Source organism: Balaenoptera ricei, chromosome 12, assembly GCF_028023285.1.
Source record: "Balaenoptera ricei isolate mBalRic1 chromosome 12, mBalRic1.hap2, whole genome shotgun sequence".
NCBI classification, from domain to species: Eukaryota; Metazoa; Chordata; class Mammalia; order Artiodactyla; family Balaenopteridae; genus Balaenoptera; species Balaenoptera ricei.
This window is the reverse complement of record NC_082650.1, coordinates 79,940,474-80,084,652: the sequence shown is the minus strand read 5'-3', so window position 1 is coordinate 80,084,652 and position 144,179 is coordinate 79,940,474. Positions and strand designations below refer to the sequence as shown.

Genomic DNA, 144,179 nt, shown 5'->3' with positions numbered 1-144,179 from the left:
GTATCCTTTCAAATAAGAGTTTTCTCTGGATACATGCCCAGGAGTGACAATATACACTTTAAATTTACACAATGTTGTATGTCAATTATATCTCAATAAGCTGGGGACAAAAGAATATGAAGGATTTGGGGCTTAATTTTTAAGTATTCCAATCTTGGAGGCTGATTGTAAAGCCTGGCATCCTGTACCTATGGTGAGTCTACAGGTGGATTGGGTCATTAAGAATCGCCCCTCCTGTAATATGCTACTACTTTATGTAAAGAATGACCCCAAGCATAGATTCTTATAGGTATTTAGAAGAGAATTTCAAACTAAAAAGAAAACATAGTAATTTTGTCCCACCACAAACCAGCCCATCTGTGATTTGTGTATCGAGACTTCCCCAGAGAGATTTAGGCAATTAAGAATTGCAAGCCCTTAATTAGGATGAAAGAGTCAGAGATGGTAGATGAAGATGCTGATGAGTTCCAGAAGGGCTCTGTGCGTTGGAAGAGTTGGGTAGTCAATGCAATATTACGTGTAAAGCAGAGTGGAACATTTCATTAGCAAACAATGTAATGATGCCCAGAGATTCCCCAGAAGGGCTCCTCGTGTGTCCTGATCTTGGGGGCCTGTTTCTTCTGGTGTGCTTTTGGGACCATTCAGTGGGTGGACAGCCCTGCTTTCCCCCAGTGGAACTAAAGAGGGCGTGTTGAATCCAACACCTTCCAGAGCTTGCACTGGGCTTTGTCAGCCGTATGCTTTTTATAATCATCCGTCATAAGCAAAGAAGAATTGTTTCTACCCCTCTCTCTGCCAGGCCTGCCTCTAGTACCCAAGTTTCCCCTCTGCCACTGGGTGGTTTACATATCATTCTTTCTGTTTGGAACAACCTTCTCTGTTTTCCACACCTGAGTCCCTCCTGTTCTTTAATAGACAGCTTGAACTTCACCTCTTCCAGCAAGTATCTGTGGGTTAACCTCACATTCTTAAAAAATTCTATTGTGAATTCCTTGATTATATGGTGGCGTAACTGCCTGGGTTCTGAAAACAGTACTAACCAGGGGCCTTTAATTAAAATGCAGTAATGGTGAGGCACAAGTGAGATGCCTGCTGTTCTGGAATTTAGGAGAACAAATGTCTGAAGGAAAAAGGAAAGTAGGATTCAAGTAGACTTTCTAACGATAAAGACTCCAAAGAAAGGACTGCATTTAGGAAACTTAAAATACTGTTAATCATAAATAGAAATCTAAAAATAAGTTTGGACAGGTATATGCGGGAGAGAGTGTAAAAGAATAACAATTAAGAATTCTGCAAAGTGACACAGGAAATGGAAATAATAATCTGAATATTTTAGGCCAACACCAACAAAACACCTAATAATTCTTTTTGATGTACTGGAAAAATAAACAGATTTCATCTTTTAGTTCCTGGGCAATATTAAAAAAATTTTATTCTACCATTAGATATTCCCTCTGCCAACTTCCTAAAATGATTCTAGAAGTATTACTGACTTTTCTAACTTTATTTCCCCTGCTACTCTTATTTTATATGTTATTCTGTAAGCATCTTGCTTATTTTCTTGCCTATAGGGAATAATTTTACCTAAATATTCACATTAGTCATTTGAGCATAGTATTTCACAAACAGTTTTACCCCTCTGCTTTTTTAAGACCATCCATTACTTTTATTCTGTTTCCTGCGTCGACATTTTTCATGCTGTTTGCAATGATTTTCAGTAGGAGAAGAAAGCTTAAATGCATACAGTGATGCTTCCGTGAAATGGAATTTTCAAACATATTTGTTGCTTGGATCTGTTGCTCCAGTTTTAAAAATAGAAATGTTATCCCCAGGAAAATAAGGGCGTATTTTGCCACTGCAGGTAGGTTCAAATTTCCCCAAATATTTTTACTGTTTTCTTTCCTTTTTTTTTTAGTTTGACAAGAAACCATTTGTGCATTCAGAATTTCTTTCTCTTTATTGAGATCGTTTTTACTCATTGTTCCTTGATGTCAGCTCACCTGAATATCTGATTTCAGGATGTTTTCTGGTTGGATTCCTGAGAGCTGGCAACATCAAACAGGTTTATTTAGCCGTGTGATGCACGGAGCTGCAGAAAGCAAGCAAAGGCTGTTAGCAGGAGCCAGGAGGAAATCTTTAAAAGTCTGATGAGCCATGTCACACACACTAAGGACACAAAGAAATTGCATTTTGCACCCTCCGTAGAGATATTGATGGTAAGTAACAGAATGTTGGGAGCCAGAGTGCTTACGGAGGATCAATGCAGCCTCGGCTGCAGGTGAGAGGGAGCTGAGGATGCCAGAGTCGCCGGACACCAGGGTAGGACTGCTGGTCCTGCAGCCTGGAAAGTCTGTGAAGCTAGCCTTGGGTGAGAGCATTTTTTTTTTTTTTTTAAGCTGGAGCGAGACAGCTCCTTGAGTACGATGGTATTCTGGTCATCAGATCCAAATACGAGCTCAGCAGCTCTTTAAAAAAAAAAAAAAAAAAAAAACATAACAGATAGCTGCAGGACCAGTCCTTCCCCCTGATGGCTGTACACATTGATTTGCTTTGCAAATTGATTGCTTTTGGCATTTGCAACCCTCCTGCACAACAGGGGGGGAGAAATCCAGGGACTGGGCCAAATTCACGATGATGAATGTGTATGAAGACACACGTGTCATCACATAGCTTGCTCTGGATAACAGCACTTAAGAGTAATAACAGCTGGATTCAAGTTTTTTAAATGAAGGCCATATTATTATTGGGGGGCATTGGATCGATGGGAGTCAGAGGGAGATAAAAAATTATTTGACATGAATGGGTTGTACCTTGGGATAGTGGCCACCAGGCGGACATGACACACTGCTCTGGGTCTTTGTGGGATGACTTTTCTCACCAGGACTTGGGTGTTATGCCTTAGTTTGCAACGAGGGCACAGAAGGAGCACAGAACCTCTTCTGTATTTATTGTGGGGGTTTTGTAAAGTATATTGTCCAATAAATCTCACGCTGCCTTCTTTTCTTTTTTAATTTATTTATTTATGGCTGTGTTGGGTCTTCGTTTCTGTGTGAGGGCTTTCTCTAGTTGTGGCGAGCGGGGGCCACTCTTCATCGCGGTGCGCGGGCCTCTCACCATCGCGGCCTCTCCTGTTGCGGAGCACAGGCTCCAGACGCGCAGGCTCAGTAGTTGTGGCTCACGGGCCTAGTTGCTCCGCGGCATGTGGGATCCTCCCAGACCAGGGCTCGAACCCGTGTCCCCTGCATTGGCAGGCAGACTCTCAACCACTGCGCCAACCAGGGAAGCCCTCACGCTGCCTTCTTCACGAAGATATCCAAGAGAAATTCCTCACAGACCTTAGAGACAGGAAAAGCTATGTTCTCCAGAGGAATGGTGCTGTTTCCCCTTTATGGGCACTGACTCTGGTGACTGCCAGGGTTTTCCTCCTGCTTTGACCCCTAGGGTTAGGATCGGACGTTCCATATACCTTGTTCAATACTTTTATTCCTGACTTCATTTTGCTATCTTAACCTCATTTTCCTTTTAGTTTCATCTCTCTTTCTCATAGGCATTTTTGCAATATAGCAGAGTATAAATGAACAGTAAATACAGGTTCTATTTTTAAGTGATAAATTGTCATTTAAAACTTTGCCCAAGTGACATTGTAATCATGAAGGAAATATCCTTAATTTTTAAGAGTTGCACGCTAAAGTATACATGGGAGTAAAATGATATGGGGCTGTGATTTGCTTTAAAATACTTCAACAACAGTAAAAGGAGTAGATAAAGCAAGGATGGAAAATTTTTTTGAAGTGTTGAATCTAAGTAGTTTCTTTACTGTTCCCTCAATTTCTGTGTATGTTTAAAATTTTTAATTAGAAAATGTTTTCCATTTGGATCAAGTTTCTGACATAGTGGGAGGCCAGGCTCTTTGTGAACTTGACAGTTACGTTTCCATGAGGAAACCCTTTGTTTATTAGTTGTTCATATAGTCTTCTGAACTTGGTTTAGTTGTTGGTCTGGTTGTTGTTTGGTTTGGTTTGGGTTTCCTCTCTCTGCCTACTCAGTTGATGCTCCAAGTCAAAATCCAAGACAGAATGAAGGCAGCAGATCCGAAATCCAAGACTACTTAAGTTGTGCTAAACTGAACATAGAAACCCTCCCATGTGCTTAGAAACACACTCTGCTTTCCTCCTTGATTGCCCAAATATGTCCTTCTGAGCTGCCATTTTTCCTCTCCACCCAATCCAGATCCAGATCTAGGAATTTAAATCTAAAGAAGCAGGTAGTGCTGATTCATGACAAAAGTGCTGCACTAACTTGCAAAGTTGAAAGCACATAACATACCTTGTGCTCTTCCTGTGTCATGCATGTTATTGAATTTGGTTACTTTCTCTGTCTCTGTGTGTTTCCACTCCTGTATAAGAGTGAAGATTTGAGATAAAGACTGGAATTTAAATGAGTATTAGGAAGGAATGCATCTTGGTTTAAATATGAGTCTGAAAAAAATCTGTCATGGGCACTCAGCTAGCTGCTTACTTAGGGAAATGGTCATCTTAAGAGAAATTTATCATATGACTTCATTGTAGTCACCCCTCCGTACCCATGGGTTCTGCATTGCAGATTCAACCAACTGACCAAGGATCAAAAATATTTGGGGAAAAAAATTCCAAAAGTTCCAACAGGCAAAACTGGAATTTGCCGTGTACAGGAAACAATTTACATAGATTTACATTGTATTAGGTATTATAAGTAATCTATAGATTATTTAAAGTATACTGAAGGATGTATATAGGTTCTGTGCAAACACTACGCCGTTTTATATAAGGGACTTGACCGTCAGTGGATTTTGGTATCCGCAAGGGTCCTGGAACCAATCCCTCCTCTATACCAAGGGATGACTGTATTGCCTGGGAACTGATGAAAACAGAGAAGGAGTAAAATAACCTCTGCTTTCTCTCCATCTTGTGATGGTAAAATGGTTGAATAAATGCACTTTGCTTATGGCCTTGAAAAGCACAGGGGACTTCATCTTTCCAAGTGCTTTCATGCAACGCCCAAGGCTTATTCTTGGCATTTCATGCATAACTGGTCCTAATGTTTTATTTTCTTAACACCTGCTGGATCAACAAGAACCCGCAGGATCATTTCTGCAAATTGTCTGAAAGAATTCTGACTATGAACCATGATCACAGTACAACCCCTTAGGCCACTAAAAGTAAAATGTCCTATCATCTTCAGCATCATCCACAAAATTTTACTTTCTTTTTTGCACAGTCTTCATTCCGGATGTACTTTTTAAGGAGCCTGATAGAGCTATTCTTATTATGATTTACAGTGGTAGTATTTCACCTAAAAACCGGTGCTATGCACACGATTAGTTAATAAACTTTGGGGAAATATTTGGTTGAACCATAGAAATTGACATTTTTACACTTCAAAATGAATGAATCTTGAAAATTTGACATGGCTCAACTTAACAGTGATCTCTCTTTCACACAAATTATTCTGTTTGTTACTTTACTTTTCAGGACTTTCTTAGGTCAACCCCTTGCCTTTTCTATCAGTCATAGCCTGATAGGCACATGTCGATTTCCTGGGTGTCATCAGTATTCTTGAGCCGTGAGGCCAGAGCTTTAGGGGCCAAGAAATGCGCTTTGTCACCTGCCATGTGGGAGGCAAGGACTGGAGTTCCCTCCAGTTGTCAGTGGGTTCTGCAATGTCCATGTGCCCTAACTTTATTCCCTCTCTTTGTGTTTGAGGAAGATCTAACAGCCGCATAGAATGCTAAGGCTCTTAATCCTTAAGGAGATTACCTACCTCAAATTTTAAATTCCTGTCATCATAGGACATGTTTCTCAAACTGGTATAAATTGTATGTGTCATGCAAAACCAGAAGACACTTGGAAATTGTAGTCCGTCCTACCCAGTGATGAATGACTTAAATCGCCGGTTTTCTTTGTATTGAAAGAAATATAAATATATTATGAAATAAAATACAAAAGTCATGTGAACTTTTAAGACTAAATATGACACTTGTTAGACATGTTTTGCTTTTAGATCTATTGCCACTCCCAGAACCATGGGATGGGAGTTCACTGTCCTCGGCCAGTAGAGGGACTTTAGTGGAAGATTTGAGACCCTGAGTTTAGGAAATGCTTAGATTTGACAGCAAAGCCCACGCAACACCCTGAGAGCTACACTGTAAAATTAGCATAGACTATTGGTCTATAATCATTTGTGGAATGAGTGGGGGTATATATGATGATTATCATGATAAAAAAGCCAGTATTTATTGAGTTCTTACAATGGGCCAAAGTATGGGTGCACCAGTATCCCAGAGGCTGGCAAACTATGTCCTGAAAGCCAAATTCAGCCCACTGCCTGTTGTTATAAATAAAGTTTTATTGGAACACAGTCACACCAAATCATGTACCTGTTGTCTCTGGCTGCATTCACTCTTCAACAGCATATTTGATTTGTTGCAACAGAGACTGTATGTCCTGCGAAACCTAACCTGTTTATCATCTGGCTCTTCATAGAAAAAGTTTGCCAACACCTGTATTCATGCATTTACTCCTCAAAGCAAGCTTCTGAAGGACATTCTATTATTGACTTCATTTTCCTGATGAGAAAACTAAGGCATGAGAGGTTATATAACTTACCCAAGGTCATAGAACAGGTAAGCGGCAGGACACGGTTTGGAATCCATCAGTCTGGTTCCGAAACCCATATGTCTTAACTCATTATTAGAGATCCTTCTATATAAGAAGAAACATCTTCAAGGTCATCTTAAAAAAACAGACCTTAAGTTGATAGCTCCCTAGTAGGTGATGCTGATATATGTATCTATAACTAAAAAAGAAGGTGCCAAGTCAGAAGATGATCAGCAAGAAGCCTAGCACACAGCAACAGTGGTGCCTGAGAAGGTCACAGTTCATCCATGTGATGCCCATTCCCCTTGTGCCTGTGGGCAGACCAGAGGGTCTGAGACACCTGAACAAAGCCCCGTGGAAACCACGGCTCCAGCCAAAATCACTCTTCCTGAACTTGGCTCATAAATCCCAGTTCCACGCTTGTACGTTCCCCATGTTGTTCTTTTCTACTTTAATGCCCTCCCAATGCCCACAGTGAAAGAGGTGGGGAGTTCAGACATTACGTGAGACAACGTTGATAATGGTGGGGAATGTCAGGTTTACGCTGTGGTGGTCATGGCAGTTGCGTTCTTTTAACTTAATGTTATTAATCTTTCCAGGGGACAGAGGTTAGGACGACTTCATAAAATTCTTAAGATCCTGCAGTGTGCATGTGACTACATCATAAATAGAACAAATGATCTCGTAGTCAGGCTTCTATTAATTGGGATTGCTCTGTTCATTGGTATTCCTGTGCTTATAGAGTGATGAGCTCAGGAATGGTTGAGGGTGCTTCTTCATTCAAAACCTGCATTCATCATAGTTTCAATATTAAAGGTATTTGACTCTGCCTGATTCTGTTTAAAATGTACAATACATATGGTGTACTATTTTCTTTTTAACTGGAAACAGGTTACTTAAAAATCATTGGCAGTTTTCTCTAATGATGAAAATGGCAGCTTACCTTTGGAGCTGGCTTCCTTTGTGGTGGTGGTGGGGGGGGTGCGGGGAAATTCCCAAATAGTCCCTTGTGTGATATAAATCTAAAGGAAATAGCCACCCAGGTGTTGAGGGAGGAGATAGCCAGGTGTTTGTGGGGTTGAGCCCCAGGCTCTGGCTCTGTAGGTAGATGGGGTCTCATAGCCTGTCAGCGTTCAACTGGTTCCTCCGCTTTCAGGGTCAGAGTTGTCAAAGTGGCCTGATGGGACTCAAAAGCCCCAGTGGAGGCCAGATGGCCAGGAGAGGTCATTAAGTCCTGAGGTACAGTTTGCCATAATCCGGGAGAGTTTGCACTGGTGACCCTGTTTCAAGGCCAGGGCTTTAATCAGCTGAGCGAAACACTAACTCTGAACTCAGTGCATAGCCTATACTAGAACCTCTTTGGACCAGTAACCCAGTACTGTGTGTGCATCCTGCGTAGAAATGGCTGAGGGTGTGATTCAGCAGAGCTGATTCATAAAGTCCTTCAAGTCCAGGCCATATCTGTTGCGGGACACGCATGGCTGAGTCTATGGCGGAAGATGCATCCCTCCCTGCTCCCCAAGGAGCTCTGCGCAGAACAGGGGCAGTGAGAGTGCAAACAGTGGGCTGCCCTGTCCCCCCGACTTCCTACCAGGGAGTGAAGGGGTGGGGGATGTCCAGAGTTGGGGTGTCCTCTTATAGACGGACAAGGGTCTTAACTTCTGACTTGGAGTAATGAGAAGATCCACTCACTATTATTCTCTAAATGATGTTATTTTCTCACCTCACTGTACTATGAATACTTCCATGTGCATGAATTTATTGGGCCCATTGAGGACTCTTCATGAATGGAAATCTCTGCTGCTCCCTTTCTTCCAAAGAAAGAATGGATAATCTGCTCTTTGAAAATGTTTGAGTCATGAGTCTACAGTCATTTGGAGGAACTTTAAAATATAAAATTTATATTAAATAGCGTATGAGGATCATCATTCTTTTCCACTGATACGGGGTGTAAGGATGTTTGGTAGACACAGGGATCTTACTGAAATAGTAAAGAGAAATCTTAAGCAGATAAAACTCTTCATGTATAAGCAGGAACAATCTACAATATTTGCCCCTTCCACAATAAATTATATATGTAAAATCTATGTTTAGTTGAGTGCCAAGCAGTGTCATCTGATATTTTACTGATCATCTGATATTTCATCAGAATGAATATGTAGCTACAACTTCAGCTGGGTAGTTCTATTAACACTCTTTGGTCCTCTTCAAGGATTGCCACCTAAGGCTATCATTTAGATAATAATGGCCCCTCTTCTTCAGGTCCAAAAAGAAATTTTTTTCAGTGCTAGCTATTTCTCTAGGAGTTAAGAAATATGTTTACCTTATAGTAACAATACACAGTCAGGATTCTCTCCCCCTGCCTTTTCCCCTTACTTGCATAAATCTTTATAAAAGGACACCTTACTTAGAAAAAAACAGAGATTCCATAACTGTCACTGGGCAGTTGGAAAAAATTTCCAGTGCTTCGGAGCAGCATTCTTGTACAGAGAGGCCCTACCTTATTATTATTATTTTTTAACATCTTTATTGGAGTATAATTGCTTTGGCCCTACGTTATTGATCCCTGCATGTCCTGGGGACCTGGCACATAGAAGGTCCTCACGTCTGATAAACTGCCCCTTTTTGATTTTTTTAAATTGAAGTATAGTTAATTTACAATGTTGTGTTAATTTTGGGTGGCCAGCAAAGTGATTCAGTTATACATACATATATATCTATTTTTTTTCAGATTCTTTTTCTTATAGGTTGTTACAAAATATTGAGTATAGTTCCCTGTGTTATACAGTAGGTCCTTGTTGGTTATCTATTTTATATACAGTAGGGTGTATATGTCAGTCCCAAACTCCTAATTTATCCCTCCCCTGCTTTCCCCTTTGGTAATCATAAGTTTGTTTTCAATGTCTGTGGGTATATTTCTGTTTTGTATATAACGTCATTTGTATCATTTTTAAAAGATTCCACATATAAACAATATCATATGATATTTGTCTTTCTCTGGCTTACTCCACTTAGTATGATAATCTCTAGATCCATCCATGTTGCTGCAAGTGGCATTATTTCATTCTTTTCTGTAGCTGAGTAATATTCCATTGTATATATGTACCACATCTTCATTATCCATTCCTCTGTCAATGGACATTTAGGTTGCTTCTGTGTCCTGGCTATTGTGAATAGTGCTGCAATAAACATTAGGGTGCATGTATACTTTCGAATTATGGTTTTCTTCAGATATATGCCCAGGAGTGGGATTGCAGGATCATATGGTAGCTCTATTTTTAGTTTTTTAAGGGACCTCCATACTGTTCTCCATAGTAGCTGCACCAATTTACATTCCCACCAACAGTGTAGGAGGGTTCCCTTTTCTCCACATCCTCTCCAGCATTGATTATTTGTAGACTTTTTGATGATGGCCATTCTGACCGGCGTGAGGTGATACCTCATTGTAAACTGCCCCATTCTGAACATGATCATAGCTGGATAGATTTTGTGTTAGAACTCATTCAGGTGCAAGTGACAGAAAAATCCAACTCATACTGCCTTAAGCGAAGAATGAATTTTTGGTTCATGTAATTAAAATACCCCAAACCAGGTCTTTCGCCCGCTACCCCTCCCCTGCCCCCTCCCCATCTCCCTCTGCCATATCTCAGCTCAGCTTTCCTTTTGGATGTTATCACCATGTAGTAATTCCAGCAGTTCCTGGTAAAGATAATTTTTTTCTTTTCCCAGCTGTTCTGTAAAAGTCCCCAGATTTATTTCATTGGACCAATTTGGAGCGTGTGCCTTTCCTGAACCAAGCACAGTGGCTGAAGAATTTGAATCTCTTATCGGCCAACCTAGATCATAGGCCCAGCCCTGGAGCTATTACTCTCACTTGGATAAGATTGGAAAAGTTGTGGTTCTTCCCCCCAGTATGGGTTATTTTACTAGAAAAACATAAATGGATACCAGGCAAACAAAAACAACTGATTCCAGGTTGGGTTTTGTTTTTTTTCCTTTACAACAGGTAAATATGTCTATGTCTTTCCCAAGTTAAGTAATGGTTGTAATCATTCCTCCATTTCCACAAGAAGGAAACTGTTCACACAAAGACTATAGAGAAAAGGGAAACACGAAAGAGGTTAGAGCTGTAGCGAGGCTGACTTCATGTGCATATGCAGCTCTCCTCTTAAAATTGCAAAGCCCTTAAACATTCAAGGCTTTGATATTTTGGCTCATATTATACATTTCAACACCTTACTGTTTGTGTTTGATGTCTGGGTTAGTAATATTAATGCAAAAAGAACCATCTGGGAAAACATTTTTTTTCCTTTCTCACGTGGCTTCTTTATGGATAAGCAAAATGTTAATTATTTAAGCAAAAATGTTTTTAAAATAGAGCCGCAATGTTGTTTTGAATAAGGAGTTTTATCACTATACTATCCACTTCTAGTTACAGAAAAACAGAAGCAGATTGCTTTGTACTCATGAGGAAAATGTGGAGATCATTGCTAGAAATGCATTGTAGAATTTGCCCCAAATATTAATCTGTAAATACCATTCTTTGTAATTAAGCTCTGTTACAGCATAAGAAAAAAACTCAGTAAACCCTCTTAAGTGATATCTCATAAGATTATAAAATTTCTGAAACCATTTTTGGATTAAGAAAGCCACAGACACACAATATTCACAGGGAAAAGAGGATTTTTAAAATAAAATTCTTGAAACTAACAGATTGGCATCATTAAATCAGGTGAGTTCTGGTAATTACTGAGAAATAAGACACCTGGATTCAATAAATATGGAAGCATTTAAGCATGTAGGAAAGCACAGAGAGACGGAGTAAAATGTGTAAATTTGAATTCTTATCCTATTGAAAGTCACAGCAATAAGAATCACGTGAAATACTCTTGGCTTCCTGGGCAGAAATGAGCACATCAACACTTCAGGCTATGGCAATACGTATTAATGCATTACAGATAAACCAATTAAAGGGCTTGATTACCGAATGTAAGACAATGAAAAGCAGTGCTTTTCATATAAACGTATGTGGATATTAGCGTACATGACACTGGCCCTAAAAGCCCTAAGGATCCAGATCCTCACCCTTTATACAAATTCTGTCCTAAACCCATCTGCCTACGGACACCCATCTCCTCCTCCGCCACTATCCTCTTTCTCCCACTTCATCAAAGAAGAACAAACCTCTTGTCTTCTTTTTTCTTGAATCTAACCATACTGCATTCTCCCAGGGTAGAAAAACCTCTCATCCAACCAAGGGGATGACTTAACATATAAAATATAACAGGGACTTCCCTGGTGGTGCAGTGGATAAGACTCCGCGCTCCCAATGCAAGGGGCGGTACAACCAAATAAATAAATAAATGTTTTTTAAAAGTAGGAAGCTTGTTTATAGAAAAAAGAAATTAATAAAAAAAACAGATAAAATATTGCCACAGGGAAAAAAAATCATCATCAGTAATAAATGAGGGTCTCGATGCCTTATTTCATGCAGGTGACAAATTTATGAAATGATTTTTTTCATCAAAGGTTTTTATCTATTTATCACAGAATTAGAATATTTAACTGTGAAAAACATGCTGGGAATTTACAGTCAGCTAAGAAGTGTGTTCTGTCTGCATTTTTACAATTCTCCACAGCGAGAATGAGCTTTGGTGATTCATGTTATTAACCTGTGTCTTGGGCTGTGTCTCAGTTGCATATATTGCATGATTTCAAGGAAGGATAAAAATGCCCATGTTTACTTGCATCAAATTTCTTAAGATTATAATATAATGGAAACCTTTGTGTTTTTTTTTTAATATAGGCACAAATCTCCTCCTGTCACTCATCACTCATTCCATTTATTTGTGTACTTAACATTGCTGTGCTGTAGATAATGCACTTAACAGCAATCATTTTATTCACTTTTTGTAAACTCTACAATTACTAGGGACTAAATACCTTCTCTTTGCTGTTAATTCCCAGAAGAGTTAACTGCACTCTTTAAAGTAAAACATCTATTTAGGTATGGATGTGTGACAAAATATTCTCAAAATGCAATCTAGTATGTAATACCCTGAACTTTAGAAAATCATCTTTATTTAATAAGGATTAGTTCCTTCCACTTAGATGTTGCTATTTTAATACTGTCAAGTGTGTAATCATAAACTTAATAATTTTCATCCAGGAAATGAAATTCCTAAGCAGTCCATATGTAATAATTCTCAACTGTCTGTCTTTAAAGCCATCTGTCATGCCTTTGTAAGGTCCTTCAAGTCAACCTAGAATATTGAAATTGGCATAAAATAGGTCTTTGTTCATGAGCGACAGAAAAATTCTTAAAGTCTCCAGTTTCATGAGGTTGTTTTTACCAGGTTTGGTCCAAACCCAGCTCCACAAACAAGATGCCTCTAAAGAGAGTATAACAGGTGTAACTAACCATCAATTGGTTAAGTCTTGATATAGCATGAAGGTACATTTACCAAAAACTGAGAAACTGAAAGGCTTTTAGTTTGTCTGGCAAAATACTGGATGATGTCTTGGATATTTTAATATTTTGTACCCCAATATTATTACCAGTAGTTGAATGAAACTCACCTGGAATGGGTTTGGTAGGCCTCCACTTTGTACTTCCAACTTCTGACAGGCGTGTGCAAGGAAGAGAGCTCTCACTTTAGATCTGAAACGTGGGTTAGATCTGAAAGACAGTCCATTCTCTCTTTTACTGACCCTCTTCAGACTGACATAACTAACACTCATCACCCATCAAAGACAGCATGCAGAGCTTTCCTGATAAAACAAACATGGTATCTTAGTCTGCTTGGGCTGCCATAACAAAATACCATAGACTGGGTGGCTTAAACAACAGAAATTTATGTCTTGCCGTACTGAAGGCTGGGACGTCCAAGATCAAGGTGCTGGCTGATTTGCTTCCTGGTGAGAGCTCTCTTCCAGGATTGCAGATGGCCACCTCCTCACTCCATCCTCACATGGCCTTTCTTCTGTGCTCATGTGGTGTCTCTTCTTATAAGGACACTAATGCTGTTGCATAAAGGCCCACCCATATGACCTCATTTAACCTTAATTACTTCCTTAGAGGCCCCATCTCCAAATACAGTCACACAGGGGGGTTAGGGCTTCAACATATGAATTTGGGGGGGATGCAAATATTCAGTCCGTAACACATGGGAAATGATAATTAAGTGCATGCCAAATAAATGCAAAAAATAGACACTGAGCAGTCCTGCATAACAAACCACTCCAATACTTATTGACTTAAAATAACTGTTTAGTACTCACAATTATGTTGTTCAAGAATTCAAATAGTACTCAGAAGGGAAAGTTTATTTCTGCAGTTTGTGGTGTTGGTTGGAGAATCCCTGATAGCCTTCCTCACGTGTTTGGTTTCTTAGCTATTGCCTGAAATGGCTGGGGGTTGGCTGGGCCTCTCTCTCTTTCTCTCTCTCTCTCTCTCTCTCACTTCCCCCCAACCCTCCCTCCTTCCTAATAGGCTTTTCTACTCCAGAACCTCTTTTTTTCCACATGCGTCTCTTTACAAGGATTCTTTAGATGTCCTCTGATTTCCCCCATGATTGAAAACAGAAGCTATACAACTTCTGAAGTCCTGGGCTCAGAAATCCCAAACTATCATTTCTGCTGCATTCAGTTTGTCAAAATGAATCACAAGTCCAGTGCAGATCCAAGATACGGGGAGATAGACCTACTTTCTTGGTCAGAGAAGTGGCACAGGCATACAGGGATGAGATTAATTGTTATTGGCTCTAGTTGCAGACAAATCTACCACAGTGTGCCCTCAGGCCACAAAAGTTTACATCACTTCCACATGTAAACCATAATCAACTCCTCCAAAGACTCCCAAAGTCTCATCCAATTTGACATCAGGTTCTATGCCCAGAATTTCTTGATCTGTGTTGATATATATTTTTATTTATTATTCTTTAGAAAAATTTACTTTTTGAAAATGGTTTTTGAATTGAATGATTTTATAGATCAACAAATATAAGAAAAATAATTTTTCATTTCATAAGTGAATTTTTCTAAAAACTGCAAATGTCCCAGTATAGATTTTTAATGTCATAGTCACCATTCCGCAGTTGTCTAGTACACTGCTTTCTGCAGTGATAGAGATGTTTTGTAGCTGCACTGTCCAATGCTGTAGCAATTAGCCACATTCGAATATTGAGCACTTGAAATATGGTTTATGTGACAGAGGAATTAAATTTTAAATTGTATTTAATTGAATTAAGCCAAATGTAACTAGTGGCTACTATACTGGATGGTTCAGGTCTAACAAGTCCTTTTGCTAGTTAAGTGGTATATAATTCTTTTCTTTCAACAGACTTAAAGAAGAACATAATTGTGTTGTCCAGTGATAGACTGAATGAGTCATGACAACCACCCATGGTCACATGGCAAGAAAAGTATGGCATATGCACATTAGAATAATTCCAGGAAGATTCAATACATGGACTATTGATAAATGTAAGCAAGATGTAGGGAAACTCCCAAAATAGTGCAATACCCTAGGGATAGTAACAGGGAAGTTGTTACCATCTTTGGGCCAGAAGGGGTAGGAGGAAGGAGAGTTGACCAGAACCCAGAAGGAAAAAGGCAATGTAGAGAGGGTCACCTAGAAAGGAGAGAGACCTTTGCAGGGAAGGAGCTAGGAGAACAAATAGCCGTCTCTTCTCTTCCTATCATCTCCTGCCAAAAGATCTTCATTGGCCAAATCCGACTGGAAGCAAGAAGGAAAGAAAGTACATTGGTGTAGTCTGTACAGGTCAGCCTCCGGACAGAAAGTGGGGTTGAAGAGGATGACGTAGATGTAGAAGGATAAGTAGAAGGTGTCCAGTACATAAAAACATTAAAATAATTTTGTATTATAAATTACTGTGTGTTTTTGGCATCCAACTCAGATGGAATTCAAGGAATTGAGTGACATTGCTATAATTAGACTCTTTCCATTTCATTTACTTATTTATGTAAATAAGATTTTCTCAATCTGAACTCTGTATCATTTGAGGAATAAGTGATTCATCCAAAGGTATACAAACTGAGTGGAAGGGAAAGCCCCATTCATCTCACATTTTAGAAAAATATAATTAGAGTTGGCAAATGTTTTGTGTATTTAGATACTTAAATCAATGATGAGTTTTATTTTCATAATTATTAGCTTCAGGTGAGTGAGACTTTTCAAAGGAGGTGAATGGAAGCATCAGCAGTCCATGATGAGAGGCAGCCAATGGGGGCTCAGACTCTGGGCTGGGTGGCCTCGGTTCTAATGTGCCACCACTTGTTTGCTATGGAGCTTTAGGCAAGTTCATTAACTTCTGTACCTCAGCTTCCTAACCATAAAATGGTGATGATACTAGTACTCACCTCATAGGGTTATTGTGAGGAATAAATGACCTGATGAACATAAAGAGCTTTAGACAGTACTGCATAAATATGTGTTGTATCAGTCAGCCTTTGCCACAATAACACTGAGTAACAAAAAAACCATAAAATTTCAATGGCATAAAACAATAAGCATTCATTTCTCACTCTGCACCTGTGGATTGCTTAGAGTTGCCTCAGGCTTCAGGTTGAGCCCAGGTCTGCTCCAAGAGTCTCTCATCCTCCTTGGACCAACAGCTAAACAAAGCATTTTCTTCTCATGGCAAAAAGCAGGAACATGAGGAGATCTTAATCTCCTTCTCTGAAGTAAAGGAGTAAAGAACTTTTCTGAAGTAACTTTTTGCTTAAGTTTTTAATTTTCTTCTGTTGCATATGTCTTTCTGAAATCTTTTATTTTTATTGGAATCTCAATAGAGAATACATTATTAACTGAAAAAAATTCTTTGATTTTGAACCAAATTCATGCTTCATTCAAAAGACCAGTATATTCCATTCTTTGCAAGAGTCTGCGTCTTGTCTGCAGCAAACAAATGACATGAATCCTGGACAACATAAAGGAAAATGGAGAGAGATCATTTTCCTTGGATTCTAAATTCGTTTTGAAAATAATTTTTTCTCTCCTTCTTTTGATAAACCTGTCTGTGGACTATCTGAGCAATTTCATAGCATCTACTGAAGATAAATAATTTGGTAAACACATCACATGTGCTAGCTAAGAGATTAATCTTGCCCCTGAGCAGATGATGTAGGATTCCAGGGAAAATTATGGATCTGTCCCTTGTTTGGCCTGCATGTTTTATTATCAGGAGCCAACGAAGTTTTAATTTCACCTTCTTCTGTTTTCTGGTGAGTAAACAACAATTGTAAACAGTGCTGCAGTGAACACTGGGGAGCATGTATCCTTTCGAACCATGGTTTTCTCCAGATATATGCCCAGGAGTGGGATTGCAGGATCATATGATAGCTTTGTTTTTAGTTTTTTAAAGAACCTCCATACTGTTTTCCATAGTGGCTGTACCAATTTACATTCATACCAACAGTGTAGGAGGGTTCCATTTTCTCCACACCCTCTCCAGCATTTATTGTGTGTAGACTTCTTTGATGATGGCCATTCTGACTGCTGTGAGGTGATTGATATCTCATTGTAGTTTTGATTTGCATTTCTCTAATAATTACTGATGTTGAGGATCTTTTCATGTTCCTCTTGGCCATCTGTATGTCTTCTTTGAAGAAGTATCTATTTAGGTCTTCTGCTCATTTATTTTTTTTAACATCTTTATTGGAGTATAATTGCTTTACAGTGTTGTGTTAGTTTCTGCTGTATAACAAAGTGAATCAGCTATACATATACACATATCCCCATATCCCCTGCCTCTTGCATCTCCTTCCCATCCTCCTTATCCCACACCTCTAGGTGGTCGCAAAGCACCGATCTGATCTCCCTGCACTATGCAGCTGCTTCCCACTAGCTATCTATTTTACATTTGGTAATGTATATGTGTCAATGCTACTCTCTCACTTCGTCCCACTTTACCCTTCCCCCTCCCCATGTCCTCAAGTCTATTCTCTACGTCTGTGTCTTTATTACTATCCTGCCCTTAGGTTCATCAGAACCTTTTTTTTTTTTTTTTAGATTCCATATATATGTGTTAGCATATGGTATTTGTTTTATTCTTTCTGACTTACTTCACTCTATATGACAGACTCTAAGTCCATCCACCTCACTACAAATAACTCAATTGCGTTTCTTTTTATGGCTGAGTAATATTCCATTGTATATATGTGCCACATCTTCTTTATCCATTCATCTGTCGATGGATGCTTAGGTTGCTTCCATGTCCTGGCTATTGTAAATAGTGCTGCAGTGAACATTATGGTACATGACTCTTTTTGAATTATGGTTTTCTCAGGGTATATGACCAGTAGTGGGATTGCTGGGTCCTATGGTAGTTTATTTTTAGTTTTTAAGGAACCTCCATACTGTTCTCCATAGTGGCTGTATCAATTTACATTCCAACCAACAGTGCAAGAGTGTTCCCTTTTCTCCACACCCTCTCCAGCATTTACTGTTTGTAGATTTTTTGATGATGGCCATTCTGACCAGTGTGAGATGATACCTCATTGTAGTTTTGATTTGCATTTCTCTAATGATTAGTGATGTTGAGCATCCTTTCATGTGTTTGTTGGCAATCTGTATATCTTCTTTGGAGAAAAGTCTATTTAGGTCTCCTGCCCATTTTTGGATTGGGTTGTTTGTTTTTTTTGATATTGAGCTGCATGAGCTGCTTGTATATTTTGTAGATTAATCCTTTGTCAGTTGCTTCGTTTGCAAATATTTTCTCCCATTCTGAGGTTTATCTTTTCGTCTTTTTTACGGTGTCCTTTGCTGTGCAAAAACTTTTAAGTTTCATTAGGTCCCATTTGTTTTTTTTTTGTTTGTTTTTATTTCCATTTCTCTAGGAGGTGGGTCAAAAAGGATCTCGCTGTGATTTATGTCATAGAGTGTTCTGCCTATGTTTTCCTCTAAGAGTTTTATAGTGTCTGGGCTTACATTTAGGTATTTAATCCATTTTGAGTTTATTTTTGTGTATGGTGTTAGGGAGTGTTCTAATTTCATTCTTTTACATGGAGCTGTCCAGTTTTTCCCAGCACCACTTATTGTGGAAGCTGTCTTTTCTCCATTGTATTCTCTTGCCTCCTTTATCAAAGATAAGCTGACCATATGTGCGTGGGTTTATCTCTGGGCTTTCTATCCTGTTCCATTGATCTATATTTCTGTTTTTGTGCCAGTACCGTATTGTCTTGATTACTGTAGCTTTGTAGTATAGTCTGAAGTCAGGGAACCTGATTCCTCCTGCTCCTTTTTTCTTTCTCAAGCTTACTTTGGCTATTCGGGGTTTTTGTGTTTCCATACAAATAGTGAAGTTTTTTGTTCTAGTTCTGAGAAAAATGCCATTGGTAGTTTGATAGGGATTGCACTGAATCTATAGATTACCTTGGGTAGTATAGTTATTTTCACAATGTTGATTCTTCCAATCCAAGAACATGCTATGTCTCTCCATCTGTTTGTATCATCTTTAATTTCTTTCATCAGTGTCTTATAGTTTTCTGCATACAGGTCTTTTGTCTCCTTATGTAGGTTTATTCCTAGGTACTTTATTCTTTTTGTTGCAGTGGTAAATGGGAGTGTTTCCTTAATTTCTCTTTCAGATTTTTCATCATTAGTGTATCGGAATGCAAGAGATTTCTGTGCATCAGTGTTGTATCCTGCTACTCTACCACATTCATTGATTACCTCTAGTAGTTTTCTGGTAGCATCCTTAGGAGTCTCTATGTATAGTATCATGTCATTTGCAAACAGTGGAAATTTTACTTCTTCTTTTATGATTTGAACTCCTTTTATTTCTTTTTCTTCTCTGATTGCTGTGGCTAAAATTTCCAAAACTATGTTGAATAACAGTGGTGAGAATGGGCAACTTTGTCTTGTTCCTGATTTAGAGGAAGTGGTTTCAGTTTTTCACCATTGACAATGATGTTGGCTGTGGATTTGTCATATATGGCCTTTATTATGTTGAGGTAGGTTCCCTCTATGCCTACTTCCTGGAGAGTTTTTAATCATAAATGGGTGTTGAATTTTGTCAAAAGCTTTTCCTGCATCTATTGAGATTATCATATGGTTTTTAATCCTTCAGTTTGTTAATATGGTGAATCACGTTGATTGATTTGCATATATTGAAGAATCCTTGCATTCCTGGGATAAACCCCACTTGATCATGGTGTATGATCCTTTTAATGTACTGTTGCATTCTGTTTGCTAGTATTTTGTTGAGGATTTTTGCATCTATGTTCATCAGAGATATTGGTCTGCAGTTTTCTTTTCTTGTGACATGTTTGTCTGGTTTTGGTATCAGGATGATGGTGGCTTTTAAAATGCGTTTGGGAGTGTTCCTCCCTCTGCCATATTTTGGAAGAGTTTGAGAAGGACAAGTTTTAGCTCTTCTCTGAATGTTTGATAGAATTCACCTGTGAAGCCGTCTGGTCCTGGGCTTTTGTTTGTTGGAAGATTTTTAATCACAGTTTCAATTTCAGTGCTTGTGATTGATCAGTTTATATTTTTACTTCTTCCTGGTTCAGTCTCAGAAGGTAGTGTTTTTCTAAGAATTAGTCCATTTCTTCCAGGTTGTCCATTTTATTGGCATATAGTTGCTTGTAGTAATCTCTCATGATCCTTTGTACTTCTGCAGTGTCAGTTGTTACTTCTCCTTTTTCATTTCTAATTCTGTTGATTTGAGTCTTCTCCCTTTTTTCCTTGATGAGTCTGGCTAATGGTTTATCAGTTTTGTTTATCTTCTCAAAGAACCAGCTTTTAGTTTTATTGATCTTTGCTATCATTTCCTTCATTTCTTTTTCATTTATTTCTGCTCTGATCTTTATGATTTCTTTCCTTCTGCTAACCTTGGGGTTTTTTTGTTCTTCTTTCTCTAATTGCTTTAGGTGTAAGGTTAGGTTGTTTATTTGAGGTTTTTCTTGCTTCTTAAGGTAAGATTTTATTGCTATAAACTTCCCTCTGAGAACTGCTTTTGCTGCATCCCATAGGTTTTGGGCCGTCATGTTTTCATTGTCATTTGTTTCTAGGTATTTTTCGATTTCCCCTTTGATTTCTTCAGTGATCTCTTGGTTATTTGGTAGTGTATTGTTTAACCTCCATATGTTTGTATTTTTTACAGTTTTCTTCTTGTAATTGATATCTAGTCTCATAGCTTTGTGGTCAGAAACGATACTTGATACAATTTGAATTTTCTTAAATTTACCAAGGCTTGATTTGTGACCCAAGATATGGTCTATCCTGGAGAATGTTCCATGAGCTCTTGAGAAGAAAGTGTATTCTGTTGTTTTTGTATGGAATAGCCTATAAATATCAATTAAGTCCATCTTGTTTAATGTGTCATTTAAAGCTTGTGTTTCCTTATTTATTTTCATTTTGGATGATCTGTCTGTTGCTGAAAGTGGGGTGTTAAAGTCCCCTACTATGATTGTGTTACTGTCAATTTCCCCTTTTATGGCTGTTAGCTTTTGCCTTATGTATTGATGTGCTCCTATGTTGGGTGCATAAATATTTACAATTGTTATATCTTCTTCTTAGACTGATCCCTTGATCATCATGTAGTGCTCTGCTTTGTGTCTTGTAATAGTCTTTATTTTAAAGTCTATTTTGTCTGATATGAGAATTGCTACTCCAGCTTTCTTTTGATTTCCTTTTTCATGGAATATCTTTCTCCATCCCCTCACTTTCAGTCTGTATGTGTCCCTAGGTCTGAAGTGGGTCTCTTGTAGACAGCATATATATGGGTCTTGTTTTTGTATTATTCAGCCAGTCTATGTCTTTTGGTTGGAGCATTTAATCCATTTACACTTAAGGTAATTATCGATATGTATGTTCCTATGACCATTTTCTTAATTGTTTCGGGTTTGTTTTTGTAGTCTTTTCCGTCTCTTGTGTTTCCTGCCTAGAGAAGTTCCCTTAGCATTTGTTGTAGAGCTGGTTTGGTGGTGCTGAATTCTCTTAACTTTTGCTTCTCTGTAAAGTTTTTAATTTCTCCATTGAATCTGAATGAGATCCTTGCTGGGTAGAGTAATCTTGGTTGTAGGTTTTTCCCTTCATCACTTTAAGTATGTCCTGCCACTCCCTTCTGGCTTGAAGAGTTTCTGCTGAAATGTCAGCTGTTAACCTTATGGGGATTCCCTTTTATGTTATTTGTTGCTTTTCCCTTGCTACTTTTAATATTTTTTCTTTGCATTTTTTTTAAACATCTTTATTGAAGTATAATTGCTTTACAATGGTGTGTTAGTTTCTGCTTTATAACAAAGTGAATCAGCTATACATATACATATGTTCCCATATCTCTTCCCTCTTGCATCTCCCTCCCTCCCACCCTCCCCATCCCACCCTTCTAGGTGGTCACAAAGCACCGAGCTGATCTCCCTGTGCTATGCGGCTGCTTCCCACTAGCTATCTATTTTACATTTGGTAGTGTATATATGTCCATGACACTCTCTCACCCTGTCACATCTCACCCCTCCCCCTCCCCATATCCTCAAGTCCATTCTCTAGTAGGTCTGTGTCTTTATTCCCGTCTTGCCACTAGGTTCTTCATGGCCTTTTTTTTTTCCCTTAGATTCCATATATATGTGTTAGCATACGGTATTTGTTTTTCTCTTTCTGACTTACTTCACTCTGTATGACAGACTCTAACTACATCCACCTCATTACAAATACCTCCATTTCATTTCTTTTTATGGCTGAGTAATATTCCATTGTGTATATGTGCCACATCTTCTTTATCCATTCATCCGATGATGGACACTTAGGTTGCTTCCATGTCCTGGCTATTGTAAATAGAGCTGCAATGAACATTTTGGTACACGACTCTTTTTGAACTATGGTTTTCTCAGGGTATATGCCCAGTAGTGGGATTGCTGGGTCGTATGGTAGTTCTATTTGTAGTTTTTTAAGGAACCTCCATACTGTTCTCCATGGTGGCTGTATCAATTTACATTCCCACCAACAGTGCAAGAGTGTTCCCTTTCCTCCACACCCTCTCCAGCATTTATTGTTTCTAGATTAATATGTTTCTGGGCGTGTTTCTCTTTGGGTTTATCCTGTATGGTACTCTCTGTGCTTCCTGGACTTGATTGACTATTTCCTTTCCTATGTTAGGGAAGTTTTCGACTATAATCTCTTCAAATATTTTCTCAGACCCTTTCTTTTTCTCTTCTTCTTCTGGGACCATTCTAATTTGAATGTTGGTGCATTTAATGTTGTACCAGAGGTCTCTGAGACTGTCCTGAATTCTTTTTTCTTTATTCTGCTCCCTGGCAGTTATTTCCACTATTTTATCTTCCAGCTCACTTATCCGTTCTTCTGCCTCAGTTATTCTGTTATTGATTCCTTCGAGAGTATTTTTAATTTCAGTAATCGTGTTGTTCATCACTGTTTGTTTGCTCTGTAGTTCTTCTAGATCCTTGTTAAATGTTTCTTGTATTTTCTCCATTCTGTTTCCGAGATTTGGGGTCATCTTTACTATCAGTACTCTGAATTCTTTTTCAGGTAGACTGCCTATTTCCTCTTCATTTATTTGCTCTTGTTGGTTTTTACCTTGCTCCTTCATCTGTAACATATTTTTTTGTCGTTTCATTTTTTTTTTTTGATGTGTGGTGCTATATTCCTGTCTCACTGGTTGTTTGGCCTGAGACATCCAGTACTGGAGTTTGCAGGCAGTTGGATAGAGCTGGGTCTAGGTGCTGAAATGAAGACCTCCGGGAGGCCTCACTCCAATTGATATTCCCTGGGGTCTGAGGTTCTCTGTTAGTCCAGCAGTTTGGACTTGGAGCTCCCACCACAGGAGCTTGGCCTGACCTCCGGCCTGGGAACCAAGATCCTGCAAGCTTTGTGGCGTGGTAAAAAAAAAAAAAAAAAAAAAAAAAAAAGGAAGTAAGAAAGAAAAAAAGGAGCAGTACAATATCAAAGAATAAAAAACAAAATAGAATTAGAAAGATAAAAATTATATTAGGAAAAATAAAACTATAATTGAAACAACTGCAACAAGGTAAAATAAAACCACAACATAAAAAAGGAAAAAAAAAAAGAAAAGGGGGGGTACAAGCCAAAAAAGGAGAGAACAATAACAAAGTATAAAGAATAAAATAAAATTAGAAAAATAAAAGATGTGTTAGAAAAAATAAAAATATAAAAGAATCATCAACAGTGAATCAACAAGGTAAAACAGAACCCCAATCTAAAAGTGGAGAAAAGAAAAAAAAAAAAGCCTTGGCTATGGGGATGGAGTTTAGGTGGGGGTGGAACTTAGGCAGGGGCAGAGTTTAGGTTGGGGCGGGACCTAGGTGGGTGGGTGGGTGATGTTTGAGCATGGGGTTGGGCGTTGGTGGGGTGACGTTCAAGCATGGGGCAGGGCCTCTGCTTAGGACCTGCGTGGAAGGGGAGAGGCAACATGTCGAAAGGAGGGCCTCTGGAGAGTGGAGTTCAGGAGTTTGGAAGTAAGGCCCTGAGTGAGGGTGTGTGGGTGGGGTTTAGGCCCAGCTCATTGGAGGGGGTCTCTGAGTGTAGAGGTGGGGCCCTGGCTGGGGATGTAGGGGCGGGGCTTGGGTTCTGTGCCACAGGAGGGAGGCTTGGAGGGCAGAGGATTAGGCCTGGGAGCCCAACAGGCCCCCCAGCGCCTAAGTGGACAGGGAAAGCACTGGCCACATTCCCTTCCATTCCTCTGTGCCTCTCCCCCACAATCTCCCCCACGGTCTCCCCCGTCACTGCTGGACCCCTAACCATGGGTGGGTCCCACTGGGTGTAGGAACTCCTCCCCTCCCCCAGCCACCCCTCAGGGGTGCCAGTCCTGTCCCACCTCCACTTCTCCTCCCCCTTCACTCCCCCCCACACCCCACGTCCTACCCGTTTGCTGGGGGTTCCTCCCATCCCCTTAGTTGTCCGTGGTCCCCCTCCGGGGCCTGGTAGGTGGTTGTGAGGAGACACGAAATTCTGCATCCTCCTAGTACACCATATTGACTCCGCCCCTCTAGGTCTTCTGCTCAATTTTTGATTGGGTTGTTTGTTTTTTTTATATGAGCTGCATGAGCTGTTTGTAAATTTTGGAGATTAATCCCTTGTTCGCATTGTTTGCAAATATTTTCTTCCATTCTGTGGGTTGTCTTTTTGTTTCATTTAAGGTTTCCTTTGCTGTGCAAAAGCTTTTGAGCTTAATTAGGTCCCATTTGTTTATTTTTGTTTTTTTCTAGGAGACGGATTGAAAGCAATATTATGCGATTTATGTTGAAGAGTGTTCTGCCTATATTTTCCTCTAAGAGTTTTATAGTATCTGGTCTTACATTTAGGTCTTTAATCCATTTTGAGTTTATTTTTTTGTATGGTATTAGAGAATGTTCTAATTTCATTCTTTTACATGTAGCTGTCCAATTTTCCCAGCCCTATTTATTGAAGAGACTGTCTTTTCTCCATTGTATATTCTTGCCTCCTTTGTCATAGATTAATTGACTGTAGATGCATGGGTTTACATCTGGGCTTTCTATCCTTTTCCATTTATCTGTATTTCTGTTTTTGTGTCAGTACCATAATGTTCTGATTACTGTAGCTTTGTAATATAGTCCGAAGTCAGTTAGGCTGATTCCTCCAGCTCCGTTTTTCTTTCTCACAATCATTTTTGCTATTCAGTGTCTTTTGTGTCTCCATACAAATTTTAAAATTTTTTGTTCTAGTTCTGTGAAAAATGTCATTGGTAATTTGAATCTGTAGCCTGCCTTGGGTAGTATAGTCATTTTGACAATATTGATTCTTCCAGTCTGAGGACATCGTATATCTTTCCATTTGTTTGTTTTGTCTTCTATTTCTTTCATAAGCATCTTATAGTTTTTCAGAGTACAGGTTTTTTGCCTCCTTAGGTAGGTTTATACCTAGGTATTTTATTCTTTTTAGTGTGATGGTAAATGGGATCATTTTTTTAATTTCTCCTTCTGATCTTTCATTGTCAGTGTACAGAAATGAAAGGGATTTCTGTGTATTAATTTTGTTTCCTGCAACTTTACCAAATTCATTAATGAGCTCTAGTACTTTTCTGGTCTCTTGTGATTTGATGACTAACTTTACTGTTGTGTTTGGATTCCTTATTCTTGAGTGTGTGTGTATCTATTGTAGATTTTAGGTTTGCAGTTACCATGAGGTTTTGATATAGTAGTCTATATATAAACAAGATTGTTTTAAGTTGCTGGTCTTTTAATTTCAAATGCATTTCCAATATCCTGCATTTGTACTCTCCTCTTCTCATGATTGCTGGTTTTGATATCATATTTTTGTGCATGATTTTCTACCTTTACTGTATGTTTCCCTTTACTGGTGAACTTTTCCATTCATAATTTTCTTGTTTCTAGTTGTGGCCTTTCTTTGCCGCCTAGAGAAGTTCCATTAGCATTTGTTGCAAAGCTGGTCTGGTGGTGCTGAATTCTCATAGTTTTTGCTTGTCTTCTCCTTCTCCTTCTTCTTCCAGATACTACCTCTTGCAAATGCTTTTATTGAAGGAATTCTTGCCAGGAGGCTCAGTGTGAACAGTAGGTTAAACACAGAGCTACTTTGGTAGAGGTGAAGCAGAGATCCCCGCTTACCCTTCCCCCTTCCCACACCCGAGGGATTCTGCACAGACCAGCTTTCAAGGGCCGTGTGGGCAGTGTGTGTGTGTGGGCCTGCGGGCCTGTCTAGAGGTGGGTTGGAGAGGAAAGAGATTCTATTGTTCATAAAAATGTAACATGCTCAACCATACCCACCCCCCTTTTTTTCTTTTCTAAATTACTTGCTTTTGTAATCTGGGCTCCCTAGAACTTGGATTGACTTGTAACTGAGCAAATACTTGTTTAGTTCTTGCTGAACTGCTATCATGATTTGAGGCTTTAGAGAAATATATGAAGCAGTCCTGCCCCCAGAAAGTATATAATCTGATTGGGAAGCCAAGACGGTCACCGTCCTGAGAGTGGTTCCAAATTTACAGGTTTTCATTTCTGATCTCTTGCCTGAATTTTAGCTCTAATACTTTACCTGTCTGTCTGCCTCCTGGACAGTCTCTGCTTGGCTGTCCCACTCTCACCCGAACTCAAAATTTCTAAACCTGGAGCTATGCTCTTTCTCAGAAAACCCAGAAAGTTCACAACACCAACATCAGAGTTGTCTGCTAAAAGAACAAAAGCACTGAGGAGCATCAGGAGGCAGCAGGGAACATCAAAGTGACAAAAGCAACACAGATAATTGGGGAGGGTTACCATTAAATATGTGAAGCCCATCATGCATGACAGGGAAGAGGTGTGTCCTGCAGGGAATGTATACCAACATCATCTCGACTAGACTCAGATGTCTTGTAAGACTCTCTCTATATTAATGTGATGGTAGTATTAAAAAACAGGAGTTTTATGTATAAATGACCTTTAATTGCTTGTCAACAACTACCACCACCGTTCAGCCAAAGAAATTGAAATCTGTTCCAAAAATGGAGGGAAGATCTGGCCCTGACGGATTTTCTCAAAGATGGTACTATGTACACAGAACCATATTTACTATAATTTCTGGGTGATGACTGGGATTTTCAAGGGTAATATTGACCTCGTCTGCTTACTTTATTTTTTTAAATTTTTATTGGAGTATAGTTGATTTACAATGTTGTGTTAGTTTCAGGTGTACAGCAAAGTGAATCAGTTATACATATGCATACATCCACTCTTCTTTAGATTATTTTCTGTATAAGCCATTACAGAGTATTGAGTAGAGTTCCCTGTGCTATACAGTAGGTCCTTATTAGTTATCTATTTCATATATAGTATCGTCTGCTTACTTTAAAATGAAAATCCTCCGTGAATTGTAACTTCATTGTATTTGATTTTGCTATAGAGGACAAACCGAGGCTGCAGGTAGCAGACCACTGCTCGGTGTAAGGGAGAACTCCTAACAAGACAGCTGCCCAAAGGCACACTGGGTGGCTGTGAGAGCAGTGTGCTTTCCTCCCAACTCAGACACAGGCCAGGATGAATTCCTGCATTTGGAGGGAGGCTGAATTGAAAAGCCTCCCAAGTTCCTTACAACTAAACATTTTATGAGTGTATGAATATGAGTTCCCTTGGAGGTCAGAGAGGTGAGAAACTAAAATTAGAAGGCGTTTTCGCAGAGGGGCCTTCCTGATGGAGGAGGTTCTTGGGGCTTGCTTTGAAGGACTGCAAGGCAGGGAAAAGCGTTATTCTGGGGGTCAGAGGTGTGGAAGAGGCTAGGCAGGGGTAGGGGAATGAAGAGGGCAGCTGATGCTGGTGGAAGAAGAAAGAAATATGCTAGAAAGAGCCCCCTTGAGAGAGAGGACGAGTTGAACTGTGTTTGAGGCAGTGGTGAGCTTAGCAAAAACCTGACAGCTGTTCATACATTATCTGAGAAACCTGACAGTTGCCTAAGGACACGTGAAGTTTGGAGCAGCTCTGAAATGAAAAGAGGTGGGAAAACTGTACGCTGTGTTAAAGGTTCCTCCGTAGAGCTGAAGAACTGGGGTTTTCCTAAACACAAGGGCAGGGTTACCCATCAGAACTCCCAGTAGGTCCAAGGCCAAGTAACTTGCTCTTTTTAGGTGTGTCACCCCTCTGTCTATATTGAGATGAAAGGGCAGCAAGGAAAATCTGTGAACATCCCACTAAAGTCAGGACATGATATTTTAAGAACTTTATTTCCCCACAGAGGTGAAAAGGATTTTTTAAGAATATGATAAAGATGCTTTGTTCTTGAACAAACAAGTACAGAAATGGTACAAGATCATTTATTACATAACTGAAAGCAGTCCTGACATGGAATTGTTTCAAAAGGACCTTTGAATGATTATCCATTCAGTAACTCTACTCTTGTATTTATAATGTAAATCATACAGTAAAACCATTATTGGATAGTTTGCAGTAGTGTGCAGCTTTGAGCCAGGGTGTATCCTCTGGACTATAAATGACCAATCTCTGTTGTCACCCCATCCCACCTGAGCCCCTAGAGATACGGCTGTGCATGTTATGTAGGTGATCAAAGAAATATCATGATGGTCTTGTCAGAAACTCAAAAGCTGTGATGGTTCTAAGTAGTTTGTATGTCTCTATGTTTTGGTGTTATTGGGTTACAACTGTGTAATTCTGTATTTTTATTTTATTCCTTTTATCTGTACAAAGAAAAGAAAGGAATACATTCAGAAAATTGGGAGTGACACAAATAATGTTTCAATCAAATCCACAAAGAGACCTCAAATCTAGAAATATCATTAACCTGGAGAAGGTGAAGTCCCAAACGTTCTACTACGACCATCCGGTTTGTCCAGGTGTGAGGAAAACACTGGTGTGAGCACAGAAGACTAATCACAACACTCATCATTGGGATAATGAGGATCCTTGGTAGAATAAAATATCAGCAAATTATGCTCTCTCTGAGAAATAGACATGAGACTTTTGTAGCTTGGATTCTGGCAATACCCAGTGTTGTTTATATTCTATTACCTTCTGCTATAGAATATTATCTCTCCTTGGATCCTACCAGTTTATGATTAACCTTGATTTCCAATGAGTTTTCCAAGACATTGTAGTTTTTCCTCCTCTCTTTTTAAATGTTCATACAAGTAGGATTTGGATGAGATGAGGGGAAAGGGCCACTCAGGGCAAGGGAAGCAGCCTGAGTAAAGACAGTATATTCAGGTAGGAGGGAAACCAGAGAGGGAGCTGACAGGCTGGGACAGATGACTCCTCCTGGAGGGGGAATAGTTGAAGGTTAAGGAGAAATATTTTGGTGGGCGATCTTATATAGCAATGGACATGCTGGGTTATAGAGCAGTGAGGTGGGGGGCCAAAGAGGGGATGTGGCGGAGGAGAATATGACAACTCATAGGTGCGTCATGATGAGGAACAACGGGGGCAACTGGGTGTCTGCTGAGTGCAGAGCTAGGGAACAGTCCACAAGACCACCCTCATTGCAGACAGCGACTTCAAGTTTGGGGGGCCCCAAGACCAACTTCAGTTTCAATATTTTGCTAGCAAGACTCACAAGACTTACTGAAAGTTGTTATACATTTTAAACCATGGTTACGACGCATTACAGTAAAACAGTACAGATGAAAGTGAGCCAAGGGAAGAGATGCATGGGGAAGAGTCCAGGAGAGTTCTAAACTCAAGAACTTGCAACTGGAGTGTGGAAAGCGTTAACATTTCCAGGAACAACGTGAGACAATGAGCACAAAGTATTGCCAACCAGCAAAGCTCACCTAAGCCTTGGTGTCCAGAGTTTTGATGGGAGCTCAGTTACACAGACCTGAATGGCCACCCACATTGCTGACCTCAGTCTCCAGCCCCTCTAGAGGTCTAGCTGGTGCCACGTGACCCAAAGCCTCCACCCTTAATCACATTGTTGGAGTACTGGTGTGGCCCATGGCCCTCAGACACTCTGATCAGACATGACATTCCAAGGGTTCAGAGGTCACCTCCCAGGGACCAAGGGGAAAAGCCAGACCTCCCTTTCGGGTGTGGTTAATTCTTTACTGCACACTGAGGTAACACACTTTTGCTCCTTTTTTCTTCTCCCTCACATTTCTGTCCCTTCCTTCTTCCTTTCCCTAAATCTTTTTTTTTTTCCTGAGATATACATTTTAAAGTAATAACTAGAATTATGACTTATAACATTATACCAGAACATATAAGATTTTTAGAAATTTCATGTAATGTCTGAAACATTTATATTAACATATTTCCATACAAATAACCCTCCCTAAATCTTTTAACGTTCAAAACAATCAGTGTCCCGAACGACGTCTTCTCAGCTGCTGTCAAGTCAGGCTACAGTCATAGTGCCTGGGCTGCAGGAAATGAGAGCAGAGTCAGTGGCGTGTCTTCATCCTCAGCTTGACAGACTCCACGGAGGGCACTGGGCAGATCTCGTGGTGCCAGGTCCCTGGAGAATGTTATCTGAAAGGATGACTTCTACTAACTTGGGAAATTACAACAAATAGAAATTACCTCCGAGGCCAAGGACTAAAAGTCTGATTTCCATGGTAACATAGAGATCACCCCTCTCTGCTAGGGATGGAGAATATATGGCCCCAGAAGACTTATTCTGGGGCCATATATTCTCAAACAATGAGATTTCTTTAAAAAAAAATAATTACCCCAAAGAAAGTGACTATGTGATCCAGATCAGGCTGCCTCAAAGCCTTAGGACAGTTCCCTTTAGAGCTCTCCCAGGTGGCTTTTTGTTTTACTTACGATTTCTTTCTTGGTCAACTTGTTTCCTTCATTGAATGCTTAGCCCAGAGAAAGCCTTCTCAGATAATGGGGAGCTTTTTCTTCCTGGAGATGTTGCCATCTTGAATCATAGCTCATCTTCAGGCTTGCTTAATCATCTGTTGAGATTTCTATGAGGGTTGCCTGCCTTAAACATTTTTTAAAAATTATTTGGAAAAAGCAGGTTTGTCTCAGCTTTGGGCTTAGGGCTGCATTATAAGTGCTAAAGGGCTTTATTTGCAAATAAAATGTTTTCCACAAGCACTTGTCTAACCAAATCACAGAGCACAAAAATAAGAGGACTTGAATCGACAAAAACGATCATTATTTGCCAAGGGAAGCTCTTTCAAATGTGCTCATACCTACCCACATCTGCTTTTTGATCTTGGGGCCAAAAACCCTCTTGATTTAAGTGTTTTGCTTAGGGTGCACTTATCTCAGAATTGTGATATGAAATAAATAGGGAAAGTAAAAAGCATTATTTTAAAATAATGCAATTTGTATCTAATGCGGTCATGTGTGGTACTCTAACTTATTATGTGGAACTGTAATTTGAAATACTTCATATCCTATATTTTAAAACTAACCTAGGGTTTTCTCCGACATTTTCAAAAGTCACTATTATATTTTCATATTGTCATTAACATTGATTATGCTACCATTCTAGTGTTCTGCTTTATATATCTTAATTAAATGTTTTATATTGTGTACTTGAACCCTGAGGCAATTTTAACATGAAGGGGACAATTTTGTAAATGGAAAAAAATAAAACCTTACAACATGATTGGTGTGTTCCCTGCTGCACAGAACATTTAAGAGCCAGAATTCCTGCCTTAAAATGTTTCCAGGCTAAGTAAAATTATAAGGAAAATTAGATGCTTTCAAAATGTCAAGAGTTAGCTCTTTTATTTGGTTTGATTTTTGGTTTGTTTGATATAGTCATGAAACATTTTCTCCTTAAAGATGAGTCCCTTTTTGCTGAAGAGAAGGTAGTGTAAAGATTTATTACATGATTATTTGTAATCATTTAAAAATTGGATACAGTGTAAGTGTCCCAAAATAGGGGGCTGGTTGCATGGTTAGGTAACATCCACACCATGTAATAACACATGTTTACTATATGTTAAGAGAGAAAATCAGATCATAATCAGTATACACAGAAGAGTCCTCATTTTATTAAGAAGAAATATGTAGAATATGAATAAATAATATGTGTAAATATGCATGGAAAACCCTGAAAGTCTATTTACACCAGGTTAGTAGTGGTCTCTCTGCATGAACTTGACATGATTTGAAAGATCATAAATCCCTAAATCTTAGACTTGGAGATCATTTAATTCAGTTACTCATTAATTCACCAGATAACTCATTCCATTTACAGACTGATCCAAATATTCGGGAGTTCTCTCTTAAATGGAATTCCTACCTGCCTCCCTGTAGGTTCCACTAGCTGGTGCCCTCTCTGCCCTCGGGAGACGTGTGGGATAAATCCAATTCCTTCTACATCACTGCTCTTCAGCTATTGAAAGACTACTCCTCCTTCTTCCTAAATCTTCTTTTCTTCAGTGTAACATCCCTAATTTATTCAATCATTCTTTGTGATTTCCCGACTCCTGATGGCCCTGATTCATTTTTCTGGAGGTCATGGAATTTTGGCATCCCTCTTAAGATGGGTCATCCAGAACAGACCCCCATGTTCAAGTGCGCTCAAGCCAGCCCAAATCCAGTGGACCTTGTTTGCTCCTTTGATCTCTAACCAGTAAAGGCCACGGTTTGTATCAACTTGAAGTCAACGAAAACTTTTCCAGAGATTTTCTATATGAGCGACTGTTAAGGGCCATCTTCCCCAATTTGAATTCATTCTATTAATTCTTTGACTCCAAAGCAGGATCTATATACAACTATAACAAGCTGCAATTCAGCTTCCAGCCTTTCTATTATTAATCCTTACTAAGCCATATCTTATTTGTTTTATTCTATATCCAAGTCTATCAAACTCATTTCAAATCTTGATTCTGTCCAGCAATGTGGTACCTGTTTTTCAGTTTTTTGTACTTCCTATATTGATAAGTAAACCATCTCTATCTTTAGTCATCTCTGAAAATCATTTTTAAGGGCAAAGACCAGAAGTCTCTGAAATCCCAAATCTGCTTTTCACACAGGACTTGATGGTACAGTATTTCATTGGACGTCCCCCTCTATTCACGTCCTACAACTCTGGGGTGAGCCAGCAAGCACCCCCGACGAGATGGCATAGGCGGCAGCTGGGGAGGAACGCAGCCCTGAATTTCCTACCACCGGGCACAGTAAAAACGTCTGGTGCTTTCCCCACCACCAGGCACAGGAAAAAGAATATGAAAGCAAAAAGTGGAGACAAAACTAAAGAGAGGGTATTTTCCCGAAAGAAAGGAAACGTAGTAAAAGAACAGAGTCCCTGGTATCAATCAGCGCCTCCATGCCACTGACAAGCTAAGACCCTATAAACAGAGTAACGGGTTGGACCCCTGCCTAGTTTCCCCCGTAAATGCCACCCATGTCTGGCCCATTTATTTGAAATGTGGTCTCCAGAAAAATCTTGGATGGGGGAACCAAGTTCCTGGGAGAATTAGTCAACTGTGAGTTTCACAGACTTCTGTCTTTACCCTGATTCTGCAGCGTCCCCATGGAGCTCTGGTTCCACAAGTCCAAAGTGAGGGAGTTGAATGTGACCTGGTGACATTCACGTCTTCTCCGTTCAATACTTTTGATATGAAGATAAGTTTGATGCACGGTCAAGGGGCAATTTCCAGTTTTTCCTCATTATGCTGTTCAAGGTTATCTTTGGAACACAGATTTGATATTTCCAGAGCTTCTCTCTTTTTTAAAAAAATATTATTTTATTGAAGTAGAGTTGATTTACAATGTTGTGTTAATTTCTGCTGTACAGCAAAGTGATTCATTTATACACACATATCCAGAGCCTCTCTCTTGCTCAGCGGTTCTTTCACGTATCTCAAATAGGCTCCCTGCTTTTTCCACGCCCCTCAGGCACCACTTTCCACCCCTGCATGCTCCCTCTTTCCTGAGAAAATCGCAGAGGTCTAGCCTGATGGCTAAGGGCAGCTGTCGCAGCCTCTCAGGCCTGGACCTCTCAGGCCTGGACTGCACGCCCCTCAGCTGTGAATTCTGCTCCTTTCTGCCGAGGGACCCAGCCCACCACTGAATTTCTTACAGCCTCAGTTTACTTATATAAAATGGAGATGATAATTCTCCCAGGACCATGGTGAGGCTATGTCAAAGAAAGAGTGTAAACTGTTAAATATATTGTCTGGCACATAGAAAACACACACATAGATGTTAGCAAAAAAAAACAAAAAAAACTTCACATTTCTCTGCATCTTCACCCTATCTGGTCTGAGAGCAAGTAGGACACATATTCTTTTTCTGAGGTTATCACAGTTCCATTTGTATTGGTTACTGGCTTAAAACAATAAAGAGGAATTACAGGTTTATGTAAGTGGAGGTCCAGAGAGAGGACAGAATACTGACAGCAACTTCAGGTTAAGGTGAGGGCCCCTCGGGGTGATGAGATGGCTGCAGAAGTTCCAGCACCTCATCATTTTTCATATTCAGCAGAGAAAGGGAGTTGCTTCCAGAACTTCACTCAGAAGAGCAAAGCAGATTCTTTTTCAGAAGTCTAAAGAAAACTCCTCTCATATCTCAGTGGTCTAAATGAGATGAAATGCCTTCCCTAAATCAGTCGGGTGATAAGTTCATGCTATTTTAGGCTTGAACCCCCTACTCTATTTCTAGAAGCAGGGTGGAGTCAAATTTCCCCATTGCATATAGGGTTTGGGGTACCCAGGCAGCATTGTCCAATTATACAGTTTCAGGAGGCCTGATCCCTGTGGATTTCTCTTCTTGAACTGTGTTCTATGCTATCCACATAAAATGCAATGGGAATAGTGCTCTGTGGAGTTACTCAGCTGGAAGCATTGGACTTGGAAAGAGGTACAGTAAGTCCCCTACATACAAACCTTCAAATTGTGAACTTCCAAAGATGTGAACATGCATTCGCATGTCCAATCATGTAAGTTAGTTCACATGTCTGGTGTATATTGTCATGTGCGTGCATCCTCTACAAGTGGTTATGCTTTTGTATCGATCTGCAAGAGGATGACTTCATTGAACTCCTTGCTGTGCAACACGAGGAGCTTACTAATGAAGACCTGATGGAATTGGAGGCACAGAGAAAGGACGAAAAGAGACAAGATGAAGAAGAAGTAACTGAAGAACTGAAGAGATTCACGATGCAGGAAATGGCAAAGAGATTTTCTGTATTTGAGGAGGCACTGTTAGTTTTTGAGGCACAGGACCCGAACGTAGAACGGTACATGAAGAATGCAGCAGCCATTCAGAATGCAGTCCAGTGCTACCGTGTCATCTGTGAAGAGGAAAAAATGAGCTACTACCCGGACATCCCTGGATCATTTTTTCAAGAGAGTAGATAGAATTGAATCCAGCAAGGAACCAGAACCTGTGCCATCAACGTCAGGCGTGAGTGAAATTGCAGCCTGCCCTCCGTCTCCTATTGCTGATGATACTTCAGCTCTACCATCTCCCACCTCCTCTCCCTCCTCCAGTCAGTAACTCTTCTTGCCTGTTCACTCGATGCCAGCCCCTGTATGCCAGCTGTTGTACTGTACTACTGTACTTTTCAAGGTACTGTACCGTAAGATTAAAAATGTTTATTTTTGTGTCTGTTTTTTATGTATTATTTGTGTGAAAAGTATTACACACCTATTACAGTACAGTACTGTATAGTCGATTGTGTTAGTTGGGTACCTAGGCTAACTTTGTTGGACTTAAGAATAAATTGGACTTACAAACGCACTCTTGGAATGGAACTCGTTCGTATGTAGGGGACTTCCTGTACTTGAAGTTCAAGGAAGTTACCGCAGAGGTACTAGATATTGGATAGCTCATCACAAAGGTCACTCCACCATGTGCCTTTGAGTCCATCTCTTCCTCCTTTTCCTACGGAACGTTCCCCTGTTAATTTATCCTTTTTCTTGAATTGGCATCAGCTCCCTTTTTATTGGGTCACTCGCTTATGCTGATTCTTCTTCATCCAAAACCAAACAAAAATTAAAATTAAATTAAGTTAAAATTAAAAAATCAAAGCTTCCCCAAACCTGCTACTCCACCAAGCTACCTTAGCTTTCCTATCACAGTTGCTGAAAGCACGGTCTGTATTCATTGCCCCGGGTCAATAATCTTGCTTCTGCCTCAACCTCTCCGCTGAATCTGCTCTCTCAGAATCATTTCTCTGTAAACTAATCCAAACGTCAGGCCAGTTCCAACTTCTCTGATCACCACATCCTCCTCCTTGAAACTCTCTCCTCCTTTCTATCCATTTCTTTGATCAATATTTATTGTTCACCTGCCACGTGCCAGACACTGGGGTAGATGCTGAGAATGCAAACATTAAAAGAATCCGGTCCTTGTCCTCAAAGAGGCTATAAAGGCAGTGGAAGGACAGCCAATGAGACAACAGGTGAGAGCCAGAGTGGAGGAAACATCTAAATCTACCAGGAATAGGAGAAGCTTCTAAAAAGGCAATTCTTGGACTGTTTTTAAAAAGCTAGGGGTCTGTTGATTGGAAAATGTCAAAGGCACAGGGAGAAACATGGTGCAGTCAGGAAACTACAGGTGGCTTGGTATGGTGTGGAGGATGGCAGAGACTGTGGGGCGGGAGGGAGATAAAGTTTGTTCAGGAAGGTAGAAGCCAGGTCAGTCAAGGGTTTGGACAATGTGACATAGATCGTGGGCAGCTGCTGAAGAATTCTGAGCCATTTAATGGCATGATCCAATTCATATTTTACAAAGATCATTCCAGTGAAGGACAAAATAGGCAGGCCCAGAAGCTGGAGGACCAGTAAGGAGGATGCTAAAGAATTTGGATAAAGATGATGTTTCTGAACTACAACTATGGTGGGGGGTGTTAAGGAGGTAGAACAAATTCAAAAGATATTGAGGAAATAAAAATATACAGCATAGAGTATGGGCTAGGAAGGTAGGACCAGTAAAAAATGGTGAAACCAAGTGGGAAGAGAAATTCAATAATGTCAAATATAGTAGAGAGGTTAGTCAAGAAAAGAACATAGAATATTCTTGGTTTCCTCATTACTTCTGTGACCAGTTCTCACTCGTGCTTGGGTTCTTAGCCCTGCCCCCGAGCAGGGGTGCTTCCCAGTGAAAAAGCCGGAGCAGATCTCCTGCATTCTTCCCTTCACAACACCATCTAATCTTATGGCTTCGACAATCACATCTATGTCCTCAGCTCCAGTTCTACTCATCTGAGTCCGAATTGTTTCTCAAATTCCAATGTCAGTTTTCAGTGCTTCCTCAGTGTCTTTTGCTTGGATGTCCATCTCTGCATTCTTACTGAACTGAAATCATCGCCTTTTCTCCAAACATATTCCTTCTCCCCTGTTTCTTAATCTGTTAATGCTGCTGCTCTCCTTTTAGCTAGACAATTTATTGTCACCTTTGCATCCTTATTAGTTCATTCATTCACTCATCAAATATTATTGAGCGCCTACGATATCTCTTGAACTCTTCTAAGTGCTGTAGATATAGTGATGACCTAAACAAAGGTCCTGCCCATATAGAGATTCATTCTAGTAAGGGAATACATATCGTATTAGATAAGTGCAAGAGGGTAAGAGTGACAGAGTGCTTGCTTGCAACATTCAATAAGTTGGTAAGACCTTTCACTTTAATGTCTTTTGCATTTATCCTCATCCTCTGTTCCAACAGTGGACGAAAGTTCTGCCTTCAGCATCCCTCAGACAAATGGTAATAGTGTCTCAGTTTAATCCAATTCATTTGAAACAATATGTAGTGAGCCCTTACTACATGCTGGACACTTGGCTTGTTACAGATCCTGAAATGAACTCTAAAAAATTTGCAATTTAGAAAAAGTGATGAAATGACCACCTAAACCACTTAAATACAAAAAATTGATAAAATTCCACATGGAAATTCTACCTAACTAGCCAGGGAAATTCACAGGATGGGTAGATCACTTTTGAAGGGGGCTCAGTTGAATTAGGGGTATTCAAAATGCCACTCAAAGGATGGATTGGACTTTTATTGGGTCTGGGGTGGCAGTTGGGGAGGAAAATGCATTCCAAGGGGAAGACACTGGATGAGTAAAGGAAGGAATATGGGAAGGCATGAGTGTCCAGGTGATAGTGGGTAGTGCCATTTTCTGGGAGCTTCGGTTACTGTTAGAGGAAGCTGAGGCTAGGAAAACAGACTAGGACCATCCTGTAAAGAAGCATAAAGGCTGGTCTGATGAATTTATATTTAAATTATGAAAATCCATCGTTTTTTCTCTTATTTTTATTAGGTACATGACCTTTTCATTTGTTAATTTGTTTATTTATAGAACACTTGTGGAATTACTACCCACTACTGCCCCAGAATATTGGTAATTTAGTAAAAAATTGCTATACAAGACCCATGTGTTGAAACAGTATCTTATGATATGAAAGTTAAATGAACTCTGGTAGACGGTGGTATGAATGTGTTTGTATCTGAAAAATTATGTTTCTGAGCTTTGAAATATTTTGGGTTTCCCATTATTTTGAAATTAGATAAAGACTAATTTGGAAGCTAACAGTGAGCTAGCTTCCAAACTTCTATTTTTGCTAACTTCGTAGAATGAAGAAAAAGAAAATTTCTCTCCTGTGGGCTTTATCAAAATTCTATGAATTGGCAAAGGCTATGAAACATGAGAAATTTGAAGAACAAATCTGAGTAGAATATCTCCAGACTTTAATAAATGTCTGAATGAAAATACCATAAATATGGTTTCTTCCAAAAATATGTTAATAATTATCCATTTCTAGAATGAGACATTAGTTTCTAAAGAGGTGCTAATTTGTCTTTCTAAATAAAAGATTGAATTGTTTTAAGTTTTGCATCACCTTATAAAAGGAAATTCCCATTTGGAGGATTTTCAAAAACAAATAAACCAGTTGAAGTTTCCAAATATAGAACTATATGTGTTATATTGATGACATCTAACAACCAGCTTTCTGCTTTAGCTTCTGAATTATTCTGTACATGGACAATCTCTTGAAAGTATATATTTGGTAATGAGTATCATACTAATATTCTCCTATGTGAGTAGATTTGAAACCCAATATGATTTCAAAATTGGCCAACTTTACCAAGGAAACATGAAGGTTTCCATGGTTCCAGAGAATCAATAGTGCCCTCTAAAGGAAATCCATGTGAGGTACGTCCCATATCCAGGTTTAATTCAGCAGTTAATCTGCCAAAATGTTACTCAATTGTAAATCCAAAAATGGATTCAAAATTATAAAAAGAATGCAGGCCAGCCCTCATCATAAGTACCCTAGGTAGCTGCCCACCCCACTTCGGGGCTGTTGGAACAGAAAGACCATCCTTCAGCCCTAGTTGCTTCTTCGTGCTGAGAACTGTTGTCACCACCCTTGGTGGAAAGTTCCTGGAAAGGGAAAAGGTGATGGTTTCTAAAGGGAATCCAGGTACGTGTCTTGGGAAAGTGTGTCACGTGTAAGGAAAAATGTGTAGGATAGAGTTTCAAGGAAGCCTTGTCAGCTTTTTGCCCTGGGCCTACTCAGAAAACCCAAATTTTGGGAAGACAGCCAAATCAGCTGAATTCCAAGAGGACAGACAGTGTGGTCTGGCTGAAACACATGGAAATTAAAAGAAGTGATATGAAACGTTTATGGATATGTATCTGTCCATCTAATTTTGTGGTTTAATCTTACATTTTTTCTTCTATCCATCTTGCATGATACACAGAGAAATAGTCACAAATGACTGGATAATGTTACAAGAAGTATTGGGCAAAATTTTATATTGTTACTGTTGATTAGGAGCGGGAGAAGCCTTGGAGATTAATATCTGCCTTAGAGGCATAAAAAGTCAATAAGTACAGAAGATGTTAATCCCAAATATAAATTGCTGAAGCAGGTTATTGTCATAATGAGATGGCTGAGAATGAAGTTTAAAATATTTCCTTTCTTCTGTTGCCAAAACTACACGTACAGAGAATTGTTTATATTTTTAAAATTTTCCTTCAGCATTCAGGTCCAGTTTTGTCAGACAATAAATATCATGGTAAGGTTGGCACTCGGCACATACACCTGTAACAGGTGAGACAGCTTACCTGGCACCTCCAAGTATAAGACTTCACCTGAGCCTCACATTGACCTTGTAAGGTCGGCAGGTCAACTATTTATTTTTAATTAGTTAATTATTTATTTTTGGCTGTATTGTGTCTTCATTGCTGCACGCGGGCTTTCTCTAGTTGAGGCGAGCGGGGGCTACTCTTCGTTGCGGTGCGTGGGCTTCTCATTGCGGTGGCTTCTCTTGTTGCGGAGCACGGGCTCTAGGCACACGGGCTTCAGTAGTTGTGGCACACGGGCTTAGTTGCTCCGTGGCATGTGGGATCTTCCCGGACCAGGGCTCAAACCTGTGTCCCCTGCATTGGCAGGCGGATTCTTAACCACTGTGCCATCAGGGAAGTCCCAGGTCAACTATTATAATAGCAGAGATGGAAAGAAATCTCATGAGCATTTAATTTCCCAAGATCCTTTTTTCTACTTATTGATTAGAATATTACAACACCTGAAGATAGATTAGGTTAAAGATGAAGGGAAGTTAAAAATCTGCTAAGATGATCCATCAGCCACAGCAAAGCTTTCCGCCACCTTTTGGGACAGTCCAGGTGAAGGGACACATTTCCACAGAGATGGCTGTGGTTAGTAGAGTGAGTACCATCTTAATGAGACGTGACCCCTTCGTCTAAAGGAATCTGAGAATTATGGCAATTAGAGTCATTCTTAGCAGGTTCCTCAAACTACGAGCCAAGCTAAAAGGTGCATCGTCAGAGCAGCAGGTGTGCGAGAGCTGACAGGACATGCTGGCTCACTTATAGCACTACATTTACTCACAAGCCTCCTAGGATGCATTTGAACTTCACAGGCTAGAAGTTAAAAGGGGCTTTAAGTGTTCATTTAGGTTTCCCTTCCAAATGGCTCTTGGAAAAGACAAATCTTGGAAACTATAGATTTCTTTAAATCTCCAGGGCAGGAGGTTACACAAAATCCCTCCTCCTATGACTTATCCTATGACTTTTTAGCTAAGAGGCTATTTTAAAGTAGGTGCCAAAGATGTACTTCTAAGGGTTTATCACCACCACAGCCCGGCACAGTGGCCGGTGGGGCCAGGATCACAGAGCTCCCTGGGTCTGACTGCCCGTCTCAGTGTGGAGTGGGAAGTGGGCAGCCTTCTCCCAGCATGTTTGGAATTCTTTTCTGGAACCAAGGCCCCACTTTGGGAAAAATGGCTCTTGATGGAGTTTCTGCTCACGGGGGTCTCTGGCGATGTGAGCGAGAAAGCTTCTAGCCTGGGAAACACAGAAACAGCCTAGGTACAACCGAGGGTCAGAAGCTGTCTGCCTTCAGTGCCTTGGCCACGGAACAGAAACACTACTTTCTATTTTATGCACTAAACTCTGTATGAGGTCAGAGCCCATGGCTCTGAGACGGGTGCTGTTAAGTTCGTACTGACTCCGTAACTACTGGGTCTTCTCACTGTCACAGACCAGTTCCTCCTTGTCCTGTGAATTATTATTATCATGCTGCTCTGTGTGGCTGTCATACTTGGACATGGCATGGATAGCAAGTCCAGAAGTTAGGAGGGCAAGGATTATTATCCCCACCTCGCTGCTAGGAAACCAAGGGTGAAATGAAATGATTGGGCCTGAGGACACGCTGCTGGCTGAGGACACCTGGCCCCACCCTGTAAGCAGTGCTCTTTGCTTTGTATCATTTACCCACCCTCCTTCCCTCCTGTGCCTCGTGTCCGTGAGGCAATGTGATAAAAGAACTAACACCGATAGGATGAGATCAAAAGTGAGTCCCCCTTGGTCTCTCTTCTGTAAGATCTTTCTGGAGACGGTATCTTTAAGTGTTCACTGTCTTGGTAAGCATTTGAGGCTGGAAAGGACAGCATTTTCTTGTGGCTTTTAGGGATGATGGAAAACAGTGAGTAAAGGTGCACCTTTAATTTTCTTGTATAGTATGTTCAGGAACACACCACAGGTCTTTCGGCTGTTCAAGAAAACTGGCTCAGATACTAGGATTCTGCCCTGTGTTGGGCCAGGGGGACTAGGTGACAGGGCATGGGCGCTACATCGGTTAGACAGAGGATTGTGACCTGTATGTATGGAAACCTTCTGCCGGAACACTGTAGTTGTACAATCATAGAGTCATTCAGGATGTTTCTTGTGGATAATGGGGCGATTATCGCACATTTTATTTCTATTTTACTGGATTCGAGCATTGCTTTGGCGACTGGAAGAGCAGGAATAGTTTGGGGGACGGTTGTGAAGTGCAGTGAGATGGGGCGAGGTAAGAAGAGCAGGCAGGAGTCAATGGGCCCTTTACCTAAATGAGCCGTGGTTCAGAATACGCATGGCCAACAGAATTGCTTTCTGAGTCTGCTGATAAAGAGAAAGGAAATAAATCCTGAGGACTATTTCTGAAGGCTTACCCACAACAGGGTCAATCCCTGGAGGCACTGGCCTCCATTAGACTGGCTCATCCCAGGAGTCTAAGATTCTACCAATCAGGAAACCATCATTTTCCTGACCTCCAAAAACTGGAAAGCAAAAAATCACATTCGCCAGACTTGTACGTACCTAGGGTTCTGGATGCAATGAGGTGAAGGCTATCTTCTTTCAGTTTGGGGCACTTGTTTTTCTGCTGGCAGCCAAGACTGTGGAGACCCTTAAATACACCCTCTAGATGCTGTAGGGCCAGCAGGAACTAGACTCCAGGCTCCAGTGTCCAGCAATTGTGGTGATGTTGCTTTCCAATAACGGCATTAATTCCCTGAATTGCAGCAGGGATAACGCGTTCTTGAAGTCGGGGGGCCCTGCCTGTGGCGAGGAAGGGGTGCCCTGGGGGATGAGTCAGGCAGGGTTCTGGAAGTCAGTTGTAGGAGCCCAGTCTAGAGCCCAATCCTCCAGTTCTTCTGTTTTCATAAGCACTTCATTCCCAGTGTTAAATCCTTTCTGTTCAAGATCTCTCGAGTGGTTTCTGTCTTATGCTAAACTTGTTCTGATACACAGAGTACCAGGAAAAATAGGAGAGGCCTTCAGTAAACATGGCCCGTTGACATTTTTATTTCAGTAATAAGGAAGGAAAATCTAGGCAAACAAAGAAGTTACTAAGGGGAGGAGATTTGAATTAGAGTAATACTTCTCTATAATACTAAATAGCAAGAGAATTGGAGTGGTATCAAATTTAGGAAATGATGCACGCTCCACTTAAAGATTCATAATATGTAATTGCCTGGTACAGACTCGGAGAAGCTTGCAATAAAGAAGCATGCTTAATTTTGTTTACCCTTGTATTTCCCAAAGTCATTCAGAATGACAGTCATTATTTGGGAAATGCTAGTTTACTTCAATTTGAGGTAAAAAACATAGTCTTAATAACTATTCTTAAAGTAGCTTAGTACTTTGTAGTAACTTACTAAGGAAATACTTGAGATACACACACACACAAAATCATGATTTAAAAAGCAAAGACAGGATATAGAAGAAAAGTCAGCAAGCAGTAAAACCAATAAAATAGTGAATGTTGAACTAATTGTTAATGTGGTTACTAAACTTAAAATGCATATTAAGCAAAAGTCTTGAAAGGAAAGATAAAGTAAAATGCTAATAATAACTATAAATTTAAAATCCTCTAATATTTGAACAAAAAACTAAGAAGTAGGAAAGGAGGAATGAAGAAAGTATGTTAATTTTTATATTCTACACTGAGATTTGGTCAACAGATTTGGATTTGTTCTTGATGCTGATAGGAAAATTTAGGAAATACGTACATACATACATATTTAATGCTTAAGTAACAGAAAAGTATTTGGATTAATAGCTTTTAAATAAAGAGAGAGAAAGAAAGAAAACCTAATAGAGAAAAAATATCAAGAAATTCTAGCATTAGATGACAAACATAAAATAAAACCCAGTAGTGACACCTGTAAGTGTAAAAAGCAAAAACACTTACATTGGCTTTTAAAGAAATCCAACTATATGTTCTTTATAAGCAATCTATCAAAACCAAAATCATATAGAAAGCATAAAATAAATCAAGGGATAGACAAAGATATCACGAGAAACGCAAACCAAAAAGAAGTACGGGGTCTTGGTATCAACACCCAAATAAAACTCAAGGCAAAAAAAATTAACTGGAGAAAAGAAGGAGATTTTAATGTTGCTAAAAGTTACACAGTGATGACAAAGGGGAAAGATGCCATTGTCTCCCTCTCTGAAATAGGAGCTCCCCACCTCTCAGAAGTGTTAAGGCCCAAGCCTTCAGAAGTGCTTTCCCCTTTGCTCTCTTATGTCCCTTCCAAGGGATGGCTTATTTGATCAATGAAATCAGAAAAGGATCATGTGTACTCATGGACTCCACTCTTGGCACACTTTCTTAGAGCCACCTACCTAAAAGCACAATGAGTTCCACATGGAAATCTCCCTGGAACATAGAATGAGTCCATTGGCGAGTGGCCTTGGAGAAATCCAGCCCCTCCTCACCGAAGCCACTAGAATGAAGAGTGAAACAGTGTGCTTGCTCTGCAGACACGGCTTCAGGATCTGCTCCCTGCCATGCTCTGCCAACCTCACTATATAGAACCACCCCAACTACATAGAAATTCTGGGGCTACTGCCTTTTCTGTCCTGGCTACTCCGTTAATGACTAAATGAATTCAGTGAGTAGAGGAAGGTCTATTTTGGCTAGAAATCCAAGCTAAATCCTCCAATTCAGTTTAGTATGCAATGAAGCTAATATTTTATCCCAATCTGATTTCTGAGTATCTTTACCAATTAGTTTATAAACTAGAAAGGAGAGAGCTGTGGGTAATTACACCCTCCAAACCTCCAAAATGGGGGCCATTAACTTTAATGAAAACATATTAAAGCAATATATAAGAAGAAATTGACAAAACCACATTCTAGAAGGGATACTTAAAACACTCTGTTTCAATCCTTAACTGAACAAAAGGACAAAGACTACGACAGGAGATAGAGAATTTGAACAAATAATAAGAATATGAATACATCAAAATTTGTGCTCTACGAACAGAGAGGATATGCATTCTTCTCATATATTTATGGAAAAATTTACAAAATTTGATCATATACTAGCCCCAGATAGAAACTCAATAAAATTCAAAAAGTGACAGTTCTTCCTGCTATATTCTCTGACTGTAAAAATAAAACTGAAGGCTAACAATACAAGCAACAGTAAAATAAAATTTTAAATTAATTAAAAATATTGAGTAGTCCTAACTGTCTGGTCAAAGAGACAATTCAAATCACAGTTTCAGAAAGTTGAAATAAATTACATCAGATGCCGCCTGTGTACCTTACATCCTTCTTGGTTTCACCTCTGATTCCATCTGTATCTGAGACAAATATTTCCACACAGGTTTCAGCCTGTTTTGTGCGGATAACCGTGCCCCTCAAGGGTGGGTCATACTCAGTACTCATGGATTTTCAACCAGGACGTGTGGGGAAGTTAAGGCCTCAACCAATGGGCATGGGAGTCAGTGGAGAAATAGTTCGTCCTTTTGTCCTTTGGGGAGACAATTCTACGACACTTTGAGTACAGTCCTCAGAATGTCCCTATGGGATCGAGGACCACTTTCACGTAATGATCATCAACTCAAATAACACATACACACATTAAACGTCCCTCTTTTCCCTGTTTCACTCTCCCTGGTCTCTCACTTCTGCTCCTGGTATCACTTCCCAAATAAGCTACTTGTACACAAGCTCTTGTCTCAGGCTTGCTTTTCCCTTTCCCAAGAACACAAGGTAGGTCAAGCATGGTCCTAGAAAGCTCATCCTTGGGATGGTATCTGGAACCCAATTCACCAGGCAGATGGCAATAAGAACCCCACTGTGGTGAAATGAACTTCAGGTAACTGCAAGAGGACTGAGAATATCACCACGAAAGGATTGCTGCCTATGAGCACTGAGTATATTTATCTATAGAATTAAGACTAAAGCAAATGCGGAATAGGGTATCAGAACAGAGAGTAAATGTTTTATGTCCTGATAGTACGGAAATTATTAAACTTGGGAAAGGAAAGGAGAAAGAAATAGGAGCTATTGTAAGAACACTAATTTCTTCATCTGTAGTAGTTTAGAGTTAAACGATATCATTTAAAGCTGATGACCCAAGAATCAGAAATATAATAATATTTAACAATACAAAAAGAAGATATTATCAGCTAAAATTTGTTGTTAGAGAAAAGGGGACACTGCAGGGTAGGAAATTAATAGATATTGTCCAAAGTAGTAGAAGACTAAGTAAGGGTATTAGGTAGTAGGGAAAAAAACTCACAAACCTTTCTTAATATCAGAAAAAGAAAACACATACACACAGAGGCATATGCATGTACAAAGAAAACAAGCCACATAATGAAAGACATTTTAAAAACTGCTAAAATAGAGTACATAAAATAATACAGTGGAACAAAGATCATCTGAATATCAATAAATGTAAATTTAATTTATATATTGAAAGAAAGATTTTCAGATTAGATCACAAAATAATCCCCAACTCTATGCTTTATATAAGAGGCATATCTAAAACAAAACAATCTAGAAAGGTTCAAAATAAATACTAAGCAAACACTTCCCAAAATAAAAATAGGGTCAGGATCTTAATATCAAAAAAGGTGGAATTCATACCAAAAAGCAGTAAACAATACATACAAAAAAGGACTTTTTTAAACCTAATGGGCACAATCCACAGTGAGTGTATACTTAAGAATCTTTCATGAACCAAATAATGCTGCTGCAAATTTTATAAAGCAAAAATTGCAGAACCTACAAGGAGATTTAGAAACACAGTCTACTAATATCGTTCACCACATTATTAGACCAATCATAGAATCCTATCTATTGTTACCAAAAAAGCATTTGGAAAACAACTGAACAATCATTCTTGATTACAAATACTCAAGTAAAATGGGAAAATGTGATTATTTGCTTAACATGATAAATCTATTTCAGCCCAAAAGTCAGCATCATGCTTAAAGGGAAAACAATAGAAGCATTCCTACCAAAAATTATGTGCAAAACGAGTATGACCACTGTCCTATTATATAAAACTGTGCTCGAGGAAGGAGGCAATGCAATCAACCAAGGAAAAGAAATTAGACACATGTGGAATAAAAACAGATAAAACTACTGTTATCAAAATGATCACAAACCTGGAAAACTCAAAGAGTAGCTTTGACATATACAAATAGTAATCAGATAAAATATATGATATGAAAGTAAAGTTGCTATTTACAATAGCAGCGAAAAGATTAAAAACCTAGGAATGAACTTAACAAGAAATGTGTGAGACATTTACAAAAACAATAACAACAAAACTTTAAAACATACTGAAAGATACAAAAAAATTGAACAAATGGAAACACATACTATATTCTTAGATAAGTCAGCCAACTATTAAAAGCATCAAATTAACACAGTTTTAATAAAAATACCAAAAAGTTAAAAACAACTAGACAAAAATGATTCTAAAGTTTTTAAGGCAAAAAGCAATATATATCAAGCAAAACTCTGAAAAACATGAGGTGAGTAATGGGGTGGAGGGTCTAGTACCACTAGATATTAAAATACATTTTATAGTTTCAAAAGTTAAAACAATGTAATATTGGCAAATGAATAGACAGACAACCAAAGGAACAGAATAGAAATACCAGAAATACATTCAAATACATAAAATAATTTAGTATATGATAAAGGTAGAATTTCAAATCAAAGTTCAAAGAGGAACTTTTAACAAATAGTGTCAAAACAATTGGATAGCCATTTTGAAAAAAAATTACGTTGAAACCCTGTCTCACAGTATATACAAGTATTGATATAAATTCTATCGAAAATGAGACTAAAAAATTGTTAGTTGAAAATAGAGGATTCTGTTATAACTCCGTGATTCAAAACAAATGACTGATAAATTTTACATAAAAATGAATCATGCATGGTGAAAAGAAAAAAACACATAAGCAAATCAAAAGACAAGGGATAACTTGGGGGGAAAAGTTTCCAAGTCATATCACGGGTAAAGAGCTAATCTCCCTAATACGTAAATAAATCCTAGAAATAAAGAGTAATAACCTAATAGAAAAATGGAAAGATTATGAACAGTCAGTTCAGAAATGTAAATGGCTCTTAAACACAATCCCACACTTACTAAGGGAAATGCAAATGAAAACCATATTGAGAGATCTTCAGAAAGGCAAAACAGGCACTTACATTGCTGAGTGTGTAAATTGGTTAAAACCATGGAGGGTAATACTGTAGTATCTGTCAAAATAACAAATTATGTATCTTCTGGCCCATCAATTCCACTTCTGGGACTTTGTCCAAATGAAGATATACTTAGATATACATAAAACTGATGTACAAAGTCATTCAATGAAGCAATGTTTGTAATAGCAAAGAGTGGAACAATACAAATGCCCATCAATAGAGGACCAGTAAATTAACTCTGGTTATTCATCTCAATGGAGTACCGTGAAGCTATTTTTTAAAAGTAAGGATGCTTTCTATGTAATAATGTAAAAAGATCATTGTATCAGTTTCTCAGGGTTGCTGTAACAAATCACCACAAACCAGGTCGTTTTAAAACAACAGAAATTTATCCTCTTACTGTTCTGGACATAAGAAGTCTGAAATCAAGGTATTGGCAGGGCCACATTCCCTCTGAAGACCCTAGGAAGGATCTGCTCCATGTCTTTCTCCTAGCTTCTACTGGTTGCAGGCAATCCTTGGTGTTCCTTGACTTGTAGCCATCACTTTAGTATCTGCCTCCATCCTCTTGTGGTGTTGTCCTCTAGATTAGTGTTTGATTGAACAACTGGGGAACTACAGCTAGCCAAGTTGACACATAAAATTAAACATCACAATCACCAAGAAATATATTAAGCGAAAAATAATGCAAGATACACGGTAGTATGTAAAATATGCTACGTTTTATTTACAAAAGGGTAAGAATAAGAATTCATATTGCTTGTATTTGCATAAGTTCTGGAAGGATTCTCGTGGTTATCTGTGTGCATGTGTAACTGGTTAGATTAGGGACAAGGAAAGGAACAAGAATTTACTATAAACCTTTTCATGTGATTTTAATTTTTGAACCATGGAATGCATTACCTAGGCAAAATGTTTAACTTAAAAAAAGAAGATGCAACAGTGAGATCTGTGGTGCTGATGTAAGAAAAGGCAGATCATTAGAACAAGATACAAAGTCCAAAAATAGACACACACACACACCCCGTTTAAGTTTTTTTCCTATCCGTATTTTTCATTTCCTCAGTGAACCTGTTTCTTCTATGGTGCTAGAAAAACAATTAAATGTCCTTAATCCCTCTCGGAAAGTTTAGCAGAGACAAAGGATGATGGATCAAAGCCTTTTGAAAATCAGAGAATTCATCTTCACAGAAATGTTTAAAAACTGATAGCCTCTCCTATTTTTTTTTAAAAGATACATTTCTTACCTTGAAGGATTTGAAGGGCGAAAGAAAGGAGAAAGGTCCAGCAACTTCATTATCTGTACAGTTCATGTATTTATGAAACTCAGAATTAAAAGTGAGAACTGATCTTTAGGGAAACTGACACGATCATCTCTGCTATTACCGACGTTTGCATTTGCATCTTTTACATATTTCGTAACCTGGTGCAGACCCATGGCTACAAATTCCAGACGTGTGTGATTGAGTCCCAGATCAGTATTTCTGGTGTGGCTCTTCCTTCAGTTTGCCGGACATTGTCCTTATGGACAACAAACTCAACATACTTACAGTGCAGTCACCCACCCCACCGCCTACCTCACACACCTGGTCTTTTCAGCCCCCATTTCAGTCTGTGTCACTCTCACCTCCTCAGTGACTTGGGGCCTCTTCTCTCTCCCCCCCTCCTGTATCTAATGGATTACCAAGCGCTGTCAATTCTCTCTTAAAAATAACTCTACAATTCATCCATAGTGTAGTCCTATTGACTCTGTCTCTTGTTATTTCTATTTTTCCAGTTTTATTGAGATATATATAATTGATATACAACACTGTATAAGTTTAAGGTGTACAGCATGATGGATTGACTTACATGCATTGTGACACGATGACCACAATAGGTTTCATTACCATCCATCATCTGATTTAGTTCAATAAGAAGAAAAAACAAAAAAAGGAAATTTTTTTTTCCTTGTGATGAGAACGGTTAGGATTTAATCTTCTAAGAACTGTCGTATATAACGTACAGCAGTGATAGCTGCAGTCATCACGTTGTACGTTATATCCCTCCTACTTAACGTTTCTTATAACTGGAAGTTTGTGTTTTTGACCACCTTCCTCCAATCCCCCCCGCTTCACCCTGCCTTCTTCGGTAACCGCATACATCATCTTTTTCTATGAGTTTGTTTGTTCGTTATTAGATTCTATATATAAATGAGATCATATAGTATTTGTCTTTCACTGACTTATTTCATTTAATTTCACCTAGCACAATGCCCTTGAGGTCCATCCATGTTGTTGCAAATGGCAGGATTTCCTTGTTTTTTTATGACTGTTTTATTATATCTGTATAGCTACAGATACAGCTATAGATATATCTATATAAATATAGATATATCTATAGTTATATCTCACAACTTCTTTATCCATTCATCCATCAATGGACACTTAGGTTGTTTCCATGTCTTGGCTATTGTAAATAATGCTGCTATTACATGGGGGTACAGATATCTTTTTGAGTCTGTTCTCATTTCCTTGGGATCTAGTCCCAGAAGTGGAATTACCAGGTCATATGGTAGTTCTATTTTCAATTTTTTGAGGACCTTCCATACTGTTTTCTATAGTGGCTGTACCAGTTTGCAATCCCACCAGCAGTTCACAAGGGTTCCCTTTTCTCCACACCTTCGCCAGCATTTGTCGTCTCTTGTCTTTTTGATGGTGGCCATTCTAACAGGTGTGAGGTGATCTCTTACTGAAGTACTGTTGATTTGTATTTCCCTAATGACTAATGATGTTGAGCATCTTCATGTACCTGTTGGCCTTACGTATATCTTCTCTGGAAAAATGTCTATTCAAGTCTTTTGCCTATTTTTAAATTGCTTTATTTGAATTTTGCTATTGAGTTGTATGAGTTCTTTATATATTTTAGATATTAACCTCTTATCAGATATATGGTTTGCAAATATTTTTTCCCTTTCCATAGATTGTCTTTTCACTCTGTTGATCTGTTAAGAAATCTGCTCATTGTCTTACGGGGTTTCCCTTGTATGTAACTTCTCACTTCTGCTGCTTTTAAAATTCTTTGTCTTTGACTTTTGACAATTTAGCCATAATGTGTCTCGGTATAGCCTATTAGGGTTCAACCTATTTGGATCCTTTGGGGCTCTTGGATGCAGAGGTCTATTTCTCACCACAAGCTTGGGAAGTTTTCAGCCATTATTGCTTTAGATATACTTTCTATCCCTTTCTCATTCTCTTCTCCTGCTGGAATTAGCTTCCCTACCCAGGTTCATCAGCTAAGTATCTCTAAGGCCCCTAATGCTCTTTGTGGTCTTCACTCAAGTCAGCCTGCACCCCAGTTTCACTGGCTGAACAGGTGCTACTGACTTTGCTCTGGGGGCCACCGGTTCTGCCCACTCACCTGCCTGTCAGCTCAATAGTTGCTGGGCTGTGCAGCTTCCGGATGTTCTTGTCAGCCCTTCCGGTAAGATAGGAGTAGGTAAAGACCACACTCTCTGGTGGGCGGGGCTGTGACCCAGACTTCTGCCTGGGTGGGACTGGGAGAGCCCACTTCAGGCAACTCCCCAATTCTTCTGAACAGGCTTTCTGGTAGGGAGGCTGGGGGAGGAGCTAAGACTCAGCTCTTCTGCTGGGCATGGGCAGACCAGGCTCCAGGGCTGGCAGATCTCCTCATTGGAGGAGACCCAAATTGGGCAGACTTGCGCCCCACCAAGTTCCCTCGTCAGACTGTGCCACCAAATTGGGCTGCAGAAGAGCAAAGCTTCTGGTTGGGTTTACTCTTTGGGCTCTGCAGGCAGGAACTCAGTCCACCAAGATCCGAGCGCTGCTTGTTGGAAGCCCCGCCTCCCTTTCTCCATCACAATCAGATTCCCAGTGGTTGAGCCCACAGATGCTCCTGTGATCCCCCTGGGGTGAAACCAGAGTAGGGGTTCCCATGAAGTGAACCCCAGTGCCGGCGGTGCTGGGTGTCACCGCTGTGTTCTCTTTTGCCACTGGAGGCGCTGTAGGCACGGGGCTGTGCTGGCCCGGGGAAAGGGCCATGCGGTCAGCGTGTAGCTGTTCCTCTCCCCCTTGCATTCAGTCTGTCTTGGTCTGTGTGATGCAGGAGGTGCTTCAACCTCACTCCCGTGTTCTGAGATTCTCTGAGTGATGTCTTATTCTTGCATAGTTGTTAGTTGTTCTTCTTGTGAAAGGGAGTCAAATCAGGAATGACCTATGTCACCATCTTGGTGATGTCATTCTCTCATTATTTCTGATCTGCAATTCCTAAACAGTTTAATCCATTTTCCACATTAGTATAGAAGTTATTGCTCCACAACGAAATTCTTATGTCATCAAAAATCCTCTTTTGACTTCTATTAAGTTCCATTTTGTATAATAGAATCTCCATAAACTCTTGTTAAATGAACGAAAAAGTGGACAACCGGATGATAGGCAGTGAGTAGATTTAGGCACAGTTATTTTCAGACTTACTAGCCATAAAACAGTTGTTAGAAGAAATGCCAGCCAGTTAAACCCATTTGCTAGAACTTAACCTCTGAAACAACTGTCCATATCACATCAAACTATTACAGATGAAATTATTTTTCTTTGTAGGTTTCTTGATTTTATTTCATTAAATCAACCAGAGACAATGATGGCAACTTTATGAAATTTTGGAATTGAAAAGACCAGTAACTAATAATCATAATAATCACAATAGGATTTCTGCACTACTATAGACACAATGGAGATGTATTTCCTAGTGGTGATTTAAAATTCAGAATTCTTTCAGCTCCAAATCCATATATGTTGTGCAGCACAAAGGAACACTCTCCCTCAAAAAAAGTGACTAATTCTCATCCACTAAATTGTTTAAAAACACATTCTTTATAAGTGTACCTGCACACATTTCTGTAAAGCTAAAAGCGTCCAGAGATATATAGCACTCATCTTGCTATAAATTTAAATGTAATCCTGACCTGTATTTTTATGAATTAATAAAAATTTTACTTGGGCAATCTGGGTTTTGCAGTTAATCAAGAGAATTGTACCTTTAAGAGAGTATCCTAGCAACCTCTCAGCAGCTAAGGAAAGACCCAGCTGACAATATACACAGATTTAATTACTCTGCTGGTCTCCATCAAACTTCGCAGTTAATCAAAAAGATACTTAAAAACAGAAAGAGAAATTAAGCCACAGCTGAAAATGAGAACTATTGGTAAAAGGGCATAAGGGAAGAATTTTCTTGATTATAAAGAGAACTTTTTACTCTGGAACATGTTTATCAAGAAGCAGAGTAGCAATGAAATTGGTAAAGTTATGATTGCAGTAGGGGTGTCAGAACCAATATATTATTACTCTAAGAGATTGCTAGTTCCAGGGTCAAAATTACATTGGAATAATCATAGCTTTATAGATATTCTCAAACTTGAAACCCCACTACATTTCAAGGCACTCTCTAAATGTACACTTTCTAGTGGTGATGCATTTTAAGGGAACTAAGCCCTGGAGAAACATGTTTCTCTTGAGCACACATTTGGAAACAGAGCTAATTTCATCACCGCTATGTCCCTTCAACCACAAGTCCAAACTCCCCATAATCACCACCGTTATTTTACATGGCCTGATATCCGGCCCCATCTTTATCTCTTTATATCTATATATGTTTATAACAGATTACACAGAAACAGGTCTGTCTGAGATGAGGTAGGGTTTTTTTTGGGTAATAGATGCATAAATCAAGGAAGCCAGAGAAAGACAGATGGAGACTTTGTACAGCAAACAAAATCCAAACTTGTGAAAACATGGCCTACTTTGTCTAGAAATAAAAACTTCCCCTGGATGTATATAGGCATTCTTGTTTATATACATGTCTTCAGCAGTGCTAAGGAGTGGACATGAGAAATCTGAATACTTAGTTCAAATTTTTCTTTTATTTAACATATTCCCTGTATATAGGCTAATTTCTTTTAGATAATTTTAATATTTCTTAAACCTCAGGCACAGAAAGCTACTTGCCTGGATCATTAAGTACACACACACATACAAACATACACACACACACACACACACACACACACACACACACACACCTCAAACTTTGAGAAAGCTGAACTTTTAGATGTAATGTCAAATTTAAACCACATTGATTAGTTTTCCTTCAGGGAGTGCTGGAGGATGTTTGGAAAGCTTTTCTGGAAGCTTGGAGGTGATAGGCTGTGATGGAGGAATGACATATGAACTACCCAATCTTTTTGGTGCTGGTTGTTACAAAGGCGTTTCTCTTTCCTGACTAGTTCAGATCTTCTGATATGTTAGCCACAGAGAGCTAACAGTTAGACCATACCTGGTTATAGCCGTAAAGAAGTGGCTTATTTCTAGTCTAGGTGGCACGCAGTGTGAGGGGCAAAGGTGAGTCCAGATGCAGCACCTGCACACTGGAACCCCAAGCCCTCAGTGCTGAGATTCGAATTTGCAAAAAAAGTTGCAGGCAGCCACTTCTGTCTGTGTAGGAGCGTTTCCCCTCACCACCACCTCCTATGGTTAGCTTAGAGCAGTAGTTCTCAAACTTCAGCTGCAGTGCGATCCCCTGGAGGGCCTCTTCAAATACAGGCTGACCCACCCCTGGACTTTCTAATTCCAGAGGTCTGGAGTGGAGCCTGAGAACTAGCATTTCTAACAAGTTCCTCAGGGGACACCGCTGCAGCTCTGGGTGGGTGTGGGGACACACTTTGAGAACTACTGCCTCAAGTGTAAAGCAAATGTGTCTATTTAAATGATGCTATATCTGTTCTTCAAGAGAAAAACTGTGGTTATTGTTCAGAGAAATGCCATTATTTCCTGCTTGGAACCAAGGAGTGCGCATTTATGATAAAGCTCGACTTCGGAGTGATGCGTGCCATTGATTCTGGACCCCGGTGATAATGTTTGAGGTGATAACATGACAGATTTTCCTGGCCTCTGTTCTTTGGTTCTACTGATTCTAGTTTTTACTGAAAATATTTTAAGTAAAGAACAGATACGTGCTGATTAAGTCAAGGAGCTCCTCTGTAAGTGCTTAGGAGAGTAAATAGTTACAGATATCATTGAAATTAGAAGCCAATATTGAAGCGAAATTTAAGATTTGGGGGGAAGTTCTTATAGGAGAACAAAAGGACTTCAATAAACCTTTGTTCCCAGGTGTACCCAGAAATTTTCAGTATCCACGATTGCCTAGGTAGGGTAACTCTTGGGTTCTTTTTATCAGGATTAAAAAAAAAAAAGATCTGAAATCTATGATGTCCTGTTATATATATAGATTGTATGAAAAGTATGCCTAGCCAGGATCAATATCCACTGGGACAGGAATTCTGAAATTTGATATTTAGGTCAGTTACAGAGAGAGAGGCAAGGCAGCTGCTTTCGGCCATGCTATTCAGGGCGATTCTCGCTCTATGGCAGGGAGGTTTCACCCTGAATTTCAATGCCCTGTCTTCAGAACACAGTGTGGGCTCCGGATTTCCATCTATTCCTCCTCCATGGAAACGGCTAGTGAAGCAAAACTATGTGTGTAAAACTGCTTCTCCCACAGGCTGCTTGTTCCCAGAAGCAGCAAAGTGCCTTCTGTGGAAGACCGTAACCTCCGCATGGCTCTGTAAAGACAAGAGCCACTTCCAAGATGGCAGATTACAGGGTAAAATAGCACGTTTAGTTTTTTCAATTCCATATTAACAAGCATCTGTTGTTCAACAAAAGTTTGGGGCGGTTGATACGGAAGTAAAACACTCACGAGGTGATGCTCTCCCTCTGCTGACGTGCCACACTGTTTTACTTATTCTCTTCTCTCAAGAATACATCCTTTTATTAACCCTCACGATAACCCCTGTAAGATATGATCTGCCCTACTCCCCATCCGAGGAACCTGAAATTATTTGACCAAGGTTGTAATTAGCAAGTGACAAACTCCCAACCCCAAAGCCTGTGTTCTTTCTACCTTACCCTGGCTACCTATTTCTAATTTTTGTTTTGTGCTGGATTGAGACAGAATGTCTTCATTTATATACAGATATAGATTTCACAAGTGTAGCATTTACTATGGGAAAATACGTATCTGGATCTCTAAGCCTTTTCTGTGAACTCTAAAGCGTAGTTTAAATGTCTTGCAGACTCACCTACCGCTGAAATTGCTCACCTTTAACAACAAAATGAACTTTGTAACACAAGCCCATGGTGAAATCCTATCTTATCACAGACATGGCCTGTTCCTAGGAATAAGGCGTATGGAGTAAATAGCTAATGCTTATTCCATTAAGAGCCTTGCAATGTTTTTTTCCGTAAGAGCCATTACTTTTTTAAATTAATTGGGAAATACAGTAAATATGATTTTCTTTTTTATGCCCAAAGTGTCTTCATCAGGGAAAAATGCCTCCCCCATTCCAGAGAAATACCAATCATTCCATGAAGAGGGCTAAGAGGAGGGAGTCCACGCCTCCCACACACATGCCACCAGCCCTACAGGCGAGCACGCAACGTAAACTAGCCAAGCGGACCTTTGCCAGAACTACAGGAAAGATTTTCTCTTTTCGAGGTGGGTGCCAGCTGAAGGGATGCTAGGGCTTGGGGCTGCCCATTGCAATACTGTCAGCCAATGTAGAAGTTATCTGGAAATGATACGCAGCAAATGATACGGTAAGAGGTGGACAGAGTAGTAAGTACTACTGTTTTAACCTCCAGAGCAAACCACATTTTCTTGAGCTTTCCAGATTCAAGCCGAGATTAATTTCCTTGTACTGCGTAAGCTAGTCTCATTTGGGTTTATGTCACTTACCACTTAAAGAGTACTGCTGCAAAACTCTTCCTAAAATATTTCTTTGGACTTCTTGAGACTGTTGAATGCAGCCTGTTACCTGTGTAATCTATCATATATTACAACCCGTTAGTCTCAACTGTAAAATGGGAGCAATAGTAAGCGCCTTCTTTAGAAGAAGCTTTGTGAGGATTAAGTGAAAAAAAGCACATACATAAAAACACCAACCGCCACGTATAGAATTCAACAATACCACCTCATTCCCCCTTTTCTCCATTACTTTTCCAAAACATCAACAATTTGAGCATCAAATGGTTCTAAGTTTTTTCATGTATGAACTCATTTACTGTATGCAACTACCACGAGGTAGGTACTATCATTAGCCCCACCTCCTAGAGGGGACGGGCGGTACAGAGAGGCTTTGAACACATCCGAGGACACACACAGACATGGAGGGGGAGCTGGGCTACGGATTGTCACATGATGCAATCAAAGTCCGGTGTTTTCTGGATTTCATTGTCTTTTTGCTATGAGGCTCTCTACCTCTCCTTATGTCACTAAAACTGTCTTCAGAAAAGCTTTCCAAGAGTTTGCTGTTCTACTTACTCTTCTGTAGATTAGGAAACCAGCTCATGAATCATACAGTTAGTGCCGAATAAAGGGACGTTCTAAGTGCAGACCTAAGAGGCACAATATATTGAGGAGTACAGTATTTTATGTTAACTTGGAGGTTTAGAAGCTCTTTTTGCTTGTATCTTACTCAAAGTATTATGTCAATGTATTTTGTATACATACCTATGCTCTATTTTTTCCAAGTAGTCCCTAAAGGAGACTCATAACAACTGTGATAACAACAGGTGATGTTTACTGAGTGCTTATAATGTATCGCACTCTGCCAAACATTAACCTAAAAGCATTTAATTTACTCCTCATAGCCACCCTAGGAAGCATTATAGAAGACCAGTAATTGCTAAGTAGCCCAAGGACACCCAGGGAGTGGATGGAAGGGCAGGGACGCAGCCGAGCTTGCTGTGCTCTGGGTCCACACTGAGGGACAGGCAGGGTCTTACTCTCCTGGCACCTCACACCGTGCCACGCGCCCCCCCCCCAGGGAGCACTCAACAAACAGTCAGTGAATGAATGCATGACATGCTCTTCTTTGCTCCAAAAACAAAACAAAAAAACACTTCCAAGCGATACGAAAGGGGACTTTAATGTGAAAAGGGCATTTATTGTGTAGAGAGGAAAAAGCTTTAAAAGCGGATCCTTTCTTGACAATTTATGGTAACTTCTTTAATCCTAAAAAATCCACACTGTCACTGTAATACCAATTTCCCATCCCCTTTTCACCAGGCCGACTTGCAGGCTCTACCCAAGTTAACACCCAGCCAGGGACAGCAGAAGTTTAGTATGTCTGAAAGTGAGGTGGGGATGAGGGTCAGAAAACCAGTGAGTCAGCCCTCAAGTGTTTATTTTATGATTCAACCGAGTCTTCCTTACCCCCACCTTTTAATATTATAAGCAATATATGCCCTTATGACAGCTATTAAGGGTGAAAGAATTCATTAAGACTATAATTATCTGATAAGACTAAGCATACTGTCTAAGCCGACTTAGGGCAGATTCATCTACTTCAACTAAAAATACTGAATAGGAAAATAAAAAAGGTGAATAATGAAATAAAAACCCTGCAGGTCCTATTTCCACTATATATTTCCCAAGTGACCTAAGGAAGGTATCATTCAAACAAAGAGTCATAGTGTGTTTTAAATTTTTATTAATTAGAGTTCTGAGTGCAAATAAATTTAACTTGACATTTAGAAAAAAAAGTTATTCACTAAGGTTTGTTCATAAAGAAAAACTTGTTCTCTACAATCTCCCATTTTAATGCTTAACACCATAATGCTTCTAAGTCTATAACTTAATTTTAGGTTTAATTTAATAATTCTGCTTTATTGCATCTGGTTAAAAAGACTAGAAAACATCAGGTAGAAAAAAGCAAGAGACTAATTAAAATGACCTGAATATAAAACTTTACTAAAGGACTTTTTACAAAAGCCTTTAGAACAAAATAAAAAACCCTAAAAATTAGAATACTTTTGGCTGAAAAATTAGCAGCTATGAACAAAATTAACATTACATAATATTTTATCAAGAACTGCATTACAATAATATTGTGGTTTACATATATTAGAATGATTTACAATATACTAAATGCTTATTTATATCAGTCATAGAAAACTCTTTATTAAAAAATTTTTAATATAGTTTAGCACTTTTGAGAGATTCAGTTCCCAGTAAATAACAGGAACACAATTTAGAAGATGCTAGGTGGTAACATCTTTTAATTAGAGACCTAACCAGGTCAGTCTTGTCAAATAATTATGAAATTATATTCAATAATAAGCATTTATAAGAACTCAAGATAAAACAGTAGCTCTAGTCCCCTCATCAGTATGTATGCTTGGCATGAGAAATCATACTATGAGCAAATATGTAGTAAATGCTTGAAAACAACAGTTCACTTTAGAAAAAGTGCCAATCAACATTTATTTATTCTTCCCCTGATGCACTATTTCCACCACTCTTCATCTGAACTGTGTTTTCTCCTTGGTTGGTGGTGTATTACTGCTGCTTAAAGACCGATCATGCCTAGCATAATCCAAGGTCATCAACTCCTTTGCAGCTGAAGTGAGCTACAAACAGCAAAAGACCAAACACTTTTCAACAGAAAATCAACCACCCTACTCAGCAAGGCAGGGGCCCCATCTCTAAAGCAATTTTAACCACGGTTGCTTTAAAATTAGCCCTGTAAGTCCAATAGTATCACACTATCGTTGTCTCTTTGGTTTGACAGTAAGTTCAAATCTTAAAAGTACCTATTAAAATTTCCTAGTTACGTTACTCTGGAAACATAATTGAGTTGAAAATCTTGCTATTTTGGGATGAAATTTCTTCTATTCCGTGTATTTGGTATGAACTCTCACATCTAGTCACTGAGATATAAAAAGCGTAGGAGATCGAGAAAATGAATTCCTGATTACACTGCACCCAAGCCTCTGGGAGCCATGAGAGGGAACTGTCCACGCAAACAGACAAACCATCTTCTCAAGTCAACCTAATGTCTTAGCACAGTCGTAGGGAAGTGATTTAACGAGACTCTGTAATTAGGAAATGAGTAGCATTTAACTGTGGTTACGTCCAGAGGAATGGCAAGTCCCCATATTGTCACGGTTCCACTTAAGAGAGTACCTCAGCCTTGCCACACTTCCCAACAGAGCCCCTCACTCTTCATTTCCATTCGACAATCAGCGGGAAGACTGTACTTAGCTCAGAGAGGAGAGGGCCAAAAATAAATAAATAAATAAATAGGGATAAAAGAGAAAATGCATATGGTACACCAATGGAGTAAAACTCCCCACTGAGCTGATTCAGAGGTAAAACCTATTTGTAAAAAGAAAGTAAGAAAGATGCATCTCTATTTTTGGTTTCAGTCAAAAGAGCATGCTTCATTCTTGGCAAACTAGCTATGCGGTGTGATATGATCTACTTTTTATTTCCGCTGTATTTATACTTTAAAAACTACTGCTTAATAAGGACTTCTTAATATTTATTAAAAAGTCTATGTTTATAATAAATACTGTATTAAAACATTTTAATATTTACAATTGGAAAACATATATACTCTAGTCAGTCATCTCAGTGCTACTTCTTCAATTTCATCTTCTACAGAATCAACTGCTTTTACTGCCGGTTTATTGTTTGCATGTTTTAATTGGTGTCTATTTGGATTAAAACTTCTTCCTTCGCTGAAGAAAAAGTCGTCATCGTCATCGTATTCCCTACCCCTGCTGCTTTTATCCCCAGGGAGAAAATCTAGAGGGTCAAAGTCTCCATTGGTGGCAGCCAGAGAATTTGGGTCACTGCTTTTAGAGGAAACGCTGCTGCCGCCACTGGCACCAAATAGCTGCTCCATCAGATTAGCTTTTTTCTCTTTTCTTGTAACTAAATCTACACTGTCTTTACTAAATTTCTCTATATTGTTTCTTTGGAAATCCAAAAGGCTACTTTTTTGGCTAACTGGATTTGACTTCCCTAATGTTTTCGCAAATGAAGGCACATAGCTACCAAATGCCAGCTCATCTGGAGAGGCTGGTTTTCTAATATTGCCCGGATTCTGACCATCTCCTTTTGTATTGAAAAGACTGATGTCTTGCAAATGATGCCCATTAAATAATCTCTCTGAGGATTCAAAGAATGTGTGTGTTTTGGGGTTTCTCTCTGGGGAGCGCAGTTTTGATTCCAAATCAGGAAGCAATGGCAGAGAAGGATATTTTGGATTCCGAGAACCTTGGAGTTCTCTGCTGATTTCATTCAGTTTAGCAAGTAGCATTTCTCTCTTTAGCCTTTCTTCTTCCTCGTCTTCCAATTTATCAGTATTTTGAATTTGGTACGTTTCCATCTGGTATCTTCCAGTTTCCAACACTGGCTTTTCTTCTCTCTCCAACAAAGATGTCTTTTCCTTTTGCTTTTGAGCAAGTTCTTCTCTTTCCCACTCTGTAGAAAATCAAATTTTAAAAATGGGATTTTATAGTAGTATTTTCAAATAAGAAAACTCAACTCTCATTTTTTACAAAACAATAATAGCTTTATCTAATTTCTGTATGATCAGTACAGTGAGGGTGGACACCATAAATTTCATTTTTATAACTTGATATTTAGGGTTTCAAAAAATAATATATACTTAATATATATTTAAGATTCACAATTATAGAAAAAATTTTGTTCTTCAAGTTAGGGGTGAGAAAGAAGGTTCTCTGCCTATTTTTTATACCTAATAGTGTGCTGTACACTGAATGGAGGATGGTGGGATGGGTGGAGCAAAGAATTTTATTTTAAATTTAAAAATAAATTGAACCTTTGGATGTCATACCCTGAGAAGGACACAACATCACTTATGTAGTGTTCTGACAGAAGATGCAATAACCTGAATTTAATTAACAGAAAACTTCAGATAAACCCCAAACAAGAAACATTTTACTAAAAAAATGGGTCGGTGTTCATGAAAAATGTTAATCTCACAAAATATTTTTAAAAGGCTGAGAAGCTGTTTTAGATGAAAGGAGACTGAAGAGATATGAGAACTAAGTGCAATTCATGATCACATCCTAAAGGGAAGAAAATGCTATAAAGGACAATACTGTGTCAACTGATAAAACTGTACTGTGGACGGCAGATTGGAGAAATGTGTTGTATCAAAGTTAGATTTCCTTAAGTTAAACTATACTGGAATGATAAAAGAGAATGTCCTCATTTTGGAGAAATACATATGAAAGTATTTTAGGATATGGGATATGGGCATGAAGTATACAACTTACTCTTAAGTGGTTCTCTGGCTATTATTGCCACTTTGCTATAATTTTGAAAGGATTTCTAAATGAAAAAACTAAAAATATTAAAACATGTAAGAACACTACGCATTTGGTAACCTTAGTAAATGGCACATATTCTCACTGATAATCAGATAATTCCACACAGACTCCAGGAAAAAAAAAAATCAGTCAAAAATGACAAAGAGAAGTGATAGTCTTCTGTTACTTTATTCCTTTTCCTGGTTCCTAGACAGAACTGACCATAATACCTATTTTCTACTCTATAGTTTAACACGTGCAAGCGTCTTCCTTTGTGGTTTAGCCAACAGTGATATAAATGTGGCTTCTATTTCAACTGTTAGATTGTTTTAAATACACACAAAAAAATATACATACTCTAAGCAACAATTAGGTCATGATTTTTTGTTAACTTTAAGGGAAAAACAGTATTTCTCTGTAAGCAACTAATACATAATTAATAAAATACATGCAAAGGATTAGAGTCTGGGATCCTTCTCGCTTATACCTTTAAGACATTTTATCCAAATGGAAATGAATTTATTCCTGAACTTCATTTCCAGTATCTGAAACTATGTGAATTGGTTCACTAAACTTCCACATTAATGGTTGAGTATGTTAAAAGATTTATTTTATATTTTAAAACCAAAGAAAAATTATAGGAATATATTCAAGGCCTCACAATTCATTGATTTTAATGTTTGGGCTGGTCTACAGACTAGATAGTCTCAAGGTCAAGCCAATGAACAGGGTTGTCTTTCAGTTATCTCTTCATCAAGCTTTAGTTAATACACAAAGAATCTTTTTCCCCTTTCAACTGAATTCTACTTCATCTGAATTTTCTGAAGGTAACTTGTTTCTATCCCCTAATCCCAAATAGCAACTGACTTAGTCTTCATTCTTTTTCTTTCCTTAGTAACTTCATTCAAATGTTTGTGACACTTGATAGACTCCCCCCACCACTGTATCAACCTTTTCTTGTTCTGTATAACCAATTCACTGTTCAGCTGGAAGATATTAGGGGATATTAACCCTTTCTTTTCCAAGGGATGCTGACTTATCACTTGCTTAAACTCTTTCTTACCATCCTCCAGCTTCTCAGCCTCCTGTTTCACAGCATGGAGTCCTTGATCTTTAACAAATTTGTCTTCTCTTTCCACAATCGGGTTTAGAATCCCTGCTTCTTCATGATCATCTCTCTCTTGAGATTCCAGATCCTATTATACATGTTTTTTAAAATGCAAGTTCACATGCAGGAAAAGGGGGGAAAAGCAATTTAAATATCATAGATTTATCTCCCATTAAGCACAATCCCAACTGTTAGAAATTAAAGCAAATTTTCCATTTCTAAAGCAGCAAGGTACAAGTTACCACCTTTGAAAGATTTTCAAAAGCACACAAGATTATTTCTTACTTTAGTTAAAAGTTTTAAAGAGGCATTTGGAAAACATATCAGAACCAATATAATGGAAGCAAAGCCACTACCCTACATAAAATTCTGAAGAGACAAGTATCAGAAGTATCCTTACTGGGCTTCCTTGGTGGCACAGTGGTTAAGAATCCACCTGCCAATGCAGGGGACACGGGTTCGAGATCTGGTCTGGGAGGATCTCACATGCCGCGGAGCAACTAGGCCCGTGTGACACAACTACTGAGCCTGTGCTCTAGAGCCCAGGAGCCACAACTACTGAAGCCCACGCACCTAGAGCCCGTGCTCCGCAACAAAAGACACCGCAATGAGAAGCCTGCGACCGCAACAAAGAGTAGCCCCCGCTAGCCACAACTAGAGAAAGCCCGCACGCAGCAACGAAGACCCAACACAGCCAAAAATAAATAAAATAAATGTTTATTAAAAAAAAAAAAAAAGAGGTATCCTTACTTTGCACATTTCACAACAAAATCTGATGAATTCAGTTAACCAATAAAGGCTATTCATCAACTATTAAAGGCCAAGTGATATGGTGTTGAGCTGTAACACCGGCAGTGACAATGGCATAGAATCTTTCAAGTTTATACTATGCCCAAGGTCCCCAATTAATAAATCTTATAATATTTAAATCAAATAAAAATGTAAACTCCAAATTTATTGTTTCTTATGGTCCCTTTCACGCGTGTGTGTAATTTTTCTTAATAAAAGTAAAATTTATTACTAGTGGATCTGTGGAGAATTGTCCCCTAGTATCCATTTTCCCCTTCTTCCTTTTTGTTATAGAATCCCTTAAGTTTCAGCAGAGCACAGGGCTGCCTGACTGGAGACCACATTTGCTAGCCTCCCCTGCAGCCAGACAGGACCAGTGGCATGTGAGTGGAAGTAGGTACCCAACTTCTGATCACATTTATAAAAACAAAAGCTGCTTGCCCTCCACTTCCTCATTCCTCCTTCTCCCAGGTATGATAAGACAATTGTAACCACACAGATGCGGTTACACGCTTTATGACGGAAAAACAATATGACAGACAATGGCTACCATGGAACAAACGTGTCTACCTATCCCGGACTACCCACTGACCTTCAGTTTATTACAAGAGAAAGAATCTTATCTCTTGCTTGAGCCACTGTATTCTGGGTCTCTTTCCAATAGCAACAGCCTGTACTTTTACTAACAGAGCTCCCATTTGCTGGGACCCCTTAAAGTGACAGGATTAGTCTTAAGAGCTTTAGAAGCTTCGTGATTAGTTATTACCACAACCCTGAAGGGTAACCCACCCTTGTTTTATAGATTAGGAAACTGAGGCTCCAACAAGTCACACAAGTCACTAAAATGTTAGAACTGTCATTTAATTAAAACGCAGTGCTAACTCCAGGGCTATATCCTCTTTCACTATATCAGGTTGCTGCTGCTGCTTCTGCTGAATCTTATAAAGGGCAAATTTTTTTACCCTTCTAAAATTAAGAATTACTTTGCTATTCCACACTTTACCTTTTCAAAAAGAAAAAAAAAATTAACATGATCTAGTCTCAAGGATTTGTAAATATAGGAGGAAACACACTTAGCAGATACAGCTAACTTATCTAAATTGTAAAACAAAAACAAAATAAAGGAAAAAAAACAAAACAAAACTAGAGTACACACAGGAATCAATTCAGTCCACACACAGGAAGAGATCTCAGGATCCCTGGGATACTTACAAGTAGTATCAAAAATATAGCATTATATGAAATATGCAGGATCCCTCGTATATTGTTTTCCTTAGACTTTCAACTGTAAACACTAAAGATAAAACCCTATTAGAGAAAAGGACCTTCCAATACTCAACATAAGTCCTTTTAAATGAAGATGCAACACAGACCTCCTGAATTCCACTCTAATTTGAATGATATAAAGTCAGATTCCACTGCAATTACTTTGCTCGACATTCAGCTAACCTATAAAATTCTCTTACACAGGAGGCCCCAAAAATTAAATGTGGTCAAATTCTAACAAATCATTTGAAAGCTACTATAACTTGCTATTAAACATAAACGCCAGAAGGATTTTTAGAGACTATTTGGTAAGAGACGTAAAAGGTAAGAAACTTAGAAAATTTTCTTTTCTTCTTCCTCCAACCTAGAAAGTACAATTGACATTTCTGAAGCATCTGAAAGATGCAGTGTTAACTAAGAGTCAATCCAAAGGAGTTTAGTAAAATGCACATATGTTATCTCTTTCCCTGTAAAAGGCTAGTTGCGTATTTATACAGCTATGGCACTAGCTTCATTGCTGAAATTTTTAAATGTTTGATATTGTGCATTTAGGAATAACTTCAAACCTAGAATTTAGTACCTAATCATATTGCTAAACTCACCAAAGAAAGACGTTCAGGTTCTTTCCATTTGTTTTCATAACACATAACTGTTTGTGGTGTTATAGGATATTCCTCCAGCTCGAAGTCTTCACTGGTTTGTACTTCTTTTGTACACTGGTTTGTAAAATCACTCTGGCATGCAGCTACCATGAAAATTATAAAAGAATTTCTCTAATTGTATTGAACAGTGCTAAGATATATGGAATTCAACTGGTATATGTTCACCCTCTAAATGAGAAAATGCATGTTTCTCAGCTCCATGACTACTCACTATTACTGTTTTTATTTCTAGGATTTACTGGCAATTTTGTCATTTGAGGACAACTCTGAGGGATGAATCTATTAAACTTTTACAAAGTTTATGTTTTCAACTTTTTGCAAACCAGAGAAGAAGGAAATTACACTTTTGTTTTTTAAAAAAGTAAGAATATGCATAAAAATACCAAAGTATTTATGAGTGAAATGAAATGACAGTTGGGATTTGCTTTAAAATACTCTAGAAAAAAAGTAGAAAAAATAGGTGAAATAAAATTAATAAAATGTATAACTGTTAAAGGTGGTGATACATGAATAAAGGTTTATCATACTATAATCTCCTTTGTAGAGTATGCTTATGAATTTTCATAAAAGTTTAGAAAAATAAGTTACCATAAGAAAAAAAAAATTAATTATGTAAAACATAACTGTAATGACCTCAAGGGAAAAAACTGAGAAAGTGAAAGGATTTCTGAAAAGTACCTATAAGGAAATTTATTTCAATAAAGTTCTTTCCCCTCATCTTCCTTCTACTTCAAAATTAATTTATTTTATTATTAATAACTACAATGGTTTTCAACAATAATAACTACTATACCATTTTTTCTTGATGTAATTTCTTTTTCTTTCTTTGGAGAAGACTTTGGCAGACGATTAGAATATATGTTTTTTATGTCCAGTTCTCTCTCCTTTTCCTGAAAACAAACCCAACACAATTAAGAATGTAGAGTCTCAGTTTAAAATAAAACAAAAATCCTCATCTTTTCAACTGGTATTTTCCTCACCAAATTGGAATATACCTAAGTTCAGCTTCCCTTTGTAACTACCAACTACAGAGAGGAATGTCTTTAGGACATTTAGGTTACGGTAGAGCAATGATTCTCCATTAAAGGTCCAATATGCACTAGCAGCCACGAAAATCAGAATAAGGCAAAATTCATTTTCTACCCACTCCTACATGATACAGTAATGTCTTCAACTGACTTCCAGGCTTAGCCACACAAAGAATTTAATTAGCATCTCTCAAATGTGGATTCCAAATTAATGTCAAGTTAAAAATTAGACCATTTTTTAAAACACAAGTGTTCTTCACCATTTTGCGGCTATGGCTTTCTCTGAGAATTTGATTAACAAAATGAAAATTCTATGCAAGATAATGCATAAACACTACATGTTGCACAAAATTTCAACCCATCAATGACCTCTGGATAGAATTAAGAACACCTACTTTAACAGAATTAATTAATTCTAATGCTTCCTCTAAACACTGTGAAAAGGAAGGGCATTATATGGAACAACTTTAAAAATAATCAATCATCGGGTTATCTGAGGAAGAACACTGAATTATTCAACCATGCAACACAGAAAAACTAGTTCCCATAACTTTCTTGCAGGATTTTATAACTTTTCAGTTATATCATTCCTATTAGTGTTTCTAATGTCTCATTTTTGGTTATAGAGATTATATTAACAAATATTTTCTTTGTAAGTGCCAAAGAAAATATTAGAATTTTGTAAATGATATTGTACCAAAGTTCCGAATATAAATGATAACAGTGTTTTAAAATAGAGTTTTCATCTAATATATAACATAGGGAGAAATGATGCCATTTAAAATCAAATGCTTACCTTTAATTTGTGATATAGTTGCTGTAGCTCCTTTTGAAGAACCTTATTTTCATCATGAGTCTCATATGCCCTTTTCCTTTCAGCAAGCAACTGTCGCTGGAAACTGTTAGTACTTAGCTCAAGGTTTCTTGATAGTTCCTATGATATGTGTATAAATACATTAAAAAATAGTACTTAAAAAATAATTCAACAGTAAAATACTGCACTTAGTGTCAAAATGACATTTTTAGTGGTACTAAACAAGACATACAAATCAGGTTGGGCTTAGTGTTCATAAACATACAATAACACGGAACATAGATGTACCAACAATTTAGTAAGATACTTAGCCTATTATTCCTCTCTTTGTTTTCCACAACGATTTGCAGATAAATTCTTAGGCAGTTGCATCAAGAGTACATGGATAGTCATTTAAGTTGGGAGCAAAAGACAGCCAAAGGATGTGATGAGAAGCACCGGCCTTTGGGAATCATTGTCTGGGCAAATAGAAACTGAGGCAGCTGTGTAAAATTACACAGCACTATTCAAGGTGCAGAGATCATCATCCCAGTTTTTACTTATTTCAGCTCTAAAGACACATAGGATCAAAGTGAAAGGATGGAAGATGTTATTTTAAGCAAACAGAAACCAAAAGAAGGTGGGCATAGTCATACTTAGATAAAATAGACTTCAAGGCAAAAAGGGTAACAAAAGACAAAGAAGGTCATTATCTAATGATAAAGTGGTCAACACATAAAGAAGACAACAATCATAACACATACACTCCTGGGACTTCCCTGGTGGTCCAGTGGGTAAGACTCTGCGCTCCCAATGCAGGGGGCCCTGGTTCGATCCCTGGTCAGGGAACTAGATCCCACATGCATGCCACAGCTAAGAGTCTGCATGCCGCAACTAAGAAGTCCACATGTCACAACCAAGAGTCTGCATGCCACAACTAAGAAGTCCTTATGCCACAAGTAAAAGATTGCACATGCTGCAACTAAGACCCAGCACAGAAAAAATAATAAATAAATATTAAAAAAAAAAACACATACACTCCCAACACCCAAGCACCAAAACATATTAAACAAATACTGATAGATCTTAAGGGAGAAACTGACAATACAATAATAGTAGGGGACTTCAATACCACACTATCAGCAATGGAAAGACTGTCCAGATAGAAAATCAGCAAGGAAATGTTGGAAGCACACTTTAAAACAAATGGACTAACAGACATATATAGAACACTACATCCAACAGCAGCAGAATACACATTCTTCTCAAGTGCACATGGAACAGTCCCCAAGATTGATCATACTGACCACAAAACAAATCTTAGCAAATTTAAGAAGAATAAAATCATACCAACTATCTTTTCTGACCACAATGGTATGAAAATAGAAATAAACAACCAGAGGAAAGTGAAAAGATTTATAAATATGTGGAAATTAAACAACACACTTCTAAACAACCATTAGGTCAAAACAGAAATCAAAAGGGAAATTTAAGAATTATCTCAAAACAAATAAAAATGGAAATACAACATACCACATCTTGTGGGATGCAGTAAAAGCTGAAAGTTTAGAGCCTTAATGCATATATTAAGAAATTAGAAAGATCTCAAATAAACAACCTAACTTTACACTTCAAGAACTCGAACAAGTTAAGCCCAAAGTTAGCAGAAGGAAGGAAATAATAAAGATCAGAATGGAAATAAATGAAGTAGAGACCAGAAAAACAATAGAAAGGATCAATGAAACTAAGAGCTGGTTCTTTGAAAAGATAAACAAAATTGACAAACCTTTACTTGCACTAAGGAAAAAAGAGAGAATTAGAAGTGAAAGAGGAGACATTACAGCTGAACTACAGAAATGCACTGAATCATAAGCAACTAGTATGAAAGATTATATGCCAAAAAGCTACATAACCTAGAAGAAATGGATACATTTTTAGAAACATACAACCTACCAAGACTGAATCAGGAAGAAACAGAAAATCTGAACAGACTAATGAGTAATGAGATTGAATCACTAACCAAAAAACTCCCAACATGGAGGAGAAAAGATCAAGATGGTGGAGTACGGGGATGTGGAGCTCACCTCCCCCCATGAACACATCAAAAATACACCTACAGGTGGAACAATTCTCACTGAAAACTAACTGGAAACTGGAAAAAGGACTGTACAACCAAGGCTGTAAGGAAGATACACAGGTAATCACACAGGAATGGAAGAAAAGCGATTGGGTAGGGACCTGTGCTCCTGGGAGGGAACTCAGAGGAAATAAGAAATTGCAAAAGTGGATACCCACCCTGGGGAGTGAGTGGGTCAAGCCACAGACTGGGTGTCCCAGTCCTGGGGTCCGATGTGGAGGAGACAAGCCTCCTGGACTGCTTGGACAGACAGAAAGGCTGGAGAAGCCTGGACTCTACTCATGAGGCGTGAGCACTGGCCTGCCTCTGACGCAGGGTGAAGAGAGGTCTGCTCTAGCAGCTGCCGGATTTCCCACAACCGTGCCACTCTGGGCCCCACTGTACCACACCTCAACACCTCCCTACCCCATAAACACAGAGAAACCATTCAGGCTCCCCTCCCCTGTGGAGCACAGTGGAGGCTGGGAACAGCAATCAGCTGTGAGGGGAAAAGGGGTCTTGCCTCTGAGGAGAGGTCTGGGTGGTTGCTGGGTTTCCCACAACCACCTCACCATGCACCCCAGCCAAAGCCAAGTGAATGCTCTGGCTCTACTCAGTCTGTGCCACAGTGTGGCACTGGATGTGGGACAGCCATGACCAGGGAAAAGACTCTACCATGGGTTGCACCTGAAGGAGCCACAGACACCTACACAAGCAGTGCGTTGAACCTCTGTATGTGAAAGGCCCCACTTGCTTCAGCACTCCCTACTCCGGGGCAAAAGTCTTGGTGCTGGGAGAGAGAAAAACACACTTAAAGGGAACAGAGGCAGCTTGAGCCTGACACAAAGGGCTTCTGCTTCAGCAACTTGGGATCAGACCCCGCCCCTGACAGAGAGGTGACAGCCAATGAACAGAGAGAAAGTCCCATCTCACACCAGGAGCCAACTCTAGCCCCTCCATCCCCAGTCACACCCCACTACCAAGGTAAGAGCTGCCAGCACAACATCAGGAAAGATGTGACTGGCATCCACATCAAATCCAGCCCTCCCATCAAAGGCACTGGGCATGTGCAGTCTGCATAGGGACACTCCCAAATAAGAACACCCCTTCAAGACCACAAAAGATCACTGCTTCACCTTAGCTCATAGAAGCAGAGAAAAGCAAAATTAAAAGGCAGAGGAACTATTCTCAATTCAAAGAACAAGATAAAAACCCTGAACAAATAATGAAATGGAAATAAACAACTTAACAGATAAGTAATTCAAAACATTGGTAATAAAAAGCTTAACTGAATTAGGTAAAAGAATTGATCTAAACACTGAACATTTTAACAAGGAATTAGAAACAAAAAATTAAAAAACACCCAATCAGAAATGAAGAATTCAACAGCTGAAATAAAAAACACACTAAAAGGAATGAATAGCAGGTTAAGTAATATGGAAAAATGCATAACTGACCTGGAAGATATAATCATGGAAATCACCAAATCAGAACAGCAGAGAGAAAAACACGTTTTATAAAGTGAAAGCAATCTAAGAGATCTCTCCAATAACATTAAGTGTTCCAACATTTGCTTTATAGGGGTTCCAGAAGGAGAGAGAGAGAGAAGGGGATCAAAAATAGATTTGAAGAAGTTATGGTTGAAAACTTCCCAAATCTGAAGGAGGAAACAGATATCCAGATACAGGAAGCAGAGAGGGTTCCAAACAAGATGAACCCAAACAGACCCACACCAAGACATACAATTAAAATGGCAAAAGTTAAAGAGAATTCTAAAGGCAGCAAGAGAAAAACAAAGTGTCATATATAAAGGAATCCCCATAAGGCTATCAGCTGATTTCTCTGCAGAAACTTTGCAGGCCAAAAGGGAGAGGCATGATATATTCAAAATCCTGAAAAGGAAAAACCTGCAACCTATGATACTCTACCCAGCAAGATTATCATTTAGAATAGGAGAGATAAAGAACTTCTCAGACAAGGAAAAACTAAAAGAATTCAGCATACTAAACCTACCCTAAAAGAAATGTTGAAGGGTCTTCTCTAAATTGAAAAGAGGTAAGAATCTGTAGGAAAGGGAAAATCCCAGTAGGAAAGTCAAATACACACTAAGGATTGAAGATCACTTAAATAAGCCAGTATGTAGATTAAAAGACAAAAAAAGTATAAAAGCAACTATAACTAAAATAAACAGTTAAGGAACAAGCAGGAAGATGTAGAATATGATATCAAATACACAAAATGTGGGTTACGGAGGTAAAAAATGTAGATCTTTTAGAATGTGTTTGAATTTAAATGACTACCAGTTTAAAACAAGTAGATATAATTATGAGTCAACATATATGAACCCCATGGTAACCACAACTGGAAAACAAGTAATAAAATGGCAATAAGTATGTACCTATTAATAATTACTTTAAATGTCAATGGACTAAATGCTCAGATCAAAAGACATAAGGTGGCTGACTGGATTTAAAAAAAAAAAAAACAAGACCCTTGAATATGCTGCCTACAAGAGACTCACTTCAGGGGTAAAGACACACACAGTGTGAGCGGATGGAAAAAGATGTTTCATGCAAACAAAAATGACAAAGTGTGGGTAGCAATACTTAGACAAAATCATATCAGACTTTAAAATAAAGACTACAATGAAAAACAAAGAAGGTCTTATACAGTGATAAAGGGATCAATACAAGAGGGTATTACACTTGTTAACACAAACACACCCAATACAAGAGCACCTAAACATATAATGCAAATACAGACATAAAGGGAGAAACTGACAACAATACAACAATAGTATGAGATGTTAACACTCCACTGACATCAATGGACAGATCATCAAGACAGAAAATCAATAAGGCACAGAGGCCTTAAATGACACAACAGACCAGTTAGACTTAATTGATATCTACATGAGACTACATGCAAAAAAAGCAGATTACACATTCATATCAAGCACACATGGAACGTTCTCCAGTACAGATCACATACAAAGTCACAAAACAGCCTCAACAAATTTAAGAGGACAGAAATAATTTCAAGCATCTTTTCCAACCACAGCAATATAAAACTAGAAAATCAACTATAGAAAGAAAAGTGGATAAAGAACAAACGTGGAGATTAAACAACATATTACTAAAAAAACTATGGTCACTGATGAAATCAAGGAGGAAATAAGAAAATACCTCAAGACAAATGAAAATGAAAACACAACTTTCCAAAATCTATGAGATGCAGCAAAAGCAATTCTAAGAGGGAAGTTCATAGCGATACAGGACTTCCTCAAGAGCAAGAAAAGTCTCAAACAACCTAACCTACCACCTTAAAGAATTAGAAAAAGAGCAAAGCCCAAAGTCAGGAGGAAGGAAATAATAAAAATCAGAGGAAATAAAGATTTTTAAAAAGTAGAAAAAGATCAATGAAACCAAGAGCTGCTTTTTTTTAAAGATAAACAAAATTGATAAATGTTTAGCCAGGCTCACCAAGAGGAAAAGGGAGAGGACCCAAATGAACAAAATAAGAAATGAAAGATGATAAATAACAACCAATACCACAGAGATACAAAAAATCGTAAGAGAACACTATGAACAGTTATATGCCAACAAACTGGACAATCTAGAGGAAATGGACAAACTTCTAGAAACATACAGCCTGCCAAGACTGAGTCAAGCAGTTTTTTTGTAATAAAAAAAAAACCCCAGCAAACAAAAGTCCAGGACCAGATGGCTTTACGGGGAAATTCTACCAAGCATTTAAAGAACTTATATCTATCCTTCTCAAACCATTCCAAAAAACTGAAGAGGAGATAACACTGCCATATTTATTCTACAAGGCCACCATTATCCTGATGCCAAAACCAAAACAAGACACTACAATAAAAGAAAGTTACAGACCAATATCTTTGATGAATATAGATGCAAAAATCCTCAGGCAAAGTACTCGCAAACTGAATCCAGCAATATGTAAAAAGGATTATACACCATGATCAAGTTGGATCTATTCCAGGGTCACAAGGATGGTTCAATATTCGAAATCAATCAATGTGAACACCACATTAACAAAAGGAGAGATAAAAATCATATAATCATCTCAAAAGACACACTCGTAAAGCATTAGATAAAATTCTACATGCATTCATGATAATAACTCTCAACATAATAATGGCCATTTATGACAAACCCAGAGCCAGCATACTCAATAGTGTAAAGCTGAAAGCCTTTCCACTAAATTCAGGAAGAAGACAAGGATGCCCACTCACACCACTTCTATTTAACATAGTACTAGAAGTTCTAGCCACAGCAATCAGACAAGAGAAAGAAATAAAAGGCATCCAAATTGGAAAAGAAGAAGTAAAACTGCCACTATTTGCAGATGACATGATACATTACATAGAAAACCCTGAAGTCTCCACCCCAGAACTATTAGAATAAATGAATTCAACAAAGTTGTAGGATACAATATCCGTATACAAAAATATGTTGCGTTTCTATACACTAATAATAAACTATCAAAAAGAGAAAGTAAAAAAAAAAAATCCTGCTTAAAATTGCATCAAAAATAATAAAATACCTAATAATGAACTTAACCAAAAAGGTGAAAGACCTACACTCTGAAAACTAGAAAACACGAATTGAAGATAAAAGAAGAAATGGAAAGGTATCCCATACTCTTGGATTGGAATAATTAATATTGTTAAAATGGCCATACTACCCAAAGCAATCTACAGATTTAATGCAATCCATGACATTTTTCACAGAAGTAGAACAAGTAATCCTAAAATTCATATGGAACCACGAAAGACCCCAAATTGCCAAAGTAATCTTGAGAAAAAAGAACAAAGCTGGAGGTACTACCCTACGAGATTTCAGATTATATTACAAAGCTACAGTAATCAAAACAGCATGGTACTGGCACAGAAACAGACACATAAATCAATGGAACAGAATAGAGAGCCCAAAACTAAACCCATACACCTATGGTCAATTAATCTATGACAAAGGAGGCAAGAATATAAGGAGAAAAGACGGTCTCTTCAATAAGTTGTGCTGGGAAAACTGGAAAGCTACATGTAAAATAATGAGATTAAAACATTTCCTTACAACATATACAAAAATAAACTCAAATGGATTAAAGATCTAAATGTAAGACCTGAAACCACAAAACTCCTAGAAGAGAACATAGGTGGAAGCCTCTTTTACATAAATCCTAGCAATATTTTTTTGGATCTGTCTCCTACGGTAAAAGAAATAAAAGCAAGAGTAAACAAATGAGACGTAATTAAACTTAAAAGTTTCAAACTTAAATCCCATTCTATAGGTTGTCTTTTCATTTCAACAGAAATGAAACAACCAAAACCAAACAAACAATCCGATCAAAAAATGGGAAGAATACCTGAACAGACATTTTCCTAAAAAAGACATACAGATGGCCAACAGGCACAGGAAGATGCTCAACATCATTAATTACTGGAGAAATGCAAATCAAAACCAAAATAAGATATTGCCTCACACTTCTCAGAATAGCTATCATCAAAAAGAATACAAATAATAAATGTTGGCAAGGATGTGGAGAAAAGAGAACCCTTGGTGGGAATGTAACTTGGTGCAGCCACTATGGAAACCAGTATGGAGTTTCCTCAAAAAACTAAAAACAGAACTACCACATGATCCAGCAATTCCACTCCTGGGTATATGTCCATAAACAAAACTAAAACACTAATTTAAAAAGATACATGCACCCAATGTTCATAGCAACACTTTTTACAATAGTCAAGACATGGAAACAACCCAAGTGCCCATCAACAGATGAATGGATAAAGAAGAAGTGGTATGTATGTATGTATGTATGTGTGTGTGTGTGTGTATACATGCACACACATAATGGAATATTCCTGTCATAAAAAAGAATGAAATTCTTCCAACTGCAGCCACGTGAATGGACCCAGAGGATATTATGCTCAGTGAAAGAAGTCAGACAAAGAAAGACAAATACTGTATGATACCACTTATATGTGGAATCTAAAAAACAACACAAATGAATGTATATGCAAAACAGAAACAAACTCACAGATCTAGAAAGCAAATTAGTGGTTACCAAAGGGGAAATGGAAGGGGAGAGGGGCAAATTAGGGGTACAGGATTAAGAGATATAACCTACCATGTGTAAAATAGACAACCAACAAGGACATATTCTATAGCATAGAAAATTATAGCCATTATCTTGTAACAACTTTTAATGGAATGTAAACTGTAAAAATACTAAATTACTATCCTGTACACCTGAAACTAATATAATATTGTAAATCAACCATATTTCAATTTTAAAAATTTAAATTAAAAAAAAACAAACCAAAAAACCTCCCAACATGGAAAACTCCATGACTACACAGTTTCATTGGAGAATTCTACCAAACATTTAAAGAATTAACACCAATCCTCCTCAAACTGTTCCAAAATATCGAGGAGAACAGAACACTTCTGAACTCGGAAATTCTAAGAAGCCAACATTACCTTGATACCAAAATCAGGTAAGGATACTACACAAAAAAAGAGAAAACTATAGACCAATATCCCTCATGAATATAGATGCAAAAATTCTCAACGAAATATTAGCAAACTGAATTCAAGAACACATTAAAAGGATTACACACCATGGCTTAGTGAGATTTATCCCTGGGATGCAAAGATGCAAATACAAAGATGCAAATATATCACATCAATAAAATGAAAACTAAAATTCATGTGATCATCTCAAAAGATGCAGATAAAGTATTTGACAAAATACAATATCCTTTTATGATTAAAACCCTTAACAGATTGGGCATAGAGAGAATGCATCTCAACATAGTAAAAGACATATACAACAAGCCCACAGCTAACAATATACTCAGTGGAGAAAAACTGAAAGCATTTCCTTTAAATCAGGAACAAGAGACAAGGATGTACACTCTCACCCCTACTATTCAATACAGTACTGGAAGTCCTAGCTAGAGCAATTAGGCAAGACAAAGAAATAAAAGGCTTCCAAATCAAAAAGGAAGAAACAAAACTGTCACTATCTCCTGATAATACAATCATTTATATAGAAGACCCCGAAGAGTCGATCGAAAAACTGTTGGATCTAATTAATGATTTCAGTAAAATGGCAGGATATAAAATCAATATACAGAAGTCAATTGTGTTCCTTTACACTAAAAATGAAGCAACTGAAAAAGAAATAAAGAAAACTATTCCATTCGTAATAGCATCAAAAACAATAAAATACTTAGGAATAAATTTAACAAAGGATGTGAAAGATCTGTACAATGAAAACTACAAGATTTTGCTGAAATAAACCAAAGAACACACAAACAAATGGAAAGACATAACATATTCATAGATTAGAAGAATTAATATTGTTAAAATGGCTATACTACCCAAAGCCATCTACAAATTCAATGCAACCCCCATCAAAATACCAAAGACATTCTTCACAGAAATAGAAGAAACAATCCTAAAATTTATGTACAACCACAAAAGAATCCGAATAGGCAAAGCAATCCTGAGAAAAAGGACAAAGCCAGAGATATCACACTTCCTGATTTCAAACTATACTACAAAGCCAAAGTAATAAAAATGGTATGGTACTGGCACAAAAATAGATACCAAGATCAATGGAACAGAATAGAGAGCCCAGAATTAAGTCCCAGCATATACGGTCAACTAATATATGACAAGAGAGCCAAGAACACACATGGGGAAAGGATAGTGTTTTGAACAAATGGTGCTGGGAAAACTGGAAAAAAGACATGCAGAACAATGAAGCTGGACCTTTATCTTACACTGCTCACAAAAATTAAACTGAAATGGACTAACGACTTAAATATAAGACCTGATACCATAAAACTCCTAGAAGAAAATGCAGAGAAGAAGCTCATTGTTATTAATCTTGGCAATGATTTTTTGCACATGACATCAAAAGCGCAAACAACAAAAGCAAGAAATCAACAAATAGAACTATGTTAAATTCAAAAGCTTCTGAAGAGCAAAAGGAACAATTTACAAATTGAATAAACAACGTACAGGATGAGAGAAAATTTTGGCAAACCATATATCGGATAAGAGGCCAATATCCAAAATATATAAAAAACTCAGTCAACTCACTAACAAAAATACAAGCAATCCAATTTTTAAAATGGGCAGAAGAACTAAATAGACATTTTTCTAAAGAAGGCATCAAAATGGCCAACAGGCACATGGAAAGATGATCAATAAGGGAAATACAAATCAAAACCACAGTGAGATATCATCTCACACCTGTTAGAATGGCTCTCAAGAAGGCAAGAGACAACAGGTGCTGGCAAGAATGTGATGAAAAGAGAACCCTTATACACTGTTGGTGGGAATGTAAACTGGTCCAACCACTATGGAAAATGATAGGGAGGATCCTCAAAAATTTAAAAATAGACCTACCATACAACCCAACAATTCCACTTCTAGGTATATACCCAAAGGAAATAAAAACAGGATTTTCATGAAATACATGCACTCCAATGTTTATCACAGCATAATTCACAATAACTAAGATGTGGAAACAACCCAATGTCCATCAGTGAATGAATGGATAAAAAGATGTGAATATATATACACATAACAAAATTTTTTTAGCCATGAAAAAGGAGGATATCCTGCCATTTGTGACAACATGGATGGACCTTGAGCACAATATAGTAAGCAAAATAACTGAGACAGAGAAAGACAAGTACTGCACAATATCACTTATATGTGGAATCTAAAAAAGTCAAACCTGTAAAAAGAGAGTGTAAAATGGTGGTTACCAGGGGATGAGGGCTGGCGGGATAACTGATGGTGTTTAAGGGTACAAACTTGTAACGAGGAGTAAATAAGCCATAGAGGTCTAATACACCATATAATGAATGTAGACAATAATACTGCACTATAATTATGTAACACTGATAAACGTCACTACAATGACAGTCATATTACAATATTTAAGTGTATCAAAGTAACACACTATACACCTTAAATTTATCTAAATTTATTATACAATGTTACATGTCAAATTTATTCAATTAAAAAATTTTCTTTTAAATAACTTAAGTTGTCAAGATACCATTTCTAACATCTGGATGAAAAAATGCCTTTTACTGATATAATTATAAAATTTTACTACAAATGTAATAAGTGTTTACTTTAAAATATTATAAAATCACAAAGAACAGAAAATTTTAAAAAGTGACAGTCTATCACTCTGTGATAATCACTGCCACCATTTTGGTGTGTATAATTTGAGACTTTTATACATTTTTCTCAGTAAATAATATCATAAATGCCTTTCTATGTCAATAAACACACTAATACCACAAAAATTTTTAATGAGATAACATTCTGTTTTACAGATTATCAAAATTTATTTAATCATATTCTGCTGCTCAACATTTGAGAACTTCCAATTTTTCCTATGGTGAACATCCTATTACACATAAATTTAAGCTTATTTTTTATCATTTCCTCAGGGTAAATGTTAAGAAATTAAGTTTCTCTGGGTTGATAGACATTTATACGATTTTAACACTTTTCAAAAGCATTACCAAAATGCCTGCTGGAAAGATTTTAACAGTTTACATTCTCTTCAAAAGTCTAGTAGCCTTTATTTTACTATATTCTTGAAATAACTGGATATTGAAATTTTTAAATCTATTGGACTAGCCAAAAAGGATATTAATATTTTAATTTGTATTTCTTGGATTAATACTGAAGTTAATTTTTATGTTTACTGGCCATCCATAGTCCTTATAAACTTTTTATATAGTGTAATAGGAATTTAAAAGATAATGACACAATGGGGGAAAAAACAATATTGAAAAACAAAACAAAAAGGCTAAGAATTTTCCAGAAAGAAAAATATAAAAAGAAGATATAAAAAGATATAAAAAGGAGAGATAGAGCCAGAAAAACCATCACGATAAAGACTGGATCAGGAAAGAATCATCAATGGATGTTAAATTTTGATGCGGAATAAGATATATAAATTCCAAGTGGCTCACCACAGACAGCTTATTGGTTTCACTGAAGGGGAAAAATAGTAATTGTATATATGGTGTACAATCATTGGTAAGGTGATCAAAATTAACATCAACAATAAAGGACAGGTGAAGATCATGTACCTCTAGCTATGATATCTTAAGAAGGAAATTACATCACCTATTCAGTATTCTAGCCAAGAATACAAAAACCTCAGTCTAATAACAATAAAACATCAGAGAACTGCAAATTAAGAACATTCTATTAAATGAAAAGGGATGGGGTACCATATTCTTCAAAAGTGTGACTGTCGTAAAAAAGACAACAAAAGTATGAGGAAATGTTCCAGATTAATGAAGGCTAAAGACATCTAGACAACCAACACACTACTTGACTCTAGATTGGACCTTGTACTAAAGGAGTAAAGTGGCATAAAAGACATTATTAAGTCAATTGAAAAAACTATATTGTGGAGAGATTCGAGAAAATTATTTTACAAATGTAAATTTATATCATAATTATACTGTGTTTATACAAGGGCATATCCCTATTCTTAGGAAATAAAACCAGTGTATTTAGGGGTAAAAAGCATGATGTGTGGAACTTTCCCTCAAATAGTTTTTTAAAAATTTACATATGTACATGTATGTGTTCACATATGACAGAGAGCATGTGTACATAAGACAAATGGGGTAACATGTTAACAAAAGATGAATCTGCGTAAAGAGTATGAGAGTGTTGTTAGAACTACATATATATTTGCAACTCTCTGTAACCTTAAAATTATTCCCATATAAAAAGTTTATTTAAATAAGTGTACCCTTAGATATTTGGAGGCAAAACAGGAAACCGCTATACTTAAAGAAAAAATGTTAAAAGCTACTGGAGTTAAAAAAAAAAAAAAATCAAGTTCTAAGTGATAATAACTGTCAACCTAGACTCCAAGACCCAGTAAAATTATCATTCAAGAGTGAAGATAAATTATGTACAAAGATTGGAAAATTTTACCACTCAGAAGCCCTCACTGAAAGAATGACCAAAAGATAAGAAAGACAATGAACCCTGAAGGAAAGGTGCAGTAATGAGCAACGGTGATATGCAAGTAACAATGGTGAGCAAAGAAACTAATGGTAAATCTCATAAGCATGGTTAAAAAATTGAGGAGTTTCAAAATAAGGTAAATTAAAACAGACAATAATAATGTGGAAGATGACATGAGAAGAGACTGGAGAAAGTGTTCTACTGTCCTGAGAGAATTTGAAAAAAATATAGATATTAATTGCTTCAGATTTCCTTAATTCAAGTACACATATCTTAAAAATTCAAGGCTAAACTCTAAAAGAATAGTAGTAGAATCTGTCATTCTGAAATCAATGGAAAGTCAGGGTAAAGGGTTAAGAGGCAGGAAGTAAAAAAAAGCAGCAGAAAGAAAAATGATAATTTTGTTTTTAAAGATAACCCACATAGATCTAACTATCTCAGTGATCCCAACAAACGTAAATAAATAATTTTGTGGAATGAGATATTCTTATGTTGGATTCTTTTTAAAAATGAATTTAGTCAAATATTGTACAAGCACAGAGATAAAACATTAACACACAAAAAGATGAAAGTAAAAGAAAAAATATATTAGGAAAAAAAAAAAAAGTAGTGTAGATTAAATAGGCTTTAAGACAAAAAGCATTATTAGGGAGAGATAGGAATTTTTATTCAACATTGAAAAAAAAAAAATCACCAGAAAGGCAAAACAACCCTGAACATGTTTTAGTTTCAATTCTGAACCTATAAACAACACAGCTTCCAAACATGCTACGTTTTTTGGCAAGCTTTATCAAGAAAAAGAAGAGGTACATATTAACTACATTAGGAATAAAAATGGGGTATGTAACTATAGAAGTGACAGAAATTTAAACATAAATACTATGAAAAACCTAATGCCAACAAATACAAAATCTGAGATAAAATGAATAATTTTCCAGAAAAATATAAATTATTAAAACTAAAAATATAAGATCTGAATCAATCTACAAATGAGTAGAAAAAATTTAAAAAAACAAACTAACAAGCACTAGATCCAGGTTTCAGAAGTGATAATCTACCAAGTTTTAAGACAGAGATATTCCCTATCTTTTATAATCTCTGAAAGAGAACAGAAAGAAGAAAAAACTCTCCAAGTCAGTCCCTGTGAGAACTTTTATAATCTTGATGCCAAAACTGGATAAGGACAGCTTGAAAAAAATACATCATAGACCATTCTTACATATGCATATTGCTGCAAAAATCCCAAATATTAGCAAAAGGAATTCAGCAATGTACAAAAATTACATCACAAGAAGCACTTCTCTCAAAAAAGCAAAGTGTAAGAGTAGTGTAACAGTAAAAATATATAAATGTAATTTTCCATGTTAATTAAATAAGAAAAAAATATTTGATCACTTTAATAGACGTAAAAAAAAAAGGCATATGAACATTTGACAAAATTCTCCACTATCTGTGATTTAAAACAAAAATCTTAGCAAGCTAGTAATAGAAAAGCTAGTAATTCTTCATCTATAATACATATTATACACATACACAGAAAAGATCAAGAAGGATATACACTAAAATGCTAAAACTGATGATATCTGGGTGTAAGAATGTTTTTATTTTTCTCAAGTTTTTAAAAATGTATACGTGCTACTTATATAAAATAAAAGGACAATTTCTAAAAATACATTTAACTGTAAAAAGTCAAATAGGAAGAAGATATATCAACTTCAGAATAGTTACTTCTGAGGAGGGAGAGTAGAAGAGAGACGTTTTGGAGAAAGTATACAGGGGGAACTTCAAAGTAACATCTTATTTTTTAAAATATGAGCTAAAGCAAAATTAACAAAATATCAAGTAGGTAGATGAATGTTTTAAATATTATTCTCTTTTTTATATGTTCAAAATATTTCATAAGAAAAAAATTAAAAGCGCTTTAAGAAATTAAAGATATGGAATAGAAAAAGAAGAAAAATCTTTGGCTGGAAGGACTATGGGTGTTTTTCCCCTACTTCACTGTAAGTCTAAAAATGTCTTTAACAAACTTTTTTATAATACAAAAAAAAAAGTTAAATAACTGATTTTTTTCCAAAAGGAAAGAGCACAGAATTCTAACTCCTTAAAAGAGAGAAATAAAGGTTTACATAATTTAATTTTTGCAAGCAAACCCAAAGGATAACTGAACTTACCTTCACTTATTTTTTATTAATTAATAGAGCAATATATACTTAAATAACAATACTCCATTTGTTAAAACAGGTCTATAAATGTCAGTTGTTTTATTCATTGCTCAGTGTTACTGTAACTCAATTCTGAAGGCTTAGACCCTTGTATAAGCAAGGAGCCTATAGCTGTGGTCCCCAACCTTTTTGGTACCAGGGACCGGTTTCGTGGAAGACAGTTTTCCCACGGACTGGGTGGGGACGGCTCAGGCGGTGATGTGAGCGATGGAGAGCAATGGCCAGTGGCAGATGAAGCTTCGCTCACTTGCTCGCCTGCCATTCACCTCCTGCTGTGCAGCCCGGTTTCTAACGGCGAGGGGGGGGAACCCCTGCCCTATAGGAACAGTTTTTACATTCCTAGTAGGTGGTCATGCAGCCTCTGTACAAATACCTGTGGTGGCAGAAAAGCTCAATAATACAAAGGGTACTGATTTCATTGTCATTGGACAATTCCAACTATTAGGAAGCTCTTGTTTATAAATGAGTGGAAACCTGCCTCCCAGAAATATCCATTAGGTTCCTATTGCCTTCAGGAACATCCAAAAGCATATCTGTTTCCCCTCTTTCACACAACAGCTCTTTAAATACTGAAGTAAGTTACATTTTCCCTTAATTTGAATCTTATCCATAATTCCATGCTTCTTCCACTGTTCCTTATATGCCAGTTCTTTGACCCCTTGGTTCTTCTGCTTGCTCTCTACAGGTCAGTTTGTTACCTAAAATTGGGTACCTGTTATCAGATGTGATCCGGCCAGTAAAATAAGTTATTATTACCTTGAGAGCCTGGGCACCACCATACTCAATTAACTTTTTTCTTTCAGTTATCTTTTTAAACAGTTATATGATTATAGTCTCCTCAACTGAAACCTTAGACTTTTTAAAAACCTGAATAACTTTCAAGCCAGGTCTCCCCATATGGTATCTATAAAATGGATGGAAAAAAATTGAGGACTTAACAGTTAACTCGATTAAATTTTATCTTGCTTGTTTTCTGCCAGATTTTGTACCTAAGGAGATCAATTCAATCTCAGTCTTCTCATCCATCAAATTAGCTGTCCCTTCTATTTGTGAACCTGTCCACGAATGCCACTTTATTTTATTGATCTATCCATCCATTCATTCCTTTAAGACACACTAATTCTAGCCAGATAGTGTATCAAATGTTGCAAATACAAAATCAAATAAGACTCGTTCTTGTCCTTAAGGAGCCCACTCAAATACACTGATAAACATGCTGAAAGGGACAGGGCCTAATATGGCACCCCAAACACCCACCTAGAAATGTTCTCTCCAAGCTGAAAGCTGTATATTTATTTGCACTCTTCGGGTTCAGTTACTGATCCAATTGTAATGCTTTCTAACATTATTTTCAACCAGTCCACATTTCTCCACTAAATCACAAACATGAAAGATTTACTGTATCTACTGTGTATCAAGATATATTCTATCTACTATATATCAAGACATATCTATTAGAATCCAGCAGACATAGTATATACCTACAGAATATAGATGTATGTAATATATATACTATATAAGTGGTATAGTATAATCTGTAGTATATATTGTATAGTATAGAGTATAGCAAATAGTTTAGAATATGGATGTATACATATACTATATGTAAATAGTAGAATATAATAAAGTATACTTCAATGTACCAATCTAACAATCTCATGGGGAAAAAAGTGAGGATACTTCTAAGTGAGAAATATTTTCCAAAACATACTCAAAAATTTGGTAGAGATTGGCATTAAGTATACTGATTGATCATTTCTAACATCTACTTCACCTATCTTTGAAAACACTGGTAAAAACACTTGTTTTTTGTTACTTTTCTTTCCTTTCTTACTCTTCCTAACTCCACAAAGAATACTGACAAAGATTCTGAAATCACATTCACAGGGTTCTTCAGTCCTCTGAGGTATAATTCATCTAAATCAGGAGACTGAGATTTTTAAATGAGTTACCCATCACTTATTATTTCTTCATCTGCCTTGAGAAGGAAAAGAAGCAAAACAGAGAATCCAAAAGTTATGTTTCCTTTGAGCATTTCAAGTGTTGAGTTTTGGTATAATTACTCTAATGAAACTTATACTGTTTTCTTTTAAAATGTTTGCAAGCCTTTGCTTATTCTGAGTTTTTGTCTTCCAACATTGTTAGATTTTACTCCACAGTATTCACCGCAGTTAGCGCCAAAAATAAAACAGATTTCCGAAGTGTTACCTACTCAACAAACTGCATATAGAAAATTAATATGATATGAGAGATTCTGAAAAAATGATTTGTTTCTTTAACAGCATGTGGATACTGATAAAATAGCCAAAGTTAATTTTAATATCTTAATTCATGCTATCGTTAAAAATTATGAAAAAAACACAAATGCACTATAAGAGGAACATAGTATTCAGCTTTTAGATACATGATAAAATCCTAAAGCTTTTACTAAAATGATAATAAAATAATAGAGCAACAGAATGGGAGACAAAAGACTGCAGTTCTAGTTCCAGACATGTGGTCCTAATGACCTGTGTGACTCTATGTGACCTAGAACATGGTAAATAACATCTCTCTGTCATAACCTCCTCAACTGTAAAATGGTTGAGTTGGACTAGACTAGAGAGTGCCCCATGAAGGAGTTTCATAGGCTGCCTCAGATTGCTGGGCAAGTGACTTTCTAAAGCTCTCTTTGCAGCCTAACTCACCAATCACCACACAGAATAGTTCAAGTTCACCCTTTGTCTGGTTTTCTATGAAGAACTGCTAAAATCTGAAAAACTGATGGACCAAATCAGTAGTTGTAAACTTAAAAAAAAAAAAAAAGAAATAGAATGCTTAAAGTCCACTGAGCTCAATTTGAAAACCAATGCACTAAACCATTTCTATAGTCCTTTCAAATTGTAGGATACTAACTGTAATGTACTTATTTTTAAATAGTGTACTTTTCCTTCAGTGTATTTTTTTTTCAATTCATATATTAGTTGCCTGATAAATACCAGGCACTGAGCCAGACTCTTTATGAATTTTATCTCTAACATGGTTCATCACCACCTGAAAGGTTTTACAGACTGAAAACAGAGGTTCAGATAATCTAAGTGGTAAAGAACATCATAAAGCTAACCCGGTATAGAACAAGACTTGGAACCTGGTTTATATAATGTATGTCCATAAAATTCCAAGTTTCATTAGGATTTAACAGCTTAAGAGGTAGGTATTAATTAACAGAATAATTAAAAGATAAATAATTGTTATGTGGCCTTGAATGCTAAGGCCATAATTTCTAACAACTAAGTTACAAAATTCAACAGTTTCCATATTGAAGATGCTTACATAAAAATGCATAAGTTTTAAAATCTTAGGTGATATTAATCACAAGGAAGGCCAATTTGATCCTTAAAAAAATAAAATAATTTACCTTATTACTTCAAGAAAATCAATTATCCAGCAACATTCTTTAGGACCTTATATTAACAAGTAGTAAAAATGATTTTTAAATGACTTACTGATCGAGAGACTTTAACTTGCAGAAACTTTGCATTAGTATACTTATATATGCATGCAAAGACTTATGTTCACTGCCATGTATATTTAGACTACCCCCAGAACAAGAAACTAATATATACATTAACAAGGGAAAGGGGTTGGGCTTCCCTGGTGGCGCAGTGGTTGAGAATCTGCCTGCTAATGCAGGGGACATGGGTTCGAGCCCTGGTCTGGGAAGATCCCACATGCTGCGGAGCAGCTAGGCCCATGAGCCACAACTACTGAGCCTGCGCGTCTGGAGCCTGTGCTCCGCAACAAGAGAGGCTGTGATAGTGAGAGGCCCGCGCACCACGATGAAGAGTGGCCCCCGCTTGCCACAACTAGAGAAAGCCCTCGCACAGAAACGAAGACCCAACACAGCCAAAAATATATATAATTAATTAATTAATTAAAAAAAAAAAAGTACCTGAACCAGTAAATGATAATGGAGAATTATTTTAAAAAATTAAAAAAATAAGGGAAAGGGTCAACATATTATAATATATATACACAATGGAATAATACAAAACCTTTAAAAAGAATGAGAAGGCGAGAATGACATAACCAAGATGATGACGTAAGTTGTTCCTGACTTGGCTCTGCTTTACAAGAAAAACAACTAACAACTATGCAAGAATAAGACATCACTAAGAGAATCTCAGAACACGGGAGTGAGGTTGAAGCACCTCCTGCACCACACAGACCAAGACAGACTGAATGCAAGGGTGAGAGGAACAGCTACACGCTGACCGCATGGCCCTTTCCCCGGGCCAGCACAGCCCCGTGCCTACAGCGCCTCCAGTGGCAAAAGAGAACACAGCGGTGACACCCAGCACCGCCGGCACCGGGGTTCACTTCATGGGAACCCCTACTCTGGTTTCACCCCAGGGGGATCACAGGAGCATCTGTGGGCTCAACCACTGGGAATCTGATTGTGATGGAGAAAGGGAGGCGGGGCTTCCAACAAGCAGCGCTCGGATCTTGCAGACTGAGTTCCTGCCTGCAGAGCCCATAGAGAAAACCCAACCAGCAGCTTTGCTCTTCTGCAGCCCAATTTGGTGGCACAGTCTGACGAGGGAACTTGGTGGGGCGCAAGTCTGCCCAATTTGGGTCTTCCAATGAGGAGATCTGCCAGCCCTGGAGCCTGGTCTGCCCACGCCCAGCAGAAGAGCTGAGTCTTAGCTCCTCCCCCAGCCTCCCTACCAGAAATCCTGTTCAGAAGAATTGGGGAGTTGCCTGAAGTGGGCTCTCCCAGTCCCACCCAGGCAGAAGTCTGGGTCACAGCCCCGCCCACCAGAGAGTGTGGCCCCCAGCCCCATCTGGAGGAAGGGCTGACAAGAACATCCAGAAGCTGCACAACCCAGCAGGTGAGTGGGCAGAACCGGTGGCCCCCAGAGCAAAGTCAGTAGCACTGTTCGGCCAGTGAAACTGGGGCACAGGCTGGCTTGTGTCAAGATGACAAAGAGCATTAGTGGCTTTGGGGGTACTTATCTGATGAGCCTGGGTTGGGAAACTAACTCACAGCCCCACTTATTGCTAAAGACAGACTTCAGCCCGCCTGACCAGGGAACCTCACCAGAGCACACAGGGGGGCTGCAGAGCCCACCCAACAGCCCTGCTGACAGTGGCACGTGAACAGAGAGCACGGCCCGTGGCTTTCCCTGTCTGCAGAGCAAAGCTGATGGCCTCACCTGATTAGGATACTCAGCGCACACTCTTGCCTGATTTGGGTCCCCAAACAATGCGGCACCCAGGCATCCTGTTACCCCACCAGGGCAGGGATGCTAATTCATACTCCCATCCACTGATGAGCATATCTCCCAGTCTGTACTGTCTAGTAAGCCTATCCAGAGAACCCAGGCAATAGTGAGGCCATCCTACAGCCTCACTTGGTCAGGGAACCAAGCCAGCAGTCCTATCCAGCTGCTCTCCACCAGTGGCACACCCCCACCACTCCTGACCTCAGAACTCAAGTAGCTGCCTCAGCCAGAAGTAGACCCTAAAAGCAGGCCTGGCCTGCTCAAGAACGTGACCAGCAGAAACATCCAGAAACCCAAATTGAGCTGACTCGTGAAGAACTGTCTCTGCCAAAGCAAACCTGCAAAGTCTGGAAGAAGGCACCACTTACTCAAATGCACAGATAACCAATGCAAGGAATCAAGGATCACCAAAAAAAAAAAAAAAAGATCAGGTAAATATGACACCACTGAAGGAAACTATTAAAGCTCTAATAACTGACCCTAAGGAAATGGGGATCTATGAACTGTCAGACTAAGACTTCAGAATAATCTTCTTAAGTTTAGTGAACTACAAGAACACACAGACAACTAAAAATATTAGGAAATCAATGCATGAACAAGACAAGAAGTTCATCAAAGAAACAGAAACCATAAAAAACAAATGAACAAACTGAAGTTCTAGAGCTGAACGATACAATAACTGAACTGAAGAATTCAATAGAGAACTTCAAAAGCAGAGTCGATCATGCAGAAGAAGAAATTAGCAACCTGGAATTAGGACATTTGAAATTATCCAGTCAGAGGCGTCAAAAGAAAAGGGAATGAAGGGCTTCCCTGGTGGTGCAGTGGTTGAGAATCCGCCTGCCAATGCAGGGGACACGGGTTCGAGCCCTGGTCTGGGAAGATCCCACATGCCGTGGAGCAACTGGGCCCGTGAGCCACAACTACTGAGCCAGCGTGTCTGGAGCCTATGGTCTGCAACAAGAGAGGCCGCGATAGTGAGAGGCCCGCGCACCGCGATGAAGAGTGGCCCCTGCTCACCGCAACTAGAGAAAGCCCTCGCACAGAAACGAACACCCAACACAGCCAAAAATAAATTAATTAATTAAAAAAAAAAAAGAAAAGAAAAGGAAATGAAAACAGTGAAGAAAGCCTATGGGACTTATGGGACAAAATGAAAAGAAACAATATTCAAATTATGGAAAATCCAGAAGGAGAAGAGAATGAGAAAGGGACAGAAAGTATATTTAAAGCAATAATGGCTGAAAACTGCCCAAGCTTGTGGCGAGAAACAGCCCTCTACATCTAAGAGGCCCCAAAGACCCCAGACAGGCTGAACCCTAATAAGGCTAGACTGAGACACATTATAATTATATTGTCAAAAGTCAAAAACAAAGAATTTTATAAACTCAACAACAACAAAAAAAGAGAGACATTACATACAAGGGAAACCCCACTAAGACTGTTGGCAGATCTCCTAACAGAAACTATTCAGGCTGAAAGAGAATGAAATGACATATTCGAAATATTAAAAGAAAAAAATCCCAACCAAGGATACTATACCTGGCAAAGTTATCCTTCAGAAATGGAGGGAAAAACACTTTCCCAAACAAATGAAAGCTGAGGGAATATATGTATACCTGAATCACTTTGCTGTACAGCAGAAATTAAAACAACATTGTTAAACAATTATACTTTAATAAAATAAATTTAAAAAAAAAAACTGAGGAAATTCATCACCAGTAGACTTGCCTTACAAGAAATGACTACTGAAGTTCTTTGAGTAGAAGTAAAAAGATGCTAATTAATGTCATAAAAACAGAAGGTAGCATTGTAAAACTCACTGGTAATGGTAAATATATAGTCAAATTTGGATTCTGTAATATGGTAATGGTGGTGCATAATTCACTTACAATTCTAGTTTAAAGTTAAGGAAACAAACTCAGTAAAAATAACCATTACTACAATAATCTGTTATTAGTTACACACTATAAAAAACATGTAAACTGTAACATCGATAACCTAAAATGGGAGGTAAGGGAGAAGTGAATGTAGAGTTTAGGAATTTTACTGAAGTCAAGTTGTTACTAGTTTAAAATACAATGTTATAACTTTAAGAAATTTTATGTAAGCCTAGTGGTAACCACAAGAGAAAACTCTACAGTTATTACCTCAGAGAACATGATAAAGTCAAAGCATAATGATACCTCAAGACATCAAAACACACACAAAAAAAGACAGCAGGATAAGAAACAAGGAACAGTGGATCTACAAAACAACCAGAAAACAGTTAACAAAATGGCAATAGTAAGTCCTAACTTATCAATAATTACTTTAAACATAAACAAATTAAATTCTCCAATCAAAAGACACAGAATGGCTGAAAAATTAAAAAACAAGATTCAACAATATGCCACCTACAAGAGGCCATTAGCCTTAAAAGACACACATAGACTGAGAGTAAAGGGATGGAAAAAAATATTTCAAGCAAACGGTAATCAAAAACAAAGCAGGGAGAGCTATACTTACATCAGACAAAATAGTCTTTAAACTAAAAATGGTAAAAAAAAAAAAAAAAAAAAAAAACACTACATCACAGTTTGCACATTCTAATCACTTTCCAGTATCACAAGAGAGATTTTTACTTATAAAATAGTCCTAGAGTATGCAGCTGGTAAAACCAGAGGCTACAATCCAGTATTACTGCTAAGAGACATTTTTTATCCACCAATGTTGTACATGTATGAAAATGGTGTACTGTATACTTTAACACGCCCCATACTTTGTACTGGAGAGTACAATAATGTAAATCCTAAAAGCACCACTATTTTAGCATAACAGAACAAAGTCCAAAGAGCTCCTATATAGACTACTCCAGATAACTTCACTTCTTTGATACTTGTAGCTTATTGTAATTTTTTAAAAATAAATTCAAGGTCATTATCATTGTAAAAAAAAAAAAAAGACGAAGAAGGTCGCAATATAATGAAAAAGGGTCAACACACCAAAAAGATATATCAGTTGTAAATATTTATGCACCCAACATCAGAGCACCTAAGCAAAAGGAGAAATAAACATCAATATAATAATAGTTAGGGACTTTAATAACGCACTCTCAACAACACATAGATCATCCAGACAGAAAATCAGTAAGAAGACCACAGATTTGAACAGTACTATAGACCAAATGGACCTACCAGACATACACAGAACATTCTATCTGACAACAGGAGAATACACATTCTCCTCAAGCACACATGGAAGACCACATGCTAGGGCAGACCACATGCTAGGCCACAAAACAAGTCTTAGCAAATTCAATAAGACTGAAATCATACCAAGTATCTTCTCTGACAATGGTATGAAATCAGAAATCAATACCAAGAAGAAAACTGGGAAATTCACAAAACATGAAAATTAAATAACATTCTCCTGAACAACTAATGGATCAAAGAAAAACTAAAGAGGAAATTTAAAAGTATCAAGACAAACAAAAATGGAAACACACCATACCAAAACTTATGGGATGCCCCAAAAGCAGTTCTAAAATAGAAGTTCAGAGCAATAAATGCTGACATTAAGAAGCAAGGAAGACCTCAATAAACAACATAACTCCACGGCTAAAATAACTAGAAAAAGAACAAACTGAGCCCAAAGTTAGCAGAAGAAAGGAAATAATAAAGATTAGAGCAGAAATAAATGAAGTAGAGAACAGGAAAACAATAGAAAAGATTAACCAAACTAAGAGTTGGTTCTTTGAAAAGATAAAATTGATAAACCTTTAGCTAGACTAACCAAGGAAAAGAGGATCCAAATCAACAAAACTGTATGAAAAAAGGAGACATTACAACTGATATCACAGACATACAAAGACTCCTAAGAGGCTACTATGAACAACTACATACCAACAAACTGGACAACCTAGAAAATGTACCAATTCTTAGAAACATACAAACTACCAAGCCTGCTAGTTCTATTTTTAGAGAAACCTCCATACTGTTTTCCACAGTGGCTGCCCCAATTTACACTCCCACCAACAGTGTATGAGTATTCCCTTTTCTCCACATCCTTGCCAACACTTGTTATTTGTGTTATTTTTGACGACAGCCATTCTGACAGGTGTGAGGTGATATCTCATTGTGGTTTCAATTTGCATTTCTCTAATGATTAGTGATGTGAGCATCTTTTCATGTGCCTGTTGGCCATCTGCATTTTTTCTTCAGAAAAATGTCTATTCAGTTCTTCTGCTCATTTTTTAATCAGGTTGTTTGTTTTTTTTCATGTTGAGTTCTGTGAGCTGTTTCCATAGATTGGATATTAACTAACCCCTTATTGGTCATACCATTTGCAAAAACTTTCTCCCATTCAGTATGCTGTCTTTTCATTTTGTAGATGGTTTCCTTTGCTGTGCAAAAGCTTTAAATTTATTTAGGTCCCATTTGTTTATTTTTGCTTTTATTTCCTTTGCTTTAGAAGACAGATCCAAAAAAAATACTGCTACGAGTTATGTCAAAGAATGTTCTGCCTGTGTTTTCCTCTAAGAGTTTTATAGTATCCAGTCTTACATTTAGTACTTTAATCCATTTTGAGTTTTTTTAATCAATATATAGTGTTAGAGAATGTTCTAATTTCATACTTTTACATGGAGCTGTTCAGTTTTCCAAGCATCACTTATTGAAGAGACTGTCTTTTCTCCATTGTATATTTTGCCTCCTTTGTCACAGATTAATTGACCATAGTTTGTAGGTTTATTTCTGGGCTCTCTATTCTGTCCCATTGATCTGTGTGTCTGTTTTTGTGCCAGTACCATACTGTTTTGATTACTGTAGCTTTGTAGTATAGTCAAGTCTAAACTACCATATGACTACCATATGACCCAGCAATTCCACTCCTGGGTATATATCAGAAAAAAAAAAAAACACTAATTCAAAAAGATACATGCACCCCAATGTTCATAGCAGTATTTACAACTGCCAAGATGTGGAAGCAACCTAAGTGTCCATCAAGAGATGAATATATATATACCACATCTTCTTCACACACACACACACACACACACACACACACAATGGAATACTACTCAGACATAAAAAAGAATGAAATTTTGCCATTTGCAGCAACATGGATAGACTTTGAGGGCATTATGATAAGTGAAGTAAGTCAGACAAAGACAAATACTGTATGGTATCACTTATATGTGGGATCTAAAAAATACAACAAACTAGTGAATATAACAAAAAAAAAGCAGATTCACAGATATAGAGAACAAACTAGTGGTTACCAGTGGGGAGAGGGAAGGGAGAGGGGCATTATGAGGGTAGGGGATTAACAGATACAACCTATTAGGAATAAAATAAGCTACAAGGATATATTGTACTACATGGGGAATATAGCCAATATTTTATAATAACTATAAATGGAGGAAAACCTTTAAAAATTTTGAATCACTATATTGTACACCTGTAACTTATACTGTACAGCAACTATACTTCAATTATAAAAAACAAAAACAAAAATAAACTACCAAGACTGATTCAAGAAGAAACAAGTCTGAATAGACCGATTACTAGTAAGGAGATTGAATCAGTAACCAAACTTCCAATGAAGAAAAGCACATGACCCAGATGGCTTCACCAGTGAAGTTTGCCAAGCATCAAACTCTTCCAAAAAATCAAAGCAGAGGGAACACTCCCAAGCTCATTTTACAAGGCCAGCATCACCCTAATACTAAAGACAGAAAAGAACAGTACCAGAAAATAAAACTACAGATCAATATCCCTGGTGAACACAGATGCAAAAGTTCTCAATAAAATACTAGCAGACGAAAATCAGCCCCATATTAAAAGGAACATTCACCATGATTAGGTGAGATTTATAGCTGGGATGCAAAGATGGTTCAATACATGCAAATCAATAAATGTGATATACCACATTAATAGAAGGAAAGAAAAAAATCATATGTTCATCTCAATAGATGCAAAAAAAGAAGTTGAGGAAATTCAACATTTGTTCTTGATAAAAACTCTTAACAAATTAGAAGAATTATTTCTCAACATAATAAAGGCCATATATGACAAGCCCACTACTAACATGATACTCAATGGTGAAAGCTTGAAACTTTTTCTCTAAGATCAGGAATAAGACAAGGATGCCCACTCTCGCCACTCCTGTTCAATACAGTACTGGAAGTCCTCGCCAGAGCAATCAGGCAAGAAAAAAATAAAAGGCATCCAAATTAGAAAGGAAGAAGTAAAACTGTCTCTATTTGCTGATGACATGATTTTATATACAGAAAATCCTAAAGACTTCAGCCAAAAAACTGTTAGATCTAATCATTGAATTCAGCAAAGTTACAGGATACAAAATTAACATACAAAAAATCAGTAGCATTTCTATACACTAACAAATTAGCTGAAAAAGAAAGAAAATAATCCCATTTACTATAGCATCAAAACAATAAAATACTTAGGAATAAACTTAACCAAAGAAGTGAAACATCTCTTCTCCGAAAGCTACAAGATACTGATAAAGAAATCAAAGAAGATATAAGTAAATGGAAAGGTATCCAGTGTTCATGGATTGGATGAATTAATATGTTAAAATTGTCCACACTTACCCAAAGCCATCTACTGATTCAATGCAATGCCTATCAAGATTCCAGTGGCATTTCTTTTTTTTTACAGAAGCAGAAAAAAAATCCTAAAATTTATAAAGAATGGCAAAAGACCCCAAATAGCCAAAGCAATCCTCAAGAAGAAGAACAAAAAGCAGGAGGCATCACACACATCCTGACTTCCCGCTAATACTATAAAGCTATAGTAATTAAAACAGTACAGCAGTGACATAAAAACAAAGAGATCAATGGAACAGTATTGACAGCCCAGAAGTAAACCCAAGCAGACACAGTCAAAACTAATTATTTGACAAGGGAGTCAAGAATACTCAGTGGAGAAAAGACAGTCTCTCCAACAAATGGTGCTGAGATAATTGGATATTCACATATAAAAGAAAGAAACGAGACCCCTATATTACACCACTCACAAAAATTAACTTGAAATGGATTAAAGACTTAAATGTAAGACCCGAAACCATGAAACCCCTAGAAGAAAACACTGAAAATAAGCTCCTTAATATGGGTATTGGCAATAATTCTTTGGATATGACACCTAAAGCACAGCAACAAAGTAAAAAATAAACAAGTGACACTACATCAAACTAAAAAGCTTCTGCACAGCAAAGGAAACAACCAAGTGAAAAGACAACCTACAGAATGGGAAAAAAATATATGCAATAAAAGAATAATATCCAAAATATATAAAGAACTCATTCAACTCAATAGCAAAAAACACAAATAATCCAATTAAAAAAATAGGCAAAAGACATTAATACACTTTTTTCCAAAGAAGATATATGAAAGGCAAACAGGTACATGAAAAGATGCTCAACATCACTAGTCATTAGAGAAATGCAAATCAAAACCGCAACGAGTTATCACCTCACACCTGTTAGAATGACCATCATCAAAAACTGATACAACAAATGTTAGTGAGGATGTGGAGAAAAGGGAACCCCTGTGCACTGTTAGTAGGACTGTAAACTGGTACAGCTGCTATGGGAAACAGTATGGAGGATCCTCAAAAAATTAAAAATAGAGCTACTGGGGGCTTCCCTGGTGGTGCAGTGGTTGAGAATCTGCCTGCCAATGCAGGGGACACGGGTTTGAGCCCTGGTCTGGGAAGATCCCACATGCTGCGGAGCAACTAGGCCCGTGAGCCACAACTACTGAGCCTGCGCGTCTGGAGCCTGTGCTCCGCAACAAGAGAGGCCGCGATAGTGAGAGGCCTGCGCACCGCGATGAAGTGTGGCCCCCGCTTGCCGCAACTAGAGAAAGCCCTCGCACAGAAACGAAGACCCAACACAGCCAAAAATAAATAAATAATTAATTTTTTTAAAAAATAGAGCTACTATATGATACAGCAATTCCATTTCTAGGAATATATCCTAAGGAAATGAAAACACTAACTCAAAAAGATATCTGCACCCCATGTTCATAGTGGCATATATTTACAATACCCAAGACATGAAAACAACCTAAGTATTCACTGATGTCCGTTATCCATCAATGGATAAAGAAGTTGTGGGGTGTGTGTGTATAAATGATCTTTAAAAAAAAAAAAAACTCATAGAAAAAGAGATCGGATTTGTGGTTACCAGAAGTGGAGGTGGGGCGGGGGGCAGTGGCGGAACTGGATGAAGGCAGTCAAAAGGTACAAACTTCCAGTTAAAAAGTAAGTACTAGGCATATGATGCACGTATAGGATGATGACTATAGGTAACACTGCTGTAGAACATACATGAAAGTTGTTTAAGAGAGAAAATCCAAAGGGTACTCATTACCAAAAACGAAACAAACAAACAAAAACCCTTTTTTTCTTTTTTTGCTTTTTATTGTATCTATGAGATGATGGAGGCTAACTAAACTTGTTGCAGTAATCATTTCACAACATACGTAAGTCAAACTATTTTGCTGTACACATTAAACGTATACAGTAATATGTCAATTATATCTCAATAAAACCTGAAAAATAAAAAGTAAAAAGAATGAGGCAGATTTAATATGTGTGAGTGTACACACATATATATTACATATACACCCACAATGATATGTAAAGAGCACCAAAATATACTTTCAGTGAAAAAAACACATATTAAGCAATGTGTATGGTACACTTTCATTTGTAGTTAGAGAGTAAAAAAAGGGACATACATATACATGTATGAACTTGTGCATGTAAAGACGATTTCTTAACAGTGATTACCTCTTGGGAAGAGGCCTACAAAGGATAGCATAGAGGGATACTGATGTTTCACTGTATACCTCTCTGCATTATTTGAATTTTTAGGCCCTTTTTTTTTTAGTACTTCTATTACTTTTTTGATAGAAGGTTTTTACTTTAAATATGAGCACAAAATTGCTGTAATAATTGTTCTATCTAAATGGGTAGTTTCTAAGGACCCTACCAAATTTATTCTCTGCAATGGTTTTAAACTTTACCCTTCAATCATAGATCTCATAATTTCACTGTAAATCTTCTTCCACCAAAAATGATAAAAATTTTGTAAATAATAAAATCTAGCCAATTAAGGATCTCAATGAATGCTATTTTATTTCACAATCAGTTCCTTTTTTCAACATTAGAAATCTTTCATTTCTCCAACTTCAATAATAAACCTAATAAGGACTTAATTTTTTTAATAAATATGGTTTACCATGCTAAAAATACTTTTGACACATGAAAGGTTTAAAAACATGATTTAGACTCTGATTCAGATTTCAGAACTCAGAGGGTCCTCAGAATCATTTAATTCTGCAAACAAAGCAACCAAAATCTGGGCATTAAGAGGGCTTACACAATGTCAGAATAGGTCAAAAACCGAGCTGAGCTCCTGGTTTGACCTCCATTACTCTGTCCTAATTAGCATTTTTTTTCTTTTAAGAGATAAAGCAGGTAGGTGAGGCAAAGGCAGGCCTTCTGGATTTGGGTTTCTGGAGGGTGAAAGGGCAGAAAAACATTTAGAGCAGAGACCTAGCCACTAGAGTAAGGTATGGCAGGGAAAGATTCAGGAAAAGGAATCTACCTGGCCAACACTACACAGCTCAATTCTCACTCTGAATAAACTAGGAAGGGTAAGGGAAGACAAAGCTGAATCAATTCTTACTTTTGAAAATGATTTACAGTGGAGGACAATATTATTTTTTTATCGACAAGAAACAAATACCTACTTGAGGGCAGCTCTAGGGCCAAGGGAATTTGAATGCCAATCTCTTACAAGAAAAACTATCAAAAGAAAAAGAAGTCTATTCAAACTTCCTTTTAGAGCTCTATGATATTCAGGCTACCCAAATCATTCCCCAAAATCTTCAGAAATTTCTAAAAAGGGAGAGAAAGCCTTGTTAACAGTTTCATTATACTTTTCTGACAAGGTAATTCACTCTGTGCCAATTTAATGTTAAAATAGAGTTGGATTTTCTAATGTATTAAATGTGTGTCCTACAGCTTACTGGAGTATTTTAATAATTGTGTGCATGCTATTACATTTATGATCTTTTCATAAAACTTAGTAGATAACTTCCCATTTAGTAATTAAGGATTCTTACGATAGTTAGCAATTCATGATATTTACTTTATGACACACTGTTGATCATATCTCTGACTAATCTGCTACTGCATCCTGAGATCAGGAATGCAACCCCAGCTGTAAGGCTTTCTTATGACGGACAGGACAGAATTGGTGCCTTTACCTTCAGCCCCTATTGGAGGACAGTTCCAGGCCCAGTAAACAATGGTGCAGTTTGGCAGTCATTAATAGAAACTGCAAACTGGGGGAATCGCTAATGAAGTTGCTAACAAAGAACCACTGATATTCAATCAGTGATTCTCGAAGAGTGGTGCAGGGACCCCTAAAGGTCTCTGAAACACTTTCGGGAGTTTGCAAGGTCAGAACTACTTTATAATACAATATTATTTGCTATTTTCACTCACTGTCATGAGTGTACAATGGAGCTTTCCAAAGGCTATATAACATGTGATATTATATAACGAAACATGTCAATATTTGGAAAGTGTGCCTAATGCAATGAACGAACATTTTCCAAATAAGGAACATTTTCCAGATGACTAATCCATGATATTACAATATCATTCATGGGTAAAACATTCATTCAAAGGAGAAGACCAACGGATTTTAAGGCGACAGAGTACAAAAAGTTCTTTGATATGGTTTTAGATTCCACATTGCAACAAACCTTTGAGAACACCACTTACTAAGTTTTGATGTAGTATCAAAGAATATCCAGTTATCTGAAAAGCTTTTAAATATACCTCCATTTTCTAACTCCTGTAGACATCTGTGTGAGGCTGAATTTTCTTTTATTTATCAACCATAACAACATATTGCAACAGATTGAATGCAGAAGCAGCTATGAGGACCCAGCTGTCCTCTATTAAGTATGACACTGAAGAAATTTGCAAATATATATCAATAAAATGATGCCACTCTTGTCCCAATTTTGGATTTAGAAAATAGATATTTTTCATTAAAAGATTTCATGATACCATTTAGTGAGTTGTTTATTATTTATTTTAAATAAATTAAGAAATATTTTTGAATGTTCTCAATTTTAATTTCTAATATGGTAAATATCAATAGGTATAGCCATATAAACAAAAGCTCCTGTGGTAATGGTGGGGGGGATCTGCAATAATTTTTAAGAGTATACAAGGGTCTTCAGACCAAAAAATTTGAGAATTGCTGCATTATATAACTAACAATATTTTACTGCTGCAAATGTTAGCACTTTAACAGTTTTTTTGCAGCTTTTTTACAATTTGTTGCAGTTTTATTTAAATATTAATATATATAGCTATTAATATTAAAATAAACATATTTAACTGGGGCTGCTACTTTGATAGGACCCTACTCAATAAACTTATTGAAGTAAAAGCCAAAATGAAGGTATAAAGCCAACGCTAAATAAAGAAATAAACATGTAGTCTGATTTAGCTGTCTGTACCTTTGTACAGAGCTCAACAAATTTAACCCTATCAAGCATCTCTTCGTTCCTGGTATATGGCCCAGTATCCGGCAGACCACGTGGCACAAGGCTGGTGAAAAACAACTGCCATGGGTGATTGTCCCTACTCATATTTTAAAAGGTTGTTTGTCTAACCATGTTTGTTTGTCTAACCATGTGTCCGCTTCTAAACCACTGTACTCTTAAATTACTCAGACTATGCATTCTGTCACTTCCATCAACTAACAAAATAAACTTGTATCCAACTTACAGAGGGTGCAGAGGGAAGTTTTTCACAGCTCAACTATTCAGAGGTAACCTTGAAGAATGCTTTTTTTTTCCCTCCAGTAGGAAGAAAATGTAACACAAGGGTAATAAGAATTGTGGCCTGAAATCCTTTCTGGGATAAGGCAATCTATAAACAAATAAACAAAGTGGCCTGTCACAAACTCCAGCTTAAGGACATATTCTTAAAATAAAAAGCTACACCACGCAAAAACAAAAAACACCATACAGATAGTCATCCTTAGTAAAGAATAGCACAAAACCTAAAGACAGCACTACTAGGATTTTACTGCAATTTCAAAGGACACTCGGGACTTTCTCAGGTTTTAGTTAATTTGCAAAATGAAACACCACAATTGAGCTCCTAGATTCCTCCCTTACCCTTAAAGTCAGTGGTACTGAGTTTGAAGAAAAAAGATTAACTTAGTGTTAAATAAAATTTGAAAAACTGAATGAGGCATGAAAACAAAAGCTAAATTTCACACTAAATTAAGACACTCAATAGTAAATATTTCGAATTCTGGATTGATTACTGAGATTATGAAAGATAATTTTCTTTCAAAAAGAAAACTTTAGGAAGTATGAAAACTTTAGGAAGTATGAAAACTTTAGGAAGTATGAAAAGGTAAGCTAAAAAGTAGAGAATAATTACCCTCAGGTGGGTTACAGAGGCTCCTCCATTCAGAAGAGAGCTAGTTTGATATGACAGCTGACTTGAGACTGATTTGAAAGTAGGTTCATAATAACATATTAAATGTTGATTCCAATATAATTTCAATCACAACAGAAATGAAGCAGTTTAGATCTCCCAAACAAACTTTGAGGCTTGGAGCTAATAAACTCAACATTCCTGAAACTTGAGAGTAAACTTGTAAAGCTAAGCCACTCCTTTATGTGCGTCAAATAGTCATAACCCCTTGTGAAAATGATTTTTGCAATAAAAATGAGCTTTGAAATTTGAAAATAAAAGTTCAAGAGTAATTTTCTCATCCAGAAAGAACTGAGACTATTTACAGTTGCTCCAAACAAAATGAAATATTTAGGTATAAATCTAACAAAACCTGTTTAGATCTGAATCCCGAAAATTAAAAAATGATGATGAAAGAAATCAAAGATGACCTAAGTAAATGGAGAAATATACTGTGTTCAAGAATAGGAAGATTCAACATAATACGGATGTCAATTCTCCACAAATTGATCCATGTTTAATGCAATTCTTATCAAAATCTCAGGAAGGTGTTGGTAGACAGAGACAAGTTTATTCTAAAGTTCATTTGGAAAGGCAGAGGACCTAGAGTAGCTAAAATAGGTAAAATTTTAAAAACAAAGCATAACATGAGATGAATCCCTCTACCATAATCATATATATACGGTTTACTATGGAGCCTGTAATGAGGAGAGTGTGGTATCGGCAGAGGGATAGACACATACATCAGTAGAATAAAGAATCCAGAAATAGACCCACAAAAATATGCCCAACTGATTTTTGACAAAGGTGCCAGATTCAGTGGAGGAAGAATAGCCTTTTCAACAAATGGTACTAGAGCAACTGGGCACTAAAAGGTGGGGGAAAAAAAATGAACCTCGACCTAAACCTCACAACTTATACAAAAATTAACTCAAAATGAATCATGGACTTTAAAATAAAACATAAAACCATACAGCTTTTGGATAAAAATATAGTAGAAAATCTTTGGAGCTACAGACAAAGGGTGTCAGGGATAGCAAAGAATTCTTAACTCGACACTAAAAAGCAATCCATGAAAGAAAAATCTGATAAACTGGACCACATCAAAATTTAAAACCTTTCTTCTGAAAGACCCTGTGAAGAGGATGAAAAGACAAGCTACAAACTGGGAGAAAATATTTGCAAACCACGTATCTGACAAAGAACCTGTATTTAGTATATATATAAAGAACTATCAAAAATCAACAGTAAAAGCACAAACAATCCAATTAGAAATACAGGCAAAAAACAAACAAAATGAATAGGATCTTCTGATGGCAAATAAGCATATAAAAAGATGTTCAACATCGTTAGCCATTAGGAATAATGCAAGTTAAAACCAAGATATAGTGCTAAAAACCTGTAAGAATGGCTAAAATTTTAAAAAGTGATAACACCAAATGCTGGCAAGGATGTGGAGAAAGTGGATCACTTATACATTGCTGGTAAAAATGTAAAATGGTACTGCTGCTCTACAAAAGAGAATGGAGGTTTCTTACAGAACATGTGCTTATCATACAATCCATCAAGTATACTTTCATGCCTATATCCCAGAGAAATGAAAATTTATGTTCACACAAAAATCTGCACATGAATGGTCTTAACAGCTTTATTGGGTAATAGCTAAAAACTGGAAACAATCCCAATGCCCTTCAATGGGATATACCATAAGACTCTGTTGTATATCCATGCCATGGAATACTACTTGGGAATAAAAAAAGGAACAAGCTATTGATATATGCAACAACTTGGATGGAGCTCAAGGGAAAAAATGATATCTGTCAACCACAAGAGGTTAAATACTGTATGATTCCAGTATTTATATTACATTCTTAAAATGATGAAATTATAGAAATGGTGAACAGATCAGTGGATGCCACAGATCAGAGAGCTGGGGAAGGCAGGAAGGTAACTGTGCCTATAAGTTGGTAACACAAGTTCCCTGTGATGGAACTGTTCTGCATCTTGACCACGGTGATGGTCACACGAATCCACACATGTGACAAAATTGCATAGAACTAAATACACACACACACACACACACACACACACAAGTCCAGGTAAAACTGGTGAAATCTGAATAAGGTTGATGAGTTGTATCAATGTATTACTACCAATTTCCTAATTGCAATATTATATTCTAGTTATGCTATATGTTACCACTGGGGAAACTGGATGAAGGGTATATGCGATCTCTCTACATAATGTTGTTAAAACTTCATGTCAACCTAAAATTAACCGAAAATAAAAAGTTTTTTTAAATTTCTTAACTCCAGTAAGAAAAAAAAGAATTGAGGACACTATACAGTTAACAAGTATTTCAAAGACTTATCATCACAGATGACTGATTTTCATGCTCTCAAGTGGGTAACCACGTAATTCAACTCCATCTACAACTCAGAATCCACAGACTTATTCCATTTTTCCTCTCTTCCTTCTTTCTCTTCCCTCCTCTACCACTCCATCAGCCCCCTTCATAACTGGCTATAAGAGAGAACTGCAGTACGTGTGTATTTGTGTGTGCGCACGCGCGTGCGTACTGCAACTGCGTGTTCTCTCTAGTTTTATACAAACACGCACAGAGGTGTGGGTTGTTTTCAACCGTGCTTATTAATTAGCATTCTGTGCTCCTGGTTCCTAATTTTAAAATCCATTATGTGGCACATTTTATACTTCCCTTTAAAAATAATTAAAATGTCAGCTATTTGTTTATGACCATAGTTGCTTCCATCCCTACCCCCACCCCACTACATAAATAAATGGTCCTTAAAAAAAAAGTCTTCATATGTTGCTCTGCAGTTTGAGTTGATCACTGGTGGAACCTATACAATAAGATATCTTCTGTGCACTGAAACAGAAGTTAGTGATTGCTGATTTTGGAGAATAAGCTAGGCACTTTTTCTGGTCACTGATATACACTCTATTTAATAAGCCACTGTCTCTGGGCATGGCACTGGTAGATTGAGCCTGGCATATTATACAGACTAAGAAGTACTATTATCATACCATGTACTAAAAACATCTAATTAATACACTGCAGAAAGCTAGTTTATTTATAGTTCTGACTTGCCCTTGCTCAGAGAGCTCTCACAGCAGGCATTATTCTCACACTTTTTCCCTACCTTTCCTTTCCAAACTACTTTGTCAATTCTAAGTAATTCTAAGCCCTGACTCAGGGCTTCTGTTTTATACACACACACACACACCCCCACATATATAGAGAGAGAGCACGACATTTAAGTGGATGTTTAATTCCGTGGATCTTAGTCACTTGGGAAAAATATACTATTTGATTTGAGATATGTGTGTGTGTGTGTGTGTGTGTGTGTGTGTGTGTGTGTGTGTGTGTGTGTGTATCTCACAGATAGCATCTAATACAAGTTCTCCATATAACAATCATGGGGTAGTACGTTTTTCCTCTCTAATTATAAGAAAAAAATATTTTTATAAGACCTGCTGTATTCTCAGACTATTAACTCAACATCATTCCACCCACCTCTCACATCAGTTTTTATTTGGAGGAGTAGAGGCACACCCTGTCCCAAAATATATCTTTCATAAATGTTCAAAGAAATAAAAACAGAAAGTATTATTCATGTGGCATTTCTTACACAATGGCCCCAAAATGTCAGTTTTATACACTATAGCTCTTATAGTATCATTTTCAATTTTAAAGAAACAATCACATAATCAAATAGTGTATTTCCCCCAAATGGCTAAGATCCATGGAATTAAATATCCATTAACATGTGGCCCATTAATATATACAATCTTTTACATCTTGCTCTTAAAGATAAAATCTTAAGTTTTTCCTAATCTCTTACTCAGAAAAATACCAAAAAAATAGTTTTCATTTCCAAGCAATGTGGAACTGCAGTAAGCAGTCTGAAAAGAGGACATTAAACGCCCAATGAAGACTAACACAAAACAGCACACTTACAAACTGTAGAAATTTTACCTTAATTCTTCTCTCGGTGTCATCTAATTTTAACTCTGCTGAAACGAGTTTCTTTGCTAAATCATCTCGTTCAGGTAGTTGTCTAGCTTCAGAGATCTTTTTCAGTTTCTGTAAGGAAAATTTTGTCCTAAATAGTTCACCTTCTGTATCTTTCACCCTTTTCTCAGTTGCCCGTTCTTTCTCTTGAGATTTTCTTAAGCGTTCTTTGAGTGCTGTAATCTCATTGTTATGACGAGCAATAAGTTGTGAGATTTCATTTTCTGTATCTTCAAACTTATTCAGGGCTTTCTCCTGCCTATACTGAAGCCTTTTCAAAGCCTTATTTTCTTTTAGCAGCTCAGCTAACTTGACCTGGAGTTCAGTTACTTCATTCTGCAATTCATTGATTTTTAGCAGTCTTGCAGAAAGAACCCGTTTTGTAACAAGATCAGTATCTTTCCGAAGTGGCTCCCTATTGAGGCTCTGGGAGCGAAATCCCACTCGGACTCCCCTTCTGTTTGGTGGACCCTTAGGGCTTGGTTTCCTAGGGACTAAAAAAGAAACAGTAATAATGTAAAGTGAAAGCCGTACCAGATGTAGTATTATTTATTCATCCTAACACAAGTGGATCCACAATGTTCTTTAGTTATTTTGTTTCCTTAAAAAATGATTTTACAAAATTTAATTAAATATCAGGTTTTACTTAGAGCTCTTAATATAATGGTTTTATTAAGAAAGGTTTGAAATCTTTTAAGAAAGTTCAAGAATTATATTCTGATCCAGCAAAATAATATCCCCAGAGTTTATAGGGGATTATTTTACCATTTTTAATTTTACAGATAGGATAGCCAGCCAGCATTCAAACATAGGCACCATCAGCACCAGCATGGTGCCTAATAAACACTGGACAAAATATTGTGATATCCAAGTCATTTGTGCCAAGATATTTGGGATCATTATTTAAAATGTGGAAATGTATGGTTGTTTTTTTTTTAATTAGTTAGAAATCTTTATTTGGGGAAAGAGGATGACAACATGACAGCAAGAAGATTTGGGACTCAGATTTACCACTTAATAAATCCTTGAGCAATTCAACTTAAACCTTTTCCAGGTCTATTTTCCCTACCCACAGAATGAGGATACCAACTCATTTGTTGTTGTGAGGATTAACTGAAGTTTGCATGTCAAACAGAAAAGTTCTCCACAAACATTCTCTGTCAGTGACAAAAACTTAATCCCAGGTACCAGTGATTGGAAACAGAACACACTTGAGCAGTACAGATGTGATTCTAAATGCTTTCTCAGAGGCTTTCTTTTGTGTGATGTTCGAATCAAAAACATCTGGCATAATTTAAGAACAAGATAAAAAACTCCACCCTAAAAAATACAAGCATGCGAAATCTTTAAAGTTAATTAATACACATTAATCACAATATTTCACAAAAATTTGGAATGTTATTATTTTTTTTTACTAAAAGTTCATTGAACTTATTAAGCCTCAATATACAGAGCACCTGCCCTTTAAAAGAGGCATCTGGAAGTCTGCCACAGTTGAGAATAACGAACTTTAATCTCCAAGGTGACTGCATTTTTTCAAGAAGGAAATGCATTCCAGAGGGAAAAAAAAAATGAAGAAAAACTAGAAAATCCAATGTTTCCCTACCCATTTTACCAGCCATGGACACCCTGATTTCATTATGTAAACAAGTAAAGGGTAAGAGTAATATTTACAATTTAACACTACAAAATTTCATTAAAGAGATGGAAGTTTTATAGAAGGTATTTTGAATGTGTAACCGATTTGGGATTCCAGCTCTATAAATGCTTGAATATATGAAAGGAAGTGGTAATAAAAAGAAATGAGGGAAAACCTACTTGTAACTTCGAAACTATGCTATCCAATATAGTGGTCACTAGCCACATGTGCCTACTGAGAAACTTGAAATGTGGGTGGTCCAAACTGAGATACCCCATAAGTGTGAAATACATACCAGATTTCAAACACTTAGTTTAAAAAACAAAGGAATGCAGAATATTCCACACACTATGTTTTATATTAACTATATTTAGAAATGATAATATTTTGGATATGTTGGGTTAACTAAAATATATTATTAAAATTAATCCCACCTGCTTTTCTTTTTAAATGTGGCAGTAAAAAATTGCATGTGTGGCTTCCATTTGTGACTTGCATTATATTTCCATTGGAGAGATTGCTCCAGTTTTAAATTGGGAGCACCCATCATTTCAATTCTCTTTCTTTCCCAACATACTGAATTAACAGAGTTTTAGTATCTATATGCTATTATAGAATATGTACTCAGCTCTTGGAGTGACAGAAACTTTATACATAAAAATGACTGTACATAAGGATGAATGTTAATCATTCCAAATCTCTGATTTTTATGTATAAAATTATATTGTTCAGCAAACAAGACTTCATACAAATGGAAACTTAATTTGAAAAGTTAAAGCCTAGATATTATATGAATCAGGATAAAAATTTTCCACTAATATTTTATTCAACAGTTTAGCCAGACAGAAAGGGCTTCCACAACCAACTTTTGACATCCTGAAAACCTGAACATTGATTTTTAGCATATTCCATTAGTACATCTACAAAGTACACTTAACCAGAACTCAAAAATATTTCTCAGCGTTCATCTACCTCTTTCATTTTTAAAACTATCAAGATGAAATACAGGGCTAATAAGAGTCAGAACCAAGGTGACTTACTGTTGTGTATATCATTCTTCATCTCCCCCTTGTTAAGTCACCACCAAAAAGAGGGTGGGCAAATAACTGTTTTCCTTCCGTCAGGTGTTAAAATTATGGTATGACTCATTTAAAAAACATGTAACAGGGACTTCCCTGGTGGCACACTGGTTAAGAATCTGCCTGCCAATGCGGGGGACATGGGTTTGAGCCCTGGCCCAGGAAGATCCCACATGCCGTGGAGCAACTAAGCCTGTGCGCCACAACTACTGAGCCTGTGCTCAAGGGCCCGCGAGCCACACTACTGAGCCTGCATGCCACAACTACTGAAGCCCGCACGCCTAGAGCCCGTACTCCACAACAAGAGAAGCCACCACAATGAGAAGCCCGTGCACCGCAACAAAGGGTAGCCCCTGCTCGCCGCCACTAGAGAAAGCCCGTGCACAGCAACGAAGACCCAACGCAGCCAAAAGAAATAAATTAAAAAAAAAAAAAAAAAAAAGTAACAAAGATAAACTATGCATCTACCAAAAACTCAGTGTTTATATTACTGATAAAACAAGAAATAGAATAAGTATGTAATATGTAATACACAAAGATGTATAACCTAATTATTAAATTTTATTATCATATAACTTCTGATAGAGCACAAATTTTACTTTTAAAATAAAACATGCTGAAAATTTAAAAGGAGGAAGGAAGAATATGTTATCAAACATTAAATTCCACAAATTCAAGTGTTCAAGATGCTTTTTTAATCACATTTGTTCTTTCCTTAATTTAGTCTACACTGATGATTGTGACTTAAACCAAAAGGAATTAAGTTAGTGTTTAAGGAAAGTTATCAGTTTGGTTATGTTGTTTGATCTAAGGTAGACAAATTACCACAGATTTTAATTCAAAAGATAATGCAAAGCAGAAAACAGTACAAGTCAGATTGAAGACAATAACTGAAATTTTTCTGGGTGATATTAGAACTGTTTCTCATAGCTTTTTCTCAATTATCTTCTTAAATAAGATAAGGCGTAAGAAGTTCTGACTCCTTAATTGGGTAGCCTCCTAAACTGCTTCTGGGTAATGAGTGAAAAATTAAAGTATTCTTGCCAGTAATTCCCGAGGTATGTAAATGATTTCTTGGGAATAAATAGTCATTTTCTAAGGTTCAACCCTAAGGTCTGTTTGTTCTTAATTATATAGCAAAAGTTTAATATCAGACCATGCTCTCAACCACAAAATCAAAACAAGAAAACTGCATTGAGACAGATTTGGAGGAAGAGACTAAGAAACCTGCAGCACTGTACTTGCAGGAAAAACAAACAAACAGAAGAAGAAAATGCACCCAAATTGTTAAAAGTATCAACATCCCTGGGAAGCTAGATCAGTGATCCATGAAAGGGCTGCTTTCAAAAGGAACATACATTCTTTGCAGATTTTAAAAAAGCAAATGTTACTTTTCAAAGTAAAAATCTATAAAGGCAAATTTAATCAAACTCCTGATTAAAACTTTTCAATAGCTAACTATTCTCCTGTACAGAAACAGTCAGTATCTTAACACAAGATGCCAGGTGTTTCATTGCTTTGCCCCTGTTTTCCTTTTCATCTCCCAAACTTACCACTCCCTGCCTTGCAATCTTTACCATTCTAAGCTACTGCTGTTATATTGTGCTGTATTTATTAACGTATATTATAAAACCTCATTTACCTTAGCTTACTTTTCTATGATATAGTCCTTACATATTTTGTTACTAAGTACATCAGGGTTTTCTTGACCAGGGATTTATTAAGATGAAGAAGCGATTTCTAGAACATTATCTAGTCAAATATATATTAATAACTAGTTCCAGACTAGTAACATTTTAATAAGAAAAATTATTTCTAATGATTTATGTTGTTTCCATTATAACACAGCTTAATAGAAAACAGACTGGTGGACCCAAGTCCCAAATTCCAATTCTAGGCTAAATTTGAACTTTTGTAGTAAGTAGGGAAAGTAATTTTACTCAATCTAGAAAAATGCCCCTTAACCACTTTATATCAATGCTTTTCACTACTTTTTGAAATTGAAGATAAAGGAAGGTCCACATGTTTTGTGATTTTTTTTTTTTTTTTTTTTTTTTTGCCTTTACAGTACCTCACAAACTCCAAGATAATCATTTATTTAGGAACAAGAGAAAACAAAATGAGAAGCCTCAGTTATCGTTCTTTCTTTGGTATACCGTATGACTTTAAATATAACAAAGGATAATACACAGTACCATAAGCAACATTTATAAAAATATATCCTATTCTAAATGTAAATCATCCCATTTCCATGCACATATCCATATACATATTAAATAGAAGAGTTTCATTCATACATGTTTTCCTTAAGCATTCACAATGAATATTCTAGATCTACTGGACTTTTTTAAAGGATGCTTACCTTGATGATGCACTTGGCTGTCTGAAATTTGTTTTTTAGGATTTTTTACCTTAATACTTGCAGGTGAGGAGGGATGGACCAGCGATGACCGGCCAGAAGACTGTGGTGTAGCTCCAAAATCAGATGAACAGTAAGAGTAACAGTGTCTGCCTGCCTTACTTTCTTTACCAGTATCTGGACTTCTTTCTCTTTCCCCCATGGCTTTGAAAAATGGCCTCTATTCACATAATTTCACAGATTCTTTTCTTCAGAAAAATCCATGGCAAGCCTGAAGAGCATTTTTTAGAGTCTTCAGATCCCGGGGATAATATCCATGTATGTGCAATTTGTTTTCTCTCTGTATCTGTAGTCCACAATTCACAGGAGGGACCAGAAAATACACTTTTTCCCCTACAATTAAGGAAGGGGAAAGGAAACTCATCATATTTCATGAAATAGGTTTCTACAGTTAATTACAATGAAACATACTAAAAGCAAAATAATATACTGTTTATAATTTTTAAAAGAGACTGTAATTTAATTCATCTATATTTTCACACAGTTATTTACAGTATTTGGAGAAAAGACAAACTGTCATAGCCTAGATAGAGAACATGTAAAGTACCTGACATATACTTGCTTCTGAATAAATGTTAACTGCATTTGACTCCCTTGAATCTTAAGACTTAAAATAAACACAAGTGCTGATTTTTAATAGGTGAATTATGATCAAATCACCAATTTCTTTTTTATTTTTTTTTTATTTTTTTTTTGGGTGGGGTGTGGGGGGATGGTGGTAAAGGACAAGACTAACAAAACCAAAGAAAAATATCTAAAATTGCATAAAAATGTAAAACTGAAGTATGTAAAAAAATTAATCAAATTAAAGCACTTGATGAAAAAACATTTGCAACATGACAGAAAAATGGTTACCACCCTTAACAATAAATACCTCATATCATGCCATAAGAAAAACATGAAGTCAAAAGATAAATGGGCAAAATCTGTTCAGTATGATAGCTACCCACATGTAGCTACTGAACACCTGCAATGTGGCAAGTGGGAATGAAGAACTAATTTTTAATTATGCTGAATTTTAATTCACTTAAATGTTAAAAGCCACATGCACTGGTGGTTAGCTGACTGGACAGTATAGCTGTAGAGGAAAGTGGGAAGCAGAGTTCAGGGACAGGGATACGAGTTAGACTTCTTTATCTATAACTTTTGTAGACTCAACTTTGGAAATAATAATTTTTAGAAATTAGATTTTTAAAAAGCATTTCCTATGAATCAAAAGAAAATGAAACAAATAAATGTAACTATATATACAGTTGGTGGCAAAACCACACAGATTAACCAGTTCTAATGACTTTAAAACACAATCCCTAGTGAGATATATCCTACTGACAAAAAAGGCACAAAATTTTTCTAAAAACTGCTTTCAATAATCACATTGTTGGCATTGTTATTCTCAGGCTTCTACATGTGCACTGTGAGATAAAGCAAACAAGTAATTACATTGGTTCGGTTAGGTATTAGAATTTTCTAAAACAAACAAGTATAAGCCAATACGAGTTTTAAAATTCTGGAGCCCAAAATGTGAATTTGGAGTATCAGTATGAACTTATAATGGATTTTACATTTAAAAAAAAAAAAAAAAAAAACTGTTTCCTAGCTCTGTCCACTGAAAAACCCTAGAAGCAAGAAACAAACTAATAGCAACAAACATTCCCAGCACCCAAATGTAGTGTCTAAATACCATTTCCCTTCAAAGAAACTAGTAGAACTCCTTGTAAAATGTCTTATTCCACATCTAAGAGAGGAAACATACAAGATGAACCTAAGAATCTAGAAATTTGGTCATACTAGAGAGCAAGAGAGCTGTGAGGCACTCCTGATGGAGCATCAGAAGGGCTCGGGAGCGCACGCCAAGAAGCTCCGACTAGCCAACAATGGGACAATTGCATCATCAATAAGAATTATATCAGCAAAGGACTAAGACACATCAAATATGCTTAAATTCATGAGGTCATATGTTATTTTAAAAAAACTAATTAGTCACCTCTGAAAGACACTAGGCAACCAACTCATTCATCTGAAATTGATACCTAAAGAGAAAAAAATCAAACAGGTATCCTGCCTATACTGTTACGAGCTGTATCTTAAAATAACAAAACAGTAGATAAGGGGAAGTATTGGGTTGGCCAAAAAGTTTGTTTCTTTACAGAACTATTCTAGCTAATAAATTAAAAAGGGAATATCAGAATGACAGAATTAGAATATTGCCACTTGGTAGCTACTAATGAAATAATGAAAGTAGACAGTGCTCACTAATGGCTGCTAACACTACAGAAAAGAAATAATCAGACACTGTGCACCTTCCAGATAGGACACAAGGATACCTCTGAAGTAATCTGCTCCTCCTACAAGAAAAATAAAATCTGATTCTGGTCAAACTTCTAAACTGACATGACAATTTATAGAAAATACAGGGGACAGAGATACAAGGAAGCAATTACCGAAATCCACACTGTGGCAAATCCTACAGAACAAACTGGCTTCTTTAACGCATAAATTGCAAGCAGGAAAAGAAGAGATGGCAAGAGGGTTTCTATATTTTTTTAAAGTCTTAAGGAAAACAAACAATTGCAATCTACGAACCTTGTTTCAATCTTGATTCAAACAAATTATATAAAAGAAAATTATAAGATAATTGAGAAAATTTAAACACTGACTGGATATTTAATGACATTAAGGAATTGCTATTGCTTTAGGTGAGATCATGATATTGTGGTTACTTTTTTTAAAGAGTCCTTATATTTCAGAGATAGATGTTGAGATATTTATAGGTAAAATTAAATAATGTCTGGGGTTTGCTTCAAAATAATCCAGGGGGAAGGAGGTAAAAGTAGAGATTAAATAAGACTGGCCATGAGTTAATAAAACTATGTAAAAACTGTGGAGACTTGCAGCTTCAGTATTCTACCTCTTCTTTCATATTGTTTGAAATTTTCCTTAACAAAAAAGATTTTTTAAAAATCAAGCAAACAAACTTAGAACTTTGTTTTACTTCCTGGTAGATTATTAGTGCCTGGCAATCTCAGTCTCTGTTACAACTAGCTAATCTGATCTGAAATCAGCAACAAGTACTAATATTAAAAAATATATAAATCAGTCTGAATCTTCCAGTTTGCAATCATGACAGAAAATGTTTACACATTTAAAAAACTCTCTAGGAAAAAAGGATGATGGATTAAAGCAATTAAGTGGCTCCTTCACTTATTAGCTGTGCAAACCTGGAGAAGCCACCTAACTTCTCAATCTAAATCTAAATCTCAATTTTCTCATCTGTAAAGTGGAAACAATAATGGTAACTACCTTAAAGAATTGTTGTGACAATTAAATGGGATAATTCAATAACTATCACACAATAAGCACTTGGTAAATATCAATAATTATATATTACAATTCAAACATACAAGATGCTCAGTAAATTCTGATCAATACTCTTTGTCAAAGACTTTCAGTTTTAACAGTATAATTAAAAGTTGACTATATGATATGGATGAAGATTATTTCTGTTCATATGCACATAGCAGCAGTAGCTCCCTGTGACCTATCCCATGTTAAGTCAGGGGTCCCACCTAACTTTTTCTTGCAAAGGGTAAGAATCCACAAAAACATTACCTGCCATTCATCTCATATACACCAACACTAGCCCTCTCCCCAACCTCTGCCCCAAATATATACATATTTAAAAAAAAAAAAAAAAGGAAATATCCATTGCCCCATTATCCAAATCCTGTTTCCTGGGACAACTATTTTAAAGTCTTATACTTTTTTGCTTATACTATTTTTTTATTGAAGTATAGTTGATTTATAATATTATGTTAGTTTCAGATGTACAGCACAGTGATTCAATTATGTGTGTGTATCTATCTATCTATATATATATACATTCCTTTTCAGATTCTTTTCCCTTATAGGTTATTACAAAAATTGAGTATGGTTTCCTGTGCTATACAGTAGGTCCTTGTTGCTAATCTATTTTATATATAGTACTGTGCTTATACTATTTCTTGAATTAGCAATTTTAGACTATGAAAGATGAGGATTTAACTCACACCTCATTTTAAATGGCTGCAACATGCAACTACATGTTGGTTATGCAGAGTTTTTTTCTCTAGAATTCCTAATTGTCCTTTTTTCTTGAGAGGAAAAAAACATCTTTCTTATCACATCACTGATATCTATCAGTTTCTTGGTCATTCTATCTATAGCCTGAAATCCATTATTCTTCCTCTTAAAGACGTTTTTCTTGGAGACCAGTAATTTCCTATTCTAACGTAAACCAATTACTTTCTACCCGCTGCACCACTGTCATTCTGGAATTACTTTTACTGTACTTCTGAGTTAATCTACCATTTCTAGTGGCCCATGTCATTGTCTTTATTAGTTTTCATTGTATTTTACTGCTCCATATCCTCAAGTAACTTCTTCAGAAACGGTTATCTGAGGTAAAAGTTCTGAGTCTTTGCATGCCTGAGAATGTCTTTATTTTGCCTCATACTTGATAGTTTTCATAGGTTCCAAATTCTAAGTCACTCTCTCTCAGAACTTTGGAGACACTGCTCCACTGTCTTCTAAACCCTCAGAGCTGCTTATGAGATGTGACAGTCATCCTTTTACTCAACATATACTTTTCTTGAGCTCTCATTATGCAACAGTAATGAAAAAAGAACAACGAAAAATCCCTGCCCTTACGGCGTTCACACTCTAGTTATGTTCATCTGATTCTCACTCTTTATAGGTAATCTTTTTTTTTTTTAACTCCCTAGGAACTTTTAGGATTTTCCCTCTTGCTATACTGAAACATCACAATGATGTATGTAGGTGTGGTTCTTTTTTCACTGTGTTGCCCTTTTCTTCCCCTCTTCCTTTTAATCTGGAAACTTGTGTCTTTAAGCATGAGAAATATTCTTAGGTTTCTTTTTTGATAATTGACTCTTCCTTTACTCTTTCTGAAACTTCTACTGGTTAAATAACAGACTTGCTCTCTTTGTCTTTTTGGACTATTTTCAAAGACATTTACTCAATTTATCTTCTAAATCATCCAGGATTTTTTTTCTTTTAATTTGTGCAAACATCTTAATTTCCAAGAACTCTTTCTTGTTCTGATTTTTTGAAATAATTATTCCGTTCTTGCTTTAATGAGGCAATACATTCTCTTTTCCCTGAGAACACTAAATAAGACATCTTGTTTGTTTTAAGATCTCTTCTGATCCAGAAATTATCTTTGTTTCACGTAGTTACAGTTTTTCAGTTTGTTCATCTCAGGTTTTTTTATACACTGCTGATTTTATTTCTTTGAAGATAAGTTTTGGTCACCCACTGATATTTAGGAAAGAAGAAAAAGAAAGAATGAATGGAAACCATGTACATGTGAGCGGGGCCTCCTGACAGGCACACGTTGCTTTAGGGTGAACAGCAAAGAATCAGCCAGTATGCTGGGGACTCCCTAAAAGTTAGCAATGAGGAGGGATTATCTCCAAACACAAATGTCCACCATGGCAACTCTACTTCTTCTTTAGTGTCATCTTTGTTTTTATTTCCAGAAGAAATTACTTCTGTGTTTTTTGATGGGAAAGGGAGTGAGGGGTGAAGGGCAGAGAGTATTACACTGACAGTCGCTGTGCATGAGCTTGGGTGGGAAAGGAGGCACAACTATTCCATTTATAGTTTTTTAATTATTCTTCCTCCCCATTTTCAATTTTCCTTTCTGACTTTTTAAATCCCAAGATACTCTGAGACTGTTGGATATATCAGAATATTTCTCTGCTGCAGTTCCCTCTTGAATATCTTGGGACATAGTTCTCTCTGTTCTAATCTGTTCCATCCATCATTTCTTTCATGTTTCAGAAATGTGTTGTAATCTCTCGTCTACTGAGAGTACTCTATCATTCTTACAATGTTATAGGTTTATTCTCTTTTTTTCTTTAATATGATTTTAATGTTGTCTCCAAGTAGAAGAAGAGACAAATATATATGGTCAGATCTACATCTTCAACAGCAAATATAAGTCATCTTTAGGCTAATTATTTATAACAATTATTCTCGACCTTTCAAGACAACTTCATATAAGCAATCACTTTTCCAAAGTTCATGAAACTACTATTCAATTCATACACTTATTCAGTTAACAAAAATTACTGATGATACAGATGCCATTTTAGACAATGAGGAAACTAAGATGAGCAAAAATATACTATAAGTTCTTTTAGGGCAGCGTCTGGCTCTTCCATCAAAGAGAGACGATTAAGAAAAAACAGTCACAATAAATTATGTATGTATCCTTTATATATTCCCTGAAAATATTACATGCTAATTACATGAGAACACTTTAAAAGTGATAAATTCAAGAACAGCCCCCCAGGACATATATGTGGAGAAAACCATAATTCAAAAAGATACAGGCGCCCCAATGTTCACTGTAGCACTATTTACAACAGCCATGACATGGAAGCAACCTAAATGTCCATCAACAGAGGAATGGATAAAGAAGATGTGGTACTTATATACAATGGAATATTACTCAGCCATAAAAAGAAGGAAATAATGCCATTTGCAGCAACATGGATGGACCTAGGGATTGTAATACTAAGTGAAATAAGTCAAAGACAAGTATCATATGATATCACTTATATGTGGAATCTAAAAAAAAAAATGATACAAATGAACTTATTTACAAAACAGAAACAGACTCATAGGCTTCGAAAATAAACTTACGGTTACCAAAGGGGAAACGTTGTGTGGGGGAGGGATAAATTAGGAGTTTGGGATTAACACATACACACTACCATATATAAAATAGATAATCAACAAGGACCTAGTGTACAGCACAGGGAACTCTACTCAATATTCTGTAATAACCTATGTGGGAAAAGAACCTGAAAAAGAATGGATATATGTATGACTGAATCACTTTGCTGTACACCTGAAACTAACACTACATTGTAAATCAACTATACTCCAATGTAAGATAAAAAATTAAATTTTAAAAAAAGAATAGCCCCAGGAATGCTAGAGAATATTTTGTTACCTTTGCCAAACTTCTCATTACTTAGGATCTATGCTGAAATAAGGTAGGTATTTCTAAACTATGTATCCCATATTATGTTACAAACCTTCATGACAACAAACAAGCATTCCTTAGAAAATACAGCAACCCAAATATCTAAGCCTTCCTAGAAAATGGAAATTTAGACACTTGTGAAAATTTTCTTTCATAAAATTAGTCCTTAGTCCTTGTAAGAACACTGTTGCCTGGCTGTCAGTGGCTGCCAGAAAAACAGTTCAAACAAGCAAACAGGAAAACAAAAGTTAAAAAGTTAGAGAAAAAAGAAAATGCATGAAATATTAGACCAAAATATGAAAGGAAGAAATGGATAAAGATGAGGTAAGACAACTATTAGAATAATAACTAATAATTTTTTTACGAAGTACAAACAAAAACAAACGAACTACTATAGTTTAATAAGATTACGTAACAATTTAGCACCGGAAGGAACCCTGGGGAATCACTCCTTTCTTTGGATAGATTAAGGAAACTAAGACCCAGAAAAACAAAGTGACTTACCCAAGATCACAATTTATCTAAGGTCACAGACCTAAGTTAGTAAAACTGGAAATGGACTACACATTTTCTGACTCTTGGTTCAGGGACCTATTCAATATTTCAACACCAACCATCGATGAGAACTACCTCATCTTTAAAGCCACCTCCACGTGCATCTATTCCATAGTGTGGCGCTCCCCCTACTAAAACTGAAGCAGCATTTCTGCTCCTTTTTAGAGCTAAACTGTTCACCTGTCTTCTTTCCCACTCCTCTCCATCTCCAGGACTGTGCTCCTGCAATTCCGCCCTCTCTACAGGATCATTCCGATCAGCAAAGAGGTTCTAGTAAAGCTGTTGCTTGACTCCACGTCCTACCGCATCTACAACCCAATTTCTCCACTCCAATTTTCCAGTAAAAGTTTTCGAAGAGTAATTTATAATCTAGAATGTCATCTCTACCTCCTTTCCAACAATGTTTTTCTGAATCCACACTAGTCAGGTTTTCATCCCGACCGTTCCACTGAAATAGCTTTTATCAAAAGAGACAATGACATTCAACCTGGTGAAATCCAAGAACCAATTTTCTGTCCTCTTCATCCCTGACCCCACAGCAGCATTGGACAAGACTGACCAGTCCCTCCTGCCTACAACACTCTCTTTTCTTACTTAACTTCCATAGCCACCTGCCTTCCTGGTTTTCTCATTACCTCGTTGGCTGTCTCTTCCCAGTCTTCTTTGTTGAATCTGCCTCCTCTTCCTGACCTCTAAAGGTTGGAGTACACAAGGCACCACATATTTGGCCCTCCTTTCTTTTATCTACACTCTCTCCTGAGGTGATCTCACCTAGACTTCATTTACCCTGCCTTTCGGATTCATATATTCATCTTCCTATTTGACAACTCCAGCTGGGTATCTAAACATCATTTCAACCTTACATGCCAGTACAAAATCATGATCTATCCCCTTTCTACTCCTACCCACTCTCTCCTATTTTTCTGATCACATTAAATGGCATTTTCATCTACTAAATTATCCATTTCACAAATCTAAGGATCATCCCTGATTCCTTCTTACTCTCACATCCCACAACCAAACCATCTGTAAAACCAGGCTGTTTTATCTCCAAAATATATTCCAAATTTGATGATTTCTTACCATCCCCACTGCTACTGCCCTGGTCCAAGCCACCATCTTTTCTCACTTGAACTTCTACAACAGCCTCCTGATATCCTGCTTTCATTTTTGTTGCCCCAGTTAGAGAAAGCTGTTGAAACTTGACAGAGATCAGACACCATTACTCTCCTGCTTAATACCCAATTTGTTACTAATTGATATTTGCGGTTTGTCCGAGGCCACAAAGTGAATGAGAGGGGTTTAAACTCAGGTGAAAATCAATGAGAGGGGTTTAAGCTCAGGTGGAAGTCAGTGAGGGAGTTAAGCTCAGGTGGAAGTCAGTGAGAGGGGATTAAGCTCAGGTGAACTGGACCCGTGCTCTTCGCCACTGTTAAACACTGCCCCGTGGTCCTGCCGACTTAAAACACCAAGTATCTGAGCACCCACTACAATTCACCGATGCCAAGAAGGCACTTTTATTTTGGCCAACTCTCCCCTCTTCTCATCCCATCTCTGAAGGATGTGTAAAAATTTCACAGCCTGCACCAAAGAGCCTTTCCACTCTAATCACAGTCTTAACTTCCTATTAATTCCATGGCTACCGAGAGCCTCACAGCCTCCTTCCCCTTCTTGCCCCGTCCCTCCTTTCCCATCTTCAGTGTCTACAGGCCTCTAGGGCTTTCTAGTAACTCCGAACCCCTTCTCTAGATCCTCCTGCAAGGCGCTCCCTTCCTTCTCTTCCTGATCCCCCAAAGCAACCCCTCCCGAACTCGTTCTCATCCTAACTTCCCAATCCCCCAACTTTCGGTCAACCTCCCCTCCTCCCAACCCCCTCCCAGCCGCCGGGCTCCAGATTTGTTTTCCTAGGACTTTTCTTCTCCCCGCGTCCCCCAATCCTCCTCCATCCCTAATCCTTTAACAACTCCACTCGCACGCCCCCATCTGCTCGCCGGGTCCCGCACAGCCCGGCCTCACCTCGCACCCTCAAGTCCCCCCTACCTCCACGCCCACCCCAAAGCCCACCTCCAAACCGCTCCCGCCCCTCCTCAACGCCGACGCGGCGTCCGCCTCCTTACCTTCTGTCCGCGGGGCCTCGGCGTCTGGCCGCCAAAGAGGGGGTGCCAGACTCGGCTGCGGGGTGGGAGCTCAGGGGGCCGGAGTGCGGGAAGTTTGAAGACGGGGCTAAAATAGGGGCGGGGACGTCAGCTCCCGGGTTGCAGCTGCGCGGCGACCTCGGCTCCAGGGTAACGGAGGGGGAGGCCCAGACTGCACTGCGGGACGCCCGCAGCCAATGATAGGCCCGCCCCCGACCTCCCATTGGCTTCTGTTGTTAGAGGGCTCTTTCTATTGGCTTCAGTGGAACCGGAAGGCGGAACGATTAGTACGAGAGTAGGCGGCCATTGGTTGACCGCTCTGGCTGTAGAGGCTACGGAGAGTGGCGAAGTCGTGCACGCCGAAGCTCGGAGAAGCGCGCCCGGCCCTTTAAGCTGCGCGAAGCCAGGGGCGGCTGCAGAGGGTCTAGGGCCCTGGGTGGTGGGGGGTGAAGGGCGAGGGCGGAGAGGAAAGGGTTTACCTGAAGTGAATTGTAGAAATGAGCGACTGCGTAATTGAAAACATTGAAAATTGTCTCGAATCGTTTTTGGAAATCGCTTGGTTTTAAATTAGAAATTAGAAACAAATAGCTAGTCGCTTCTCTTGTCTTAGCACTGAAATTGCTGATTTTCAGGAGGATGTGGAGTAAGTGTACTGATGCTCCTGCCTCGAAGACCTGGCTTTAGTGAAGCACGAAAGCGCCCCGAATTAGGCTTAAAAGTGATTGTTAGGTTTTGGAAGGGGTTTGAGGCGGAATGACATTTGTGGCGCACGTCAGTAACCTACTGAGAGCTGCTTTAAGGCATATTTTCCCTTCAAAAATAATTGACAGTGTATTAAACGGCATTAATTTTGGGAGGCAGGGAAGGTAAAAAGAAAATCCTCTCTGCGATGAAGTTTCTTTCAAGCCTTTCTGAGCCTTCTGATTATCAAGATGGTTTAACACCATACTCCGCTGTTCTCGCCTTTGTTAATTTCTTTAGCACCTTCATTCTGCAGAGAATCTAAAGAAATTTCTCTGTTCTGCTTTCTTCTCACTCTCCAGAAGGATTCAGGTTGTTGGCCATTGATTGCATTTGGTATTTAAAACGCCAAGTCTTACACTAGAAGATCAATACATCTAAAATAAAAACATGGGTTTGGGGATAACTTTTGTTGTTAGGGGGTGGAGGAGGTCAGGCTAACAAAAGCTGGTTTTTGGCATTCCATGTCTTAGCTAAAGATTATGTAGAGGTAAATATCAGTAGTAGATTCCTGTTGAAATGAGTTATCTGTTCTTTTAAAGTCTCTAAACAGCCACCAAAGAAAAGGAAGGTTAAACCTTTATCTATCTACTAGGCTATTGTTCATAGGTGTCAATGATGCCAATAAAAAAATATTGTCTTGTTATGTCTAAGTGCATTTAAGCAATGGGTGTTCCTTGAGCCATACTTTGAAACATAAAATACTTTAAATGTTGATTGCTGTTTTATCAAACTATTTCACTATTAGATTAATATTATTTTGAAACAAACTGAATAAAAAGTTAGAGTGTTCAGATTCTTATAAGTTTAGCTTCTTTCTTTCCGTTTGCATTCCCCCACCCTAAGTTCAGTCTTGGTGTGCATCTTGAACTGAAAATTTTCCAATGAAATTTATATAAAGTCTTTATGATCCATAGAAACGGAAGTGAAAATAGAATGCTATAAATACTGTAAATTCAGAAGAAAAAAACAATTAGGGATAAAATATTTTAGAATAATGCAGTTTGTGCCCAAGTAGCAGAGTGCCTTAATCCTGTTGCCTATGCTGATGTTTGAGACTTCCAATCCCTATGGTTTTAGGCAAGCAAGTTAGCTCTGATTCTTTGCTATACTATAGCTCTAAATAATGGTTTTAAAAAGTAAAATAGTCTCTTTCGTCACTTTCTTCCTAGGAATCACACACACAACACAATTTAAGTGTTGCTTTTTTATTGAAAGTTGCAGAGCTGAGGGATTCGGAGAAAACAGTTCTGAATGAGTTAAATGTAGGGGCAGGTAAGCAGAAAGCTTGGTACATTTATAATATCAGTTGTATTATACACAGAATCATATTTGATTTACGAAGTGGGTGATGACAAGGAGAGATATTGTCTGGAAGAAGATTTCTTTGGGGTGGATGAACGGGGACAGATTTTTCTGTAGCATAGATGTTCAAACTTTCACTTTCTTCCTTTGGCTCCTCCTCTCTGTTCTACCTTTGCTTTATTTAATTCTTGAAGGCAAAGGCGTTCTAATCAATCTTCTGACCATGAATTACGGTAATTCCGTTTCTTGCTTGACCTTGTTTTCGACTTGCACTGTTTCAAACCTTTCATTTTACCCTGTCAATATATTTTACTTCAAGTTAAAGATTAACCCACCTAAACAATACCATAATTAAATGCAATCGTCTCTATGCGCAATAATCGGTAGAAGATAGTAATAATCTGTTAGTAAAAAAAATTAAGGTGAGTAATACCAGAAACTGCACGGAAATAGCTTTTCATTAATTTGTTTAAATCTGCTAATACTCTTCGTTAAACTAGTTCACTGGTTATTACTCCGTTAAAGTTAATACTATGTAGCTCAGTAAACGCATTGATGGATTACTTTTAAAGGAAGTTGCTATAAAGAGTCAAAAAACATCCTGTGACTGGATTAAAAAACAAAAACAAAAAGAGTCTCTCCCCAAATAGTCAAACTGGGGTTTGCTAGCACTCAAGGAGGGCCGAGAATGAAACAATATTTATTCAGCAGTAACAATGTGCTAGTCAGTGTAATATTCTGGCTTCATTCAGGTTCTAGACTGGTATTGTTATTCATCGTTCTACCTGAGGAAACAGATTCTGAAAGGTTAAAGGATCTACCACTAGATACTAAAGTAGTAAGTGGTGGGGTCAGGATTCAAGCCAAGGTCAGCTAAATTCCAGGTTTCAAATTTAAGGCCTTTAACCTGTGTTTCACCTACAGGTTAATAGAGTTGCTGGCAAGCAAGAAAGAATTTAAAAGTTCAGGAGTCTCCACAAAATTGTCTAATTGTATGTAACACATTTTCAAGATCTTTACAATGTACAGTTTTATTCACTCTATCATATTTGGAATAACAGTGACTATCAATTTATTGGACCTAGGAAAAAGACCACAATAATTTATAAACCTACAGAAGTTAAGAATCAGTTTATTCAACTAATTTTTAAAAAGGTTATCCCAAAATAGGAGATAATTTCAAATGTTTTTGTGATTTTACATGGTTTTGATATTTTGATAGGGCTGGAATTTCTTAAGATTATACCATTTGCCATTTCATTTCACTATATACTACATAAAATTCTGCTTTTCAAAAAAAAAAAAAAAGGAAACAAAGCCAACAAAATTACATCTTTACATTTCTGCCACTTGAAATTATAAGCAACAGGAACCAGACTTATTATTTTTAAAGATTATGTTTATGAAAAAATTTATGTTAATAATTATTAAGCACTTTGGAGTTTTATTTTTAATATTTTTGGGCTTATATTGTTATTGCAATATCTCCAGATTTAACTGAATGTTAACTTTTTGCAGGACTCTGATTGCCTTGTTTAATACAATGTGGCAATGATACAGATGATATCAATTAAAATCTTCCTAGAAATGCTTACCAGTAGACTTATTCCCATTTTGCATATGGGGAAACTTAAGTGTTTGAACAATTTGTTAGAAGCTTCATAAAATTAATAGACTAGTAAGTAGACTTTCCAACTGTAGACAATCTAGAAATTACAATGACTACAATTTAAAATGGGCATACTAGAAATAATCACAACTTAGAAAGTACACCAGCATATAATTATTCTTAGCTAAAGTTCAGTTGTCCATTTAATACAATTCTTTAAAAAAAGAATATATATATATAAAGTTATATATGTTCTTATATATTTTACCTTTTGTGATAAGTAATACAAAATTCGAAAATTCTAAATCTAACTGTTCGGTGTCCATATTGCTAGAAAATTTTAAATTTATTTATAAATTCCAGGTAAATAGTGGGTTGTCAACACATAATATTAACTTTTAAACATTATCTAATACACCAGATGTTTAAAAAAATGGAATGGCTTAAGAAAACTTGAGTAGTGTATAAAGAACAGTAAAACTGGGGACACAGAAAGTAGTCTGCTCTTATAAAAACAAATTTAGTCTAATTGATTTTTGTTATTATTTGCCTTTGCAGTACAGAAAGCTGATACTCTTTGACTATTTCTTTAAAGGATAAATCTTATTTGATCACTTGATGAAATTTACAAGTTAATTATTTTGTTAGTGGAGAAAAATAAAGCTATTGAGATGTTTACTAGTATTTTTCTTTCATAATTGGTGAGTAAATCATTAATAGTTCCTCTATTTCTTAAGAGTTTATTTGAATTTGGGGGGCTTCTGCTTTTGTTTTGCATAGAAAGAACTAAATCAAAAGCTGGTTTAAGCTAGTTTTTAATACATGTTTTCATATTTTGTTACTCCACAATTACATCTTTAAGTAAATTGACCTACAGATCAAATGCTGTCTCCAACGCAGCAGGACTAACATTGAAGGAAAATGTAATTCTATTTGTATTCACATTGTTAGATTTGAAAGGGAGAATGTTAGTATAGTTTTCTTAGTGGATAATTGCCTGTTCTCAACTGAAAATAAGGAGATTCTATTATAATCAGTGACTGTCTTTTTAATTGACAATAAATATCCTAGGTAAAGAAAAAAGTGTTTTGACTACTTTGGAGTTCTAGCTATTTCTCCAGTGAAAACAGGAAAATGGCATAGCAGAACCGCAATGGGAAATTTCTGAGGTAGAAACCTTCGTTCATTCATTAAATACATACTGAGTACTTGGGGAATACAGAGATGAAAAATGAAGTCCTTGTCTTCCAGCTGCCTGCTGTCTAATGAACAAGAAAGATAAGTTTTTCTGATTGCAGGTCATCTATGTAATAAGGGCAGTTATAAAGATATACCTAAGGTGCTAAGGGGACTTGAAGAAGGGACTCTTAACTCAGCCTGGTGGCCCAGATATGATTCCCAGAGGAAATAACTCTTGAATTAGAGCTTATGTCACATAAAGCTAACCAGAAATGGGAAGATAAATAAGGTAGAAATAAATCAGTATATACCCAGGCAGGGCAGTGTATGCCCAAAGGCAGGGCAAATCGTTTAGTAAACATCATGGGGGAGGGCATGGGGAAAGGTAGAGCATACACTTAGAGAGGGAGTAGCCCCTTCTCCATTGTATGGATGGATAGGAGGCAAAGGCTAGAGGTGTATAAATGCTTCTTTAAGCTTGTATTTAATCCCAAACACCATAGGTGGTGACTGATGATTCTGGACTGATATGGTTTGATCTGCACTTTAGAAAGATTATCCCAGTGGCATCGTGCAGGGTGAGACTAGAAGCAGAAAGGTCAGCTAAGACCTTTAAAACTTCAGGAAGGGGCTAGTAACATAGGCAAGAAATGAGGAGGGCCTGAATCAACTAATATTGATCAAGGGAGCAATATTGACCAGTATCAAGTGAGCATCTTCTATTCCTGGCCCAGGGCATACAGTTTTACATACTCACTTTAATCCTTGCTGCAACCCAATTTAATCCTTACTACGACTCTGATATAGTATTATTTTTGTTGTTTGTTTGTTACAAATGAAGCCTGGGGCTGAAAGAGGCTAAGTGCTTTGCCCAGGGTTACAGTTAGGAAATAGCGGAGTAGGGGTTTAAATCCCTGTCTGACTCTAGGACCCGGGCTTTCAACCACCTGTTTTTGTGGTTTATTAATGAATCATCAAATCAACTTATGGTTTATAACCACATTTTTTTAATGGATATAGAGGAGAACAGAAAATACCAGAGTATATTGTGTACAGGAAGGATAAGTATCATTTTATGAAACTTCTGTTTCAGTGATTTTTATATATCTATAATGTGGTATTACTATGGCTCAAAGTAAAAAGAAAGTTTGAAAATGACTGTACTATGTTATACTGCAATTGTAGTAGGGAGAGAAAGAAAATGGGTGTGTACTACCTATGTTATAAGTTTGGGTGACTGATTGTATGTGGGAGGGTGATGGGGAAGAAGAATCCCAGGTTGACCCCAAATTCCTGGAGAAGACGCCTGGTACCCTTCACCAAAGACGGTGAGTACAGAAGGGCAAGTGTGAGATAAAAGACAGTAATAAGTGGTTTGGGGACCATGTTTGAGATATCTTTGGGACATCCAGGTGAAAATGCAGACAGCATTTCTTAGGAAGTTAAACATACATTTATAACATGACCCAGTAATTTCATGCCAAGATATTTACACTAGAGATATAAAAAAAAATATTCAAAAAATAATTAATCAATAGTGTTTATAGCAGTTTTATTCATATTAGGCAAAACAGGAAACAACCCAAATATCCATTAACATGAGAATAAAATTTTTAAATCCAATATTATCCTTACAATGTAATGCTGGTCATCAACAGAATTAACTACTGGTCAACATGGATGAATTTCAAAGGCATGATGTTGAGCAGAAGTCAGACACAAAAGCATATATTCTGTATATTTCCATTAATAATCAGTTAAAAAACAGGCGAAGTTCATCTTAACTGGTGAAAATCAGAACAGTAGACTATGGGGGTGGGGTAGGGATAGACTGGAAAGGAGTGAAAGAGTGATGTAAATACACTATATCTTGACTGAGGAGGTAGTTAAAAGAGTGTTTCCTTTATCAAAACTCATCAAAATTTATAATTAAGATAGGTGTTTTTCACTGTATGTGAACTTTACCTCAATTTTTTAAAATAGCTTAGTAAAAAACAAGAATAGATTGTTTTATATGATAGAAAAATCTAGAAGTAAACCCAGCTCCAAATATGGTTGGATCCAAGTGCTCAATGTTATTGATATTAAAATTTTGTTTTCTCTTTGTCTCTTGCATGTACTTTTTTATGTGTAGGTTTTATGTCAGGCAGGCTTTCCCTGCCAAGTTTGACCACCAAAGCGCCAAACTTACATTCTATTCATCTAGCAACCCCATAGGAAAAAGAACACCTCTTTTCTGATTGGTCCAGCAGAAATCCTGGTATTAACTCTGCTCGTACCTGAACATGAACTAATTACTGTGGCCAAGTGGCTCCTTGGGGTGGGGAGGTGGAAAGGGTATGATCAAGTCACCTGTATTTTTACGTTCACCCAGAAGAGCTGAGAGAGGTGCTTCTCCAAAGGAAAACTGGAATGCCGTTACTAGAAGAAGGAATACGGGACAAAACCAATAGATGTCCCCAAAAGTGATAATAATTTTATTCAAATAGGTTCAGATGGTCTGGTGTTTTTTAAAAATAGGTTCAGATGGTCTGGTGTTTTTTAAAGTTCTTTTTAGAAAAGCACATGTAATTCTAATTTCCCCAGTCTGTAAATACAGATCAGATCAGCCAAATTTTGTTGTCCTTTGACCCCTTCTGATTTATAGCTGACCCTCCACTGTCAAAAGACTTCCCCACCAGTAATTTATGAGACTTCCCAGAGAGTGTCTCCTACTTACAAACACCATTACCTTCAATGGTAATCCTTCTTAGGAAAGACAATAGGACCACTGCCCTATCATGGTTAGTCTATCCCCTTTCTCTCCAGAACCCGGCAGTTTCCACTGGTGGCTGTGTTACTGATTCACTAAATACCACCACTATGTCAGTGCCAAAGTTGAACTGGAATAGTGCCCATTATATGCCTATTGCTTCTCAGTTCCTAGCCTGCCTTTCTGTATTCTACTATGTGATGCTGGGACTAGGACTTGGCTAACTGCATTTCCCAGACTCCCTTGTGAGTTGGCTCACTGTCAGGTTCTGGTAGCAGAAGGCATTGGGGAAAGTTTAGAAGGCAGGTGGTGAGGAGAGAGGCGTTCCTTCTTCATGTCCCTGTTCCTATCAGTATTGCTCCAGCAGTAGAAGCAGTTGGCTCTAGTCTGACATGTCTTTTGCTGCTCCTAGGACTAGATACCTAGAGCTCTCTCCTCTGGGTGTAGATACCAGACCTGTGGGGCCTTTTCTCTGAGTCCCTAGGTTCTAGTGACCCCACCTCTCTTTGTTTATTCCTTTAATCCATACAGGTAATTGCTTTTTGCAGTTACAAATATCTGGGTTATCTTGGTGATCCCTTTGTGATCTTTCAGCCTTTCAACACCTGCGTACCAGTTCCCTGTATTAAATACTCTCACTTACTTATATTTATTTATTTATTGCCGCACAGCACGGCTTGAGGGATCTTAGTTCCCCGACCAGGGACTGAACCCACACCCTCGGCAGTGAGAACGTGAAGTCCTAACCACTGGACTGCCAGGGAATTCCCAAATACCCTCTATTTAAACCTAGTGCAGTTTCTATTTTCCCAACAGCATCCTGACCTAGTGTTCTAGAGCCAAGCTTTGGAGGTGAAAGTGATATGCTCCCTTCCTTATGTGTCACTCTCTGTTACATGGATCCCAGTTAAGTGTTTCTTGCTGTTATAGACTGAATGTTTGTGAATCCCTGAAAATTCATATGTTGAAATCTAATCCCCAATGTGATGGTATTAGGAAATGGGGCCTTTAGGAGGTGATCAGGTCATGAGGGTGGAGCCCTCACAAATGGGATTAGTGCTCTTATAAGAAGAGGCCAGAAAGCTAGCACTCTGCCATGTGAGGATACAACGAGACAGCTACCTGCAAACCAGGAAGTGGGTTCTCAGCAGACACCAGATCTGCTGCCATCTTGATCTTGACTTCTTAGCTTCCAGAACTGTGAGAAATAAATTAATGTTGTTTAAGCCACCCAGTCTATGGTACAGTATTTTTGTTATAGCAGCCCACACTGACTAAGACACTCATTATGCTCAGATGTTTTACATAATTTAGTGAAACAGGGCTTTCATTTCTCTTGCCTTATCATACAAACACAGTAGGGAGTTGGACTGGCATGGATTTTAGTGCTCTAGTGAGACTCTACCTTCTCTGACAGCTCTTGATCAAGGTAGCTGTACTTTACCCTTTTCCCCTTGGGAAAGTTCTTTCCCAGGAGGATTCTGAGGTCTACGGCTCAAGCTGAGATCCTCACAGCATGTAAGTATAGCATCTACCATTTATACGGCTCAGTACTGAGGCTGAGTTAACAGACTCAGTGCACACACAGAATATAAATGAGAAGACTGAGTGAATGTGCTCATTATTATGTTTGTAGCCTACACTATTACTTTACCTCCCCCTGCCCCACCCTCCAAAAACATATAAACAATAACAAAGAAAACACTCCACAAAACTTTCCGAGGAGGAACTAACACAATGGGTGACCCAAAGAGCATTAAAATGCCTTGGAGTAGGATCTGAGATTTGTGTAGCATTTTGCATAGCACTTTCACAAAGATTACCTCATTTGCTTTTAAAACAATCCTGAGAAATAGAAAGGGCAGATACTTTCCACTTTCAATAGATGAGGAAACTGACCCCAAGGTTAAGTCAGATTTGTCTAATAGACCCATAATGTGAGCCACATGTTTAATTTTAAACTGTCTAGTACTCATGCTAAAATAAGTTTTAGAAAATGGAATTTTTACAATATATCTCATTTAACATAATATATCCAAAGTATTATCATTTTCAACATGCAATCGATATTTTAAAATTATCAATGAGATATTTCACATTTTTTTCTACTAAGACTTTGACACTTAAGTGTCTATTTTACAGTTACAACACATCTCAGACCAGCCACTCTTCAAGTACTCAACAGTGGGTTGTGGCTACCCTATTGGGCAATATAGGGTTAGACTATTTACCCACAGGCATGTAATAGGAAGGTAGTCAGCTTCTGAAAAGGGAAATAATAGTCTGAAAACTTAAAGACCTGAATTTTAGACATGACTCAGCCTCTTACTGGTTGTGGGATAGAGGACAAGGAATTCTTCTTCTTTAAAACAAAGCAAATGGCATTAATCATTTGTCTTTACTTCCTTCCCAGTCTTCCTCTTTCCCCCATACACACATCGGAACCCCTTCCTCAAGGGAAATCTTGAATGGAAGGCCAATATTTAAAACATAAGATGTGCTTCTCTGTTGAAGGAGGAATGCCAATGGGGAGGGAGGGGTACAAGTGGCTCACAACCTGTTTAGCATACACACGTGTTTGTGCATACACATGCACACACACACAGAGCATCTTCTGAGGGGACTTGGATGAACCCCTTGGGCATATCTGAAACCCTTGGAGGAAATCACCTCTAAGTTCTTCTCATTTTAAAGTCTATGATTCCATGGGTACAACTCCACTCAGGTATGGTTGACTCTTTCAGCCACTGTTTAGTTTAAGATTTAACCAAGAAAAAGAAAGTACTATTGTGAGTACAGTTCAATCCACAGACATCATTATATTTGTGTTTGACTCACATTTTTAGTTTCACAGAATCATCAATTTTCATAAATGGAAGGGGGTCTTTAAGATCAATTATTCAAGTGGCTTTCTGATTTTTTTCCCGTAGTAATAGAGGCTTCTTTTCAAACAGTAGGTTACACAAAAATCTAAAATATACTCTATGACAAAAAGGAACCTTTCTACGCTGTTGATGGGAATGTAAATTGGTATAGCCACTATGGAAAACAGTATGGAGGTTCCTTATAAAACTAAAAATAGAGTTATCATATGATCCAGCAATCCCACTCCTGGGCATATATCCAGAGAAAACTATAATTTGAAAAGATACATGCACCCCAATGTTCATGGCAGTACTATTTACAATAGCCAAGACATGGAAACAACCCAAGTGTCCACTGACAGACGAATGATTAAAGAAGATGTGGTACATATATACAATGTGCTCAGCCATAAAAGAGAATGAAATAATGCCATTTGCAGCAACATGGATGGACCTAGAGATTATCATACTAAGTGAAGTAAGCCAGACAAAGACAAATATCATATGATACCATTTATATGTGGAATCTAAAAAAAAAAAAATACAAATGAGCTTATTTACAAAACAGAAAGAGACCCACAAACATAGAAAATAAACTTATGGTTACCAAAAGGGAAGGGGGGGTGGATAAATTAGGAGGATGGGATTTACATATATATACTACTATACATATAATAGATAATCAACAAGGACCTACTGTATAGCACAGGGAACTCTACTCAGTGTTATGTAATAATCTATAAGGGGAAAGAATCTGAAAAAGAATATATATATGTATAACTGAATCAGTGTGCTGTATACCTGAAATTAACATGACATGGTAAATCAACTATACTTCAATTTTAAATAAAGGAAAAAAAAAATATATATATATATACTCTATGATAGAGTCAGGATAGCCGTGCAAAGGGGAAGTGCACGTGAGGATCTCCCAAACCCCTCCCAGAAGCAGGCCCCCAAGAATCCTCTCTCAAATCACCAGGGCAAACCAACACAGAATTTTAACAACCAAAGTTTAAGTCCAGTTCCAACCCCTTCATCCCATGAGGAAACTGAGGTCTTGTGAGGTGCTTGGAGTCCCAGGGCAAGCTGGTGTCAGAGCTGCCACAGAAACCCATCAATGACCTGCGAGAGCTCGCTGGTACTGCCTCCCAAGAGCCACCTGTTAGCACTTTCAGAAAGTTTCTAAGCCAGCTGACATCACGACAGTAGCTGGAAATCAGGCATGGCGAAAATATTTAAACCACAGAAATCAGCAAACGCTACAAATCAGGGCTTTCCCCAGAGAACCGGTTGCTATACCTTGACCAGCACACCTCCCAACCCAGAGTTTCCAAGTCCAGGTCTTTATACGCTAGGCAGCAACCTGAGAATAAGACGCACTCATTGTCGCTTTATAGGAAACAAAATTTTAAGTTAATAAAAAATTTAAAATAGTAAAAATTGTGTCTGTTCATGAAGAAGAACTTAATACCTAGCAATGCGTCTCAATATTTACCACTTTCTATTGTCCTGTGGGTACTGGTCCCATTGAGTCTTTTCAGCTGTTATTTGGAGATTTCAGCTACTTTGGGGATTGAGGCTTTTTTGTTTTTTGTTTGTTTGTTTTGACAGAGCCGCGCGGCATGCGGGATCTTACTTCCCGGACCAGGGATCAAACCTGAGCCTCTGCGGAGTCTTAACCACTGGCCAGGCAAGTGAAAGCTTTAGAACATTAGTTAAAATTAAAGTCTAAAAATAAAATAAGGGGAACAAATGAAACTACTGAAATCGCCGTTTGAGTAGCGAATGATCTGATATACCTCCTCTCAGTCTCCCTCTGGTTCTATTTCTGGCTAAGAAGGTATTTAAAGGTCAGTGTAAACAACCGCTGGTCTCCAAGCTTCTCAGCTGGCCTCGTGCCTCCACCTATTTAATCCTCCCAACCGAACTTCTGATTTATCATTTTAACAATAACCCTTTCCCTCTGCCTCTTCCTCCCCTCCCTTCGTGGCTTTTCTTCCATTCCTTTGTGGCTCCGCTCTCCCCCCTGGCCTGTTTGGACATGCTTGTGATGTCAGATGCCTGCACTTGAGCTGTCCTTTTGTATCCATGGTGATGGAAGAAAAATAAGCTGCTTTGCAGTGATTTGAACTTTAATCCGTTCAAATAATGCATGCTTTATTACTCAGGTGATTTTTTTCCCCCAATACTTTTGGACCACTGAAATCTTGAATTATTAAAGAAGAATTAACATGCTTTCTCTTTTCTTTCTTTCCTTTTTTTTTTTTTTAACCTTTTTTGCCCTGGTAAAGTCGAATAATCTTTTTGATCTCAGCAACTGCAATTTTTTCTTGATAATTAAATCAATAGGAAAATAATTTCAAAAATATGATTCCAAAGGAAAAGGAATTATAAAAGATATTTAAAGTTTCTTCTCACTACATATATATAAGGAACTTATATTAGGCTAAGTAAAGTTTGGAGAACCTACATAACACTAGGGAAAACATGAGCAAACTGTAAAACATTTACAAAGTAGTACTGCCCAAAATGTTGGCCTCTTAATACTAGTGGCACATGAAATCACTTAAGTGGTCTACAGGTATAGTATTACATAACTGGCTTCCAATCTTTCTCAATTAATGAAACAGAAAATCTCAGCCTGGTGGCAGTTTTTAGCACTTTGCTAATACTTGCTGATCATTTTTAAAAAAACAGCAAATGTTGGCGAGGATGTGGAGAAAAGGGAACCCTCGTACAATGTTGGTAGGAATGTAAATTGGTGCAGCCACTGTGGAAAACAGTATGGAGGTTTCTCAAAAAACTAAAAACAGAACTACCTTATGAGCCAGCAATTCCACTCCTGGGTATATATCCAAAGAAAACAAAAACACTAATTTGAAAAGATACATGCACCCCAATGTTCACAGCAGCATTATTTGCAATTGCGAAGATAAGGAAGCAACCTAAGTGTTCATCAACAAATGAATGGATAAAGAAGATATGGTATGTATATACAACGGAATTCCCCTCACCCATAAAAAAGAATGAAAGTTTGCCATTTGCAGCAACATGGATGGACTTGGAGGGCATTATGTTAAGAGAAATGTCAGACAGAGAAAGACAAAAACTATATGATATCACTTATATGTGGAATCTAAAAATATAAACTAGTGAATATAAGAAAAAGGAAACAGACTCACAGATATAGGGAACAAACTAGAGGTTTCCAGTTGGGAGAGGGAAGGGGGGTGGGGCAAGATAGGGGCAGGGGAGTAAGAGGTACAAACTATTAGGTATAAAATAAGCTATAGGGATATATTGTACAACACAAGGAATATAGCCAATATTTTATAACAACTATAAATGGAGTATAACCTTTAAAAATCGTAAGTCACTATATTGTATACCTGTAGCATATAATACTGTACAACAACTATACTTCAATTAAAAAAAAAGAAAAAAAGAACAGAAAACAAAAAAAAAATCTGGCACTCAATGATCAGTGTAACCAGAGGTGAGTAAGCCTTGGGAAAAACATTAATATCATATGAAATATCCAGAATAGGCAAGCTCAGAGAGACAGATAGTGGAACCGAGGTAGCCAGCAGCAAAAGGGCAGGGAGGGAATGGGAGTTACTGTCTAATGGATACAGAATTTTTGTTTAAGACAATGAAAACCTTCTGGAAATAGACAATGTTGATGGTTATACATTTGAATTTACTTAGTGCCACTGAACTGTACACTTAACATGGTAAAGTTTATATATATTTATGTGTATTTTGCTACAATTTTTTAAAATATTGCAATTCATGGCTGTTCTTATCCTTGGTGAAAGAAGTTTTAGTGAACCGGCATGGGCAGAAGCTAGTGATAGGTCACGATCTAGCATTAGAGTTTAGGGAAGCTGACGTGCACAGGACGCCCTTCCTGAAAATTCAGAGGCAAAGCAGGACACCCAGGGCAAGTGCAGGCTGTGGATGAACAGCAGTAATAATGCAATTCACCATACTGGATCCCGAGATAAGAACGAGGGACCCGGCTGTGAAAGCTCCGGTGAGAAATCAGACAGCAGGGAGCAAGATCCCACTTGTCCTGTTTGGCATCCTGGAACTCTACTTCTTCTTGTCAAAGGCATAGTGGCCAGTTGCCTGCTCCTAGTGACAGGACAAGAGTGGGGTTAAGGTCATGGTATCTGGACCAGGTAGAAGGTTAGGGAGAACCGGGTAGCCATTTCATAAGCTTTGGTCCAGTCTATAACACCAACGTTAATAACTGGGAACAGATGCCAGGCAGACTCTGACACTAGGACAATACCTAAGACATTTAAGAAAACTGCAAGAGTTGGATGAATTGAGAAGACCTTTTTTTCAGATAATACAAATAGTGGGATAAAAGTTATTAAACTTGAAAGTGTCTCTAGTCTTCCCCTTACCCACTTCCTGCTTAGTGAAATGTTGCATGGGATTTTTTTCCTGTTAGTCCAGAATTGTGGCTACTGCCCAAAGCTGAGATCATTCTCTAAAGAGCCGTAAATAATTAGGACTCAAAACCTTTTACAAGGGCTTATTAAAAAGTATAGAAGCAATCTTACCCTTACCAACCACCACCCTAGGAAACTCCTTTCTTTGCCTTCATCTCACCAAAGGAAAGGCCTTTGGGCCTTTGGGCCTCACCTAAGGGGTGAGGGGAAGAAGTCCAGGAGAACAATTCACAGGTAACTTGAAGAAGAGGAGACTAGCATCTCGCTCCCTGACTGACGCCTGCTAAGTTGCAGCCCCTTTGTAACTTTGTGCTGCCATTGGAATAAGGCATTGGAGATGGCTTTGGGAGTGTCTTCCATTGTTTATGGGGCATGCATAGAGACTAATGTCCATTTCTAGTCTAGAAATGTCTGAAGCTGAGAGTAGAAAAACCACTCCCAATAAGGCTTGAAGATACAGTATGCCTAGAAGAAGGTGAAGGCTCCTGCCCCCAATCAGTTGGCCATGATTTTAAAGGACATGGCAGGGACACCCGAAGTCTCATTATTCCAGGGAAGGAGTGGAGAGTTAGAGGAGAAGCAGAAGAGCATGGGGCTGCCCCGGAGGCAGATGTGTGGTAGATGCACAACCCAGAGAAGCTGGGAGGGCAAACAGCTGGGCGACCTGAAGGAAGTCTAGTTTGCCCTTCTCTTCCCCACAGCAACAGAGGGGACCTGGGGAAAGCTGAGCATTGCCCCAAGGGACCCACACTTCACCTCTCTGGAGACCATCTCATCCTCTGAGGCATTGGCATCGGACAAGAACACGACGAACCAGAGAGAGACAAGTGATGCGTCCCCACCTGTGACCCGTGGGCCATTCACAAAAGGAGGTGGATGCTGACCGCCTCCATTGTCCAGAGCCAGCTGTACGGCCTCCCCTACTTCTGTTGTGTTCAGAGTTCCAGCTTCCACTGCACGAGGGAAGGAAAAGAAATTGAATCAGAAATGAGACTGAAGGTTTAAAACTAGACTATACTTCAAAACCTGAAAGTAACCACAGTGTTATGGAATCTGTCCAAGATGTTAATCTGGAATTGAAGAGAGCACAGTTGAAAGCAGTGATACTGTTGTATTTTTGAATATTGAGACAGCTTGATTAACATACAGAATCTAACTATGTACACAATTTTATATGTGATTTTTTTCACTTATAACAATTTTCTCATCATCTTAAAAAAATCTTCACATGCTCAAAACAACTTTATAAATATTATTTATAATAGCTGCATATTTCCATTTTACAGATATGTCACAAGTTTTTAACCATTACTCTGTTGTAGGACATAGATGTTGCTTTCAAATTTGAAGAATTGAATTATAATATTTATTTGTTCTTTTAATGTGTTATTTTTATCATTATTAAATATCCACTGACTACCTAGTAATTCATTAGAACAGTTTGGGGTATCAGTAAGCCAGCCAGGAGTTTCGATGATGTGTTTACTAAGCTGGCAGCATTAAACGTTTTATCCTTCTAGTGTTTGCCAATTGTGTGGAGCTGATGGCTGCAGTCCTACAGGATATAACATGTCTCTGCCTTTTAGAATATAAGCACCACAAGGGTGGGTGTTTGTCACTGTTTCATCCTCTGTCGTATGCCTGGTACCTTGAACAGGGCCCAGTAAGTACTTAAGTACAGGGTGCTAAATAAGTACTTAAAAATAAATTAATGTAGTTTTAAGTAGGAATGGGACATAATTACTCCTCAATTTCCCTTCAGTTTTTGCAGGGTGCATTTATGGGAACCACACAGGAGGTAGTTAGGATAAGAATGGATCTAAGAGAAGAAAATGGGAGGAGGCAGAGCCACTAGCAGAAGACAGAGACGAAGGGGAAGAGGGAGCTTTGGGTCCTGGCATCTGAATAAATATTGACATGATCCTACGTGATGTGATCTTGTTTGTATTAAGAGCTAAATTAAGTTAATTCAATTAGTAAGATATTAGGCTTATCATAATATGGCTGAAACCACCCAATGCCATACAGGGGAAGTTATTCCTAGTGTTGCCAAGTAGTGGACTGAACATACATATCGAACCCCCTGCTCCCTAAAGTCCCAGGGAAATAACAGAAGACCCATCACATAGATTTTTTAAAAACATTTTTGAAGATTAAAAACATAATATATCTCCACGGGATGGAGGTAGCTAGCAGCTGACCAGAAGTTTGCAGAAGTCCTAGAAGACAGAAACTAATTAGGATCAGACTGAAGGGGCAAAGAGAGGAGTGAAAAACTACAGTCCAGAAGTTCATAGGTAAGAGGAGTCCTTTCTAAAGGAGGCCCAGAGAAATTCCAAGTTCAGAGGCAACACTGGCAAAAGTCAGTTCAGGATGGGGATATTATCAGTGTAACTAATTAAAGAAGTACTGAGAGGACTTCCCTGGTGGCACAGTGGTTAAGAATCCGCCTGCCAATGCAGGGCACATGGGTTCGATCCCTGGTCCGGGAAGATCCCACATGCCGTGGAGCAACTAAGCCCGTGCGCCACAACTACTGAGCCTGCGCTCTAGAGCTCGTGAACCACAACTACTGAACCCCTAGAGCCCGTGCTCTGCCTCAAGAGAAGCCACTGCAATGAGAAGCCCATGCACCGCAACGAAGAGTAGCCCCCGCTCACTGCAACTAGAGAAAGCCCGCACGCAGCAACGAAGACCCAATGCAGCCAAAAATAAAAATAAATAAATAAATAAATTTAAAAATAAATAAATAAATAAGAAGTACTGAGACTGTTGGGTCCTCCCCACTCCCTTTTCCCTCTCTTTCCCCTGGGTTTATATTTCCAAACTCAACCTATAAACACAGCATGGAAGATCTCCTTAAAGCCACGAGACAATATAAACATTATAAATGTCAACAATTTTAAAAATTTAACAAAACTCAGGAAGGACAAAGGCAGAGTATCTGTAGGTGTTCTAATTTCCTCATCTTTCATGACAAGTTGATGAATACTACCTAAAATTAATAAGTCAAGAAATACAAGTGATGCTGTACACCTGGAACTAACACAACATTGTAAATCAACTATACTTCAATTAAAAAAAATTAAAAATTAAAAAAAAAATTTTAAATAAAAAAAATAAATAAAAGAAATAGAAATGAAATGTATTATTTGAGGTTAAGGAGTAACCACCACAAACAAACAAACATCCCTTACAAACAGTGAGTAGACTACTGATGAAAATGATTATCCCCGGGAAGTGACACTTGGCATAGGAGGTGGGGGGAGTGGCAAGAAGAAGAAGTTTGTATAATTTACAAAGTTTGTATAATTTAAAAGGTTTTCTAAGTTTTTATATTGCTTTAATAAAAACAAATGTTTAAATGCTTGGTAAGAGGAAAACAGAAAAAATACACTAAAATGTTAATAGTGGTTGTTTTTGAATGATAAGAATTATGGACAATTTTGGATTTTCTACAATTCTACATTTTCCAAGCTTCCTATCTCTATTTCTTCTGTCATAGAGAAAAAATCATTATTAGGAAAATGTCATGCCTACCGTATAGCCCAGGGAACTATACTCAATATTTTATAATAACCTACAAGGAAAAAGAATCTGAAAAAGAATAGAGCTATATATACGTATAACTGAATCACTTTGTTGCACACCTGAAACTAATACAACACTGTAAATCAACTATACTTCAATAAAAAATAAAATTAAAATTAAAAAAGCTTTTTAAATAAAAATTTTAATTAAAAATAAATTTTAAAAAATTTTTAAAGAAAAAAATAGGCTCTCAAAACACACAAAGTAATGACCATGGGTTTGCTGTAAAGTATTATACATGCAGATAAGGAATTTAAAATAACATGTATCTGAAGGGAGGAGGCCAAGAGGGAAGGCTGGACTTTGCAACTACTGGTAGCAGGAAGAGGCAAACACTGGACCTGAAGAGAGGAGGCTGGCAGTGGTTTCAGAAAGGAATGATTTCTGCACGTAATAGGAGGACGTAAAATGATTTCTGCACGTACACAAAATGGAGGGTTTGACCAGCCATGGGTTTACTGAGCCACTCATGGACTTTCCCCCACTGAGATCCTCTGCTTCTCTAGATTTTTCTGTAGGATGAGACATGCATATCCATTTTCCTCCCTTATTTAAAACAACCAAGAGAAAAACCTGACCGCTGCAGAGACCACCAATGAGACCCTCCCCATTAGGACATACTCTTCCTGGAGCTGCTGCTTCCTGCTTTTGCACTGGTGGTCCTGTCTCACACAAACCGGACATGATCTTACAGAGTTAGCTCCACGACCACCTGACGGCTGTTCCTACAAGCGGTCAAGTCAAGACCATGCAGGCTAAGGTCTTCTATGGGGATGGTCACCACATATGGTGTGGTTAGTGCAGAATATTATCAGAAAGTAACTGATTACCATAGTGGGTGCCTTTTCTAGCAGTCTCCATGCTGGCACAACTATCAGTGCCTCCAGCAAACCTGTCTTACAGGGACTTCAATATCATGACCATGGCGTCTATCTCTAAGCCTTTCTTTTAATACTTTTTCTGCCAATGTCCCAGAAGAGCATATTCTTTCAGGCAATATCCAGCAAAGATTTTCTACAAAAGTCAGTAGTCAAAGATGCAGTGTTAATTGAACATCAAAAGGGAAGCATGCCAGCCTACTACAGAGAAAGAGGCCCTTTAGAAATATCTATCATTTCAAGGCACCCTGATGAAGGCCAATTAAGAATATTTTTGCAATGTTTCAAAATTTGAAGGACTGTTTACGTTTTTCCCCCATTGCCAAGACTTTATTTATTTTTAATTTTTTTATTAAGGTATAGTTGATGTACAACATTATGTAAGTTTCAGGTGTACAACATAGTGATTCACAATTTTTAAAGGTTTTACTCCATTTATAGTTTATAAAATAATGGGGAATGTTACTTTTTTGAAGGACTTTTTTTACAGATCCTCTGGTGTGCTTTTTTCATTGCAGGCTATAAAGAGATTTCGAATTATGTGCAAGTTCTTAGGAGTTACAAAGCCTCACCCCTCAAATTCTTTGCTATATAATGGAGCAGTAGAAGCTATTGAAATATTAAGGGAGTCATGGCTACCTTCTCAGTGGTTTATCTAAATGTCAGCTGGGATTCTTTTGGCCAAGATCTTGCTTCTCAAAGTGGAGTCCACAAACAAGCAGTGTCAGTATCTCTGCACATCACTTAGAATCTCAGGCCCCACCCCAGAGCTACAGAATAAAAACCTTCATCGAGGTGATTTGTACACACAGTAAAGTTTGAAAAGTACTGGTTGAGGAGAATCCAAGGCTGCTTTGGGAATGTTCTCAGCTGTCAAAACAGAGGATCTACATCTATGAATTTTACGACTAACTTCTGAGCATGCTCTAATGGTTATTTGATATTTAAAATAGGTTACATGATTCTCATAATGACTGCAGTATTTCAGATTGCAGTTACTCTAAGCATGAGATGCTATGCCAAAAGGTTTGCAATCAACCGCTCATTGCCTTGGTGATTCAGACTTTTAATTGTGTTGCACTAGACCAGAGAGACTCCCATCTCCCAAAGAGTATTCAGTTTGGGTATGGAAGCCACTTCTCAGTCACTGCTGGAATTTTCCTTTGAGAAGCATTTATAGAGTGTACACAACCGAGTGAAGAAAGAAAAGATGGAGTTCACAGCTGATGCAAGTCAAGCAACAAATTTCTAGTTTTACCATCTAATCTGCCATGGCCTCTGAGTTCATACCTGCCCGTCCCAATGTCACTCTGATCAAAATTACAGAATGTTGAGGAAGATGGTGTTTGTATGTTTTCTTACACGTGGAAATATTTTGCAAGACTGGATTCCAATGAACCTCTTCAAACTCACAACAAAACCTCAGTTTTAGACAAGATACACACATGTTCAGAAGAACTGAGTGCAAAAGAAAAAGGTTACCATCTAAATAAAGATAATCCATACTTGTGGCCCAGTGAAAAGAAGGGACCCAAAAATTCAGTGTATGTTTTGGTTTGTTTGGTTTCTTTTTTTTTTTTTTTTTACCACGTGGACAAGCATGCAAACATGATATATCAAAAATAAGAAGGGTGACTTTTGCAGCCATGATGGACGGAAACCATCAGAATTCCAAAGATCCTGGATGACTTAATCTTGTAACACTGAGCCATTTTCCTTCCTCTTCCATTAAGTATCTTTGATAATGAACAGGTCTCTGAGAAAATTATAAGGTCTGGTCCCATTTTTTAAGGACTCTTCTTCATTCTGAAGAAATGCTACAGTTATTGTTCAGAAGCTATTATGTACCATCCATTTCTTTTTTTTTTTTTTAAATGGATTTATTTATTTATTTTATTTTTGGCTGCGTTAGGTCTTCGTTGCTGCACGTGCGGGCTTTCTCTAGTTGCGGTGAGCGGGGGCTACTCTTCGTTGCGGTGCGCGGCCTTCTCATTGTGGTGGCTTCTCTTGTTGTAGAGCACAGGCTCTAGGCACGTGGGCTTCACTAGTTGTGGCTCGTGGGCTTAGTCGCTCCACTGCATGTGGTATCTTCCCAGACCAGGGCTCGAACCCATGTCCCCTGCTTTGGCAGGCAGATTCTTAACCACTGCACCACCAGGGAACTCCCTCATCCATTTCTTAATGGTCATTTTAAATTATGTGGTCAATTGAGCTGTGTTGAGCTCATGAGTATAATTTTCAATGGCCTTTGAAGAGGCAAATGACCTGTCTTTCCCTCTTATTTTTCCTGTTGTGACCATAGTAGGTATATTAATACTATGTCATTATGATAGCTGTCTAATGTATAACAAAAAATTAAATAGAAGTTTCTGGAAGTGTCTAGAAGCTTTTTGTATATAAGAAATTCCAGGGGTGGGAGAGAGACAAAATTTTTAAATCACGAAGTTTGTGCTAAGGACATAATATGTGCAAAAATATTAATAGAGCCTTTCTAATCTTCTTTTGACAAGTTCTACTGGCAGTCATTTGAGTCATTCTTGTTTCTGGAGTATTCTTTGAAATTCAATAGAGGATTTATTGAGGAGTCTGCAACAGGGAATAAAGAATGCTGACTTGAAATCTGTAAGTCAAATGTACTTTCCTCTCAATCCTAAAATTCAGTCCATCAGAGTATAAGTCAAAAATATAAAATGGAATAACTTTCCTACTGCAGAGTGGTGTGGTTAATAGCACAGACTTTGAGGTCAGAGGTCAGAGAGACTTGGCTCTGTCACTCAGAAGCTGCAAACTGGGGCAAGTTACTCAATTGCTCTAAGTTTTAGCTTCCTTACTTGTAAAATGGAAACCAAAATGTCCACTTCCTCAGACTTTTTTGAAAATTAAATAACATAATTGTTTAGTAAACCCCAAGTAAACCTCAGTGAACATAGGTATTATTATATTATTATTAGGTACCTGGCAATATCTAGTTGGACAATGAAAGAGATAGATATTATTATATAGATAAATATTGTTATTACAGATATTGTTATCAGATATCTACCAATATCTGGCTAGATAATGTAGAAGACAAGATAGTTCATTCACAATAGTTACATTTCATGACCTACATAAAGAAAAAGCTAAAAATATACCATGTCCCTGGAAAGGAAAACTGAATAATTTAAAGGTGTCAAATCATCCCAAATTGATTTATAGGCTCACTGATAGTCCAAAACCATTTAAAAATTTTTTTCAAAAGAATCTTAAAACATATTTAGATGAATAAACATGCAAAGTAAGTTTAAAAATGAAAAATAATAATTATGAGGAGAAATATAACATGTTCAAACATTAAAATGTTAGAGCGCTACCACAATTTTTATAATAGTACTAACACAAATTAAAATATATGATAAGGAAAACTTCTCAAATCAAAAAAAAGAAAGAATTATTCATTAAATGACTCTAGGGAAAGTCACGGGCTTAGAGATCACTATTTATAACCCATACCTTATACTATTTCATTAAATGCATACCAAATGAATTTACGAATTAAATGTAAAATTCAAAATATAAAAAGCAAGCATAAAATGAAATATCAGATTTCTGCAAGGAGGAAGCTTTCTAAAATTAAAAATAGTGAAAGAAGTCTCCAGTAAACATATAAACAAAAGATATGAATAGACAGTTGCCCAAAGAGAAATTAATGCATGTTAGAAATATAGAAAAGTCTGACGTCATTAGAAGGCTTTAAAATTTTTTCAGAATGAAATGATTAAATCCAAGTAGATTCCATTTTCTCTCCACTTATTTCTTATTTCAAGAATAAAAATACTGAATGCTGGTAAGGAGGTATTAAAACAGGCACTCTCAGACTCTCTGGTAGTATAAACTGGTTTAAACCATTTTGTTAGTAGTACATCAAAAATCTTAAAATGACTGTATCTCCCAACCCAATAATTCCACTTTTAGAATTATTCTCCTTGAAGAAATTCCTGTATACAAAACTTATAATGTGCAAATGTACAATAATCACAAAAGTATTTAAAAAAGAAAATTGAAGATACCATAAATAGTAATGTGATTAAATATCATGGTATATGATTAAACTTTGGAAACATTAAAAATGTAAAATTTACAATGAGGAGAGGAAATAATATGATAAGTTTTAAAAAGAAACAAACTTCAATACAAAAGCATAATAAATGTGCAAAAATATTAACTCTGTTTTTGGATGATGGAACTACTGGAATTTTTTGTGTTTGTTTTTTAAATATATGTTCTGATTTGTCTATTACGAACATGTTTAACTTCTGTGATTAGAAAAAGATAAAGTACTTTTGAAAACTCAGAAAGTAACATATTTGTTTTTATAACAATTCATGCTTTTCTGCCTATGTGAGAAATATATAAAATAACAATTGCCAATTTATATTTCTACCCGGACCACATGCATAATTATAGACTCCTAGGTGTCCAAGTAGAATGCTATTATATACATTGCAATAAACTTGGATTAAAAAACATGATTAGTTTGTTTTAATCAGCAGATATAAAAGAGTACCTGCAATTTATATTTATAATATTTTATAGATAACTTCAAAATTAAATCATGA

At 37.5% G+C, this 144,179-nt stretch overlaps 1 protein-coding gene across 1 annotated transcript; it reads right to left on the bottom strand.

Annotated features, from left to right (window-relative positions):
* Positions 1–58,799: 58,799 nt before the first annotated feature.
* On the bottom strand, positions 58,800–120,360 carry LCA5 (lebercilin LCA5). Its single transcript, XM_059942093.1, has 8 exons — positions 120,179–120,360; positions 110,396–110,785; positions 105,280–105,809; positions 68,091–68,228; positions 67,060–67,156; positions 66,207–66,349; positions 63,505–63,637; positions 58,800–61,587 (listed from the first exon to the last, which is right to left on the bottom strand). The coding sequence occupies exons 2-8, from the start codon at positions 110,592–110,594 to the stop codon at positions 60,725–60,727; spliced, it is 2,103 nt and encodes a 700-aa protein (XP_059798076.1). The 5' UTR covers positions 110,595–110,785; positions 120,179–120,360; the 3' UTR covers positions 58,800–60,724.
* Positions 120,361–144,179: the final 23,819 nt, after the last annotated feature.

Bases quoted from the DNA above. Each gene is read 5' to 3' on its own strand.
- LCA5 (XM_059942093.1), bottom strand. From the start codon at position 110,594: ATGGGGGAAAGAGAAAGAAGTCCAGATACTGGTAAAGAAAGTAAGGCA. The intron at 105,810-110,395 runs GTAAGCATCCTT...TTTCTTTTTTAG, and splicing joins CAGCCAAGTGCATCATCAAG to TCCCTAGGAAACCAAGCCCT. The intron at 66,350-67,059 runs GTATAGTAGTTA...TTTTCATGGTAG, and splicing joins AATTACATCAAGAAAAAATG to CTGCATGCCAGAGTGATTTT.